The 144,179-nt window shown below is 32.5% G+C and overlaps 1 protein-coding gene across 1 annotated transcript; it reads right to left on the bottom strand.

Annotated features, from left to right (window-relative positions):
• Positions 1-50,111: 50,111 nt before the first annotated feature.
• LOC115874312 (probable chitinase 10) lies at positions 50,112-140,291 on the bottom strand. Its single transcript, XM_030889417.1, is given in 16 exon segments — positions 50,112-50,837; positions 52,852-53,053; positions 53,112-53,420; positions 54,497-54,783; positions 58,950-59,106; positions 59,160-59,377; positions 59,431-59,457; positions 59,460-59,626; positions 59,687-59,925; positions 68,513-68,640; positions 68,714-69,019; positions 78,120-78,299; positions 87,296-87,498; positions 91,480-91,693; positions 91,755-91,848; positions 140,059-140,291. Coding segments are annotated over 16 exon segments (2,949 nt in total). The 5' UTR covers positions 140,062-140,291; the 3' UTR covers positions 50,112-50,622.
• Positions 140,292-144,179: the final 3,888 nt, after the last annotated feature.

Below are 144,179 nucleotides of genomic sequence, written 5' to 3'. Positions count from 1 at the left end.
GTATCTTCTCCTGTATTTTGTCCTTCCTGCCCCATCTTGACAAAGTTCTTGTTTTCGAAGTTATTATCACCGCCCATGTTCTATGTAGAAAGAATAATACTTTGTTGTTTGTACCAGTACTAATATTTCCTTGAATCTGCTTTGGCGTACTTTTAATAGTTCCCATTTCAGGTCTTCAGTAGTTAATGTTACATGGTAGAGGCCGGATATTTTATACTAAAAGATAATAGAATTAATAACAATTGAAGATCTAAATTGAATCTAAACAAGATCTATGATCAATAGACTGAGAAATTTCGTGTTATATTTATTTATATTATTCGTGCTATATAAACTCATGTTTTAGGTTATAATATTTTTGTGGTAGTGTTGTAAAATATTTGAAAATGAGTTAATGAGTACCTAACAGATGGGTGTTGGAACCTTTGGTGTTACAACAGCAACATAAAACATTAATTCACCAGAATACACCAAAGCACTTTTACTTTTGTACTGGAGGCGCGTTTCGCTAACCATGTTAACATCATCAGCAGATGATTAAAGCTGAAGTTTGAAAAATTTTATAAAACATTCCAACGGCGCTGCATAATAGGCGTGAAAGTATACACATGGGGCATTGTCATTTTCTTATTTGGTTAAACGAGTAAACTTGGCTGATCGTTTTACTAGATTTATATAAATAATTATTTTAAATAACGCTCACGGACTGAAAATCAAACCTAGTACTGCTATCCCGGCTCGGCTCAGCAATGGGACACTGCCTCTGATCTATAATCCAAGATCCCAGAGCGATCAGACATCACTTATTTTCACAAGGATGAAACCTTATGCTCTCATGTGCTTTGAATACCGGCGCGTTTGTGGGGTTCGCCCTGTGACACCTTGGCAGATACAAGGTGAGAAAGGTAACTAAAAATAAGAGTTATTTTACTTAAATTTGTATGGCTGATTTTTTACTTTAATATATATATATATATATATATATATATATATATATATATATATATATATATATATATATATATATATATATATATATATATATATATATATATATATATATATATATATTTATATATATATTGTAGAATTGTAGAATATTACTCTGAAGTAGTATCAAAAGTATCAGACACTTTCCATGGACCAGAGCTTTTATCATACGTTTTAAAGCTCCACAAGAAATAAATAAACATTTTTTTTACATGTCTGATGTTTACATATACTCTTATTAATTTTAAATATTTTTTATATTATTTGCAAGGTTTGAAATTGTTTAAGAAAATTGTTTGTATGTAAATGTTTGAAAAAAAGCATGTTCTATTCGTAGTAAAAATTACTTTTTGTGCCTCGATTGTAATGCCGGACTCATTAAACATTCGTCCCTTAAATGATATGGTGCTGATATTTTTTAGGGGATGTTTGGTCATTACAATAATTTGTCTGACTGGTTAAATATAACTTTATAAGAGCTGTCTTAATAACACATTTTAAAAATCAGACATGTAAAAATAAGTAAAGTTCGTTTATGTCTTGTGGAGCTTTAAAGCGTCTGATAAAAGTTATAGTCCATGGAAAGTGTCTGATACTTTTGATACTACTTCAGAGTAATGTTCTACCAATATGCTATATATATATATATATATATATATATATATATATATATATATATATATATATATATATATATATATATATATATATATATATATATATATATATATATATATATATATATATATATATATATATATATATATATATATATATATAAAAATCAGCCATACCAATTTAATTCAAGTAATGGCCTTATTTTAGTTACCTTTCTCACTTAGTATCACCAAGGTGTCACAGGGCGAAACTCACAAAGACGCCAGTATTCAGATTATATATATATATATATATATATATATATATATATATATATATATATATATATATATATATATATATATATATATATATATATATATATATATATAAAAATCAGCCATACCAATTTAATTCAAGTAACTCTTATTTTTAGTTACCTTTCTCACTTAGTATCACCAAGGTGTCACAGGGCGAAACTCACAAAGACGCCAGTATTCAGATCACATAAGAAACTAACTGAGAGACTAAGGTTTCATCCTTGTGAAAATAAGTTATGTCTGATCGCTCTGAGATCTTACTCTACTAGGCTCAGTACCTTTAATCCTTAAATTTGATAGTATTAATACGCACTTACAATCATACCAAATTTGTTCTCAGCTGTTAAGCTGTTTTCTCGGAGGTGGACTGTTTTTAGTGGGTAACAAGTCGAAACCGCCACTGTATAAAGTTCGTTTGTATGATCGTCTTTCACGATCGTCTTCTTCGAGATGGTGATTGAAACGTTCACTATTCGCCTATAATAGTTATTTATGATATAAGTGCTAAAAGTGGTATTTCATTTTGTGAGAAGGGAAGCTTAGGACACGACGCCGAAGGCGGAGTGTCCCAGCCCTTCGAACAAAATAAAATCACTTTTCGCACACATATCATACACTATTTTTTCTACAAACAAGTTTATGCTCGTATATATCAAGGTATTATTACTTTTTACTTTTTACATAATATGTCATTCTGAAATCAAATTAATTATGAAGTTTATGATTGCTAGGGTAATTGATTCGCTTCAGTGTTAAAACTGAATCACGCACCAGTGCTAAAAGTAAATGACTTTTACCATAAGTGACATTTACACATTTTCGGCACTGACAGCTAGCATGCGTTAAAAAATACATTTTTGCTGACGTTTGTAGAAAAAAGGTTTTTAAACCAACCCTCACCAAAAAAAAACAGATTTGTTACACTTTATGCATCGGTTTGTCATAGTGTTGGTTTTTAAAAGTAGGGCTATATTTTCATTGTAGTTGAAATGAATGGTTTATCTGAACATTTAAAATAATACCGTGAATTCAAAAGAGAAATGCCAATAAAATAAATTTGATTTGGTTTGCAAACGCTGTAAATGAAGGTATTATAATTATTTAACAAAATATATAATATTCCATTAATATATTTTTTTCAAGTAAGATAAAATTATTTTAACGGACTTTAGGTATAATGCCATAACGAATCAAACGAAATGATTGTTCTATACAGTCCACCAGAATTTTTATAACATTTCGGATTACAAATTTTATAAAAAAAATCTAAGCAATTTATAAAACATCTTTATTGGTTTGTCTTGGCGTGGAATATTAAAATATAAAATATTACTTTATCATTATATATTTATGAATTATATAAATAATGTTTATTGTCTAACAGGAGAAATTCCTAAAAAAAATTAGAAAAATATACTAATAAATAATCTATTTATTTACAGATATCATAGAAATCGTAATTTCAGTTTTACCTAAATATGCCATTAGTATAGTTTTCTAAAGTATAAAAATACCCCAATAGAGGACACAGCGCCAGCGCCTTGGTGGTTAAGACGGTCCTACACGAAGCGTCCAACGTTGGAACCAACATTTGACACAGTTTTCGACAATATTGCAATTGGCAAATGTGCCTCCTATACCAACTTTGGTTCCAATGTTGGACGCAAATCTGGCGCTAAAATGACACTCTGAATAGAATGACATTGATTGACTTTTGACATTTCCGCTTAACCTTCGCTTAACCCTTTATAGGTTGATAGTCGCTAAATCGACCACTATAATTTAACCAGCTAATCAGCGTGGAAAAGTATTATCGCCCTGTTTGTTTGCTATTATTATTTCTATGCACGCTTTGACCATTTAATCAACCATATCTATACATTGACCGAACTGACGCGAAAATTTAACGTCAGCGGTTGAATATTCGACCAGTAGGCATTGATGACACTGAGTTCACTGTGTATCATATAGGTAATAATTGTCGTCTAAGCATTTTCTATGCAATTTTCGTGGGATAAAAATTTAAAAATATAGAAAGAAATGTATCTGTGACGTTTATTTCTTTTTATTTAGTGCACCAAATTTACGGCTCGGATGATATTTTCTAAAATCGTTAACATATTCTGTACATTTTCTTGAAAAAGTTAAAAGAGTTTCTTAACAATCAAAATTTCATTTACTTAATATGGGCATATTTTTGAATAGAGAGCTAACAGAGATAATCAAAATGAACTTAGCCTTTTTTCTTACATTGAATGATACCCTTGATACATACAGTTTATACATTGGATCATTACATATTGTTGCGGACCCGTGTGGACTCGACCTAACCTAACACTATGGCCCGCCCTCGGATGACCTTAACATCGCCTAGACACCGTAATGATTCATTCGAAGATTCGAGTAGTACATACGAGAGCAATCGAAACCTTCTCTATGCACCTAACGATCTATGGACTATTCTAGAGACCTTTAGCGGTCGGTATAAAAGCCGGCGGCTGGGGCCTAGAGAGGGCAGTTATAAATCGACAAGTGCAGTTGACGCGCTAAAATATTAAAGCGTGACAATATTATCTATTTTCTTTAACAGTCTTCGTTTTGAAAAATCGACCCCCCCCCCCACTCCCTTATCTGTTAACTATTTGAAAAACGTTATTAATAATTATTAATAAGATATGCTCCCTTTGTGCTAATTTATATATTTCTGAAGTCAATTTGATCAAACTAGAAAATAATTAGTACTGCCCTATAACGGGTTATTTATGTCCTTATGTTATACGTCCCAAAAATTAGTGCAAGTATTACATCTGGCGAAAAGCACTACCTACACATAAAAGTCAGCCTATGTTATAGACAAGACATTGAACACTATAAAGAATGAAAAATATATACAGTCTCCTTTTATTATACCCAAATTAAAATTCGACATTTAAAATACCAAATTCAAGATCGAGGGAACACAGATGACTCTCGAAAAAGACGAGAATATACGTGAAAACGTCGGCAAATATTTTAAATAAAGAGTTTTTCATTTCTTTGTCCTAAATCTGCTAACTATCTTTCTATTTAATAATTAGGGCAACAGCCCAGCTACGTCGGAACACGTAAGTTAAGCGACGCTAGACGATGCGGGGAGATGGACGGGTGACTGTCTGGAAACTCTGTCCTGCTGTTTTTCCACGACCACAGTGAAAAATCTACTTACAAACGCTGCTCAATCATGCCGGTTCGAGGCCGGTTGAGATAGGACATCTCCTAATAGTCGATTTAGACACTCGCCATCTCGCCAACCCGGCTATTGATATTGTCGAGGAGCGCGCTTCAGATTCCGCGTAAACAAAGTAGGTCTCGTGCAGATTAGCCTTAACAAAAAAAAGACGTTAACTTAAAATTATCTACTTTTTTACTTTTATTTAATTGCGTTGCGGAAAACACCTATGTTTAAATTCTATATACCAGGTGCGTCTCAAAAGTTGCTCATCCCTATAACTTTTTAATTTTTTGAGATAAAAAAAACTAGACTTGGTATGTTAATGTATGACATAAATTAGGATTGATTGACGTTTTCAATGTTTTTGGTCACTTCCTGTTTCACCGGAAATTACTACAACTTTTGATTTTTAAATGGCACCCTCGATATTTTTTTACTTTATTCGATAGAAAATGGCACTCTGAATAGAATGACATATCATATGTCAACTTTGTACATTTTCGCATATGGTTTATTTAAAGTTGTAACATGCATATTTACATATTGTTATGAAATATTTACATATTTCATAACGACAATTTCAATCGAAATACCAAGTGTGTGGTTCCAAATTATTGGTAAAGAAATCTTTTTTCCAAATATGCTAATGAGCCACTCTTGTTCCACTCGAAAAAATTGAGATATTATTAAAAAAGCGATTTAGATATCTATTAATGGGCCAGGACAAGACACGAAAAACATTAGATGATCAAATCTATTTTTCCAAGGCTCCTTGATTAAAAATTAGTGTTTTTAACAGAGCTCTAGATTGAAATTTAAAATACAATTGTTTTGTAAGCGCAAATGTCAAAAGCTGACGTATGATATGTAATTATATTCAGAGTGTCATTTTCTATCGAATAAAGTAAAAATATACCAAGGGAGCCATTTAAAAATCAAAAGTTGTATTCATTTCCGGTGAAATAGAAAGTGACCAAAAAATTGAATACCAAATAATTGAATACGTCAATCAATCTTAATTTATGTCATATACTAACATACCAAATCTTGTTTTTTCATCTGAAAAAATAAAAAAGTTATAGGGGGTGAGTCACTTTTGAGACGCACCCTATACAGGGTTGTTCACCACATACGACACGGAGTATTGTAGCTAAACGATGAGATTTTTAGAAATTGTAAGTCTTGGGTTCGATAAAGGACTATTAGAGGTACAATTTAAAAATAATTTTACAAGATACAGAGTGTCCCAAATAAGTAAAAAATATCAAAGTTGTATTTTTTAAAGGGAACACCCTGTATATTATTGCATTTTTAGTTTTTACGATTAAAATAAAGGTAAATTTGATTAAGGTTTATTATACTTAAACCTTACCGTTTTTGAAATATTTTCAATTTTGTGAAATTGCAGTAAAAATTTTAAGGCTTCATTTCTCCAAGGGTACCAAAGTTTTTAATACTAAATATTTACTGAAGTTTATTTATTGATCAGTTATTGTGTTGCAATAATAAAAATAATACTACCTTATACAGAGTGTCTAAAAATTTATTTTAAATAATTATTACCTTCAAACGGCAATAACTTGTTTAATTTAAATGGAACACCCTGTATATTTTAAGGGAATCAAATGCACAATTTAATTGTCTATCAAATTATATTATACCATTTTTTACCTATCTAAGTTTCCGTAGAAAATGCATTTTCTTGTAATTTAGAATTTATTTATCAATATACCCATGGCATATTGACATTTTAGATTATTTTTAAAAATGTACCAAATTTTTAAAGAGTACAGATACTAATATTGTGGATATAATTCGTTTATTTCTTTAAAAAATAAATAAAAACTCTTTAAATATTTGTTAAAGAGGACCAATTAATATGACTCCAGTATTTAAACTACATTAATTGACTGCATTGATTAATAATACTTGTTCCAAATACTAAAAAAACTGAATTTTGTATGGGTATTAGACAGTGTGATAAAAAGTAACACCTTAAAAATGATATTTCATTTTTTAATAAATGCTTATTTATAACAACAGAGACTTTAATTTTGATAACTTATTATTATATTGATTTCTGACTCAATTCCACATTTATTTAGAATAATTTATTAACGAATACAATTAAGTATGTAATTAATTAGTATATGGGCGGAAGTAATGGTGCTATATTTAATTAATGGTATACTCTTTTATAAAGATTTAAATAGTTTTCTTTTTGCATACAACATTATTGTTTTTAGAAAAACGATAATATTACTAGAATGTCAATATATGATGTCAATATTCCATAGGTGTCAATAATAAAATGTCAATATTCCATGGGTATATTGATGAATGAGGTCTAAATTATAAGAAAATGCATTTTCTACGAAAACTTGAAGGGATAGGTAAAAATGGTATAATACAATTTGATAGACAATTAAATTGTGCATCTGATTCTCCTAAAATATACAGGGCGTTCCATTTAAATTAAACAAGTTATTGGCGTTTAAAACTATAAATAATTTAAAATAAATTTTTAGACACTCTGTATAAGGTAGTATTATTTTTATTATTGCAACACAATAACTGATCAATAAATAAACTTCAGTAAATATTTAGTATTAAAAACTTTGATACCCTTGGAGAAATGAAGCCTTAAAATTTTTACTGCAATTTCACAAAATTGAAAATATTTCAAAAACGGTAAGGTTTAAGTGTAATAAACCTTAATCAAATTTACTTTTATTTTAATCGTAGAAACTAAAAATGTAATAATATACAGGGTGTTCCATTTAAAAAAATACAACTTTGATATTTTTTACTTATTTGGGACACTCTGTATCTTGTAAATTATTTTTAAATTGTACCTCTAATAGTCCTTCATCGAACCCAAAACTTGAAATTTGTAAAAATATAATCGTTTAGCTACAATACTCCGTGTCGTATGCGGTGAACAACCCTGTATAGTTTCGGAATTTGACCAAAATATTTTATAATCGTCGGATATAAGTTTGGTGAATTGGTGACCAAATTTGTAAGGCACCATAAATTTTTGATATCACGAGGGTCCTCAATAGTAGTAAAATAGATTATTAAAACTACCTGATCTTTAAGGGTACCACAAGATACTTTATCAATATTGATGTTAAATATCAGTGTTTTATCAAAGGAAATTTATGAAAGCTAAATCCATGCTACGAGCACACTTTTCTAAAATGACGTTGTTTATATCATATTTTAATATTATAGATTTCCAGATGACGATATAGAGTTAATCGAGGGGTTGTTTTTTAACTTAACATTAAAACACCCTGTGCAATAATTTCTTGTGTAAGTTTTACTAAAATATAATTTTACGGCCAGAGCCATGTCTCCTGATCATTTTATTTTTTGGATTGGGTCAATACATGTCTTGGTTAATTTTTAAGAGCGAAAGGAACTTGCCACCAACAATTTGCAATTTTTTCAATTATCATTCTTTTTGAAGTTATTTTTCAATATGACAAGGCGACTTTGGTGATTATTGTGACTATACATATACTACTATGAACTGCCAATCATGTTCGACGTTTGGGAAATGCTAGAAATGCTTGGCAGGAGGGTGAGGAACCAGGGTGTACAAGCAGCTTCATTAAATGAACTTCGCTAGGCCCTTAAAGAAGAATGGGAAAACATGACGCAATATGATATATGCAGCCTCAATGACAGTATGAACGGACCTATACAGGCAGTTATAGCAGCCAAGGGAGGCAATACAAAGTATTAGGGTATTTTTTACATTTTTTTCTGTTCGTATACTTGAGTATTACAGATGTTTTCTTTAATATCGTTAGTTCTATTATCGCTATTAATGTTTGTTAAAACCCGGGATGTATCGTTAGTCTAACGTATTTTTTTTATTTTGGTATAAATAAATAAATAAATCTTTATTGACTACGTATTTATATAATGTATAATTGTAGCAGGTCAGAGTAAATAACAAACAGATAAGAATTCATAAAAATACTAAAAGTTAGAAAAAAAACAATACACGGAGACAAAGTGTGTTACATTAAATACATACAAGACAAACAACAAATTTAAGAATATTTGTACAAATAAATCAAATTAATTCTAAGTTCCCATCTACCTGCTCTATAAACTCATCCACGCTATAAATTCCAGATTTCCCTAAAAATGTCTTAAGCTTATATTTAAATTTATTAAAACATAGAGTTTTTAATTCCATTGGAAGACGGTTGTATAAATCAATGCGTAGAGAGTTTCTAGCTGATTTATCCAGTCTATAGAAATTGGTTCGTATTAGATTGGCAGATCTTGTTCCATAATTATGACAGTCAGAGTTAACTGTCAGATAAGATTTAGTTTTATGTACTTCCAAAAGCTGATTTAATATATACAGAGCAGGTAGTGTAAGTATATTCAGTCTAATAAAGTGGGGCTTACATGTATCTCGATAGCCAACACCACATAATATTCTAATTACTCTTTTTTGCAACCGAAATATTTCAATAGAATTTGTCGAGTTGCCCCACAAATCCACTCCATAGAACATATGGGAATGAAACAAGGCATAGTACGAATTCAACAAAGACTCCTGGCAGATTAACGCTTTAAGTTTACGCATCAAGTATACCACCGACAAAAGTCTGCGTTTAAGATTTTCTATATGTGGTACCCAACTGAGTGTAATACCCAATAGTTTAGCAGTGTAATACCCAACAGTGTAATACCCAATAGTTTAGCACTATTCATTTCTATATCCTCAGACCATCTGGAGGAAAAAAATATGTTTTGCGTTTTATCGCGATTCAGTTTCAGGCAATTATGCGTGAACCAAGTCTCCGCACGTTTCATCAACCTTTCGCTTTCAGTCACTAGCAGATCCATATTTTTATTTCTACAAGACATTGAACTGTCATCCGCAAACGCTCGACACTTATTTGGTAGAAGGTAATTAAAAAGGTCATTAATATAAATAATAAAGAGCAGTGGTCCCAGTACAGATCCCTGTGGCACACCACTCTCCATCAAACTACTAAAGAATCTACTTCAGAAACCGCATTGCCAAAGTCCACGCACTGTCTACGCCCGTCGAGATATGACTTAAGCAATTGCAGTCCAACACCATATCTGTACAACTTGTCAATCAGAATCGCATGCGATACACTGTCGAACGCCTTAGTGAGATCGCATAGCATTAGATTTACCAGCTCTCCCTTTTCAAAGCCCTCGACTATGTCCGACACAACCCTACCAACAGCCTGAACCGCAGATCGCCCCTCCCGGAAGCCGAACTGTGAAAAGTCGAGCAAATCGTTTCTTTCGAAAAAATCCATTAATCTAACTTTAATAATTTTTTTCAAATATTTTGCCAAAAACGGGAACAATCGATATGGGGCGATAGTCCGACACTGAATCCTCGTCTCCTTTTTTAAAAATTGGAACCACTCTAGATAATTTAAAAAGATTGGGAAAATTGCCCTTTTCAACACAAATGTTAAAAATATGAACCATAGGCTGGATAATTTCATTTGAAATGCTTTTCAAAATATTGCTACTTATATCATAAATATCATATGAAGCCGAACCTTTCAGCGCATTAACAGCATTCCATATCTCTCGCCCGTCTATTGGCAAAAAAACAAAAGTGCTGTTGTTCATTAATATATTTCCAATCAATTCGTCCTGAATATTTTGATCAATGGACAATTCGCTTACAATTTTAGATGCTATTTCCAGAATATACTCGTTGAATTTCCCAGCTTTTATATCAGAGTTGTTTCTCGATCTTGCCTGATGATTTCTCTCGAGGTTGATAATTTTCCAGGCACTTTTTGCTTTCGATTTTGATGAATTTACATAATTACTGTAGGCATTCTTTTTGCGACAATGATAGACTTTTTATAGTCTCCCCGCAGTAATCGGTAGTAGGCGCTATACTCTACACTATATAGGTATAGAGTAATCAATGCAGGCCTATTATGGACGTTACAACAATAGTCACCAAAACCATCTCGTCATATTAAGAAATTACATCAAGATATAATGATAATTGAAAAAATTGCAAATTTGTCGTAAATTGCAAATTTTGCTCAACAAAAATTAACAAAGGCCTGTATTGACATGATCCAAAAAAAAACAAAAATCTCAGGAAACATGGTTCTGACCGTAAAATTATCTTTTAGGAAAACTTATACACGAAATTATTACACAGGGTATTTTAAAGTTAGGGTAAATAAAAACAACCCCTCCATTAATATAACATTTTAAATTTGACCAAAAATTTCTCCGTTACTTTTTTGCATCTGAGTGTATGTATTTAATTAACAAATATTTTATTTAACATTGTCCAGTGATCCCGAGTACTCGTAGTAGTTGAAAGGTAACTGTAGTGATAATATTTTAGTTGTTACTTGACGACTTGTGATACATACAGTCAAAAATGACAATGTGAGCCCAAGAAAATATTTATTTAAAAATGCATTATTGGCTACCATTTTTAAGCAATAATGATGTCAGTTAAAATACGGGGGTGTTCTCCTATAAATATATAGTCAATATATCTAAAAGTATTATAATTATAAGAAGCAAGTCATAATCTGCACAAATTACAATTTTATGGTTTGTTCCTTTAAAACCAAGTAGATTTAACAATAATACACGGCAAAGATATAATTGCTAGATAGAACCTACTATACATATAATAAATATTACCACTCCAATATAACTACCATAATATACTATTTTATGTTTTATTTTAATATTATTCATTTGTCCTAATTATTTCATCATAGTTCAGTTCCTCAGTATTCAATGTAGATAATAAGATTTCCATTTATTTGAAGTTTAACTTTTGTTATTTTTTATAAGCTTATAAAAATAAAACTGATAAGTTATTTACTATTTGCCTCAATTCCTTCTAGCTAATTATATTATTTTCATCTAATTTTCCTTTCTTACACTTATATTTTTTTCCTCTATACTGTATTTTTCTCTAGTCTCTATAGAATTTATAACTGTTATAATAAAAATAGATGAATATTGAATGAATATTAATATTACGTAGTATAATTAGAGCAAAACATCCCAATAAGGCATTGTGTGAAAACAAATCTATTAACAGTAATTCTTGTAAATGTAATCAGCTACACATAATCATTAATAAATAAATAGTGTTTCTGTAAAACAATAGTTTCATGTAAAATAGATCAAATAAATATTGTAGAATCTATATCCAAGAAATATTTAAAATTAAATTTGAGTTATAATAAATTTAAAGCAGAAACTTGTTTATTTTTAACCGAATCATTGATCTAGTAAGAAGTGGAAAATGCCCAAAGAGCTTTAGCCTACTTAGACCTTATATTGCAAGTTGCTTTCGCATAAGAACTATATTTAATATGCGTTGTTTTTGTTTGCAGAATATCTTATAAGAAGAGAAAATCTTAAAAATGATTTAGTTTAATAAAAAAATATTAATATCTTTAAAACTAATATGATTTATATTATTATACGGGAGAAAACAATTCGGGTCAATCGTAGGTAATTGCTAAGTTCAAATATAAATTTACTTATTGACAGCAAAATAAAATACTGAGTGAGATTTAATCATATCTACTGATGATGCTAACATGATTGGCGAAACGCTTCCAGTGTTTATAAAATAAAGTATTTTGGTGTATTATGATAAATTAGTCCTTTATTTTGCTGATGTAACACCAAATGTTTCAACCCCCAATTTTAATCTATTAAGTCCCTCAGAACTTCAACAGTCAAACTGAACGTCACTATCATTACAAAAAAATATTAGATTTATATATTTAAAAAATACTTCTGTTAAAGGAAAGATTTACAGTATGTCTCCGAATTGTCTTTACAAGAGGAAAAACACTTTTTTATTATTGACATTTTGAGAAAAATACATTCTTCATAAATTTTTTTGCCTTTGGCAAAATGGTTAATCCCGTTGACACTTAAAAATGTCCATACCGTTTTAGAGAAAATTAAAAAAACATGAAAATTTAGTTGATTTTTTTCCTAAAAATCCTAAAGGAAAGTCCTAAAAATCGAAACGAGTTTCCATGGTGATTGCAGTTTCGATCTTATTCTTTAATAGATTGTTATTCATAGAATTTTAATTTATGACATATTTTTTGCTGTTTTAAAATAAGAAGCACAACATTTATTTAGTTCAGTGCTATGCGAAGAGTGATAATAGTACAGGGTCCGACAAAAGTGGGCCGGTCATCTGTAGCTCCTAGAATAATAAACTTAAGAATTTTGTGTAAGTACAAATCTAAAGTATGTTCTAGGATGTATTCCAAGAAAATATTTTAACTTCTATAGGGTGGCTCAAAAAAGTGTGAGTGGATCGGCATGATTTTTTTTTTAATGGATCCTTTGCATTTTTGGCTTCTTCTCAGATCACTTTACATAATCCTAAGATATGAGTAAATTATAATATTTCGAATCGTTTCAGAGATATTAATAAATAAATAAAAAATATATATTTTTCAGCCTTTCTTAAAAAAAATTATTAAAAATACAAGAACTGTCCTGAAGTCAAAACTATATTAGATATTTACTTTAAATATGGTAATAGTATATCATACAGGAAGTTCAAAATTTTACGCCAAACTTTCTAAAATATAAAATAATTTTTCGTCGTTTTTTTTTTAAATGGAACACCCTGTATATTATTTCTTCAGTAGATGGAGAATTAGAAAATGAACATTTAGTGTATTTAGAGTATTTCAAAATTGTTAACGGTTTCGCAGATATTCGCGGTTTTATATTTCATATGGCATTTTCCATAGTAAATTTTTATCAAAGCCACCCAATGATTTTTCTCTCGTATTTTACCAATAAGAGAGCCATATGAAATAATACAACGTGTATCTACAAAACCATTAAAAATTTTGAAATACTTTAAACACAAAAAATGTTCATTTTTTAATTCTCCATCTAATAAAAATAATATACCGTTCCGTTTAAAAAAAAAACAAAGAAAATTTATTTCATATTTTATAAAGTGTGGCGTAGAATTTTGCCAAGAATTTTGCAAAGATTACGATATTTACAGCAAAGTTAAGTATAGACCATCTAAAGTAAATACCTAATATAGTTTTGGTTACAGATCAGTTCTTGTATTTCTAATATTTTATATGGTTTCACACAAAATTAGATTAGATTATATCTCTGAAACTATCGAAATATATTTATTCATATCTTAATGCAACACTATACAGGGTGTTCCATTTAAAAAAATCTTCCCGATCCACTCACACTTTTTTGAGCCGTGCTATAGAAGTTAAAATATTTCCCTGAAATACGTCCTTGTACATACTTTAGGTTTACACTTAAATAAAATTCCCAAATTTTTTATTCTCGGAGCTACAGATGCCTGACGCACTTTTGCAGGACCCTGTATAGTTATTGAAAAATGGTGATACTTTAACAACAGCAAAAATATGACGTTAATCCAAATTACTAACGACCACCTATCAAAGAATGAAAGCGAAATTGTATTAGCATAGAAACGCATTTTAATTTTTAGGAGTCAGAAAAAAATCAAATATTTTCATAATTTTTTTAATTTTCTCTAAAACGGTATGGAAATTTGGAAAAGTATAAACGGGATTAATCATTTTAGAACAAACAAAAATTTTTAAGAATGCATTTTTCTCAAAATGTACATAATAAAAGTGTTTCTTCTTGTAAAGATAATCCACGGACATACTGTATTTTAGTCCATTTCTAATTGGTGTACTAATAAGGAGCAACTAAGTTTGTGACAGTGGATTATAGACGGACCATTTTTCAAAAAATAAATGCTTTAGTTTATTCTAGTTCTAAGTTTCCGTGACAATATACCAACACACATTTTGGAAAAAGGCAGATGGAAGTATATTTAAAATTAAATTAATTTTACGCTTAAACTAATAATATATCGATAAGTTAATATTTTCATTAAAGGAATAATAAATAAAATTTGAAGAAGCATTTTTAGAAGACATGTCAAAACAAAATATTATTACCAGGGTTGGAAAAAATCATGATTTTTTTAAAAAAATCAACAAAATCAGATTTTTTATTTAAATCAATTTTTTTTGATTTTAATTCAAAACAATATTTAAATCGGATTTCCAACCGACTAGGACTTATTTCCAATTAAAGTCCTATCCTAAATGGCTAAATACCCGATAACATTAACAATTCTACGGGGCTTGTGATTTTTCCACAACGGTCACCAATATATTCCGCAAAAAAAGTCGTTCGCTTCAGATCAAAAGGATTTTTTTTTCAAACGTCTCAAAATTATTAATTTTTGTCATTTTAACGCCTAGGCATAAAAGTAAAGCACTGTTATGCCTAAGCACAAAAGTACAAAAATATATTATTAAACTGATTTTAAGTGTCAAATTTAACGAGTGTACAAATTGTTGCTCGATTACTGTTTTATTATTTGCAATGTTTGAAATTGATTAAAAATTATTTGTATATGTGAATGAAGATATAGTCTCTAAATAAGAAGAACCTATGTAGTTCTGCACTAGACTTTTCGAATGATATGGATTCGAACATCGAATTTTGTCACTTATATATAAATTTTAAAAGGAATTCCTAAGTTTAGCGGTCTATGGATTCAGACAAAATTAGTTCAAAAATCGGTCCAACAATTAAATTGATTAATAGATATTTTAATATAGTTTTATAACATTTACAATTATTTTTCGATTTATTATCAGTTATATCTGTTATAGAAATATTTTTTATAGTTTTCTAGTGCACATTTTTGTAACTTTTACGGATATTTTTTTTTTAATTTAAATCACATGATTAAAATTTAAAAAAATCACTTGATTTAAATTATGATTTAAATCATTTGATTTAAATCATGCCAACCCCAAAAAATTTGTAATAACAAAGAAATAAAATATTTACTACACTTAACCAAACCAAACCTACACTATAACTTACAATTAAGAGTATATTATCCTTAGTAACAGAGATGGCGTTCAAAAATCTTCTTCGAATACTAAATATGACACATAATACGTACAACCAACCGAATCTACCAAATCGCGAACATATTTGTTGTGAGCGGCGAAAGAAATCAAACTCTCTTGTCCATCGGCTGTTCACTTATCTAATAGAATGCAGTCGATGGTCTAAAATCGTGATCGCCTAGTCTAGGAAGTCGCTCTAGGTTAAACGCTGCGAAGGCAGTAGGTTATGTAAGAGGAAATGTTACATGGAGCGTCTGGAGATGATGGTATACCGATCGAACGACATCGTTTTTAATTCCGGTTTGTTGCAACTGATTTACCGCGAATGTCTATTGGATTATTATTTATTTTTATTTATTTTATATACAGTAAGTTCCCGGATTGTCTTACAAGAGAAAAAACTTTTTTATTATTGAAACTTTCAGAAAAATGCATATTTCATAAAAAAATTGCTTGTTCTAAAATGGTTATTCCCCTTTATACTTTTCCAAATTTCCATGCCGTTTTAGAGAAAATTAAGAAAAACATGAAAATATGGTTGATTAAGTCAAAGGGCGTTTCTATGGTTATATCAATTCGATTTCATTCTTTGATATATTGTTATTCATAGGATTTTAATTAACGTAATGTTTTTTGTAGTTTTAAAATGTTAAAGAAGCACAATATTTATTTAGTTCAATGCTACGGAAAGGGTGATAATAGTTATCGGAATATATGATACTTTAACAATAGCAAAGAATATAACATTAATCAAAATTAACAATAACCAACTATCAAAGTATTAAATCGAATAATTGATGAAATATAATATTATAAAAAAGTTTATTTTTTTTAAGAAATATTTAAGAAATTACCACAGAAACACCGTTTTTAGGACTGAAAAAATCAACCATATTTTCATGTTTTTCTTAATTTTCTTTAAAACGGCATGGAAATTTGGAAAAGTATAAACGGGATTAACCATTTAAGAACAAGCAAAAATTTTTATGAAAAATACATTTTTTCCAAAATGTTTTTCAAACTAAAAAAGGTTTTCCTCTAAAAGAATAATCCAGGGTATATTAAAATATATTTATTTTATATACAGGGTTGTCCGAACTGTATTCCAAGTAAAAATAAGTAAAAAAGTTCGTATAAATTATCTCCAGTTTCGGATATACAGGGTGTAGAAATTTCATTTTTATTTCGATTTTTTCCAAATAATTTATGAAGTAACGTCAATATTTGGATGAAAATTGATGTCTGGGAGTTATTTGACATGAGAATATTGATTTTCATGTCAATATGACTTCTATTTCTAGAGGGCGCCACCTACATGTGTTTTAAATGTTTTGAAGACTAGTAACTTTTCGTCCGGACCTGTATAAAATTACTGCGTGAAAAAATATACATTTCCGTGACTTTTTACGTAAAAATGTCTATTGGTAAAAATCGCTATTAGCAATCGTTTTCCAGATATTTAGAAAAGAAATAGTCAATACATGTCATTATTTACAAAAAATAAACATGTTGAGTAGATAGTTATTTGACTGAAATAATAAATTTGGGAAATTTTTATTTTTTTAAATTAATCATAAATTTATCTGCAAAAAAATTATATAACAGTTTCTGTTGAACTTTTGACACAAAACATTTCAAATTTATTATTTCAGTACTAAAAGGTGAGGTTAACATGTAACTATTTAGTCAACATGTTAACTTATGCCAATATGACAGGTATTGATAATTTCGATTCCAAATATCTCGAGAACCATTACTCGCAGCGATTTTACCAAGAGACCTTTTTTACGTAAAAAACGTCGTAAATGTTTATTTTTTTACTTAGTAGAGTTATACAGGTACGGACAAAAAGTTATTACTCTTCAAACCAGTTAAACAAATATGTAGGTGGTTTGGCGCCCTCTACAAATTGAAGTCATATTGACATCAAAATCAAATTTCCCATCTCACAAAAAAGTATTGACGTTACTTCATAAATTATTTGGAAAAAATCGAAATAAAAATGAAACTTCTACACCCTGTATCTCCGAAACTAAGCATTCTAGGATATACATTTATACGAACTTTTTTACTTATTTTTAGCTGCAGAATATGCTGCTGAAGTTTCCGGAATACAGTTCGGACCACCCTGTATATTCAATTTATTTATTTTATATATGTATGTCAGTACAAAGTTTGCACAAGTCAGTAGATATAAAAAAACGAAAAAAAAAATTACAATAAAATTTTTCTAAATGCTTAAACACACATAATTTTCTAAATCATTCAGATAAAATTATTACAGTTTTTGAAGTCCTGAAATCGTTACACAGCACTAAAACATTGACGCGTTCTGTGCTATAATCTCATGTTAATAACTGTATGACAAGAACTTTTCATAGGTATAAAAAGCATTTTCCAAAAGGGTATTTTTGATTTTTAATATTTTTATATAATATTTTTTTAATTTATTACTTTTTCAACATTTCAAACTACACTTTTTCAAGCATGTCCTTCAAATTCTTCAATTTAATAGAATCTTCCTAAACAGAGTAGATATTGTCTATAAAAATATTTTAGATAATACCGTAAAATGAAAAAAAAGCATACTATTTAATTTATTTTTATTGTATTATTAAATATTACGTCCGCCTATCTTCTTCTTTACGTGCCGTCTCTTTCGTGGAGGTTGGCGATCACATTGGCAAAATCTTCACGATTCTCGGCTTTCCTTATAAGTTCTTCAAAAGTTAGGTGAGTCCAGTTTCTGATGTTTCTCAACCAAGATAGTTTCTTCCTGCCGAGACCTCTCTTTCCTTCAATCTTACCCTTAACTATCAGTTGTAAGACGTGGTATTTTTCATTTCTCAGTATATGCCCTAAGTATGATGTTTTTCTTATTTTTATTATATTGAGCAATTCTCTCTCTGCCCATTCTGTTGTAGACTTCGAATGCGCGACACGCGCGCACCGATTCGCCGTTTTAAAGTTGGAGCGCGCAAACAGCTAACCGCGAACCGTCTCCAGTCGGTTTTTCGACGCTCCGCTTTCTATGTTCGTTGCTCAATTGGGACGGCCGGTAAAAACCGCGCGCATCCCGCGCGCCTTTATCAGTGACTATGTGTGTTTTCTTTGAATAAATGCACTTTTTTGTGTTTTTCTTTGAATATTGTTTATTAATGGAGTGTTTAAAGAGTCGCACTACTCATGATTAAAATTGCGTAGTTCTTCTCGGACGATAAAGACATGATTAACGACTAAACTAATGCTCGCGTGATTTCTGTGGATTGCGGGATGTTCGTTAAAACAACAAAAGTAATGCGCGGCCAAAGCTCGGCGCGCGCGCTGCGCCTTCGCGACGCAGCGCACCAATGTATTCGTACCATGAGGGCTCCTATTCAGTATCTTTGCAACCTCACCAACATGCATCCCCCATTGCAGTTTTGGTTCGAGATGGGCTCTCAGAAACTGCACACACGCCTGTCCCACATTTACCTCCAACGTATACCGCAAAGAAAATATCCTTTTATTTGTTTTTTTTGTGAATTTACGATTAATTGATTGACACAGGACCCCTCTTCAATGGAATGTGCCACCAACATCCTGTCTTGGGTATCCTGTAAACAGTTAGCCGCAAGAGTACTCTGGTGTCATCAGCAAAAACTGTGTATTTTACTGATTTGTTGCTGTTTGGAAGATCAAGTTTGGCCCCAGGACAGAGCCTGAGGGACACCAATGTTAATGTTGATTACGATTTCTGTTTAGGAAACGCCAGCATCCCTTAAAACTTGTTTCCTGTCTTCTAAATTATGATCTTATTAAGGTTTATTCTCACTATACCTTCCGTTTCCATTCCATATCCGTTCCGTATTTTTTATTGTAGTGACGCTATACATAAGTTTCCGTTCCGTATCAGTTCCATACTTTATTGTACAATTTATATCATTACGAAAGTTTTATTTTAAAAATTTATATCTTTTGAAAAAGGTAATAAATTTAATTAAGAGGCGAAAGAATAAATAAATATCAACAAAATTTTAACGGAGCTGGTACAAATGTAAGAACTTGACAAACGCTGTTTCCGATACGCTTCAGTCCGTCCGTCAAAAAAATGTATGGAAGGAAAGGATATAGATCGGAAGTGAAACGGAACGGATAGTGTGCATTGTCCTATTCATTTACATGATATAATATTTTATGTAAACGGAAGAGAAACGGAAGGAATCTGATATGGAAGGTATAGTGAGAATCAACCTTTAAATGGATGCTCTCAAGACTGAAGTTATATTTTTTTAGTTTACCGAGTACGACCTGAAGAAAGACGCAATCAAAGGACTTGCAGAGCTCACAAAAGACAGCACCAATAAACTGCAGTCCATAAAATGACTACAGTGGAAAATCACATTAATCACCAGATGATTAAAACTAAAACCAAACTGAGTTGTGTAACATGGTTAGAAAAATGCACGTCAATTGTTTAAAATTAAAGTGTTTTGGTGTATTGTAATTAATTATTTTTTTAATGCACACTGATGTTACTGCCTTCAGGCTTCATCAGTACGGTAAGGAACCAGGAAGCGATGAAACCGATCCCAAAACACAAAAAACCAGGAAGCAAACGATGCAACGAGGCACCGTGTGCAACCCAAGAGATGGAAAAAAAATTGATGAAGAAACGAAAATAAATGATGAAAAATAAAAGGAGCAAACAGCCTAAAGCCCCAATTTGCAGCCAAGATTTATTCCTCAGCCAAGATTTATGCCTCCTTTTATTTTCCATCATTTATTTTCGTTTCTTCATCAATTTTTTTCCATCTCTTGGGTTTGACACATGATGCAACGAGGCACACGGTGCCTCGTTGCATCGTTTGCTTCCTAGTTTTTTGTGTTTTGGGATCGGTTTCATCGCTGATGACATTTGCACCGTACTGGTGAAGCCTGAAGGCAGTAACATCAGTGTGCACTAGTGTAGGTGTGTGGTTGTGAGAGTGTGTGTATGTGTGACCATATTTGTGACACCTTGTGTGTGCAGTAGTAGTATTTGTGGCATACGTCTCAATTATGGTATACATACACGCGTATACCACAATTTTTTGATAGCAAATTCGATATCCTCGGGTCAAAATTAGTCTGGTCGGCTCGATCCGAAAAATTACGTGTGTAAGTTTCCACAAATCATAATATTTATTGGTATCACACACTTTCAGAATTGTGGTAACCTAAACTTCCCTGTATCGCAGCGCCATCTACATTTTTATACACACTCATATTTGTGGTAAACCCGGCGTTTAGATACGTACATTCCCGAAACGTACCGATTCAGAATACACACCATATTTAATTTCTATTCTTTTTATATTTTCTGTTGCATCGCAAATTTTTAAAAAATATTTGGGAATGTACAGGGTGGCGTCTCTCATACGCCGCTCCGCGGAGGCTCTAAGGAGGACGACAGTTTGTATTGAAATGAAATTTTGTGGGTATATGTAGGTTAATTCAGAGCACTTTTTAAAAATGTAGAGACTTCTACAGGGTGTCCCCAAAAAAGTTACATATCAAAGTTATGTTTTTTTGTAATGAAACACCCTATATATTAATTGATTTTCGGATTCTGGGAGAGAAATAAAGGTTAGTTTTATAACAGAAGTATATGACTAAAATGTGAGGTTTTTAACATATTTAAGATTTTCTAGAAATAAAGAACAATTTTTAAATTACAATAAAAGCTACCTAAATTGGAATTTGCCCGGTATAGCCTAATATATAGTTAAATTAACTATTGTACTTTAAATCAAATTAAAACTTGATCCAAAAAGTTATACAGGGTGAGACAAAATTAATATTGAACACTGGTCACCTTTAAAAGAATGTTACTCTTTTATTTTAAATGGAACACACCTAATGTATTATTCAGATATTCAATGGAGAATTCATGTCTCTTCAAAATACTAGTAAGGTTGCCCCTGAAACAAAGATTTTCCTAGATATTTTCATTTACATGATTTGATCTAAGTAGATCTTTATTCTTTGATAAAATCTAGGTGGCTCTGATATGTCTGACGTTACTTCAACATAGCTGTCTAATTAATCCAACTTTAACAACTAGTTATCATTTTGTGTCAGTTAAAACAAAAACATTTCTCAAAAATTTGCCGAAAATGCAAACTTATCCTACATCAGAAACAAATGATATGATTCTATTAGTTGGTGTTGTTTTGTTAGGTTGCATTTGCAGTGTGCATTCACCAATTAATAGAATACTTAAATGTTTCTGATTTTATCTAGTCTGGTTTTTTTATGGGGATATTTTAAAGACAGTGTTTACAAAACTCAACCAACTATTGTCGACATGAGAGAACTTATTGTAGCTGCTCTCCATATATGCCTTTTAAAATGAAAAGATCCTTTTGAAAAGACAATTATTTTATGCAGTTAACAAGAAAGGAAGCATTTTGAGCATTTGATTTCATTTTTGTCACATAATTATAGGTTTATGTCTAGTTTTAATTCTGTCATAATTAAAATATGTTTTAAACGTGTATCTTTTTATTACCGTTGAGTATTTTACTCTACAATTTTTAATTTTTGTTAAATTAACAAAAGGTAATATCACACAGCCACCCTAGATTTCTTCAAATAATAAAGATCTGCTGACGTAAAATGATAAAAAATAAAATATCTAAGAAAATCTTTGTCTAAGGGGTTGGCAACCTTAATAATATTTTGAAGATATACAAATTCCCCACTGAACACCGGAAAAATATACTGGATGTTCCTTTTAAAATAAAGGAGTAACTTGCTTTTAAAAGTGACTAATGTTCCATATTAATTTGGTTTCCCCGTATAACTTTTCGAGTCAAATTTCAATTTGGTTTAACATTCAATAGCTACTGTAAAAAATATCAGGCTATAAAAGATCAACTAAAATTTAGATAGCTGTTATCGAAATTTAAAATTTACTCTTCGTTTTCAAAAAATGTGAAATATGTCAAAATCCTTAGATTCATTAATAAAACTCACCTTAATTTTTTATTTGCTAGAATCCAAAAATCAATTAATATATAGTGTGTTTCGTTAGAAAAAAACACAACTTTGATGCGAAAATCTCATTTCGATATAAACTAGCGTTCTCCTTGGAGCTTCCGCGGCGTATGAGAGGAGCCATCCTGTATAAGGTAGATTTTCAATCATTTAGCTGCGCATGAATAAACACAAATGCATTTTAAATGGAACACCCCATATTTTGATATATTATGATTTTAATTAAAAATAAGTATTACTCATTTAACTTAATATTATGAATAATTGTACTGTTTTTAATTAATTACATTTGGAAATTGACATTTTCAGATTTTGAAAAGCAGTTCATGTGCCTTATGAAAGACTGTTAAATAATGATATAAGAACATAGACACAACCTGGTTTGGCTGTTAATATTTAATGGTATAGACCAATCTAAAAAATACTAAAGAAATATAATTTTCAAACATGAATAATTCAAAAGTAATTAAATCTGTTTATGGTACGTTAAATGAAAAATTCCAAAAAAATTAGAATCAAATCAAAAATTTTTTTTAGAGTCAATATCTGCTATGAGTTTCTCCATTTAAAATAATTCAATTTTGATCGGTTTTATCTTGTCTTTCAGGTACTCCTTTGTATAAATATAAATGCGCCAAAAAAACTACATAATAAATCCTAGAATATTTAATAAAAAAAAATATATATATAGGGTGTTTCTTAATGATATAGTTGGGTTCACGAGGGAAATTATTGGTTAATTTTAAGAAAAAAAACTTCACTCGAAACTATTTCCTAAACCTATCAACTTGATAACTGATATACAGAGTGGACAAGGTTCCTAGAATCCTTTTGGCGGAAAATTAACTCAAGAGTCGCCTCTAAATCTCATTGAGGAATATCATAATATATTATTAAAAGGTTAATTATACAGTGTGTCCTCGGATTTTCTTTACAAGAGGAAAAACTTTTTTATTATTGATATTTTGAGAAAAATGCATTCTTCATAAAAATTTTTGCTTGTTCTGAAATGGTTAATCCCGTTTATACTTTTCCAAATTTCCATACCGTTTTAGAGAAAATTAAAAAAAAAATGAAAATATGGTTGAATTTTTTGAAAGTCCTAAAAATCAAAACTCGTTTCTATGGTTTTCGTTCTTTGTTGTTATTGATCTCCATCTGAAAGCGCTGTAAGCCGAACGTCAATATCTAAGTGTTATATTTCCGTGTTTGCTATATTTCTTTTTGCAACAAGAATTTTATTTTTTTTACTAACTACATATGGAATATTACTTTGTTTATTCTATTTTAATAAAGCTCTTTCCTCATTTTCTTTTTGATATATTATGTAGCTGCATTTTTATTAAATATTTCTTTAGATTAAATTTCTCATTCTGATCCCCGCGATTCCGAGATTATAGGTTCTTATTCCGGGATTTTAATTAATTGGAAACCCTACTTACACTGAGAGAAAGTTTTTTTTTATATCGTTAGTTGTATTGACTAAATATTTGTGAACAATGGGTTAGAAATACCGTTTGATCGAAAAAGAAACGGCGTCATAGACGCCTGGGGAATGACAATAGTTGCTAGTTTCGGCGAGGTCAATCTCTAGACGCTAGTTTCTAAAAATTGACATAAAACTTATCAAAAATTAATACTAATTTTCTAACATCTAAAAAATGATTGAATGTTTCCAGACTCACAAATCTACTTCCAAAAAAGTATTTTTTTCTCGAATTTTAAATTACATTATTAAAAAATAATTTTTACTAATATAAAAATAAATTACAACCTTCTTAAAGTCAATTGGCAGTAAGCGCCATGAAAAAATAAAGAATAGTACGGGCCAAGTAAATGGAGATCTAGGACTTGACCTCGCTCATAATAATAATTATTGATTGTCATTCCTCACCCGTCTTTGACACCGTATTTTTTTCGATCGTATGGTACGTTACGATTTTTTTCGGTAAATATGTGATAATATAATATAGCTGCTTGAACAAAAACAATGATTCCAAATAGCAATATGTAGCATCCACAAACACTAATTCTGAATCAGCGTACCTACCCTACACGGAAATTACTAAAATGTTTATATTAAAAGGTTAATTGATAAATACTCACATTCGACAATAGTTGTGGAGTCCTTTATACAGGAAGTTGAAATTTGTATATTTGTGGTATCTATATTACACACTTTTATGGTGCAGGTATTTGTGGTAGCACAAATACACATTCTAGAATTATAATATTTGTGGAACAGGTTTCCACAATTAATAAATGCCAATAACTTTCTTACGGTGGAGTGTATAGACATATAAATTATATTTTTAGGTCGTGGACAGCGAGTTCGTATCATTTCGTACAAAAATAGAGATGATACCACAAATGTCTTTACTGCACGGTTGTCACAAATATGGTCATGCGTGTATAGGTGTGAGCGTGCGTGTCTGCACTGGTGTACACTGGTGTATACGGTTACGAGTTGTTGAGGGCTGAGCCGTTTAATCTTTTTCCCTCACTATTTCTTTCTTGTTCTTCCTTATAACTTTCACATTTAACATTTTCTTGTAAATCTCGAAACAAATGAGATAATAAATTTTACTCTTTTGTTTACTCTCTATCGTTGACCCACCCTATACAATCATATTTTGCATGCTATAAATACCGTATGATCGAAAAAAACGGTGTCCAGTTGGCTTGGAAATGACGATCGATGACATTTCCCATTTCATTTTACATAATATAAAATGATAGTGATCTTCATTTCATAGCCATCGCCGACGCCGTTTTTTTTTCGATCATATTGTACACACATTATAATCTGCTCTAATAATTTCATAATTCGAATATTTACAAAATCATTCTGGTACAATAGTTAAATAATATATTTTCTCGGTAAATTTTTTCCGCCTCGGGTATTAGGTGTACTCGTATATCTCATTTTTATTACCAAGTAAAGCGAAAGGTCAGTTTGGTTTTAACAAGAAAGTAGTTTAGCGGAGAGTGTAAATCCATTCATTATGATTAGTTCTGTACGCCATCACTCATATCATTTATCCATTTATTCCAACACTATTAACGCTCCAATTACTTTTATCAGCGATTTAATTAATCTTATTAGTTGCATTCCCACGATTTGTAAGGATAAAACGTGATTTATAACAAAATTATTAGGAATAAAAGAGTGTGTTATATTAATATTAATTTAATAATTTTAGACATAATTAATTATTAGGATCGGCGATAAATAATCTATATCCATAGTGTAACGTTTTTAGTTCGTTACATGTCTTTTATATATGATATATTATATGATGTCCGGCATATTGTCACCGGATTCCGTATCGCTTAGGCCTGATAATTTATTTGATAACGCTTGGCGTAATTTTAACGTTCTCTAATCGACAACCTTGTTATCGTTTCAATGCTCTGCGGAGAGCTATCATCATCGCTTCAAGGTTTCGCTCTCCGCGATATAACCTCACTTTTGGTTTGGCCGGTCTGTCGCCATCAGCAACCCGGCTTAGAGAAATGGTTATTATTTTAATCTTGCTGCATAATCTGAATCAGCTGCTATTTCGAAGCTACAGGTAAAGATGATATATGTATTATCATTTTAGATTCGATATTTTTACTGAGTATTTTTAGGGTAGAGTGTTGGATTGGCCCAACTCAACTCGTATTTGGTGTTTGCACGCTGGTTTTCTTTTGTCCTCCAGAATGTTAATTGGAAGGAAGGACATTTGTTTATTATTGAGCCCTCGGAAGTATTTCGAGCTAGGTTTATTGTGTTTATTACACCTTGGTAGGTTTTAAACACGAGTTTCGTATTTTTAAGGGTCCTATGGACGGATTTCAAAGGTACGGGTAGTGTTCCAAGGTACGGACATTTTTGCCTATGTATAGATTGCTAGTATGGATGTAGCTTAATCCCCATGCTGCTTTGCTCCTATTTCTAAGCCTAGTCGATGGTTACGGCTATATGGGTTCATGGTATCCTCGTTCTGACTCCTTTCCTTGTACTGGCCAACGGCGAAGCCGAGAGAGAATGCAGATATACAAGCCCACCTCACGCTGTTACTGTTTGACGCAGGATTGCTTCAAGAATAAGCAGCTAAGTTTAGATTTAAGTTCTGGTTTTTATGTTTTACATTTTCAGTCTTGAATATCATACAGACTACGTCTAGTGGTTAACTTTTTTATGTCAGATTAGTATTTAAAATATGATTTAGATCTTAGTTTCTTTGCGAACATTACGTTTTGTAATAGTATTACTTTCTATATATTATTGCGTGATTTTGCCAGATGAATAATCGAACAGATTCTAGGATCTACGTCTTGCAACATCTCGGATATAATATCGTATAAAACATAACAAATTAATTAATGTAATGCTACCTTTTTATATTTTCAATAGCTTCATCTATATTGTACTTTTCCATAGCCTTTTCATTGAACATATTTAAATTATTCCTAACATAACTTTACTCGACATCATCATCATCATCATTTAGCTTATACCGTCCACTGCTGAACAAAAGCCTCCATTAACTCTAGCCATTTCCTTCTATTTTGTGCCACTTGAATCCAGTTTCCAGCCACCCTCTTAATGTCATCTGTCCATCGACTAGGAGGTTTGGTTTGGTTTGGCCTCGTGTCTCGGTCTCCATTCCACAAGTCTCTTTGTCCACCGTCCATCTGTCGTCCTAGCCACATGTCCTGCCTAATTCCATTTAAGATACAAGACAGATATCACCGCATCTGTTACTCCTGTTCGATTTCGTATTGTATGATTGGGTATATCTGAGTGTAACTCCCAACATGGACCTTTCCATTTTCCGTTGCATGACCTGTATTCTATGTATGTTCTTTTTTGTCAAAGTAAGTGTTTCAGCTCCATACGTGAGGACAGGCAAGACACACTGGTTAAAGATCTTTCTCCTTAAACATATGGGAATATCAGATCTCAGTATATGCCTTAGTTTGCCAAATGCCGCCCACGACAAACCTATTTTTCGCAGAATTTCGTGGGTCTGATTATCCCTTCTGATACCGATCTCATGCCCTAAGTATTTATATATATGCACTTGTTCCAAAGGTATGTTTTTAATGTTTAAATTTCCACATAGTACTAGGTTTGTCATGTATTGTGTCTTTGACAAGTTAATTTTCAAACCAACTTTTCCGAAGCATCATTCAGCATATCCAGCATATTTTGTGCCTCCTGTATGTCGTCTGTTATTAAAATAATGTCATCTGCAAAACAGAGATGATTTATCAATTTGCCATCGATGTTAATTCCTGTTGAATCCCAGTTTATCATTTTTAACATACTTTCTAGTACAGCAACGAATAGTTTAGGGGACAGTGTGTCGCCTTGTCTTACCCCTCGATCGATATTGAATTTGTCTGTGCATTGATTTGTCGATATTCTGACGTTTGCCGGGGCATTATCATATATATGTCTTATGATTGAGGAGTATCGATGATCGATGCGACTCTCACGTTTTACTCGACATTTTTTATAATCACTAAAATTATTAAAATTTTACAATGTTATTTACCATCAGAGTCCATCGTGAATAAATATAGTCATTAGTTTTAGGTAATATACAACTGTGTTTCCTTTCTCTGTTCATGCCTGGCGCCTAATATTTATAAATTTTATTTATTATTGTTAATTACTTTTTTTCCAGTGAAATACAGTATCCACGACTGCTCTACCGATGAAAAGCTGCCGTTCACAGTGGTAATGTTTAAAAAATGTTATAATAGTAAAATATTTATACTGTATGTGTATAGTTAATATCTGAAAATATATGGAATTTACAATAATGATTATAAATAAAGGAATTAAATTTAATAATATTTTAGTATAACGATAGGTAAGAAGAATCAAATTTCAATGATCTTATTAATTTAATAGAAGTGGAGGTATTTGTGGGAATAGTAGTTTAAAAAAATCCAAAAAATTGATTAATATTGATTATTTTGATTAAAATAAATGTATCTATCACATAAAACAATGAAAATGTTCATTATCACATTCATTACCATTAAGTTGCACACATATATTTGATATCAATTAAACTTTTAGTTACGTAATAGAGGGCGCGATTTTTAAATTCATTGTTGCCAACCATGGACCTATTCCGCCCCGGGCTAACTAACTGGAATTTAAACTAACTGGAATTTAAATTTCCCACTGGGTATTCAGGTGGTAGCTCTGCTGTAAAAAATGTCAAGTTGCCGCATTGTCATTCGTTTTAACACTAGTTTTTTATTACGTTTTTTTGGTTTAAATAAATAGTGTTGTGATACTTTAAGCTTAAAAATGTTTACTAGCCGACCTTGCAGTCAACAATTGTCCTTTTCTGAACCTCTTTTAGCGCAAAGTGTACAAGATAGCTTAATAGCAGTAAAAAACTCATCTCAACTTTATTAGAATATTTTGAACGGGAAAGCGGTGGATGGCTTTTATGTCCCTTAATGCTGATAAAAAGTTTAGTTTTGTTGATGTAAATTATAACTGTTTATATATTTATAATTAATATTTTTGTTTCTTAAAATATTTTTATTAAAAGAAAATATATAAAAGTGGGCAACACTGTGTCGGACAAGCTTAATCATATGACTAAAAGTTTATTTGGTACGAACTTTATGCAAATATTCCGGCGTCATATCCGGCAGAGTCACAGTTCACTCATGATTCGTATGTGAGGCAGTGAAGCCTCTGTTCTCTTCTCCATAAAAAAAACATAATCAAAAAAAATAATAAATAATCTGTTGTCCACTATATAAAAGCTGAACAAGTCGATTATACCATATTTAACCAGATAGCGCCTCGCATAGTTTCAATAGTCAGTATTCCAATTAACCAAAAGTATTCCGAATTAAGGTTGATTCTTACTATACTTCCATTTTCATTCCATGTTCATTCCATATCCGTTCCATATTTCTTATTGTATTGACGTTATACGTAAGCTTCCGTTCCATATCAGTTCCATACTTTTTATTGTACGATTTATATTATTACGAAAGTTTTATTTTAAAAATTTGTATCTTTTAAAAAAGGTAATAGATTTAATTAAGAGGTGAAAGAATAATCAGCAAAATTTTAACAGAGCTGGTACAAATGTTTCATGACAACGCTGTTTCCGATACGCTTAAGTCCGTCCGCCAAAAAAATGTATGGAAGGAAAGGATATGGAACGGAAGGGAAACGAAACGGATAGTTTGCATTGTCCTATTTATTTACATGATATAATATTTTATGTAAATGGAAGGGAGCTGATATGAAAGAGTGAGAATCAACCTTTTAGTCCAGTCAGTGGAGTGTTTTGACATACAAAAGATTGTGTAGTAGTATTTTTCTAAATGTTGTTAATGTTTGGGTCTTGACAAAAAATCCAAGTTTTCGACCTTGGGGTGGGACCGCTCGAGCCGCCATCTTGGATAGAAGGTACAGTGACGAAAAGTTGAACATATTTTCCAAAAAAATAGAAAATTTTCGTCCCAATTTTGCAATTTTTCCAAAATTCTCGCTATTTTTTACATAGGTATAAACAGCAGCGGCTGGTGAGGTAGTGCCACGGTGCCACGGAGCGAAAAAAATATATTATAACCTTCATATGTCTCATTGAAATATAACGTACCAACCTAACCTAACCAAACCAAACATAAAAAAAAATTCACAGTCCTTTACAAAGATGCAACCGGGGGGGCATTGAAAATGATCAATAAAAACGTAAAATATGATTAGTGTTAATATGAGTGTATTACATACATATGTTTAAATAACGAACTTAACAAAAAACAACAGATTTAAAGATTCACTGAAAAAGTAGTAATGTTAAAATTAAACAAAACATTATCAATAATAATTATGCGATCGCACCTATCCGTAAAACAAGCAAACAAAAAAAAGAATTCTTACGGAAAGTTACACTTTACGATATAATTTTTTAACTGTTAAAGGCAAACCCCATTTAAACACAAAACTTTTTAATACCTACTACTGTATCTAAAAGACTTTTTTTTAAATTACTAAATTCTTAGCCACGCTTCTGTTTTTCTTGGTTGTTGTGCGTCACGTCACAGATTAACAGGCCAACGTTTGCACCACAAGGCGATGCTGCAGACCACTATATTTAATATAACTTTCATTTAACGAAAAACGAAGGCCTAAATGAAAAAAAGAAACAATTTAAAAGTTTCGCTTATGTCTTGACAAGGTATCAAAGCTTACCCCATATTTTTTGCTTTTAAACTAATAAAGATATATCAATAAACAATTAGCGATGTAATGGTTTTTGCGCGCGCTGGCCGACTGCCGCCGCTGCGCCGAGATTTCCTATACCCTTGTATATATGACGTCATGGTGTGGCAAATGTAGCATTTTAATTCGATTTGGGCTCTCTTATATAGGATAACAGAAACATTTTCAATGTTAAAACTGAAAAATAAGGTAGTGCCATGGCGATTTATTGGCGTTTTCTTTTCTTTGATGGTCCGAGTCGGTTATTAATAACGTTTTGAGTATTGTCTTCGGTGTCATCGTAATCGGTGCTTATGGGAATATATTGCTCTTTCATTGTTAAGTCTTGGTCATCTTCGTCCTTAATATCGATGTGAACCTCCGGGACATTTTTGCATGACTGACCACTGCAGAAGCCACATACAGCGGAACACTTCAACCCAGCTTTCCTACAACCACATGCTGCGCCGCATCCTTTTCTACAAATGCATGAAATGAATTTCAATAAGTTGTCGGGTGCTGCTTGTTTTGTCATGGTGAGTGGAACAAGCCCATTGCTGCCCAGTTTCCAGCCAGTCTTGGGGTTTTTTTCTCGATTCCATACCATTTCTGGACTTGATGATATGTCCTGAAAGAATGATACCGCGCAGCATCCTTAGATGGTGGCAATGAAGCAAGATTGTATTTACTTTTTGTGGTTGATCTAGCTAAACGTTGGTAGCGGATTTCTTCTAAGGTGTCTTCTTCCAAGTTGCCACCATACAAAGCAACGAGAAAGCGTGCTCCAGCATCTGCGATGTGGTCTGGTGTTGCATCCTGATGTTTAAAAATGCCATTGGTGTCACTGAGTCCTGCTGTTTTCTGGAGAAGCGAACAAAACTTCATTTTTCCTTGGTTGAAGATTGACGATGTCGTATCACAGCCACTAAAAGCATGGAAAAACAGAATGTTCTCAGCTACTTTTTTATGTTTTAAACTATTAGCTGAAGATATTCTTTCAGCAATTTTGCCTTTTCCTGGTTTGCGGAGATAGGTGTTTCCTTGAGATGGTGCCAATGCTGTCAGCAAAACGAGAAGGTCAATCTTCGCCAACTACGAAAACAGCATCAAATTTTTTGGCCCGTTTGACAAAAAATATTCGATTTCACCGCGTAAGCATATTTTTATCATGTTGCATGAGATGGTCCAATTAATATGCGATAGACTTTATGAATTAATTTTTGTTTTTTTATTATTTCTGTTGTAATTGAAATGAGCAACAAATATTCTTGATTAGTTGTTAATATCATATACATAGCAAAATAAAAACACTAAATCACCACAATACACCAAAACACTTTTGCTTTTACACTGGACGCACGTTTTGCTAACCATGTTAGCATCATCAGCAGATGATTATAAACTAAAGTACAATCTACAAGTTGAGCGTTTATATACTCGCTCAGTGGGCACCGAGTGGGCGTGGCAAAATCTAGCCAACCGATTCAGAGCCCACTAAGCGTAACAGTTAGATTTCCGCCACTAGAGTAGTAGGAACAAAGAATTTGAAGGAATTGGACCGTTGTCTCTGTTCATACTATCTTTACATTTATTAATTCTGATGCTTTCATATGCATCTAATTGCCTGTAATTTGAGACTTGTTTAATTAATTTTAAATTATTAAGGTCTATACAATGTTCTTTATCAACAATATGTTCGGCAACGAAGATTTATCCGGTCTACCATATCTTATCTGAGCTAAATGTTCTTTAAATCTAGTTAATATTGATCTTCTAGTTTGCCCAACATATTTCTGATTACAATCTTTACACGAAATTTCATAAATACCCGACCTTTCCAGTGGAGGTGTTTTATCTTTTGGATTACCTAATAATTGTTGTAATTTATTCTTAGCACTAAACACAAGTTTATAATTGACATTCTTAAAAATTCCTTTTAGACCACGGGGTAACTCTCTATCAAACGGTATCGAAAAATATTTAGACGTATCTTTCTCCGCTTGAAAAGTCGAATTTTCAGAAATCATTAACCTATACCTACGTTTTCTAATTAATTTATCAACTAGTGAAGGAGAATATCCATTACACTCAGCTACATTCCTAATGTAATATCTTTCTATTTCATATCTTTCGTTGGAAAGTGGGAAACTAAGTAATCTATGAACTAAGAAATTTAAACTAGCCATTTTATGTTCAACACTATGATGTGATTCATTAGGAATATATCTGCGTGTGGTCGTATTTTTCCTATAGATATCAAATTCCAGGCAATTATTGGTATTTCTAATAACTAATACATCTAGAAATGGTAATCTGTCGTTGTTCTCAATTTCATGCGTAAATTTAATGGAAGGAAAACGATTATTTAACTTAGAAATAAAATTGTCTATGGTGTCTGAATGTGTGTCAAAAACAGCAAAAATATCATCCACATACCTAAACCATACTCTTGGAAAATACTCAAACTGATTCTTAGCCTCCACTTCAAACCTGCTCATGAATAAATTAGCCAAAAATGGAGACAATGATTTACCCATTGCTGTACCTTCTCGCTGTTCAAAAAAGTTGTTATTAAATTGAAAACAATTTTGTTTTATACATAAAGATGTAAGCTCAATATATTCACTCACAGTTTTGTTGTCGAGACCGTTTGCGTTCGGTAATTCCTTCAAGTAGCCGAAAGTATGTGGAATTGGAACACTTGGGAACAATGAGGATATAAAGGAGACCAAAATTTCACCTTCATGCAATGTTATATCTTTAATTTTGTTAATGAATTCAATATTATTTTTAACTGCGAAAGAAGGTCCATGATCAGGTAAATTTTCGAACTCCCTTGATAACCATTTTGCCAAATTATAAGTCGGAGACTTGTCCGGTTTATGGATTTTTGGCAAATCATACATTTTTGGTAATGAGGGATTGGATACTTGCAGTTTCCTCTTTAAAGAAAGATCAATAAGGGTGTTACATTCTTTTAGAGTTTTTTTAACGTCTGCTACCATCTTAGACAAAGGATTCTTTTTCAAATTTATGTAGGGGCCATTATCGATTAAGTTGTTAACCTTATCGTAATAGACTTTTTTATCTAATATAACAATCTTATTTCCCTTATCAGCTTTTAGGTAGAAACAATCTTTGTTACGCAAACTCTTGACAATATTGTGCTCCTTGTTAGATTTTAATGATTTACTTGAAACGATATTTTTTGATAACTGATTTCAACAAGCCTCTCTTGCAAATACTTTAGAAGCCTCGGGCAAGTGCTGAATAGCAGTTTCAACACCAACGACGATTTCCTCCAAAGCGCTACCAGAGTTGGGCAATGCAAACTTTAAACCTTTGTTTAATAAACTGAGCTCTTGTTTATCAGAAGTCTGAGAAGAAAGATTCTCTACTATGTTTATGTCTCTTTGGAAAACATGTTTGTTTTTAGAGCTTTTTAATTTTTTAAACTTATTATTCAAAATGGACGCTCAACTTGTAGATTGTACTTTAGTTTATATTCATCTGCTGATGATGCTAACATGGTTAGCGAAACGCGCGTCCAGTGTAAAAGTAAAAGTGTTTTGGTGTATTGTGATTATTTATCATTAGTGTTTTTATTTTGCTGTGTAACACCAAAGGTTCCAACCCTCAACTGTAATCTTCGATGGCTTCACGGTCAACGAAACTGAATCTTTATCGTAAGTTTAGTAATAGGATTAGGTTATTGGGAGCAGATATTTGGTTTCTTAAATCATGCAAAGCCAATTCAGTTTATCCTAGTTTTATTAAAATTGATATTCCGAAAAGTAACGTTAGTGATAAGGTAGAGAAAATTGTAAAACAAAAATGGCTTGATTTACATTATATCAATTATCTTAGTTGTTTTTGTTAAAGTTATTTAATAAAAATTAGTTCAGAAATGCGATATTGTGTTAATATATTTCCTTGGTCCAATTCATATGCGACTGGGCTCGTATTATTGGGTCTACGTCACTTGGGCGGAAACAAGAAGGGCGTCAACAAAAAGATTGTAGGAAAAATTTGGGCGGAAATTTCGTTATCTGCAAAATACTCTTCGCCCTTTTTGCCTCCGCCCAAATTATTAAACGACCCAAATTGTTCCGCCCTTTTTCCGATGTCTCGTTATACTTGATACATCGAAAAAATATCGAACAGCTTAAGAACATATTAAAAAATTACTACTACACCAACTTTTGTATAGCAGGACTATTTAAGATTGATTCTCAGTATACCTTCCGTTTCTATTCCATGTCCTTTCCTTATTTTTGATTGTATTCACACGCTATACGTAATGCTTTCCTTCCGTATCAGTTCCATTTTTTTATTGTACGATTTATATCATTACGAAAGTTTTATTTTAAAAATTTGTATTTTTTGAAAAAGGTAATAGGTTTAATTAAGAGACGAAAGAATAAATAAATATCAGCAAAATGTTCACAGCGCTGGTACAAATGTATGAACTTGATAACACTCTTTACGATACGCTTCAGTCCGTCCGCCAAAAAAATGTATGGAAGGACAGGATATGGAACGGAAGGGAAACGGGACGGAGAGTATGCATTGTCCTATTCATTTACTTGATATAATATTTTATGTAAAGGGAAATGGAAGTAAGCTGATACGAAAGTATAGTGAGAGAATCAACCTTTACCTATACCTCACTTCATCTACAAATATACAGTATGTCATCGGTTCGTCTTTACAAAGAGAACTTTATTTTGATTATTAACTTTTTGAGAAAAATGTATTCGTCCTGTGATACAATATTTGTCATGTTCTAAAATGGTAAATTACAAAAAACTTTTTCAAATTTCTTTACCTCTCAGGAAAAATAAAATTTTACTGAATATAAAAATAAATTACAACCTTCTTAAAATAAAGGAGTTTTTAAAAATGTATTATTAAGTAAATGACGTCTAGGGCTTGACCCCTCGCCAAAATTACCCTCGATTGTCAATCACCAGCCGTCTTTGACGCTGTTTTTTGTTTCGATCGTATGGTATAATTCTCATTACTATTATAACGACAAATGATATAAATGCTTTTCAGTTCTATAACCAGTTTATTCTGATGACTGTATTAAGCCATTCACAATAAAATTAACAGAAAAGCTAAACATGGTCATAATAAAAAAAAATAATATGCCTACGAAATGGCTAGTTTATTTAGCAATCATTTTATTATAAAAAAGTGTTAGTTTTCGTTAATGATGATTTGCTTTTAAGATTTTTTTTCACCTTACCGCTATCCATTAACGATCTAATGCCATTTTATAGCAATGCCGATTAAAAACACTGTTATCCGATACCAGTAAACTCTTAACCTAGAGTAAGCCAACATGTCTTCGATGTGTATGTGTGGACTTCTTTTTTTAATGAAATTCTACTGCTACCGACTGAAAAAGGTGTTTCAGATCGACAGATTTATCGGTTAAGACTCTTTACTATAGAAGAATAATGGGCCTTTTGAAGTGTGATTATTTATAGAGTGAAAATATCAAAAGTTACATTATTCTGTTGGTTGTATTTTTTGTTTTGGTAATAATTAATACTTTGTATTTTTTACGAAACTAGATAAATAACATCGTAAGTGGACAGCATTTTACCATCCTGCTATAGAGACTATATTCCATTAAATGATTATAGTAGAGGATCCAGGATTATCACGCTCATCGTATTTTTAGTCAAAATCTAATTTTTACGTATATTTATGAATAGGAGAATACACTTTTAATAGGGTGCCTATCAAAAAGTTGCCGCAACTATTTTAATTACAAATAATAATAACTGATTTTGGAGACGACATTACGCTCATATTTTTTTGACAATTTATATGTCAAATTAAAGCTATTGCAATATTCTGCGCATGATGTTATAAAAGTGCCTATTAAAAAGTTCCCTCAAATAGGGGTTGCCACAGTTCAAATTTTTTTCTACGGTTTGTTTATTAATATTTTTGAAACCACGTATAGTTTTGGATTATAACAGGATAATAGGGTATATTAATATATCAAGGATTCACAACCTAACCTAACAGAAAGGAAGCCAAAATACATACATACATACATACATACTGCCATTACTCGCTGACGAGTATTTAACACGCATCAGAAGATGGTCACGCAAGGCGTTTTCTTTCATGAGCTTTTCTGTGACTGAAAAGCCCGATATGTGATGTTATCTGTCTACCGCACTCCAGACATTCAAAAATCTCATTGCTTTGTTGCCTCTTTACTTTTTGGTTGTAGCTGTTAACTGAGTTTACAATTCTTCTCCATTCTGGTCTATTGTGAGCTGCTTCTTCCCACTCATTCTGCTTGTTAATTCCCTTTAAGTTTTGGTGGAAAATATCCTTGTATCTTTTGAGTTGTTCACCCGGTCTCCTCTTACCGTCTACAACCTCACCGTAAAGCAGAGATTTTGGTATGCGGTTTTCTTGCATTCTGCATACGTGACCAGCCCATCTTAAGCGGGACTTTGTAATCATGACTTCGATACTCTGGCAGTTAGCTTTTTCAAGGACCGATAGGGATCGCTCAGTGATCCATGATATGACACTCTTGATTTGTTGTTGTTATGGAGGCTTTTACACACTGTAGTAAGAAATTTGTTGAGTACTCCGAACTTATTCATAATTGCCCAAAGTGCATCTCTGTTCACTTCTGGGTCTTTTTCTGGCTTTTGTTAGATCAATGAATGCAACGTAAAGTTTAGACTGCTGCTCTTTTACTTTTTCCTGTAGTTGGCGGATGGAGAATATGGAATTGACGGTGCCGCGGTTGGTGCGAAAACCCTTTTGCGATTCTGGGAGGATTTTTTCTATATGAGGGTGCAGGCGGTTTGACATAATTTTTGCAAGAATTTTTCCTCCGATAGCCATTAGAGAAATACCGGTAGTTTCCGCAGTCTCATACACTTCCTTTGTTCTTAAATATATTCACTATATTCGCGTTGCAAAAGTCCTGAGGTATCTCTCCGCTTTCCCATATGACATCGAAGAGAGCCTTAAGATGACCAATAAGTTCTTTACTTGCACACTTATAGATTTCCGCCGAAATCGCGTCACAGCCAGCTGATTTTTTGTTTTTAAGCTGTTTTATGGAGTCCTTTATTCCCTGTTCTGTTATTGGAATGTCTAATACATCGAGGCACACTAATACACTGAGGTGGGTATGTTGAGTGCTTCCATATTAGAGTTGTTTTCTTGGTTAAGGATATGGCTGTAATGCTCTTTCCATCGGTTTCTGATTTGCTCTTCCTCTTTTAGAAGTTCGCAATTTTGTGCCATGATTGCGCATCTTGCCTTCTTAGTTGAGCCGTAGTAGGCCGGCTAGGTGTAGTTTACTACTCCTTTTTCCCAGACAGGTGGTAGGTCTGAGGGTTGTATAAGGATATACCGCCTATACTCGGACGTCAGAGCCTCATTTATTGAAACAGGGTGCACTAGGTGAAGGTGAGGTTGACTTTTGGGTAAGCTAGGCTATATGTATCGCTTCAATGCCCCTTGCACCCCGAAGCCAAAAATGCCATAATTATACAGGGTGCTCCATTTAAAAAAAATCATCCCGATCCACTCACACTTTTTTGAACCACTGTGTAGAAATTAAAATATTTTTTATGAAATACACCCATAGGTTGGCACTTATAAAAAAATCCTAAGTTTTTTATCATAGGAGCTACAGATTCCCGACGCACTGTTGCCGGGCCCGTAGGAAGAACTTTGCACCGTGACAACCCCTATTTGCGGCAACGTTTTGATAGACACCCTTATAACATCATGCACAGAATAAAATAGCTTTAATTTGATATTAAATGATCAAAATTTTTTATAAGCGTCGTCTTCGTCTTCAGCGTCGTCTTCGTCAAAATCAGTTATTACTATGAATTAAACATAGTTGCGGCCAAGGTTATTAAAAGATAGGTTGTCTCGTAACTCAATCCGCCATTATCGGAAACGTCATCTACTACCCGTATAACCAAACAGTATAGAACCTCTATCGAGACTATATTAAAATCTTTAGTCGTGTTTGAATACAGTCTAGCCTGTACTGAATAAAGTTGGCCTGTATTGATACTTTACCGCCACTATACATTCTGGATTTAGATTGAATAGAGTTAATTTGTCGATTCGTTATCGTACCGATATACATGCTGACGGCGTCCTTTACACAATATGTATTAAAATCTATATCCTATAGAAAGTTTTTCTTGTTATCTGAATTAGAAAAGTTTTGTTTAAGTAAATTCTTAAACATATCCTTTGTAGTATTAATATTCCAAATATTAATATAAATATTCTAAAGGCATAAAATACTACAAACGATATGTTTAAGTATTTACTTAAACATAACTTTTCTCATTCATGTAACACTTTTAAAAACCAAAGAAAAAATTTCTAGATATATTTTAATACATATTTTGTAAAGGACGCCTACCAAACCTATAGGTAAGTTAAGATTTATATTGGGGCGATTTAAGTAAAATTACTGAAAATTTGATTACTCTTTTATTATATTTTTACTTAGAAATTCGTGTACACTACTGTTTTCATCAGTTTTAAAACTTTCATCAAGTCTTGTAACTTCATCAAGGGTGTTCATGGGAAAATTTCATCTTGCTACTTGTTACCAATGTGACCATGTGACCATCAGTACCGTTATTATAATTACCCCGCGGAAGTCTTCTATTGATAAGATATATTAGGTACGACCTGCCCTTCAATAACTCAACTTGTGGAAAATAAACAGATTTCAAATTTTAGATCTTTCTTCCATTATATTATAGTAGAATGTTGAAGAAACACGGAGACGCACATTTGTATCTGGCATATTAAAATGATTATAACCCCAGAAATGATTCACCAGCGGAATATCATTATAAATTCAAATTCAAATTCAAATTTCTTTATTAGACCCCATTAAGTTTTACAGAATAATATTAGTATTAATAAATGTGTGTCTAAAGGGATCGCACCGCGATTAAAAAACCGATACAATGGCACAAAGTGGTGCGACCCCAAATACAAAATAGAAATAAATTAAATTACAAAAATAAACAGAATTAAAAAAATTAAAATTATATAAAAAAAGTGAAAATATAATTTTATCAGGGATGAGGGGAGATAAGCAGAGAGGCATAATGAAACAGTGTAAAAACCGGAACAGCAACCAATGACGGGCATATCAGAAGAACAAGATCTCACAAATCAGTCGAAGAAATTATAATATTTACGAATTTAGTAAATGATTTTTAATTTGTTTTTTATAATCTGTGAAGGATTGAAATTTAAAGTTATTAGAAATATTATTCCACAAATGTGGCGCTATGAAACTGAAAGATTTTTGGAAGTTAGCTGTTCGGTGTTGAGGAATTTTAAAATAATGCACTTGTCTAGTCGAATGATCATGGTCAATGTAGTGAAACAATGAGAACAAATAGGGAGGCTGCTCTGTAGTTAAAATTCGATAAATGAATGTCATTAAATGAAATTGTCGTCTGTTAGTCATGGATAAAATAGATAAATTTTTAAGATGTGGCGTTATATTACCTCTAAAAGGAATTGGGGTGCAAAGGGTATTGAAGCGATACATATAGCCTCTTACCCAAAAGTCAACCTCACCTTCACGTGGTGCACCCTGTTTACACAAACGAGGCTCTGACGTCCGAGTATAGGCGGTATAACCTTATACAACCCTCAGACCTACCATCTTCTGGGGAAAAGGAGTAATAAAATACACCTAGCCGGCCAAGAACGTAGCACAAGGGAACTATCGTCGCAGTCCTGACTGTGCCATAGCCATCCCGTGCTACAGTTGCAGCCAAAACTGTGCGGCAGCGTAACCGCCACAGTTAAACCTTTTCACGCAGCTTACACACAGCAATGATGGAACATTCGAGTGGGACAAAATTATCGTCCGGAGGTAAAATACCCCTCAATCGGATCTCCGGGGGGGGTGCCTACTCGAGCGTATCATCGGAGAAACAAAAAACATCAATGTTTCACGTTCGGGGCGTGGAACGTCCGCACTCTACTGGACAAGATAAATTCAAATCGATCAGAGAGAAGAACAGCACTGGTCTCACAGGAACTCCACCGATTAAATATAGATGTTGCCGCTCTAAGCGAAACACGCTTTGCAGATGAAGGTAGTCTCACTGAGGAACATTACACCTTCTTTTGGAAAGGTCATCCCGCAACACACAGGAGAATTCATGGTGTAGGCATTGCGATCAAAAACGAAATCGCCACCAAGTTAACAGAAGTACCTATTGGTGTCTCCGAACGTCTTATGACCCTAAGGTACCCCATATCAGACAAAACTTACGTCAACATCATTAGTGCCTACGCTCCCACCCTTGACGCTAAAATTGAAGATAAGGATAAATTTTACCAAGCTTTACAAAATGCCCTTCAACGAATTCCAAAGCACGAACGAATCATCTTGCTAGGTGACTTTAATGCCCGTGTAGGCAAACAACAGGAAATATGGCCTGACGTATTGGGAAAACATGGAATGGGAAACGCAAATAGCAATGGTGAACGCTTATTAACAACATGCGCAGAGTATAATCTTTGCATCACCAATACGTGGTTCATGTTGAAGGACAAGTTTAAAGGTACCTGGAAACATCCTAGATCAGGCCACTGGCATCAATTGGACCACATAATCGTTCGAAGGACGCATCTAAAAGATGTTAGGCTCACAAAAGCTAGAGTAGATGCCGAATGCGGCACTGACCACCGACTTTTAATTTCAAAAATGAAAATCCAGTTAAAACCCAAACATCCACGCTGTAAAAAGCAAAACAACATGACCAGATTGAACGTACGGGGTCTAGAAAACAACAATACCGCCGACGCCCTCCGGGAAGCCATCAAAGAATCACTTCCACCGATAACTTCAATCTCAGTATTGGAAGCTGAACAAGGCTGGACACAATTAAGGGATGCGATTCATATAACCAGCGAAGCAGTACTGGGAAAGTCGAACAAAAAGAAACAACCAGACTGGTTTGACGAAAATCAACCGCATATACAGGCTTTGTTGGAACAAAAGCATAGAGCATATCAAGCCGTCACTGCAAATCCACATAATCCAAGACTGGTAGACAACTTTAAAGCAGCCAACAACACGCTTCGAAGAGAACTGCGCCAAGTAAAGGATAACTGGTGGTTAAAAAGCGAATCAGATTCAAGAGTACGCCACGCATCACGATTATCGTAAATTCTTCGAGGCTGTAAAAGAAGTATACGGCCCAACTAAGAAGGTAAGCTGCCCAATCATGGCTCAAAATGGCGAACTTCTAAAAGAGGAAGAACAAATTAGAAATCGCTGGAAAGAACATTACAGCCATATCCTTAACCAAGAAAACAACCCCAATATGGAAGCATTAAACACAATACCTCAGTATAACAGCCTCGATGTATTAGACATCCCAATAACAGAACAAGAAATAAAGACCTCCATAAAACAGCTTTAAAACAACAAATCAGCTGGCTGTGACGATATTCCGGCGGAAATCTATAAGTGTGCAAGTAAAGAACTTATTGGTCATCTTAAGGCTCTCTTTGATGTCGTATGGGAAAGCGGAGAGGTACCTCAGGATTTTCGCAATGCGAATATAGTGAATATATTTAAGAACAAAGGAAGTGCATCAGACTGCGGAAATTACCGGGGAATTTCGCTATTGGCTATCGGCGGAAAAATTCTTGCAAAAATAATGTCAAACCGCCTGCACCCATATATAGAAAAAATCCTTCCAGAATCGCAAAGGGGTTTTCGTACCAACCGCGGCACCGTCGATTCCATATTTTCCATCCGTCAACTACAGGAAAAAGTAAAAGAGCAGGAGTCTAAACTTTATGTTGCATTCATCGATCTAACAAAAGCCTTCGACTCTGTGAACAGAGATGCGCTTTGGGCAATTATGGAAAAGTTCGGAGTACCCAACAAATTTCTTACAGTGTGTAAAAGCCTCCAAAACAACAAGTCAAGAGTGTCACATCATGGATCACTGAGAGACCCATTCCTAACAAATACAGGAGTTAGGCAGGGATGTGTCTTAGCGCCTCTCCTATTCAACATATTCATGGCAGCGCTCTCCATTATAGTGGACAGCAAACTGCAGGAGAGAGGATTGGGCATTAGATACTGATATGACGGCGGTCTGTTCAACATAAAAAGACTCAGGGCAAAAACACGTACAAAATTTATCACAGAACTTCAATACGCTGACGACTGCACTCTAGTTGCAAACACGGTACAACAATTACAAGAAATGTTGAACACATATACCTGGGCATACGAGGCTTTGAGCCTTAAGCTAAACATCGACAAAACTAAAATCATGTGCACTCACCCGGAAGATCACAACAATGCTATAAAAATCGGAGAAGAACTATTGGAATATGTGGCGGAATTCAATTACCTTGGCAGTTTGATTTCGGAAAAGGCCAATATTGACTCTGAAATTCAGCACAGGATTAGTAGCGCCTCAAGGGCATTCTGGAAATTAAAAGCAGGGTTTTCTACAATCATGACTTGAGTACAAAAACAAAACTTGCAGTATACCGAGCAATTATAATCCCCACCATGATATATGGGAGCGAAACCTGGGTGCCTTACCGCCGACACATGAACGCATTGAACAAGTTGCAACAGAGACACCTTAGACAACTCTTAAGAGTCCGGTGGTTCCATCATGTCTCAAACGTATCGGTCCTTGAAAAATCTAACTGCGAGAGTATTGAAGTCATGGTCACAAAATCCCGCTTAAGATGGGCTGGTCACGTATGCAGAATGCAAGAAAACCGCATACCAAAATCTCTGCTTTACGGTGAGCTTGTGGACGGTAAGAGGAGGCCGGGTGGACAACTGAAAAGATACAAGGACATTTTCCACGAAAATTTAAAGGGAATTAACATGCAGAATGAGTGGGAAAAAGCAGCTCACAATAGAACTCAATGGAGAAGGGTTGTAAACTCAGTTAACAGCGGCAACCAAAAAGTAGAGAGGCAACAAAGCAATGAGATTTTTGAATGTCCGGAGTGCGGTAGGCAGATAACATCACGTATCGGGCTTTTCAGTCACAGAAAAGCTCATGAAAGAAAACGCCTTGCGTGACCATTTTCCTTATGTGTGTCGAATACTCGTCAGCGAGTAACGGCTGTATATGTATGTAAAAGGAATGTTAAAAGAAAACCGTAGACACGAATTTTGAAGTATTTGGATTTTTCTAGAGAATCTAGCGTTTATGGATGTACCATAAACAACATCGCCATAATCAAATAAAGATAAAATAAGTGTGTCACATAATTGATACTTAGTCTTTGATGGTCTATATTTCCTAAGAGACGAAAAATTCTTCAACCGTATATAAGCAGCCTTTAATTTAGTAGTTATATGTGCCTGAAATGAAAGCGTCGAATCAAAATAAACTCCAAGATTTTTAGTCTCTGTAACAATGGGTATCGCAGCATTATCTATATGGATATTCATGTTACCAGCCGTCTTTGTAATTTTGTTTATATCACTACCAAATACTATAACACAAAATTTACCGGCATTTAGTTTCAAATTATGATCTAGAGCATATTTATTAATTCTATTAAGATCGTCGTTAAAATTTAACTGAAATTGTGCCAAATTATTAGTATCTATTCTGCAATAAATTTGAGAATCGTCCGCATATTGCTGCAATTTAGAAAACTGTAATTCCTTATCCATATCAGCTACATATAACGAAAATAAAAGTGGCCCCAGAATAGATCCTTGAGGAACCCCAGAAATCATAGGAATATAACTAGATTTTTGTTTTAAACTTCCCCGTTTCATGACAACACAATGTGATCTATCTTTTAAAAGGGTTTTTATCAATTCTAAAGAGCCGTTTGAAAATCCAAAATACTGTAATTTTGCTAGGAGCAATGAATGGTCTAGAGTATCAAATGCTTTACTAAAGTCTAGTAAGCTAAGACACGTCATATTTTTATTTTCTTGATTTGTTCTAATATCATTAACCAGCTTTAGTAAACAAGTGGTAGTGCTGTAGTTCTTACGAAAACCAGATTGGCATTCAGGTATTAGTTTATTTGAATTATTATGTCTTACACAAAATTTTTTACCCGTTCTATTGCTCTGCTGACCGCCCGAGTCCATGATGCTAGCCATCCCCAGACAAATAAACCCTCCAAAAGAAAATGCCTCCCCTCTTATATCCGCTCATACCCTTCAAATTACAAAACAAAAAACTATCAAATAAAAAAATGCTTTTGGGAATAAACATTATTCAATTAACACTCTTAAAATTAAAATTGTAGTTCCCCATTATTCTTAAATAAAAGGAATTTAATATGAGAACAAATGCATAATACTTTCAACCTAACACCAATATAGCACATGAATTCCAAAAATATAACAATATTAAAATATATATTTGATAGTTAACTCTAAACTAAATAATTATAGCAGTAATTAATTATATTGAGAAATTATAATAACAAAAATAAATTTAATTTCCAGGATGATCTTCAATGTAAAGAAATCAAAATATACTAGACAGTTCCAAAATAACAATATAGAGATAAACAATATTTACACATTATTCATATACTTAATAAAAAATTACAGGCTATAAATTCCGTATTAAAAAAGTAAACAAATTCGAAATAAAATCAGATTATTGCGGGACAATACCTAAATTCCCTTTTCCATGGTATTTGCCAAGATTAAGAATAAAAAAGTATTTGCTATCTCAAAAATAAATACATTATTCCTTTTTTTTGTCAAAAACCAAACATTTAAACAAAAAATATTAGAGAGATACCGCGTTGTCGCTGTTAAATATTTACAGCTATTTTCTTCTTTGTTGAAGCATCCCAAGCGAAAACTTTACCATTTTCAGTCCATGCCATGTGTTTTCCGAATTTCTCCTTGGTTTTCATTAATAAACTGTATCGGGCTCGAGTTAAATCTTCAAATATCGAAATAGGGGTATGCTTCAGTTCTTTTTTCGCCTGGTAAATCTTATTACGTGTCATATTGCTTACAAAGTTTACAATAATCGGCGTCGGTCCATTTCGTTCATCATTTTTTGATTTTAATCGAAAAGCATAGTCAATGTCTTTTAAAGACACTTGTATATTCAATTTTTCTGAAAGAATATCAGTCAGGATGGCTGGTAGGTCTTCATCTTTAGTTCTTTTAATTCCATATATTCGTAGAGAGTTCGCCTTTGATCTTTGTTCCAAATTTTCGACAGGATGCTGCAGTTCGGAAATTTCTTTTTTATTGCTATCAATTTTTGTTTTAATGTTCTTTAGTATCTCACAGACCTGGGTTATTTTAACATCAATTTGCTTGATTTTATCACTTAATTCTTCTTTTAGTTGATTGATAAAAGTAGCACATACCTTATTGATCAGTTTTTCCAGATCGTCCTCAGTTTTTCGTGAGTTACTTGTACTTCTGGTGCTGGGAGCAGGAACAGGAGATGTTTCATTCCGTCCCATGTTGCTGAACTTCTCTAATATGGTATACACAGTTTTGATTGGTCAATTTTTAATTAGCCAATAAATATTATAACTCGTTGGTTTTTAAATCTAAAAACTCATTACCGGAGTCTTTTAGGTTTTATTTTTTACTATAAACCACTTGTTTCACAGTTTTCCTTTTACTGAAAGTAACTAAATTTTAGAAAATATGGGGAGCGTGCTAAAAGACACGTCTACTCGCTCAGATACATCGACGATTATAGATATATAAAATACATGAAATTGTAAAGGATCAGCATATATTTACTATTTATAACTATACAAATTTTTATAGAGTTAATAAAGGATAAGTAAAGTTTTCGTAAAAGTGGATATTGTCACCGAAAAACTGTATAGAATCTGTATTTATGCGTTATCGATACTGTATAGATTCTTTATTTGCGTTATAAATATCATTCATCTATTCTCTATAGGAAAACATATACAGGCAGTGCTTTATGGTTGCTATAAAGATTAAATATAGAACATGTCTGTAAAGGAAATATTTGAGTATTCTTTAAATATGCTTTATATATGAAGTCTTTATCGCGACATCTTTATAGCAAAGAAACTAATCTATACAGGCTTGAGTTTACTATATCGCGTGGTTATACGGGTACGTTACAGATATGATAAAAACTGTCTAAAGTCCGCCAGTGCATTTCCAAATCGATATTCATTGTGTATGGCGTCCATACTTTTCAGTTGTTTGATGTTTGTTTTCTTTATTACATTGCCCATTTATTTTTTTTTTCTTCGTTGCGTTTATTTTTTATTCCTTTATCTATGATTTTATACGTTCTCTAGCATATCTGTGACGTAGTTGCCGCTTCGCTCCTATTGGTCCAAAAGTTAGGAGGCAGCCTGTTTAATATAGTAATCTTGAGTTGCGGCAACTTTTTGAAAGGCACCTTGTTAAAAGTGTATTCTCCTATTCCTAATAGAATTTGTTCTAGTATAAATAGCATTATTTTAGAATCAAATATACTGAATATCTCATAACTGATTTTATTTATATACAGAGTCTTAAATAAGTGCAAATATTTCTAAACACACACGTGGCATTCATAAAGATCTCATTACATATTTTCTCTTCACCGTTTTTCAAATAAGTCCAAAAAACCGGATTATTTACTTTGAAAATGGTTTTTTGCTTATATTTTGAGAACCGCTGGATTTTCTCAGGGTTTTCTCTCTTGTAAATTTAACTTACTAACAGCACATTCTTAAGATATTATGATTTTTAACTAAAAAATAAAAAAAAATATCAAATTTTCAAAAAAAAAATGCTAAAGAAACTCATAAATGTGTTTCTTGGATCGAAATATAGCATCTCTAAAAATATTTGTTACTTTTTCAAGACACACCCTGTATATCGTTTTATTTTCACGAGTTTTATTTGTGCGTGTTTGATAAAAATTATAAAAATTTCAGGCTTTTTTCCTTTGGAAAAAAATGATATACGTCTCAAAAGTGGCTCACCCCTATAACTTTTTTATTTTTTCAGATAAAAAAACGAGATTTGGTGTGTTAGTATATGACATAAATTAGGATTGATTGGTGTATTCAATTGTTTTTGGTCACTTCCCGTTTCACCGGAAATGACTACAACTTTGGATTTTTAAATGGCACCCTCGGTATTTTTTTACCTTATTTGATAGAAAATGACATTCTGAATAGAATGACATATGATATGTCAACTTTTGACATTCTTGCTTAATAAAAAATTGTATTTTAAAATTCAATGTAGAGTGCCATGGATATGGTAAAAACACTAATTCTTCATCAAGGAGCCTTTGAAAAATAGATTTGATCATCTAATGTTTTAGTAACTTGTCCTGGCCAGTTAGAGAATGGTCAAATTTTTAGGGTTGGGAGTATATTTGCAACAACAAAACGCCTGTCTGCGACAATTCTAAGCTATAAAATATAGGAAAAATTATTCAATATTCTTGGGCATATTATCTATATAGAAGAAAACTCCGCGATGGGCAATCAGTGGGTGGAATGGAAAATGAAGAAACAACCGAGGAAACAATGGAATAGTTGATGGGACATTTGTGGTTTAGAATGCAATCAGGTGTAAATTTTTTCAATATTACAGGCGTAACAATATTGTTGTCAGCTATAACCATTGCCTGGAAACTTATATGGTGAAGTTTTGATAAAATAATTTAGTACTCACTAAAAACACGGTATGTTGCTAGTGGTCGGAAAAATAATTTTTAGAGGTTCCTAGTTTATTTGGTTGCCTGTGATATGCATATACAGGCTGTTTCCTAATTAATCTAAAAAATAAAAAATCGTTAGAAAACGGCTTAAGGCTGGCTCTTAATAAGTATATTTATTTTTTTCTCGGCAACCGTTTGATGAACAAGAAAAACTCAAAAGATCAATTTTGTTGAAAAAGGATGGCCAGTCAAGAAAAAAATATATTTTCTTTAAAAAAGCGGTAGTGTACCATTTATTTCAAGCAAAATATCGATTTTTTTAAAATTTTTAACACCTTGTAGTACTTTAGACCTAATGGTTATATAAAAATTGCTTTAAGAACATATGAGGAATCACATCACAATTTTTTCGACTAATTAGAAAACACCCTGTATATTGTCAACTTGACAACGATTGTTGATAAATCAAAAAATACCTTTTCTGTGAAAGAAGCCCGTTTTTCGCAGGAAAAATTTTGGTTTTTATTGAATTTGGGCCTGCGCCTGCAAATACCGGTACGTTTTTTAATATTCTATCTATCTAAATTTTAAATATCATAGTCAGAAATAGTTTTATTATTTATTAACTGTAAAAATGGTATACTTATAAGTTTTATAAAATATTGTGATTTACTTTCTACCTTGTAGTCAAAATTTATATTTAATAAACTGTAAAATATATATATGTTTTATTAAAGTTACTCTGATATACTAATATATCAGTGTAACTTTAAAATCCTTTGAAATCAAATATAAACATAAAAAATATTTACAGCAGAAAAGGCGAAGGCGCTGGGTTAAACGTAGTCTCTACTAAGAATACGGAGGGACGCTTTGATCCAAAATTTTACTATTAAGTTTCATATCTATCTTAATAGAAGATTATTTTCTTTTATCTATGGCTATAACCTAAGATGTCGATTGACGAATATGAAGTAAACTTACATATATTTTTATTATTTATTAAACTTAAATATTTACAAACTATATTCGCTTAATTATAACAGTAATACACAAAATAGTAAGATAAAAATATAAAAATATGTTTATTTTTCATTTAATAAATTTTATGTAAACTACAAATCCATTTTACATGTTTTTTATCTATATAAATATTTTCAAATCAGATTAGACTAAAATACTTATGACAAAAAATAGATATAAAGAACTTTAATATATTTTTATGGCAGTGAAAATTTCTCTAATTTTTGGAATATTAAAATTATACTGTAAATTCCTTTTCATTCCTAAAATTATCACACAGATCATAGTTGCAATCGATAATATGGTTAGACATTCACATAATATCAGGTATTTCATTTTTTATACACCATGAATGATTTTAATTACAGAGAAACACTAAGCGGATACCGCTAATTATTTATAACGATCATATCAATTTGTAATTTTTTCTATGTACAATAAATTAACTAAACCAAGTTACAATTTTACATTTATTTTTAACAATTAAGAAAGCGCAACATATGGTTATCTATCGGCTCGGTGGTGGGGCAGGGGTAAACTGTTGACAGCTTTCGACATTTTCTGGCCAATCGCATACGTTTTGGTTGGGGTTGAAGACTAGATTGGCCGGACATGGCATGTGATGTTTTCGTTCGCCTTCACACATGTAATACATTTTGCAATCCGCCTTGTCAGGGTGGTAGCTGATGTGACCGTCTTCTTCGTCGCATGTTATTTCGGTCGCTGTAAGAAAAATTTCCAGAATTATTCCACAAAGTATCATTACTAGTTAATCACTTATTTTAATTTAAAATCAAAAATAAGCTTAATAGGGTCTGATAACGGTTATTATTTTTTGTTCTAGTATTCTTGATAACAATATCTAGATAAATTATAGTTAAGTACATGTTAAACAATCGTAATATAAAATATCAGTTTTCTATGGTGTTATCTAGGCCATAAATATTTACTATGTTTGTAATGAATATTTTAAATCTACCATATGATCGAAAAAAACAGGGTCAAAAACGACTGGGAATGACAATCGATGATTATTTTGGGGAGGCTAATCCCTCGTCGTTATTTGCTAAAAACTGACATAAAACTTGTGAAAACTTAACAATAATTTTAGAAAGATGGAAAGAAAAAAAGGATAGAACGTTTTCAGACTCACAAATTTATTTGCTAAAAATTATTTTTCTCGAATATTAAACTATACAATTGAGATGTCGGGGGTTCTTGGCTTAACCACCCGGTCCAAGAGGAGACAACCTCACCAAAAACCTAAATCCTACGGCGGCGGGACCAGGTCAAAGAAATGCGTGGCTATGCGTGGCGTTTACAAGACTAGTTTCTACTGGTCAAAATCTTGGTGCACCAGGGAATACCTATTGTATTATTGCCTCCCTTACCTCTACATGCAGGGCTGTATAGAAGTGGACCGACTAACCCTTGCGGTAAATTTAAAGGGAAACACTGTAACAATAATACTGAGAACTTTAACAGTGCAAAGTTCCAAGGGACTAACCCCAAAGGGAACTACAGGAGAGGCAGCTGCAGTTGCACGAGACCAGCCTCCACAAGTGCTATACAAGCTACCACCTTTTCTAGTAAGGGTCGGAAGCCTCTCTCTATAGTAGCTATCTATCTCGTAGCTGTCAACAAGCTACGCAAGCTACCGTTTCCCCTAAAAGCGGGCTAAACGACCCGCTTAGAGTAGATCTCAACGGAGAAGGAGCACGGAGATCCCTCCGACTGCTCCACGAATTATTTGCTCCAAAGGAAACAAAAGCGAAAACACTCCTCGAAAAGGGGCAGAGTAGAGAAACCAAGAAGCAGCTTGGTGCATCTCCTCAAGCAAGAGGGGGAGCAAGAAACTCTAACCTGTGCTCCAGTTAGGATAGAAAAAGCCAGGATGAAAATCCGCCCAACACCTGGAGGCAATCAGGGACGTATCACCAGTTTGCCAGAACTCCAATGTAAAAACATCAAGTTGGCGAGTCATCAACTCGAGAAAGGAGGGCCATGGTTAGGTTCTCACAATAGGAATTGACATCAAATCCAAGGAGGCTATAGAAAAAGAGATATCCTCTATTATAGATTCGGGACAACACTGGTATCAGGTCTAAGAAGAGACCAAGTTAAAGAGGTGGAGAAAATGGAGACAGATTCACCAGCTTCCACCTCACGGGTACCTCAGCCGGAGACAAGCTCCTCGACTCTGAAGGACACGGTGAGCCAAACCCCAACCGTGGAAGGCTGTATACCCTCGTAAGACGTAAATGTCCACTCCTCGGAGAAAGAATATCTGTTATCACAGAAGGATGAAAAATATCTTGTGCCCCTACAAGAGAAAAATACCCATGTGTGATTAGTTTAACTCAAGAAAGTGGGACATAATAATAGATCTTTAAGATCGCGGCGGTGATTAACCCCGCTCCCACTCACTCTACATTCTACATTTTACAAAAAATAAAGAAGAGTAAGTAAATGAAGTGTAGAGCTTGACTTCGCCAAAATTATAATCGATTGTCATTCCCTAGCCATCTTTGATGCCGTTTTTTTTTTCGTGATCGTATTATATTAACTTTTAATATTGTATTGCAAACAGCGAGGTAAAATATAATAATATATATTTGCTAATAAGAGTAATAATAGAGTATGTCACATAAGTGCTTTCCATAATAAAACGGCCGGAGAAAAAAGGTCAGAAAAAATGATCTCCTAAAATCTAGTGGTAAACGTAATATTTACTTACGATCTTTGGTGGTGTACTGTCCTGAACCGACATTAGTCTCATAAGGGCCCTCAAACTCTAACTTTACTTTATAGCCCTCTAATTCTTGTCTCATCGCATTAATGAGTGGATATTTTCCACTACCACAGGAACCTTTGAAGTCATCCATATCAACTGACCAAATCATTATGCCTCCAAATCCTTCTTCCTTCAGCCAGGCCATCTAAAGTAGAATAATCTGGATAGAATTGTTTTCTCTCAAATAATATTAAGAACTTTACCTTAGTTTTCAAACTTCTTTCGTCATCAAAACCAACCCACTGATTCTCTTTGTAAGCGAAGGGTACTTGTTGTTCGTTATCCCAAACCAGGGTCACGTTATCGCCTTGCAGGAAATCACAGATTTCATAGAAACTCATGAAACCTGCTTCGGAAGTATATTTGCCTGGTTTGCCTCCACCGCTTGCAGGTGCACCGATATCGTACTGGGTTTCGTTAACCAACTCGAAACTACGACCATATGTTGGCATACCAATCATCAATTTTTCTTTAGGTGCTCCTTGTTTGACCCATTCTCTAGCAGAATAATCCTAAACATAGAATAATATTTAATAATATTTTATTAATATCGTGAGTCGGGGGAAGAATACATTCTTATTAAACATTAGCTCTATTAGCTAGAAAATATTTTCGTCATGAAGATATTTAATTATTACCAATTATTGAAGTGACTCATATCAATGGCGTAAGACCTTCCACAAAAACACGAACCAAAAGTGATTATTTTCACGAGTATTTATTGAGTTACCAAAACAAATTTGACATTAAAGCCAATAAAATTACTATAAGTCTTTCTTCAAAATATCGATATTAAGAGGCGATTAATTAAAGCAATCCTTGGAAATCCTACAAACTAAATATTTATCATTTTTTCTCAGAGAATTTTGGTTTAAAAAACGTAGTAATTATTTTTTACGCAAAGAACATAATATATTCATTTTAAAGAAAATCGAAAAGTGCTGTTATTTAATGTAAATAATGCTGTTAAGAATGTATGCTGAATACATTCTAATTTGAACAATATTGGACAAGCCGATTTTATGTAATTCAAGAAAAACTACATATATTTTTAAATTAAAACTAGGCAAATGCTAGAGTACCTAAGTTGTTATCCTAAAATTTTGCGAATGTCAAACTGAATTTTCTAAACGTTAGGCTTTTGCGTCATTCGATGAGTTATCACTCAAGGAAGGGGGCACGATAGATCTTTAAGTTCGCAGTAATTAACCCCCCCTCCCTCTCACTCATTCTACATCTACATTTACCTCATTCGAGTCAGTTTTAAATAAAAAAATACAGTTCGGGGATACTAAGCTTTGGTACTATAGTTTGGTACGTAGTAGTATAGAGAACACAACAATCTGTTCAGTTTTAGTTTAAAAATAGAGGCAGTTTTTCTTAAGTTATTCAAAATCGGCTTGTCCAAAATTGTTCAAATTGGTTTTATGTATATTCAGCATAGGCAGACCTTAAAAAACTGTTTTCGACTTAGCTGTAAACTTAATAGGAAAGCCAATATTTGGACAGTTAAAAATTTGAAATGAAATTTCCTATGTATCCAACAACAATGCACCACCCGGTATACTTGAAAAATTTTAGTACTTACAACTGTCAATTTCTTTTGATAACCTGTAGCACTTTCCAAAGGAAACAGAGGACTGTTGTGGCCTACAGTCCTTTCCCACTGACCATGAAAATCATATGTCATTACGTTGATGAAATCTAAATATTTGGCTATTTCTGGAACATCGTATCCGGCAGCTATAGCTTCGAAAGATGCGGGAACAGCGGCTGTAAGAAGTAATCGGGGCTGTCCACTTGTTTTAGTTTCCCCTTCGAATGCTACTCTTAGCTCTTTCAGTAGGGAAACGTATGCTATTTTGTCATCGACACCTGTCGAAACACGGCTTATAATTTATCAAATAAATAAACAAACCGACATTAAATTCTGGACAACAACACAGGGTGCGCACCTCATCAGCCTCGGTTAATTATACAAATACGGAAAGATGTCGAAACAAAATATTTTATGGGTATACGTGTATGTATATATGTGGGAAGACAATGTGCGTAATTTAAAATTATGTTGAAATGTACAGGGTGTGTCAGAACCGAGGTCAGAACTAAGATCCATACCAGAGTTATATATTTTCTTATGGAACACCCGGTATTTTATTTAATTTTTGGATTCTAGGACATAAAATAAATCATTTATTATAAGGGTTTAATATGTTTAAAAGGTTTGGTTTTTGAGATATTTAATAATATTTAAATATGCATGCTATAATAAAAAGATTTTTTAACACCCTGTACATTACTTTTCAGAATTCATTCTTGTACTGACTTTTAAGCCAGAGCAATAGACTTTACTAAAAAAATTGATTGCTTCTTTAAATTTATACAGGGGTATCAAAAATTCCTGCTCTATTTTAAATATTTATTTTACATAAAAACTTCGTTATTTCAAATTCACAACACTCTGTATTTCTTAAAATAAGTCAAAGCAGATTTAAATGTTCTTTCAAACTCTATTAGGGTTTTCTATACCTATCCGGCTCAGATTTTGAATAAAAAGCGATTTTTCAATAAAATAACAATCAAGATGGCTGGTGTCGCCATGGCAATTTTCTAGTGACAGTGACAGTTAGTAGCTTTTAACACAAACGAAAATATTAGAATTTTTTTAAACGCCTATATCTCAAATCTATGGATTGGAACTGGGACCCTCGATTTCCGAAAGGATTCTTGAAAAATAAAATATATCGTGGTAAGTACAATAATGCCGAAGACTTGGAGAATCAGGCAAGCGAGGCGAGCATTTAGATATTTGCGAACCCATCCGTAACCACCGTAATAACAAGGCCCGACAGCTGTGACGTAAAAATCTCGTGACGTCACCAACTGTAGGCGTAACTCTATTTAGCAGCGTTGATAATTACCCGATAAAAGTTCAAATTGTGGATTTTTTTTTCACTCAGTAGATATATTTCGAAGTTTTAAAATGCGATGAAAATAATAAATTTATAACTTTTATCTGTATTCAATATTAAAGATATTAACTTAGCTGGGAGTCAGTACAATATTTGTGTTCGACATTTATATGAAGGCGAAAAGAAACTTAGGATTCAGTCATCAATGTCCTTAAAATCTACTTGTTTTGGTTCTATAAAAATCGATACTTTTTATGATTTTATGATGACAATACCTTGTCTAAAGAAATACCACGCGATACAAGTACCATCGAATCAGAATGGTTTAACATCGACATGACTATTTCTAAACAAGATATCGAAAGTGTGAAAGAAGAAAGGCCTGTTATTGCTTATTTAGAAGGATATTGCTGTTATATTGTCTTAAAGGAAATTAAATGCGATACATGTAAGAATAATTTAACATTCTCAGACAACAGTGATATTAAACAAAATACACGTATAAAAAACCTTACTAAAGGCAGTCTTGGGTTTCCAAAAGATGAAATAACTAATATAGTTTTATTTGAACATATGATTTTTAACAAAGTTTTGCAAAGCCATGAGGAGTTTCTCAAAATTCACAATAAAAATATATTTTTATCAAAAATATCTTTGTATTAGATTAAAAATAATAACACCATTATTAAAGTTTCCGCAATGTACTATTTATAATGCCAAGTTATCGTAAAAAATGTCATAAATTCTATTAGAAATACACGTCTGAAAAACTACTGTTGTAAAAAAAAATGATAGACTTGGAAAAGGAAATAAAAGAAACTTAGACACACTTACAGCATAAATAAATACAATGACGATGGATAATGTGAGATATCAAGATGTATTTTAAATTTTATGTTTAATTATTATTTATTAAAAATTCGGTGCAATTAAAGTTTATATCCATTATATACGTATAAAGTGTATCAAATGCAATCAAAGTTTAGGCCTCCAGTTGATGACGTCACGAATAAGATGTGCGGCCTTGTTATTACGGTGGTTACGACCCATCCCGTTTAATCAACGTTTTGAGAAGAATCAGGACAATTTGCCAACAATGTTTACAACAGTTTGCACCAAAACCCGGAGCATATTGAACATGTCATTTAATATCTGATATATTTTTGTTTTAGTTTATACGACTAATATTTTAAGAAAGTATTTGAAAATATTCAAATAAGTTTCAGTGGTAACAGTATAATAGTAAAATATTTTAAGTGTATAATAAAATTTTAATATGTGTACGAATTATAAATATCTCAGTAAAATACCATTTTGATTTCTTTTGTTATATATCTAATAAACAAATTATCTTTTGAAGAATATTTCACTCATCTACAAAAAATCTCATATGTAGGGGGGAATTTTCGGCGACACTTGCCCGCTAAAATAGAAAATTACCCGGCGAAAATTTCCCGCAAAATGTCTAAGTGACAATAACACATTTGTCACTTAGACGTAAATTATTTTTAATAGGTATTCTAAAAATGTCTCGATTTGGAAACAATTCTTTAAGTGCAATTAAAGAAAAAGTTGCCAAAAGTAAGCCGAAAAACACTATAATTAATCACCAGTATGTATGGAAACAGTTTATGGACTTTATAAAAGATAGAATCTAAATTTTGGATGCGAACATCTCAATCTCGGCACTGGCCAATATTTTGACCGATTGGGCATTTAATATGAAAAGAAAAATCGGCCAAGACTATAAGGATTTTACATTAAAACTATTTGGAATGTAACAGCCAAGCTATTAATGGCAATACCATAAAGAATATAATATTAAATTTAATCCTTTTAAGCTTGATTTTCATGCATCCGTTATCCGACGATACGATGATACGATATTAATTTTATTGGTTGAATTTAAAGGCAGCATCTTCGAACTACAACTGGTATTCGCCAAGGAGACAGTCTCATCCCTATGTTATTCAACACAATCATGGATCAAGTAATAAAAACCGTCAAGAATACTGGATTAGGATATCGAATGGGAATGCATAAAGTAAACATATTATGCTATGCCGATGACGCAGTACTTATTGCAGAGTCAGAGGACGACCTCCAAAGAATACTACAAGCTTTTAACAGACAGGCAGAAAAACTTAACATGCAATTTCCACAAATAAGACCAAATGCATGACCATTACAAAGGAGCCTCTACGGTGCAAATTGGTAATAAAAAACAAAACTATTGATCAGATAATGTCATTCGAATACCTCGGATGCAAAATTACAAGCTCAGGATTCCTGGAAGAAGAAGTAAGGAAACAAGCCAATAAAGCTGCCGCAATATCAGGACATCTTAAATATCCCATATGGAAAAACAAACATTTGAGTACAGAATGTAAGTCAAGAATATACAAAACCTGCATACGACCAGTGATGACATATGGTGCGGAAACCAGAGCTGAAACATCAGTAACAAAGAGAATCCTACGAACTACTGAAATGAAGACCTTAAGAATGATAACTGGATACACATTGAGGGACAGACAGAGAAATGTAGACATAAGAGAAAAGTGCCAAACAAACGACGTTGTCAGATGGATAAGGCAGAGAAGAAGAGAAAGGAACCAGCATGGCAGAAGACCTACGTACCCCATGGCAGAAGACCTACTTTACGACCACCTAAACGGTGTCCCCAAATGTAAAATTTTAAAAATACCTTTTAGCTCAGAAACTATAGGGCTCTGAAAATTTTGTTTACAGTATATTCCGTTTTACAAAAAAGTAGGACAAGTTAAAAAAAAAACACATCTTCTTATCTTCACTAATGATGGAACGACAATATGATTTCAACAAAAATTGACATCTTTATACGTTCGTTATAAGACACCGCCAAGAACAAAAGAAAATGAAAAACGCTCTTTATCGCGTTTTATCAATTAGAGGATATATGTCAAAAGAACAAAATAGTCTAAAGAATAATATTCCTTAAGACGCGCACTCCGCCAAAAACTCAAATTCGTCAAAATTGGAAAATAATTAAAAAAATATAGGCTCATCAGACTGGCTTTATTTGTTTTGTCCAAAATTGATTGTCAAAGATTGTAGATATATTTTGCTATTTTATTGCATTATATTTACCTCTAGGATATTCCCAGTCTACATCCAATCCATTAAATTTATACTCTCTAAGAAAATCTATAGCATCGTAGACAAACTGATTCATTCTGAATACGTTTCCAGTTAATTCCTTAAACGGTGTAGAACCAAACGCCCAGCCTCCGATAGCTAGAAGAACCTAAAAATATCATAAATTATATTTCAGAAAATTATTGACTAAAATTGATTTACTTTCAAGTCCGGATTCTTTTCTCTTAATGCTATAACTCTATCATACATTTCTGGATCTTTGTCGCTGGCTTCTGTAAGCTTGTGTTCCTCCAAAGTAGCAAAAGCATAGATAATGTGAGTACACAAAGCTGGATTAATATCTTCTGGTAAGAATTTTCCTGCTCCTGGACGCTTTTGAGACCAACTGGTTATGTAGCAAAAGACTTGGGGTTTGCGAACTATACAGAAATATTTTATGACTGTATAAAATAACTTATTTGATAAAAAGTACCTTTTTTGTTGATGACCTTATTCGATTTTTAGTTGACGGTTTTCTAGCTCGTTTAAGTACTTCTGAAGCAGATATTTTAATAGGTTTTGGTTTCTCCTCTTCTTCTTCCTCTTCCTCATCTTCACTAGGTCCGGCAATGGCAGCCCAATCTACATCTTTGGCATCTTTACCTCTAGTTATACCACGTAATTCTTCTCTAAATAAATAAAAGAGATCAAAGGTACTAAATATGCCTGAATCAAGAACGCAATTTTACCTCATAGCACCTATTAGTGGATATTTTACATCTCCTCCACATACCGTACCAGTAAAATCGTCCATGTCAATTGTCCATACCATAGCACCACCATATCCGTTTTCTTTAATCCATTTCATTTTGTGTCTGATTGATTTCTCGTCATCGAAACCGACCCACTGATCACCATCGACCAGGTATGGAACTTTCATCTCTTCGTTCCAATAATAAGTGGCACCGTTTCTCAACATTTCACAAATCTAGTAAAGTAAAAAAAAATAGATGAATCGCCGCCGTTACATTAACATTATATTTTAAAATTGAATAGGCTTGAGCTAAAATTGTTTTGGCTTGAGCTAGAATAAGCTTTTAAGCTTCAAGCAATATTGTTACTTTGTTTATTAAAATATTTATGGTTCTGCACTATAAAAGTAGTTTTTTTTTCAAAAGATTTTACTTTCGTATATATGCATCTCTTTGTGCACAAAGAAACCTGGGAAAAAACCTGCAGGTTTTGGATTCGTATCATCGCACATGGTTTGGATATGCCTATATTATTTGTTTCAGCTTTGTTGGGATTTGGATTTGTTGACAGATGTACAAAGTTTGTTTATTAGTATGGTTTAATAAGATATTAAGTCCATTATAAAAATGTCTATACCTATGTGGCGGATTCATCTCTCCAAAATCCTATTTGGGTATTTCGCCCCTAAACTGCAAGAAAATCTACAAAATAAAATAGTTATTTTTTGCAAACACTTCTGCGTTAAACCCAAACGGAAACTACTTGTTAGAAGTTATGTTTACAGTTATACAAATTTGCTTAACAAAGAAAAAATGCTTAACGTTTCGGAAAGTTTATCTCTTTCCGTCGTCGGAAGCAAAAAAAATACAAAGAATAAAGGAAAAACTTTTTAAAATATTTAAATTCAACTATTTGAGAACACTTTAGTTTTTTTAAACAGATACGTCCTTTGGATACGTCTACAAGAAACCGTTAAAATGCCGTTGACGTTCTGTAAAATGACATTATATCAAGTTAAAGTTCAAAATTAACAATTACTACCTGATAACAATTACTTAATAAGGCAAAACCGTTTAAAATATGAGGGCACCCGTTTAAAATAAGAAAGTTCTGTCAACTCCGGTACTTCCGGAAGTGCCGCCATATTGAAAATGTTTTTAATCGATAGATCTCGTTGTGAAACAATGATATGCCGAAAAAATCTCCGATCCAGATATTGTACTTCTTTGGTAGTTCTCTAGAAACTTCTAATGCAAGCTCAGCCTGGGACACCCTGTATAAATACTTCAATTTGGTCATACAATACGTTTTGTAAAATTCCATCTTTACAAAATATGCATTAGAAGTATATCATTATCTGAACAGACCGGGGGCCACATTTAGCTTCGCCGCCCCGGGCTCCCGACAGCCTTAGTCCACCACTCCATCAACGGTTTCTTGTAGACGTATCTGTTTTAAAAAACTAAAGTATTCTCGAATAGTTGAATTTAAATATTTTAAATAGTTTTTCCTTATTTTTGTATTTTTTGCTTCCGACGCGCGACCACGTAAAGAGATAAACTTTCCGAAACGTTAAGCATTTTTTTTGTTAGTCAAATTTGTATAACTGTAAACATAACTTCTGACAAGTAGTTTCCGTTTGGGTTTAACGCAGAAGTGTTTACAAAAAATAACTATTTTGTTTTGTAGATTTTCTTACAGCTCAGTGGCGAAATACCCTTTGGAGAGATAAGTCCAAGGTACCAGATGGTATACAGGGTGGCCCATCGAAAACGTTTCGCAAGGCAAAACGGCTAGGGTATATCTTTTTTCAAAAAATCCAAAAATACGTCAATTCTGTTTGTGAGGGGGACAACTTTTGTCCCAAAATGATTGCAAAATCTTCAACCCTCTGAGCAGGGGGTGTCATCCCCAACTTTTTCAAACGGGAAGGGGGGGGTCAAGTGGCGCCGCAATGAAAAGAGCTTTCTATTCTTTATATTTCCCCGCCTCGTTTTTGAAAATCGGTCGAGTCATTGAGAAAATATGAAGGATTGAAATTTGAAAAGTTTATTTAAACATTTATCAGACTAAATGATAAGGATAAATTCCTTCGACCAATTTGCTGTTTTTTCTTATTATTTCTAGATGTTTACGCATTTTTCACTTGCCACAAGGTTGAACGATCAGGTGCGGTAGTTGCTAGATAGCTGTTCTGTGACTTGTGCGTTGAAGTTCTTCTCAATATCGTTAAACTGACCCACAATAGAATTTCCAAAAATACCAGCCCACACGTTCAATTTCTGAGGGTTTTGTGTGTGCACCTCGTGAAAAACCCTGGGGTTGTCCTCAGCCCAGTACCGACAGTTTTGCCGATTAACTACATCATTCAAAAAGAAAGTACACTCATCCGAAAAACACACATTAAATAGGAAATTATTATCATTCGCCACTCGTTCACTCATAGTTCCACAAAATTGCAAGCGACGATCAAAATTATCTTCGTTGAGTTCTTGTACTAATTGAATTATGTACGGGTGGAACTTGTGTTTTTTTAATATCCTTTGGAAATTTGTACGATTCACGCCGGTCTCATTAGCTAATTTTCTTGTACTCAGCGTACTATCCATGGCAACTTGGCCCAATACGGATACCTCCATAGCTTCATTTACTACAGGATTTTTCCTCTGCCTCTTTTTATTCATAACGGAACCAGTTTCACGAAATTTTGCTACTAACTCGCGAACAATTTTGCCATAAAGGTGTTTGTCAGGATGGCGTTCATTGAATACCTGCGCAACCCGATTGCCACATTCATTATTTTTAAAACAAAGTTCGATTATTTCCACTTTTTCTGCAAGTGAGTAAATCATAATTGTTAAAAAGTTTAACGATATTGAGAAGAACTTCAACGCACAAGTCACAGAACAGCTAGCTAGCAACTACCGCACCTGATCGTTCAACCTTGTGGCAAGTGAAAACATGCGTAAACATCTAGAAATAATAAGAAAAAACAGCAAATTGGTCGAACGAATTTATTCTTATTATTTACTCTGATAAAGGTTTAAATAAACTTTTCAAATTTGAATCCTCATATTTTTTCTATGACTCTACCAATTTTCAAAAACGAAGCGGGAAAATATAGAGAATAAAAAGCTCTTTTCATTGCGGCGCCACTTGACCCCCCTTCCCATTTGAAAAAAATTGGGGGATGACACCCCCGCTTAGAGGGTTGAAGATTTTGCAATCATGTTTGGGGAAAAAGTTGTCCCTGTGTGTTTTTCGATTTTCTAAAATAAAATACCCTAGCCGTTATGCCTTGCGGAACGTTTTCGATGGGCCACCCTGTATAAAATATATGTACCTTAAACACCAAATTTCTGCAAGTATTAAACATGGTACAAATCATGTCTCAAGTGAAGGTGCGGTAAAAACATTATCACAAAAACAAAAGGCTATTAGGACAATAATGAAATAGAGAAATAAATCATTAAAGAATTACATAAGAATGCACCAAAAATTTAAAATTAATAATAAAGCTATAGGATCAGAAATAGCAAAATTATGTTGATATGTCCCAGCATGCCAAAGAGACTACACAATATACATCAAGATGTAACAATAAAAGAAAAATTTTCTTTATGTTAGTATGATTACTTTTAACAAAAACAATACTACACAAAATTTGAAAACAATTTATAAGGCAGTTAAATAAAATAATTGGTTTTGAAAAAAATAGATAATACAACAGGTTTAAATGCATGTTCTCTTAACTAGAGTATAATAACTTTTTATTTGTTGGAAAATAATTTTTATTAAGTGTTAATACTCCATAATATACCACCTTAAGAGAATTATATCTATATTTTATATAATCTAAAATAAATGAATTTTAGTACAGAACATTTTATTTTTGTCCCATTTTGGTTATACCGTATGATCGAGAAAAAACGGCGTCAACGATGGCTATGAAATGAAGATCGCTGTCATTTTATATGTAAATTTATATGGGAAATGTCATTGATCGTCATTGGCTCGCCGTTTTTTTTTCGATCATACGGTATCTTTATTGATATTTAACAAAAATCTGTTTGGTAATTACCAGCTGAGCATGACATAAAAAATTCTTAACAAATTCTAATGTTTTTGAATATTTAAAATGGATATTTCTTCATAAATATCTTATATAGGGTGTTTTAAAAAGCCGGTGCCATCTCTCGTGGGGAGATTCCTGACGTAAAAATAAGATTTATTTTTCATATCAACATAGATCCTATTCCGCTTTGTTTCGTAGCTACAGGGAGTTAAAATCTTAATTTTTTTCTCGATCAGTGCTACTATTTTAGCTATATTTTAATGCTATAAATGTATGGACAAGGGACGTGCTCAATGAGATGTGCTGGGTTATAAATGGAATACTTTTCTAAAAAATACATGTGCTCTATTGACTTTTTTTCTTTTGTTAATGTTGTGGATTTCGGTCTCCTGTATGGGAAAACAAAATTTTATTAATTTTTTAATTCAAGTCCAATAGGGACATTTATTAATTGTGATTAATAAAATTTCCTTTATCTTATCAAGGAGATCGAAATCGAGAAAATATCGGGATACAACTTTTAATAGGCATTAAACGGTCTACACCAAAGAAAATAAAGTCTCCCTACTTTGGGTGCCCGCTCACCAAGGGATAGAATGCAATGAAAAAGCAAACCCTCTATCTAGAACATGAGCGAACACTCCACTAACTGGACCAGAACCGTTCTGCTTTCTAAGCGGAAACCAAGTTCAAGCGGAACTGAAGAACCTGGAGGACTCCATCCGTAACGTGGAGTGGGAATCCTCCAGCGGTCTAAGATACTTGAAAAAGTTCCTCAGAACTTACAACCGGAAAAAATCAAAGATTTTCCTTGATTTAAGTAAGAAAAATCTACGGATTGTCACGGGGTTTCTAACAGGACACTGTCTCCTCAACGGACACGTCAGTAGATTGAAGCTGAGAAACAACGGCGAATGCAGATTCTGTGAGGAAAATAGGGAAACACCAAAATACCTTATCACTGAGTGCGCCGAGACGGCAATCGTCCGTGCCATAAACTTTAGTACGGCTGATGTCGAAAAGTTAGAGCTAGCCTCTGTGGAGCCGTCTCAGATACTCGATTTTGTCAAATCATTGAGACTGTATGATAAGTTATAGCCCGCTATAACTCAAGTAAGGGGAACACACAATAGATCTGTAAGGTCGCGGTGATTAAGCCCCATAATAATGCAAAACATTCTACATTCTACAACAGTCTACACCATAGACTTAAAATAAAATATAGACTACACTATTTACATCTCAACGCGGTCAAAGAAGCTTTTTTGTACACATGTTTACTTCTGGGTACAGTCGACCGAGCCTTCCTCATCCAGCCTATGTTGTCACGTCTTTAATATTATCAATATTTTTTTCTTGTTATACACATATATTGAGATATTAATACTACAGTCTAATAAAGTAGGTTTTAATATTCCATAGATGTATTAAATAGTCCTTATACTACTAAATTATAAGTCGGATACTGTTTAAAAAGGATAAGTTCTTTACAATATGACAACACCGATTAGAGACGAGGGAGCCTATTCATTCATTTATTACCTTGTAGTACGTGTCGCACGTGTGCGGTAAAGCTTTGTTGCCGCTATCTCCCGGCTGTATTAACGCATTTTCTTAGCTTGTAGTCCTTAAGTGTTTATTTTATTGACTTTTTCTGTTCAAGAACTATAAAATGTGGTTCGCCAGTGCCAAATTTACAAGAAATTTGACTTAAATAATCCATTTAAGACTTGAAACGACTTTCGACCGGTAGGCAACTCTCAATTTACCCATTAGGAGTCAGTGACGTTGTTGTAGAAAGGCGATTATTTAGATAATATTTTAGTAAAATGTAAAATCTGAATTTTTTCTCTTACATTATTTACTTACTTGCATTGTAACAAAATCATAATTATAACCCTGTTAATAATTAATAATGTTTTTATTAAAAATATATTCCGGTTTATTCTAAAATTATCTTCAGAATCTAAAATAACATACAAGAATTTTAAAATGATATTACATTATCAAACAATATTTTTAATATACCGGATCGTCTCGAAAGTGGCTCACCCCTATAATTTTTTTATTTTTTCAGATAAAAACAGATTTGTATGTTAGTAGGTATATGATATAAATTAGAATTTATTGACGTATTCAATTGTTTTTGGTCTCTTCCTGTTTTACCGAAATGATTATATCTTTCGATTTTTAAAGGCACCCTCGGTATATTGCTACTTTATTCGATAAAAATGACACTCTGAATAGAATGACATATCATATGTCAACTTTTAAATTTCAATCCAGGGTACCATGGTGTTGTTAAAAACACTAAGTTTTAATCAAGGAGCCTTGGAAAAATAGTTTTGATCGTCTAATGGGTTTCGTGTCTTGTCTAGGCCGGTTAAAAGATGTACAAATCGTATTTTTAATCATACATACGTCAATTTTTTCAAATGGAACAAGGGTGGCTCATTAGCATATTTGGAAAAAGCATTTTTTTATGAATATATTGATACCACATACTTGGTATTTCGAGTCAAATTGTCGTTATGAACCGCGTGTTACAATTACAATTAAACCATATGCGAAAATGTCAAAAGTTGACATATGATATGTCATTCTATTCAGAGTGTCATTTTCTATCGAATAAAGTAGAAATATACCGAGGGTGCCGTTTAAAAATTAAAAGTTATAGTCATTTCCGGTGAAACAGGAAGTGACCAAAAACAATTGAATACGTCAATCCATCCTAATTTATGTCATATACTAACATCCTAAATCTTGTTTTTTTATTTGAAAATATAAAAAAATTATGGGGATGAACCACTTTTGGGACACACCCGGTATAATAAAGACAGTACCGAGTTAAATAAATGTAGTTTTCATTTTATCCACTTCCTATCACCTTCCTTGCTTTAATGGAACAAATTTATGTTATCTCTAATTTACATAATAAGACATCACTTAACCAGAAAAAAAACAACAATGATATTTTTTTTTCTCTCGCTGTCGCCGATTCTATTATATCTGTGGAATAGATCCTGTTTTGATTAATATTAGGGGTTGTAAATGTTTGACTAAAATTAATAATTTATTTTTAATTTCAAAAATTACCTAATTTCGATTATAAAATTTCTTCTATAACGTGTATTTTATTATTTTTATCCTTTTCTAAGGGCTCTAAGACGTTTTTTTCTAAACTTTTATTTAAAAACCTGTCCTAAATCTTAATAAAATATAAAAAGTTTAAATATGATATATTTTTAATTTAATTATAGCTTCATTAAAATAAAAAATTTACCCGGCTATGATACGGAGAGTTCAGGTGTACTTGAGAAACGAAAGACAGTGTTGTGTTTCTCGGCAGAGTCGTCAGGGAACGACCGTTACGACCGAGACAACCTATCTATCGCTCGTGTCGCACTCGTTATAACCTAAAATAATAACACAACAACATCGCAACAATAACAAGACATTGTCTGACCGCATGTTCCAGCTATTTATGAAGCTCAGTCTATATTTTATTTTAAGTCTATGGTCTACACACAATTTTGCTAACAATAGAAAAAAATTCAGTAGCGCACATGTTTTCTTTTCGTAAAATATTCCAGTGATATTCCACATGCATGCATGCCCCTTGTTTAATAACGCAAAACAATTAACCCTCTGTAGCTTTTAGTAGGAAACGAAGCAGAATCGGACCAATGTTGATACAAGAAATAAATCTTATTTTTGCCTGAGGAATCTATCCACCATGTCACAGGTTTTTTGAAACACCCTGTAGAAATTAAAAGTTTATAAAAAAAGTCAGTTTATACAGGGTGGGCCAATGGAAACTTTCAACCTTAATTTTTCTCGTTTAAAATTAAAATTTGGAAAAACGCTCGGACACGTCGATTTAGTTTTCGAGGGGGAAAAGAAAATATCATAAAATCACTTTCACACCTATAACCCCCAAGGCGGGGGCGGCGCCACCCCTAAATTCTTAAATAGAAAGGGGGCCCTTGTGATACGTCATGTGAAAGGTCCTTCAATTCCCTTTTTAATGATATAAGATATCATGTAGTTTCGTTCAGCAGTTTGAGAGATTTATTGATTTAAATTAGATTTTAATTTATCAGCTAAGTGGTGAAAAAATCAGTTTTTATTTTTGTTCTCTCTCTGCGTGGATTTTTTTGGCAAACCATGTATACTAAAAATTAAGCTTGTAAATAAAAAAAGCTTAAATTTTTTTTTATTTTTTATTTCTAAAAATTTTCCCGGCCAAAATTGAGCATTTTTCACTTATTCCGAATTGACAGATTTTTGGGCGTGGATCGATGCAGATTGATTAGTTAAAATTTTTAGTATACATAGTGTGCCAAAAAAATACATACAGAGAGAGAAAAAAAATAAAAACCGATTTTTTCACCACTTAGCTGATAAATTAAAATCTATTATAAATCAATAAATCTCTAAAACTACTGAACGAAAGTACATGATATCTATATCATTAAAAAGGGAATTGAAAGACCTTCCACATGAGGTATCACTCGGCCCCCCTTTCCATTTAAGAATTTAGGGGTGGCGCCGCCCCCGCCTTTGATGTTATACGCCCTCGAAAACTAAATCAACGTGTCCGAGCGTTTTTCCAAATTTTAATTTTAAACGAGAAAAATTGGGGTGGAAATTTTCCATTGGCCCACCCTGTATAAGGCAAGCAATGCAAAGTACATTATGTATAATTAATTAAATGATATCAAGTGTCATAAATCAGAAATCTTACTTCGTAATAAGCTAAAAATCCAGATTCTTTTGTGTATTTTCCTTCCTTTCCACCGGCATTTGATGGAGAATGCACACTATGTTTAGCCGTGTTAGAGAGTGTGAAAGATCTTCCGTATGTAGGCATCCCTAATGCACAAATACATAACAATTTTTTTATTAATTAGTTAACCCAAATTTCTATTTTTTTTTTGTTTCTTACCTATTACCAATTTTTCTTTCGGTGCTCCCAATTTAACCCACAAATTTGTGGCATGTTCTACATTTAGTTGTTTCTGATATTGACTATCCGAACTAGGGGAATGTAGTGGGGCATTATGTCCAGTTTCTTTTTCCCATTTTCCGTGAAAATCGTAGGCCATCAAGTTAATAAAATCTAGGTAAGATGCTACAGCTGGAACGTCATAGCCTCCTTTGATGTTATCGGGGCCGACTGGAACGGCTGCTGATAGGAGAAGTCGTGGCTTCTTGACTTCTTGAGCTTCTGCTTCGAAGGCTTCTCGAAGTTCTGACAAATAAAATTATTTAATTTGAGTTGCTGCTATTGCAACTTTATAGAATTTTAGGGTTACCAGATTAAAACTTGTCCACCTCGGGCAAGCCTTCCCAAAAATCGGGACAAAATCCGGACGTCATAACTTTTTAGTAATATAAAAGCAAAAATAGAGTATATTGTTATATTAGGAGTAAAAATGATACTTTTTGTAGCGAGGCTGTAAGATATACCGGGTGCGTCTCAAAAGTGGCTCACCCCTATAACTTTTTATTTTTTGAGTTAAAAAACGAGATTTGGTGAAAACAATTAGTATATGACATAAATTCGGATTGATTGACGTATTCTATTGTTTTCGGCCACTTCCTGTTTCACCGGAATTGACTACAACTTTTGAGTTTTAAATGGCACCCTCGGTTATTTTTACTTTATTCGATTGAAAATGACACTCTGAATAGAATGTCATATGTCAACTTTTGACATTTTCCCATATGGTTTGAAACTATAACATGCGGTTTATAACGAAAATTTGGCTCGAAATACCAAGTGCGTGGTATCAAATTATTCGTAAAAAATGCTATTTCCAAATATGCTAATAAGCCACCCTCGTTCCATTTGAAAATTGAGATATAATTAAAAATACGATTTGGGCATCTTTTAACCCGTCAGGACAAGACACTAAAAACATTAGATGATCAAATCTATTTTTCCATTACTTCTTGATTAAAAATTAGTGTTTTTAATATAGCCATGGCACCCTAGATTGATATTTAAGATACGATTTTTTACTAAGCGAGAATGTCAAAAGTTATATATTATGATATGTCATTTTATTCAGAATGTCATTTTCTATCGAATAAAGTAAAAAATACTGAGGGTGCCATTTAAAAATCAAAAGTTGTAGTCATTTCCGGTGAAACAGGAAGTGGCCAAAAACAACTGAATACATCAACCAATCCCAATTTATGTCATATACCAAATCTCGTTTTTTTATCTGAAAAAATAAAAAAGTTATAGGGGTGAGCCCCTTTTGAGACGCACCCGGTACAGACGAGACAAAAAAAATCATTTTTCTCCGAATAGAATATGCTATTTTTTCTTCAAATGCTACAAATATTTTTCAAACAATTTGAAACGTTCCAAATATTAAAAAGAGATTTAAAAGTAATATCTTGTAAGTAATAATCGAGAAGCTATGGTTACGCTCGTTTAATTTCGTACTTTTGTGCTTAGGCGTAAAAGTGCTCTACTCTTATGCTTAGGCGTTAAAATGACTTTTTAAAGTTGTCAATCATGTCGCAAAAATTAATACTTTTGTGACGTTTAAAAAAAATACATTTATAACTTTCAAAACTTAAAACTTATGAAGTAAAACAATGAATTTACACTGCTGAATTTATCGACGATTTTTTAAGTAACTTAGTAATAAGTAAAGTAGTATTGGGACATGTCTTAAAAGGGAATATTAAAATCCGGACGCTTATGAAAAATCCGCCCGGTCCCACCGAAAATAGTGAAAATCCGGATATGTCCGGATTAATCCGGACGTCTGGTAACCCTACATAGATTATGCACTAAGTTTACGGTAACAAATAAACTTGAATAAACCGTTATTAAAACTTAAAAATAATAATCATTATAGAACGGTTATACAGGGTGTTTCAAAACATTTATGGAAAGTTTTCAAAAATCTCAACAATTAGAATGATATTGCAGTAGAAATACAACGAAAATATAAAAACTTTATATTTTCTATAAAGTTTTTATATTTTATCTTGAAAGCGAGAAAAAAACAAGCTTTTTATGGAAGTATTGCTACTATCAAAACATACGATCTGCATATGTTTTTCACTTTTTAAAATGAACGACATTGGTTGAAATAAAACTCCTAAATATTTGTTTTTGAACCTAATTCTAACCAAATTTGAACCTAAATCTAACCAAAATTAAACATAATGACTTTGATTTATAAAATGAATTTGGATAGCCTGGTATATTTGGAAAGGTACATTCTGTATGCTTTTCATAAAACTATACTACTTAGTTTGTAGAGAACTTTAGTAGAACGTAGACTTTGACAAGAGAAAATCCTTTTTGTTCTTGTTTGTGGTTGTTCTTCGCAACCTCTACAGCGCCAGATCGCGTACAACGTTTGTGATCTAAAACAATTATGCATTTTGGCGGGAAGCTCCAATCCAAATGTATTTCCTTTATCTATGCATAAACCAGGGTTGGAAAAAATCACGATTTTTAAAAAAAAATCAAAAAAATCAGATTTTTTTTATTTAAATCAGATTTTTTTGATTTTAATTCAAAACAATATTTAAATCGGATTTCCAAATGACTAGGACTTATTTCCAATGAAAGTCCTATCCTAAATGGCTAAATCTATACTCCGATATCAATAACATTAACAATTCTACAGGGCGTGTGATTTTTCCACATCGGTCACCAATATATTCCGCAAAAAAAAGTCGTTCGCTTCAGATCAAAAGGATTTTTTTTTTCAAACGTCTCAAAAATATTAATTTTTGTCATTTTAACGCCTAGGCATAAAAGTAAAGCACTGTTACGCCTATAAGCACAAAAATACAAAAATATATTATTAAACTGACATGAAGTGTTAAATTCAACGAGTGTACAAATTGTTGCTCGATTACTGTTTATATTATTTGTAATGTTTGAAACTGATTAAAAAATTATTTGTGATGTTTAAAAAAATAATATGTTCTATTCAGAGTAAAAATGTACTTTTTGGGCCTCCCTGTAACGTCGGAATAGCTTTCCGATGGTCCTTCAAAGATACAGCATCGTCAAAAAAAGTGTAATTTTTACTCCTAATAAAACAATACAGTATTGTTCGGAAATAGTCTTAAGTCGAGAATGAAATTCGTATGTATTATCTAATGTCAAATTGTAAAGTACTTACTGCAGATCAAAATGTCGGTAGGAATTTGGAAACATACAACCGATTCAAAAAAAAATAAAACAACATATTTTCTGACAACGATTATAGATTCCCGGGATTGAAGATATAGTCTCTATATTAGAAGGGCTTAGTTCTGCACTAGACTTTGCGAATGATAGTCTATTATGTATTCGAACAGCGAATTTTTGTCACTTAAACATAAATTTTAAAACAAATCTCCCTGCGTTTAGCCGATCTTTAGTTCAAAATTCGGTCCAACAATTAGATAGATGAATAGATATTTTTATATAGTTTTATAACATTTTCAATTATTTTTTGCGATTTACTATCTCTTATATATGTTATAGAAATATTTTTTATAGGTTTCTAGGACAATTTTTATAACTTTTACAGTTATTTTTTGATTTATAATAAAGTTTCAATAATTTTTTTTTTATTTAAATCACATGATTAAAATTAAAAAAATCACTTGATTTAAAACACGATTTAAATCATGATTTAAATCATTTGATTTAAATCATGCCAACCCTGGCATAAACTGACATTTCTGTGTATATGGTTTCTAAACACAATGTCACTTCGTATAAAAAAAACAAATACTTTTTTTAAGGTTTCAAATGTCACTTGCGATATACCCAAATTTTCCGGAATGACCACATCACAAACTATTTGTCAATGCAGTACAAAGTGTTAAATTGCACAGCATATTCTTCATTTCGTTATACCTTGTTATTGCCGTATAACCAAGACGATAATATAAAACAAACACTTATTTATAATCATCTTTACTTTTTCAATAACTTCATGTTACAATGGATAAATATCACACTTCGCTTCATAAATATTTCGTTACGGTTGGCCCATATTAATTTTATGCGGTTAATATATGAACTAAAGTTACGTTTTCTTAAATGGAACACCCTGTATATTTATAAATTATATGATCTGGCTTGCCAATCTCAAAAATATTCTCAAAAATATATATCACTCTCGTATCACTCTATATTTATCTTCACTATTTACTGCAATATTTAAATTATAGGTATCATTTTCTTATTAGTAGATCCTGATAAATAACAAAATAAAAATCGTATTTATTAAAATAGATATACTCATATTAAAATTTTATTTGCAATTGATATATTTTACTTTTGAACTGTTGGGGTTTGAATGGGGTGAGTTTGCAAATATCTAAAAGCTTGCATTATTAAAGCATTTTCCAGGTGTTCGACATCGTATTAGTTGCCACGATATATTTCATATTTCAAAAATCCTCAAAATCAGAAATCGAGAACGGACAAATCCGGAAATCATGGAGGCCATCATATGGGTATCTACATTGGTTCCAATTCATTGATTTGAACAATAATAATTTAACAAAATTCTAATATTTTCGTTGTAAGTTAAGTTCTGATGGGGAGCCCCATCTTGCTGAAAGTAAATTTCACGTAAAATAGCTAAAGGAATAAGGAATATTTAAAAGTTCCGATAAGATAGGTTCCAAGATTTACAAATAGCGGTAGATATTTAAGTTTCCCTAATATACAGACCGGACCACCGTAGTAATAACATAGGCAGAACCGGACGAATTAGCGTATACCCGTCCGCCGGATAAAAAGCAGGCGAAAAAATGCGATAAAATAAAAATAGGTAGATATGTGATAAGAATATTTCAGAATTCGTATTTATTCGTGTTATAATAGCCAAAACGAATACATAGATTCTCGCGACAGTTCTCATGTAAAATTTATTTTTTTAAGTAAAATAATGGATGTTTACGAAGTTCGTAAGAAAATTCAAATTGTAAAATGGTATTTCCAAATTAGGTCTTATCGGGATATACAAACAATTTTTCTACAAACTTTTGTAAACAGGCCAATTCCATCTTTACCTTCTATATCAAGAGTTATTAATAATTTTGAAACAAATGGGTGCGTGTCCCCACAAAAACACAAAAAGCCTGATGTGTTGATTAATGAAGAACAGGTGTTAAAGCAAGTGTTCATTTGTGCTACCGCGGATCAAAATCCCACGTTTTCAAGTAACCAAATTGCTGAGGTGGTTGCCCTGCCCACAATGCCCGTATTGTTCAAGAATATTTGAACAATACTTTTCCCCACCGTTTAATTATTTATTGGATATGGAACTATTTTGCGGCCCGCTAGATCACCAGATCTTTCTCCCAATGATTTCTTTTTGTGGGGTTTTGTAAAATCCAAAGTGTATGGTCATAATAGGCCTAATAATCTGGATGAGCTTCAAGTAAAAATACGATTAGCCCTAATATGTTAGCCAATGTCAGACGGGGATTTTACAACCGCCTAGGCTTCTGTCTAGCACAAGAAGATGGTCTTTTTGAACACTTGTTATAACTTCTTTTTATTTAGAGTAATATTTTAGTTTTTTTGAGGTTTAGAGAATTTATTTTTAGTTTTGGCTTGTAAACGCACTCAAATAATAAATACTTAAGTATTTTAAATGTTACCTTAAGTGAAGGTAAAGACTTAAAATGAAAATAATATATACTAGGCACTCCTCGCGTCGTATTCCTAGTCTGTCACGACCGACCCGTCCAAACAGAACTGCAACTGCGTACTGCCTCACCAGCCGACTAGCCGGCAGTGAATCTCGAGTACGAACGCAAATCGGGTAAACGTAAATTCGTCCGGCAACTTGCTATGTTACTAGTAGTAATTAATTAGTGGCTCCCAAAAAATAAAACGACAGACAGATAGCAGTATACTTTTAATAATTCTTTAGTTTCTTTTGTTATCCATGGCCTACTAATAAATATATGATCTTTTAATATATTTTTTTTTCTAAATATTGCATTAAATAGTGAAAATAAATATAGAGTGTTATATATTTTTGAGAAACTTATGCCAAGCCAGATCATATAATTTATAAATATACAGGGTATACTACTGTTTCCGATGGAGTCAACAAAGACATCAATTCCAAATACGCTCAGGACTTGCATTTAATATTTCTAACATGATGGAAAGTCTAGTCATGAGCACAGAATCTTGGGAAGGCGCATATGGGACTGCCAGAGAAATAATAGAGACCAAAGAAAAAGAACATCTCCTTTAGACAGCCTAATGCACTGAAGAAATGCGAGAGCGGTTACCGGTGCATAGAAGGCAAAACGAAGGGAGGAGGTTTTTTTTTAGTCGGTAAGAATTCGACACTACCAAATATCATACAACATTGTTGGTATTGGTGTCTATGCAAGATTTTTTCCCACCTCATACAAAAAAAATACAGGGTGTTCCATTTAAGAAAACTTAACTTTTTTTATGAATTTCAAGAACTAACAGCGCTTTCAGATGGAGCGGAGCGTCTGCGCGAACCGTCCGTCGTGTTTTTTTTGAAGATAGCCGTCGAACAAAATCATCCAGACAGAGCATACGCGACCCATGTGAAATTGTTCATATAAACTCATGGTACTTGCTCGAAGTCGCGGACTTCGAGTCGCTCCATCTGAAAGCGCTGTTAATAACATGTTTTAATTGTTTTTATAAATAATTATTTATAAAAATAAATTTATTATAAAAATAAATTTATTAATTAAAACATCTCTATAAAATAACTACATTTATATTTCAATTCTCAAGTAAAATGTGTACCATAGAGTTGGTCAATTAATTCATCTTTCAAAGCTGTTTTATGTCAAGATTGTTTTACTCTAAAAATTGTAAAATATTAGTTTGTATTTGTAAATTTAGCATAATATTCTTAAATGAACAAAAATATATTTATGATTATTCATATTAAAATGTTTAGTTACTGACTAACATAAATTATAAAAAAAGTATAATTCTTCCGATTTATTTCTTAGAGATTATATATTATTCAATACGAAATAACGCAGGCATTAATAGCGTTATAAAATCTTTTTTAAATGGCCTTTAGTTTTGATTGCTTAATTCATTCACTGAGATACCTTGAAGGTGCTCCTAGACGATTACGAATAAGTAATGAGAATTCTTTAAGACAGTATCATAATTAACTTCACTATATAATTTTCACAGTTTTTCATTCCTCATCTGCATATATTGTCTATCTTATCAAAATTTATACTATAATTACTTGATTTTAATAATATATTTCCAAGACATATTGCTATATTTAAACCTTGCATCTAAGCTGAGGACAAGTATTGCATCTTAGCTGAGGACATCTTTGTGTCATGATTTTATTTTTATTTAGAAAGCAGATTTATTTTGTTAGATGTTCTCTTTGGAAATTTACTTGCGAGTATCGTGGTATATTTTCTTAACACTAAGTTATAAACTATTGATCTTTTATGATTAAGAAAAGTAAAACACTTTCGGACTTATCAGTAGTCTACCCCTAAAGGGGTAGACTACTGATAAGTTACTACACTACTACCTAAGTTGAAGGTATATTCTGAAATTCAACACACACTCAACGAATAAGTTCAGATAGTCTCTAAGTACTAACATAGTCTCTAAGTGTCTAATGCAAATATTTGTTTCCATAGCAACTGTTAAAATTGCGAAAAAAAAACTGTTAAACCGCAAGGGTAGATTAAACGATACTTTAACAGCGAGGATAGGTTAAAAACTATTTTTTCTCGCACGTTTTTTAATTGCTTCCATTTTTAAAAATTTTTGTATTCCTTTTCATAAGTTATTCGGTTTAAATGGATGTAGTTTGGATATGGCGTTTGTCGTCTCAGTCTGAATACCTGTTGGTAATTTACTTATTTCGTTTTGAGCTAGTTCTGGCTCCAATTCAATCAGCAATCGACACGAAAGAGAATTAATTAAGAAATATTGACTCAAAACTGACAACTAAAGAGACAGCTTTATTTATTTGTCAAATTACATAGAAACCAACGTCAACCCAGCACAATATTTTTTCAACTCGTAATAAATTCCTTGAAATAATAATTTCTGAATATTTTTAAAACGTAACTCGCTATGGAAAAAAATATTGTTTTATACACGACGATAAAATTGCATCCCGAAATTAATTCACTCGCGATTTCATCGCTCGTGAATTAATCTTTTGGTCGACGATAAAATACTATTTTATCGTCTTGTATAAAAAATAACTATTATGGATAGTAAATTTCGACCCCAGGAAAACGACTATGAGGTATTTTTTGCGAAATTTTTTTTTTGAAAATTTGAAATTTGTTGAAAATTTTGTTGGAATTTTTTTTAGTTTTTACTTAAAATAACATAATTTTCTCATAATATGACAACATAGATAGTAGACTGAATTTACAAGAAAGAAACCCCAAAAAAAATCCAGCGGTTCTCAAAATGTAAGCGAAAAATCAATTTCTTTTGAAATCGTCAAAGTAAGGTACCTCGGTTATTTTGGACTTATTTGAAAAACGGCAAAGAGAAAATATGTTTCTATTATTGAGACCTACCAGCCCTAAAAATATTTGTACTTATTTAAGACTCACCCTGTATATTGTTTTAAAAATAAAAATAAATATTCTTTTTAAAAATCATCCTGTCTACTTATTTATTACATATTAGTGTAATGTATGCAAAATTAATTTTATAACAGCAGCGTAGATAAGTGTATTATCATCGTAGCATAAAAAGTTTGAAATTTAATTCTTATTCTTCCATGACATAAATGTCTGAATATTATAGGATGAGATCTTGATTTCATTTTTATTTAGATAGAGACCATGCATTAATAATCTTGTTCTCTCTATTTTATATTCAAATAATATAATAAATTATTATTAGTTATAATAAATAAAATTCCTCATTGCAGAACACATTGGCAGGTAAATTTGAATAGAGTTAGATCTTCTGTTATAATTTCTTTTTGATATTTTATTACATTATTTAGTTTTGGTTATTTATTATAATATTTTATATTGTAGCTTTCGCTAGTTTTCTGTAGAATTTTATATATGGTCACAAATATCAAAGTATCGTAGGTTATGAATTGAATACTAAACCATTCGTGACCCAGTTATGCTAGAACACATTCGATTGCAATTTACAAGGCTAAATAATTACTACTTCCTTTGTGAGATCACATCTTACAGAAACACCACGAGGAAAACAATTTCATTCATTAGAAATTTTTATATTTTCCTTAACTTTATAAAATGCACGTTGCAATCCTCATTGACTTTACCAATAAAAATCTAAAATAATTTCCATTAACCGTTCGTATATTTACCTTTCAAAAGCAAAACAAAGTTCTTTTTATCATCGCTTCCTTTAGGATATTCCCAATCCATATCTAACCCATCAAAACCACGGTCTCTCAAGAATGGTATTGCACTAAAGATGAATGTCTGTCTGCTATACCTCGTAGCTGACATGTCCTTAAATTTCTGTGTACCAAAAGACCAACCACCTGAAAAATGGTTAATAAATTTTTGGTTTCCAGAAAAAAAAAATATTTTAATCATATAATGGGAGTTAGTTTATTATTAGAAATAAGTTAAATTAAGTAATGCAGTTAGTTTCTCATTGTCTAAATTATAAAATTTATATTATCGTTATTGTGTCTTATTACAAATTGTTATTACAGTAGAACCTCGATAATTCGGACACATACCGGAGCAGCTGCAGGCGAATTAATAAAGTAACCGGATTACTGGAGGGATATTTTTATAATGTTATTGTTTAATAAAAAGTGTTATGTGTGGTCAATTTTTTTGTATAGATGTGAGACGTGGACACTTAATTAAGAAACGATAAATAAAATCGAAGCATTTGAAATGTGGACATACAGAAGGAATGCTTAAACTATCTTGGACAACCAGAACCAGAAATGAAGAAGTTCTTCGAAGAATGGAGCACGACAAGTCTGTCGTGCTCCAATAGTCACTTCTGGATATTATCAAGCGACGAAAACTTGAATACCTTAGCCATATAACCAGAGGACCTCAATATGAGTTTCTCCGACTGATCCTTAACGAAAATATCAAAGGAAAGAATTCTTTTCTTCGATTTTTTTTTCCTTTCGAATTAAGTGGATTGGGCGCAAGAGGCTTTCATGGTTGAGGAACTTGCGGCAATGGATAGGCTTGAGCGCAGATGGATTAGGGGAAATATGCCCGTGATGGACCCCCGCCTATGATGAACCACTAGCTATATTTTCAAATTTACCGCGGATAACGAACTGTGGCCACCTAGGGTAGACTGGTTAAAGTTTAAAATTAGTTGTTTACATGTGCTTACGCAAATACAAGCTGTTTTTGTGAAATTAAAAAATAAACTTATTACTGGTAAGTATTGATGTAACAAAGTAGCATGATATGATGTCAAGTAACTTTTTTTTACGCACAGCTAGAATCTGCTGTTGTTGCGGTAGGTTAAAAGAACTGTTGTGTAATAAGTGCCGGGCACAAATTAGGGTTATGTCCAATATTTTAAAAGCTTGGGATTTTTAAATGGCGTATTCAAAATGGCCTATGATGGACCCCTTAGCTGTTTCCTATGATGAACCAGGGGTCCATCATAGGAAAATCATAGGGCCATCATAGGCAATGCATTTTTTATATTTTTAAGTTATTTCTTTTGCTTTATAGACATGGCATCTAACAAACGGCAACAGTGGAATGAAGAGGATATGCGACGGGCTATTATTAACGTACAAAGCCAAAATATGGGCTATAAATTAGCTGCAAAGACCTTTAATGTTCCCAAGACAACATTGCGAAGACGCTTAGAGAAACAAGACAGCTCCAAGGGTTATTTAGGAGGGCGAAAAGCCACTTTCTCCAAAGCCATAGAAGACGAGATTGCAGGTCATATAATCGAAATGGAGACAAGATTTTTTGGAGTAACTTCCAAAGATTTACGGCGGATGGTATTTGAAGTAGCCGAAAAAAATAAAATAAAACATTGTTTCAATCGGGAAGTTAAACTGGCAGGTTGGAAGTGGGTTAGGGGATTCCTAAAACGCAATCCACAAATATCTTTGAGAAGCCCAGAAAGTACGTCATTAGCTAGAGCCCAGGCATTTACAAACCTAATATAGAAGCCTATTTTAACGCACTATCCAATATTCTGGAGCAGTACAACTTTTTGCCCGAAAATATATACAATATGGATGAATCAGGTTTGACTACGGTGCAAAAAAAAATGCCAAAAAATTTACGCTGCAAAAGGTCCGAAGCAAGTGGGTGCTCTTAGTAGTGCCGAGCGTGGACAGCATGTAACTGTAGTATGCGCAATGAATGCCATAGGCACTTACGTCCCTCCTGCTCTTATTTATCCTCGTCAAAGGATGAATGAGGAACTAATGAACGGTGCTCCCGCTGGTAGCATAGCTTTTACGCAAGAAAAAGGTTGGATGACCAGTGAAATTTTTTGTAAATGGCTAAAGCATTTCGTAAGATATACGAAAGCGTCTAATGAGAATAAAACTCTTTTACTTCTTGATGGTCACAGTAGTCATAAAAGTCTTGAATCTCTACAAATTGCAAAAGAAAATGGTGTTATTGTGTTTTGTTTTCCTGCACACTGTTCTCATCACGTTCAACCTTTGGATGTTGGATTTTTTCGTCCACTTCATACCTACTTTGATCAAGAAATCCAGTTATGGCTGCGTCAAAACCCGGGAAAAGCAGTAACCCAATTCAAAATAGCAGGTCTTCTAAACCAAGCCCATTTAAAAAGTGCAGTCCCATCAAATGCGATAAATTCGTTCAAGAAGACGGGCATCCATCCTTTTAACCCCCATGTTTTTGAGGACTGGCAGCTTGCACCAGCTCTAGCAACAGATAAGCAGATGTCCGAAACTCGAGGCGATATCAACGAAAACCAAATGGAATTAGACATTCAAGACCAACCAAGTACATCTTGTCATAACTTGTCTTCATCATCAGTTCTCGACATCTCGGTAAAAGAAATTTTGCCCCCACCACAAGCAATAGCCATTGGTGCTGATAAAGGAAGCAAGAGAAGGCGTGGAAAAACTGGCCATTTAAATTCAACCCCAGAAATTTCTGAACTTAAAGATAAAGTAATTGAGAAGGAAATAAAGTTAAGAAAACAACAGGGCAGGCCAGTAAAACGAAAACTTGTCATTGCAAATAATGACGACAGCTCTGATGAAGATGAAACCATCTTAGAAGAATTTTTAGGACGCGAAAAGGATGAATCCGATGCTAGTTGTCTATATTGCAATGAGTTATTCTCTCAATCACGTGCAAGAGGGAAGTGGATTAAATGCCAGCTTTGTCAGTCCTGGTGCTACAATTTATGTGCTAGTGTAAGCTACCGATGTAAAACGTTTATTTGCGAATTATGCTCCTAATCTTAATTATTTGTCTTGCGTTTGTTAAACTAATGTTAATTTTGTTTTTTTCTTAACTTTTAAACTATTTTTTTTGTCTGCTTTAGGTTAGTTTATTCCATTTTTAATATAGAAAAATATTTTGTTTAAAATAAAACTTTTGATAGGCGTTATCTGTTGTTTTTATAGGGGACCGACATAGGTACATAGGTGCTAATGATAGACCCTCGACTATGTTTTATTATTATGATTATTTTATTTAATACGAAATTATTTAGTAGCAAATTCACCTCATATATATTAAATTTGGAAATAAATAATCGATTTTCAAACAAATAAATCTAATAACTACAAAAACTAAAAATTTATAATGGAATTTCCTTAAGGGGTCCATCAAGGGCACATTTCCCCTAGTCCATGTAGCGCAAAATCGAGAACGATACCGACATGAGAGCATGACACTTGAAGAAGAAGATTGTTTCATACTTTTATGGTTTCCAAAATAAACTCAAAATTAAACACATTTTTATTTAAACCAAAATGCAAAACACTTTATGAACTATATTAAAACTTCTGCTTGTTCTTATAAATTGTTGGTTATTGTATCTAGACGTATGCACCCATAAAGAGAACTCAGTTACTACTTACTACAATATCTATATTAACCAACTACGTATCTTAATACACATTAAAGACTTGCATAAAAATGTGAACAAAAGTGAAATTAATATTTAATTCGAATGGAATCGAAAATTTTTATTTCAATTGAATGATTTTTAATGAATGGAATCCTCAATAGCCTTCTATTTTACACGTTTCAAAGGAAAAATATATTACGTAGAAACATTGTTTTCTTCTACCCAGTAAATAGTTTTTGGTAAAGATTTTAGGGCACATTGCTAAGCTTCATACAATATTGTTATCCTCTGTTCACTTAAGTTGTCATTTGTTTCCTTTGTTTCCAATGCCTAGTATTTCCTTTTGGAGAAAAAAAAAGATAAGAGGATAACAATATTCTCCAAAAGACTGTAGTGACTATAGACTTATAAGTCTAATGAGTTGTGCTCTGAAACATTTTCTTTGCGTCATGCATCCTCGTATATATTCGGAAGAAAAGAGCGGAGAGACACAGTTCGGCTTCATGAAGGGGCTGGGTACGAGAGAGGCTTTGTTTTCAATCAAGCTACTGATCCAGAAGTGTTATGATCAACGCCAAGATGTCTTTGTGTGCTTCATAGATTATCAGAAGGCTTTTAACAACGTTAAACACGATATTCTCCTAAACAGACTGCTCGAGATAGGAATAGACGTCAAAGACATTAGAATGATACAGGAACTATATTGCAACCAAACTGCGGAGATCAGAGTTAACAAAAACTTATCCACAGACACATTCAATGTGTGAAAGGAGTCCGCCAGGGCTGTATACTGTCACCAATACTTTTTAATATATACGTAAAAAAGATATTTCAAATGGTACTGGCAGTAGAAAGTGGAGGAATTAAGATCAACAGAGTTCCAATTAATAATATAAGATATGCAGATGATTCGGCAATCCTAGCACCAACTTTAGATGATCTCCAGCAAATAATAAATAAGATAGAGGACATGGGAAATCGTTTCGGTCTTAAAATCAACCCTACCAAGACCAAACTTATGGCAATAGGACGCCAGCTAATAATCAACACCGCATTGACAGTGGATGGAAATATTATAGAGCGAGTACCACGATTTAAATATCTAGGTGCTATGATCAATAAACGATGGGACTGCGATGAAGAAGTTAAACTTAGAACGAATTATGCACAAACAACATTTTTCACACTTAAAAACTTCTTATTAGCACGCAGTCTACCGGTAGCACTTAGACTACGGGTAGTAAAATGCTACATATGGCCCATCTTACTATACGGTGCAGAAACGTGGTCTCTCAAGAGTAAAACCCTGAACTGCATCGAGGCTTTCGAAATGTGGACTTCGGAGACTCTTACGTGTGCCATGTAACGCACATGCCACCAACGAAGAGTTTTTAAGAATTGCAGGGTATGAACGAGAAATACTTAATAATTTAAAGAAAGAAAAGTTTCTTACCTCGGCCATATCCTTAGAGGAGACAAATATTACATCCCTAAACTAATTCTACAAGGAAAAATAGAAGGACGGTGAGGCTCAGGAAGAAAACAACATTCCTGGCTAAGAAACATACGGGATTGGTGTAACATCAGCGACGCAGCCACCATATTTCGAAGAGCCGAAAACGGCACTTTACATTACACTGAGAGCCGAAAACGGCACTCTCTACTACACATTATATAAAGAGTACAGACAATCGCCAACATGCGGCTCAGGAAGGCACAGGAGGCACAGGCTCAACACAAGGCACAGGAAGAAGAAGAAGAAGAAGTATTTTCTCTTCAATTTGTCTCTGCGACATACTATATATTTTAAATTCAGTTAAACCAATATATTGAATATATACACAACCAAACTTATATGGAATCACTCTTTATTTCTGACTAAATTTCTTGCAAGGATAAAAATTGGTATACAACTTTAAGATAAGGCTTTTTGTTGTAAATAAACATGATAATAAAGAGTAAACGACTACTGCGATTTATTTTCTTTTGAATTTTGTGTTCAGTAGTAAAAATCACAATTGTCCGGTAATTTTCATTCAATCCAAAAAATTTAAAAAATGCCTTATGTTGGATTAATAAATGTACAGAGGGTAAGAATTATTGCTCTCATCAAACAAGAAATGCTCCAGAGAGACGTAGCAGAGATAGTAGGCGTTACCCAGGGTGTTGTATCGAAAACATATGCAAGATACTTGGAATTAGGAACACACAAGGATAGGCCCATACAAATTCGCCATAGAGTCACAACTGAACAACAAGACCGCCTTGTGTGCTAAATTGCTAGAATAAATCCCAATGTTTCTCATCCAGAGCTACAAAGAGAACTTCTGGCAGCTACAAGTGTGAACATTTCAGTTGAAACCATAAGAAACAGTCTTCGTGCACGAGGGTTTTACAGTAGAAAGAGTTACGGATCCTACGGTTATCTCGGTAAAATAAAATTGACCGGCTAAATTGATGCCTTCAACATCAAAACTGGACAACTGGGAATTGGCAAAATGTTCTTTTTTCGGATGAGAGCAGAATTGGCCTAAGATCAGATAACCATCGAATTCGGGTTCTTAGAGCTCCAGGAAGGCGAGCGAGACTTCAGGCTACCAAATCTGTACCAAGATATAAAGGAGGAACTGTAATTTTCTGGGGAGGTATTATAATAGGAGCAAAAACTCCATTGTTACCACTTCAACAAATTTTAACGGGTCGGAGATATGTTGATTTGGTGCTAGAACCAATCGTTAGTCTGTGGAGAGCTGCAATTGGGGATAATTTTAATTTCATGCGCGATAGTGCACCTCTCCATATCAGCAGAGTGACTAGAGAACGTATTGAAATGGAAGGCGTCATAGTTTTAGACTGGCCTGCCTATTTACCAGATCTAAACCCTATCGAACACTTATGGGACTAGATCAAAAAAAGGGTTAGGGCTCGTCGAAACAATCCAGGAAATCTCGCACAGCTTATTGATGCGGCATTAGCATAATGGGAAAACATACCCCAAGACAACGTGGATAATTTAACAAGAAGCATGCCAGCGCGGATAGAAGCTTGCATAAGGGCTAGAGGTGGCAACAAAGAATATTAAACTTACCAATTTTCTTTTTGTTTAAGCTTTTTGGCCATTAAAAATTTAAATCTTAATTTCGTTTCAGAAACCAAAAAAATACCATTTTGTTTATTTTGGGAACTGATTATTTTTTTTATTGCTATATGGATTATTCTTCATTAAAGGTCATTGGTAAGGACTGAGTTTTATTCATAAACAGAAAATTTTCATACATCTCAAAAATTATGGGAAATAATAGGTGATTCCATATAAGTTTGGTTGTGTTATATTATATTCAATTAAACCAGAGACAAATTATTTTTCTCCTTAAGTTCATTTACAATTTTTTTTGTATATGACTTTTTTTATTTGTTGGTATTTCCGATTTATTTATATCTAAAATATTAAATTTCGGAACAGCAAAAATGGAATGTTACGTATGGAACAGAAATGTTAAGTATCGCTCCTTTGCCATTGCAATCCAATATCTTGCATTTCTACAGCAAGAGTCGTTTAGTTGCCTCTATTTTTTAGCAATAGTTGATACTCCTGACTGCTCTACTACAAAGAAAAGAGTACATACTGCATCTAACCGTCCAAAAAAATGCGGACTTTCATTCATTTGCCTCTGAATTTTGTTGGCATTCGGATAAAAACATAAAAATATCAAAACTGTCCGATTAAGAGACGCCGAAAGCCGAAATACAGGAGTGTCCGAATTAAAGAAGTTCTACTGTATTTATTAAAACTTGTATGTATATATAGTAATATGTATTAAAACTTGAAAAATATTGATTGAATCTGTTATTTAGTTTCACATTTTTTTTATCCAGCAGTCAAATTTTGCTACTATTTGCTACTAAAATACTTTCAATATTTTGTCAATATTACACATATTTTAAATAGTCCCTGTGTATTAGTGTGTATTAAACTTTTACATACGGATTCAAAAAAAAATTGTTTCATTTAATGTAAAAGTAAAGATAAAGTAAAGATTTCAGTTAACGTCTCCTTGCCAGGGCTAATCTGGACGGGGCCTACTTTGTTTACGCGGAATCTGAACCGCGGTCCTCGGCCATATCATGGTCAATGGCCTACCGACTTAGGAAGTGTCTAAATCAACTCTTACTCACGCGATATCCGATCTCATGCGGCCAGTAGAACGATCGTATGTTTGATGCTGGACATAACACTTAAAATCGTATTTAAACTTTTAATACAAATTTCTTCAAATACATATTTAGAAGGCCATAATTTAATCAACTAAAATCAAATTTTATTGAAAAATTCACCCAAAGCTATATATTATGGTATAAAATATATGCGTTTCTTGTTAAAGATATTTAATATGTGGGAGGTTTATAGAGCAAATTATGGATTAAATAAATGACTTTATTCATGTGCCCCATACAAAAGTTTTAGCCCATATTTTAACGAATAATTTAAAAAAAAATTTGAAACCACTTGGGTGTTTATTTAACTCTATTCTCCGTGAAAATATACATTTTTCAGCGAAATTTATTATAGTTTGCATCCTTCTTTCGTAATTATCAAAAAGTCCCACCGAGTCCCGATTATTTGTTGGTGGGTATGACTTCTCTATTTTATGCTAAACTTATTAATACAAAGTTTTATTGCAGCCGCTTGCAGCAAAGATGGCTATGGAAAATTTTGTTTAAAATTTAATTTTTTGTGATACACTATACAATAATTAAGGAATTATTGTTATTGAATACATGTTGGTATTAAAGAACTGGACAAATCGCAAGGTCATAATCCATATAGAATAAAAATATGATAAAAAGTTCATTAAGTTTTGGAATAAGTATGAAATTATGTAGTTTAATTGGTAATAGTCAATTTAATACGGAAATTCAAATAAAATATATATTCTGGAAAAACACCCCTGCACTTTCAGTAAGTTATCTATAATAAAGTTATGACTATTTTTAACAAATTTGAAGATTTTAGAACACATTTATTCAAAAAAATGTCTTAAGTTAGAAATTTTGCACTGTGCGGCGTGAATGAGCAGTGTGTATCAATAGATTTTACACTTTTCCCTTGGACAACAGCACGATACAGAGTTTCGAACCGGTCACCCGTCCATCCACCAGTATCGCCTTACGTCGCTTAACTTCGTTGTTCTAATGGGAACCGGTGTTAGTTAGTAAAACAGTTATAGTCAAAAAAAATTGCAAAAATAGTAGTAAATGTAGCAGATTAAGTAATATTATGTATATGTGCATCAAAAAGTTTATAATATACAGGGACTGGTAAAAATATGCGAAATATTGACAAAAGAAAGAATATAGGTAACGGTGAAGACATTGATTTAGCGAAATAAACATAGGTATCCGAATTACAATGTATAAACTTATTCTCCTCTAAATATTCTGTTGTAAAGAATCATAGACACCTACCGATAGCCAAAAGAGTTTTTAAATTGGGATTCGCTTTCTTTAGCTTCTGAATCCTTTCGTACAAACCAACTTTGCCATCTTTTGTTTCATCATTGCTCTCAAAAGACGAAAGCTTTCCTTTCTTCAACCAACCGAAAGCAAAGATAATATGAGTGCAAAGGTCCGGTAAAATATCTTCTGGTGAGAATTTTCCAATTTTAATTCTGCGAAATAAAAATAATAATCAATTAGTGACAATCAAACATACAAATAAATTACACCAAATTTGTTTTTAGTAAACAGTTAAAAGAAAGTAAGAATGTACCGAGTGTCCCATTTTGGTGTGTTTTGCAGGGTTCCTGTTAAGGAGTAGAGATACAAAGATGCGGTTTTCACTTCACAGTATTACTTTTTGTATGAAACTAAACATGCTACACACAGATTTTTCCTAGCCCTTTTAGTTCCTGAAATACAGGGCGAATTTGAAAATGTTGACCCCCTTCATATCTCGGTTATCTTTTATAACTTATCGAAAAGGTGAAAACTGAGTCCTATAGACGTTTTCACGTAGAATCCAGTGGCGTAACTAGATTTTCGCTGGGAGCCATCATTCTTGAAATATAATCCAAACTTATGTTTGTTTTTTAAATGGGATGCCCTGTATATTATTTTTTTATTTTATCTCTAATGTTATGAATGCTTCCTAAAAATATAATATGCATTGTATTGTCTAAGAGTGGGTCCCATGGGACCCTCCACTGCGGCCGCGAGGGCCTATTGTGGCTCCTATATACATACTTATTCTCATAAACAAGGTAAAAATGTATTACTACTTATTATTTAACATTTTAACATAGGAATAACCGCTAGGTGAATACGCGAAAACAAACAAATAATTTATTCCACGTCAAATTTTGATTACTAGCTATTACACGCTAGTTTCTGTGTGCAAATTATTCGACAAGTGCATCAAAATATCAATATCTCTGATTGACACTATGTTACCTAAAAGCAGCACAAGTTTATTTTCAGTGCAGTTTATTAAGATAACAGGATAGAAAACTGAAAGCTAGAATTACCTCGTTAAATTAAATTAAATAATATTTTTTTTTAAATTAGAAATTTCACTTTTTAATGCATTTTTTACCTTATCTATGTAAATAAATATAGAGTTTATCATATTCTTAAAAAGCTCATAACAACGCAAAAAAAACATAAAGTAGTTTAATATACAGGATATCCCATTTAAAACAACAAAAGTTTGAGTCAAATTTAGAAAATTACAGCTCCCAGCAAAAAACAGTAACGCCACTAGATTATACGTGAAAAACTCTATTGGACTCAGTTTTTACCTTTTCGATAAGTTATAAGACAACCAAGATACAAAGGGGGTAAAATAATGCAATATTATAAAATTCGCCCTATATTTGAAGAACTAAGAAGTCTAGGACAAATCTCTCTGTAGCATCTTTAAATTCATAAAAAAGTAGCGTTGTGGTGTAAAAACTGCATTTTTGTAGTTCTACTCGTAAAAAGAAACGATAATCACAGAAAAATGGGCCACCCTTTATCTAGGCAGTAATATATAGGCCAGATTTTACTGCAAATACACTCTAGCTAAAATTTGTTAGACATAACACTGCTTTGGGAATACATGGAAAATGTTCTGCCCTAGAGATCTAAACATTAGAACTGAGTAGTGTAAGTGCGTGGTCCCACAACATGAGGCGTACTTACAACCTAGCGAAGCGTTTAAATGCATGGAAGTAAATGGAAGTGGCACCACATAGAGGCGAGGCGTATTGCGTTTTGACGCGTATTTTACTATTGTCCGCTCCGCTCTACGCGTGCAGCTATGTTGGGCCACGGCCTAAATGTGGATTATAAAGGAACAATAAAAATGAACTTGTCCAAGTTCAAGTCCAAGTTCCTAGAGCGAACGAATGCTGAGCTTATTGAAAAGATTGTCAAAAGATTGCAAAACTATAAAGACTAAAATACCCGCTTTCCTAAAATGTGTTATCGCTTTAAGTAAATGTAATGTTGTTGTTCTGCTCTGATAAGTGACTCCCCACAATCCCAAGTTAATTTGACTAACAAATGTAAATAGATAGACAAATAAATAATAAGAAATTAGTCAGATGATATCATAAATTTTCAGTGATCAAACAAAAAGGAGGAGAAAAACAAACGAAAAGACTTTTTCAGAGCGCGTTTGAGTAGATCCCTCCTCTCGGGATCAGAACCAATTCTTAAGGCACAACCAGGAAAAAAGTTATTATACTATAAGGGTTTGACATCTTCAAAAAAGAAGACTGAGCTCCTGACAGACAAGAATATAACAAAAAAGCAAATATCTAGATGTGTACCAGACCAATCTTACATAACACGACTAAGGTCGCAGAATTGGTCTTCTTCGGTCTGTCTAACGAGGGGATCCATGACAGTGACACACACGTAGATGTGCTTGTAATTTTAATTCGCAGGGAAATTGTAATTTCTGTCATTTTTTGTATGTCCACTTTTTTTTGTATGTCCTTTCACGTCGAAATTTTTCCTGAGTCGTTGGACCGACTATACTCCTAACAAACTAAGGATATGCTGCTCTGGGCAACTTCAGAATAGCAATAATCGAGAAAGAAGCCCATTTCATTATAAAGTTAATGATAATCAGACGAGGTAAATACAAGCTAGAGACAATCATCGACAAGATCTTCCAGATTGATCCTTCCAAATGGCCAATGAATCTAATCCTACAAATAACTGTGTTAGGAACCAGGTAACTCTTGCGTACAACGGTAAATGTAATATTTATTGTAACCCATCTACTGAGAACGAATTCCTGCGAAACCGGAAGTAATTTTGATGGGCTATTCGTATATTTTGAACACAAATACTAAATTTATTTTTAAAAAATAATAAAATACCGGACTGTACAATGTTGTTATCTATAGCAGTTGTTTATATGAACTGCTAGTATAACATAAATAAGTCCTAGACTTAAGCTGTACGCACACTGGTGCGATCGCGGCCGCGGCCAAAAGTTGCTGAAGAGTGAAGAGTACATAATATGAGCCGTTTCACATTGGCGCGATCGACTTTTGGAGACGAAGCGACCTGGCAGCGTTCTATTCTGCGGTGGCGATCAGATTCAACTTGTCGAGTTTAATCGCGTGATCGCGACCCAACTGATAGGAATTTTCCTTTATTTTGTGTATATAGTGTTTTGTCTTTTTTGTTGCAATTTAGAAATGGAGTTAACAGAGCAGCTAATTAAGGCTGTAAAAATACACAAAATTCTATATGATTTATACGATCCAAGTTACAAAAATAATAGAATTAAAAATAAAAATTTTGAAACAAAATTGGAGTTGCAATTGGATTGGATAGTACATATGAATACATTTTTATTATTTAAGTTTAAATATTGTAGGTAAATATTTAAGAATGTTTTTTTCGGTATACATAATTCACATTTTTAATGAACCAATTCTTAAGGCACAACCAGGAAAAAAGTTATTATACTATAAGGGTTTGACATCTTCAAAAAAGAAGACTGAGCTCCTGGCAAACAAGAATACAACAAAAAAGCAAATATCTAGATGTATACCAGACCAATCTTACATAACACGACTAACGTCGCAGAATTGGTCTTCTTCGGTCTGTCTAACAAGGGGATCCATGACAGTGACACACACATAGATGTGCTTGTAATTTTAATTCGCAGGGAAATTGTAATTTCTGTCATTTTTTGTATGTCCCCTTTTGGATCCAAAAAAAATGAATACGACTCTTTACGCATTTGTTTCGAATATTTGAGCAGTGTATATTTATGTGTCAAGTATTTCGACATGTTAAGGTTACTGTCACATTGAAAAAAACAACTTTGCTTTTTACAAAGTGGCAAATAAATTTTTCAGAATGTCAGCATGACATGAGTAGAGAAATGGGGGACTGGTATCATAGAATATACTGCCCGACATAATAAAAATATGTTTTAAATCGTATTCAATGTTATTGGAACCAGTTGTACCTATGTATACCTACAGGATGGCGCACTACATATAGGTACGGCAGTGAACGTGAACGCGTTGGTGTGTGCCAGAATGATCGCTCATGTTACGCTGCCCTGATCTTGATCGCGGGCGTGATCGCACCAGTGTGTTTTCTTATATCAGAATTACATAACAATATGTATAACCTACCTATATTGTGACCAATTGGTGTAGTAACACACCACCTTATATCCATCCTTATCTTTAGTTTTACTAGAAGCGCTTACAGCGTTGTCAGATGTTCTTTTATGCCCTGGCCTAGTCCTGCGCAATTTTGTTACACTCGGTGATACATCCTGGTCTTTAGAACTGGATGTCCTTTGAGACAAAGGTTTTACAGGTCGCCTAAGTCGTCTTCTGGTAGCTGAAACAATAATTCATCGAATTAGCTTGTTCTCTGATTTCAACCATTCTAAAATACTCACCTTTTTCCCGTTCAGAATTGGCTATATGAACTAAAATAAGGAATACTAGGCATATAAATAGGAATGTTCTGAGTTTACATCTGGGTCGTGGAATCTGAAATTAAAGATAATTATATCAATATCTAATTGCATCAAAATTTAATCTTGTTCAAAGTAAAATACAAAACATATTTTAAATAATACTAAAATACTATTTCCATATATAACGGTACAAGCTGTAGAATATACCAGTAGATTAATAATGTACAAAGTGTTCAATTTTCGTGTGTTTTACAGGGTTTCTCGTTTATGTTGGCATTAATGGCAGCATATACAATTATACAATACCATCTCGCCTTATAGTTAATATTTAGATATAATAGATGTTAAGGAAACTTTTGTATAAAATTTTATATAAAATTATTTTCTTTTTATGTAGTTTCTTAGATTAAGATTAATTGCTTTAATCTCTTTAAATTTAAAATTGCCGCACTTATATCTGCTTCCTGCAATATTAGTGTACGCATGCCCGAACACTAGGAAGTGTAGCACACAGTCTATTACAAACCGTCGTACGACGAAATTGGTCAGAGCTAACCGGTACGCGCCGAAAGTCTGAACTTAAAAGTTAAATCCCTTCAAAGACGATTCATGTTAGTGTATGTGTGAAAATTAGCGCTGAAAAGATCAAGATCGAGAAAAAGGCCCTCTGAAGCTGTCTGAGACGATCATTAAAGGTAGGAGCAGGTTTCTCATTTCTCTGTGCGGTTTCTACCAGCTATTAACGTAATTTACATTGATAAAATAAGACCAGTCAAACAAAAATTTAAAATTAATACAGTCCACAACTGCATTTCTGCACAATAGATCTATATAATAGATAAATAATTAGAATCCACTATAATGAGAAGATGGAAATGTTCAACATTTAGAATTACGCTGCATGCATAGGAATATTACTGGATACTGCTCAGAACCACTCTTAAAATATAAAATACAGTGAAGCTGTACTAATGGTTGTAGAGCCACCAAGTAGTCTTACCATGCAGTAATTATAATGGCTTATGGTGCACTCTATGTGTTGAGCTATAAATATACAGACATGTGCTAAAAATTGTTACTGGCATTTGTTAAAGCGCTGAGACTGTATGATGAGTTATAACTCGTTATAACTCAAGAAAGGCAAACACACAATAGATCTGTATAAGGTCGCGGTGATTAACTCCCCTCCTAAATATTCTACATTCTAGGCAAATTAAAGGCATACCTTATGGATATTAACTTTAACGAACAATTTTATATTGAAATTTGATTATAAATTCTCATTTTCATAATAATGGACTTTGACCCCCTATTTAACGTCAAAAATTATCTTTAAAAATTATTATTAGAACCTCCAGGTACATCATAATATAGTACTTAATGTTAATTCACGAATTCATTCTTATGTTATAATATGATTTGGAAAAATGATATAATAAACACCACTAATTCATACATCTTATTGGCTAACTCTTTTTATTCGCTCGATTTTCTTTCTGGTCGTATTAATATATGCAAAAACATTGATATAGTTGTTGGCCTTCAGACATTCGCTGGGTGGGCCATTGTACATATTTATTGATTTCTTTCTTCAGACTAGACGATTTTTGCAACGAGGAATTGACAAAGGAATATTGATATTTGCACACACACAATTACAGTAATTGAATCGCAATTAGTATACGATTCAAATTCAAGTTTACAACGATTCTTTTAGCTTTGCACAAATATACTTAATGGCAATTTTCTTTCAAATAAAGAGTCTTTGCAATATCAATGTAAGAAAAAAATCTTTTTTTTTTTTAATTTATCGTATTTTTGGTCATTATTGATCATTATTGGGATTATTTATCTATTTTTGATTTGATCGAGGATATTAGTTTATCATTATTTCATTGTTAAATCAGTGCGTTGCCATTATTGACTCTGTTTTAATTGATCTGTTCCACTACCACTCTATTACGATATACACTATTCAAAAAATTCAATAGAACAACATAAAATTATGTCATCATCATCATCATATTCAGCTTATTCAACCATTTCTAATTATGGTGTAGCCTCCCTTATATACTCTCTTTGTATTTGGGCCCACTGTTGCCTTTTGTTGGCTAAGCGGGCCCAAGTTATCCCTGCTAATTTTCTAGTACCATGGTCCCATCTCAGGTTCAGTCTTCTTCTAGGTCTCTTAATTCCTTGTGGGTACCATACTGTAATTTTTGTGGTCCATCTGTTATTCGTTCTTATTGCCAGGTGTTGTGCCTATTGACATTTGAGGGATTTGACTCTGAAGATGACTCTATTACCTGGGTTTTTGTCATATCCACTGTATTCTTTTACGATCTCTCTTGGTTATTTCCAGCATATTTCGTTCCATTGAACGTTGTACGACCTGCAGTTTCTTTATGATGTCTGTTTTAAGCGTCCAGGTTTTGCATGCATAGGTCATGACTAGCAGTACACATTGGTCGAATGGTTTCTTTTTTAGATAGAATGGCATTCTAGATTTGAATAGGATTGAGTTTCTTCTATAAGTACTCGATGTTAACTTAATTCTTGTGTTGATTTCTGCTAGTAGCTACCAAGCTTTAAGCTACCTATGTTGATCCCGAGCTGTGTATTAGTTATACCAAATATATATATTCTTCTACTGTTTCCAGTGTTGTGTTATTTATTAGAATGTCTTTTCTTTCCAATAATTTGTTGTACATTACTTTAGTTTTTGCTAAATTCATTTTGAGACCCACTTTATTGCTGGCTGTATTTAGTTCATTAATTTGTGCTTGTATTTCTTCAGAATTATTGGCAACTAAGACTACGTCACAGTTTAGTACAGTGTCCATAACAACAGTCTCCTGTTGTGTGTTTGTTTCCTTTTCAGGCAGCCTGCTGTCTAGCAGCTATGTGTTTATATTTACTGGATCTTTCTTTTAGTCTGTTGGTATTTACTCTAGTTGTTATTGGTTTCCTTATAAATGTTAGTCTTTCTAGTCGAATGTCAAGGACTATTCTGGTTTTGACGAGTCTGTAGTCACTTCCTCTTCCAAACTTGGTAAGAAAGTTCACATTTTTCACTGTATTTATCTTATTAGTTAAAATGAAGTCAATTTCATTCCTAATTACCCTATTAGGAGCTTGCCTTGTTTCCCAGTTGTTGTTCTTGTTCTTTTCGTTTTCCCATCTTTGCATTGAACTCCTCTATTAGATATTTGAAATTACTATTATCGTTGCTGTCCAATGCTTGATTGATTACATTATAGAATTCTTCTATTTCATCGTCCGAGCGACTAGATGTTGGATCGTATGTTTGTACCACTTGCAGGCAATATTTCTCTGACAGTTGGTGTGTTAGACTTGCCACTCTCTCTGAGATACAATATATATAAAAAAATTATATATTTTTACTCAAAACGAATAAAATAAAAAATAGGTTGTTGAATTTAAAAAGACAAATCCATTGTGTTTATCCTCCACACTTTTTTCAAGATGGGTATCTTAACCTTCCCTATAATTTTCACATTTAACATTTTTTGTCAACCTCGAAACAAATGAAATAATGGTGTTTACTCCATATCGTTGACTCACTCTGTACAGAGAGATCATACAAGTTGCAAAAAGGAAACAGTCAAACAGGTCAGATACAGGGTTAAAAAACTCGTTAATTGACCATCTTAAGCAGTGATTATCTTCAGTGGCACAAATATTTTTAATCAACATTTTTCTCAACGACCTTTCGATAAACGTGTTTTTATTTAATTCTTATGGATATACCAACAAAGTGAATCGCTTAAGGCGCGAGTCTCACTGTACCGTCACCGTCACGTTGAACCATCACGACAGAAAGCATGAAGTAATTGGGAGGTGGACGTTGCCTCGACGCGACGGCGACGTTACGGGTAATGTGAATATATTAATTGTTGGCAATTTAAGAATACTTACCGTGGTGGCAAGCCTGCGGCTCGACGTGACGGTGGCGTTACGTTATAGTGAGAATCGCGCCTAAACCTTGGAATGTAAGGAAATTGTTGCTTTCATTTGTTATGCTACCCAATTTTTCGATTTTTTCTATTTCTTCTAAGTCGTAATCTGACAATATCTCGTAGACGATAATTGCTACCACGAGCATCTCACATATCTACATATCGATTAGAGTTCAGTTTGGTTTTTTCAGGAGAGATCAAAGAACCGGGCCGGGCCTCGAAATTATTTTAATTCCCGTTTTTTTTTCAGTACTTTCGGGACACGGTAATAATAATGATTAAAAAATATTTGTTTTTACACGTGAAAGTTTTTTGGTACTTTCTAGCGGTCGAAATCAAACTCTTCTAATTAAGTAGTGCTGCTATCTCTTATTGTTCTTACTTCTGAGGTTTTTTTGAAGTTTCTCTAATGTTTATTAGCAATTATTGAAGTTTAAATATGTTGTTTTATTATTTCGTATAATGTTGATTAATTTATTAGTTATATTTTATGTTTTTATAAGCATTTGCATTTTTAATTGAAAATGTAAGATTTTTTTTCAAATTTAGTTAAGTTAGTTTATGTTGTTTGCTGTAAATTTTAAACTACCTATGTTTTTACGTCTTTCTCATCGCTTGTGTTTATTTGTGTTCGTGTTAATTTTCTAATGACTGATTACCAGCTTAATAATTTGCTATTATTTTCATTCAAAACTCAATTTTTTATCGATTTTACTTTTAAAAACCATCCCTTGCTTGCTGATTGACAAATTGCACCATAATTGAACAAAAATTTGCTAGTACCGAAATTCCCATCAGTTCTGAAAAACAACTCCGGTTCCGAAAACTAAAACGGATGGGGAGGGAGACTCAAGTATTTTTAAATCACTTCGTTCTATCCATTAGGGGTAGTTACTCTACCTTTTTTTAATACGAACCTTCTTTGTGTGGCATATTGAAATGCTAAATGTCCTCTCTTACAGTCACAAAATATTAAATCGTACCTTCTTTCAAATTTCTTTACATACCGTGTTGTGCGTGTAAATTCTAAAAAGCCCAAATATTATCTCTCCAGATGATTATATGCAAAAGCTGTATTAGAATTTTTTAAAGAGGTGTTAAAGTTGTACCTTATTCTGGAATTTGGTTTTATTCGGAACCGGCATTTAAAAGTTATTTGCAAAAATATATCTTCAATACTGATGAGCGAGACGGGTCTTGTTCTTGGTCTTTAATTTTTGCAAGACCAAGACCAAGACTGATGGTGCAAGACTTAGGCAACACCAAGACCAGGCCTGCAAGATACTTGCGGTCTTGGATTTTTCTATGATTTTTTTATTTACTCGCATATTAACCATTTTAGAATGAGATTTTTTTTATAAAGTATCTTTTTGTCTCAAAACTGTTAATAAGAGGACTAAGAGGATCCGGGGACAATCCGGGTATACTCTATATCGTACGATCGAAAAAAATACGCCAGCAATTTAGCTTAGAAATTACGATCGATGATACTATATAATTTTACATATAAAATAACAGCGGACAGCGATCGTCATTTCCAAACCAACTGTGACACCAATTTTTTTCGATCGTATGGTAATGTCTATTAATCTTTGGATCGTACAATAATGTCTAATGGTAGGTGTTTATCTATTTTTTATTTTAGCTTACTAGGGTTTTTTTTTTGATGAGATGGAAAAAAGAATCTAGCATAGACACCTTCAGTACCAACGATGTTGTATGATATTTGGTAGTGTCAGATTCATACCGACTAAAAAACCCTCCTCCCTTCGTTTTGCCTTCTATGCACCGGTAACCGCTCTCGCATTTCTTGAGTGCATAAAGAAGATGTTCTTTTTCTTTGGTCTATTATTTCTCTGGTAGTCCTGGTGCGCCTTCCCAAGATTCTGAGCTCTTGACTAGACTTTCCATCATGTTGTTGAAATATTCAATGCAAGTCCTGTGCGTATTTGGAATTGATGTCTTTGTTGACTCCATCGGAAACAATAGTATAGTGTATGTTCAACGTCGTCCACTGTGTCACAGTATTTACAAAGATCAATAGTGGATCTTTTCCGTTTGTAGAGATACTGTCTAAAACACCCGTGTCCTGAAAGTGCTTGCGTTAAATAATATCCACTTCACCTTTCGAGTGTAGCCATGTCTCAATGTCTGGGATACGCTTATGTGTCCAGCGTCCGTACTTTCCGTTGTCCCATTTTTGCTGCCAGCGTTTCACTAAGTTACCGAAAGATCGGGCTTCATCTTTTGCAATACCCTCATAAACTTCAAGCCTTTCTATTATTTGCAGTTCTATGGGGGGAATTTTAGATATTATATTTACGGCCTCTCTCGATATTGACCGATGCGCACATGCAACTCGAATGCATGCAGTTCTTTGTATGCTTCTTGGGTATTAGGTTCTGGTTTCTTCTTTTCTCTAAATTAAGTCATAGGCCAAATAAGGAGAAAAGATACTTTTTTTCCTGGTCTTTATTGTTCAAAAAACAAACGTTTCGGCCAAAAGCCTTCATCAGTGTTAATATTTTGACATTCTGTGTGGCAACAATTGAAAAATAAAACAACAATTAATAAAATATTAATACTGATGAAGGCTTTTGGCCGAAATGTTTGTTTTTTGAACATTAAAGACCATGGAAAAAAGTAGCTTTTCTCCTTATTTGGCCTATGACTTAATTTTGAGAAAAGAAGAAACCAGAACCTAATAAACAAGAAAACTAAAATGAAAAATATATTGTAAGGTTCAAGAACTCTGTCACTTTCAAAGTGGCATTTATCTAGACACTTTAGAACATTTTGTTTTTTTCGTTATATGTAGGCATTTTTTTTTTAATGAAATATATAAACTTAAATTGTATTATACCGGATGAAAAAAACGGCGTTCAGTTGGCTAGGAAATAACGATACATCGTTAAAAGTAACTTAATGTATCTGCAAATTTTATTCAGTACATTCCAAATTATAATACCTTCAAAATTAAGCAAATGTCAACAATGTTGTTTGAAAAAGGTTCAAAATTTGGGGTATAACAGGTTATTGGATGAATTCGTTAAGAGAAATAGTTGAGATTGTAAAACATAAAATGACACCGATCATTCAACATCAAAACATCAAATGACAGCGATCAATTCATAGCCATCTCTGACGCCGTTTTTCTTCCATCATGCGGTATCTATTAAACCTATTTTCATAAGCTCTTTAATTTTATTGTGACCCACCCTAAAGAATATAAACTTTTTAAATTGTACAGTTGTCAAAAAAAAATTCTCTCCTGGAAAAATAATATTATCTTTTGCATTTTTGATTCTCTTTGAATTTGAAAACTAAAATCAAAACTCAATCTCAACTATTTCTCTTAACGAATTCATCCAATAACCTGTTATACCCCAACTTTTGAACCTTTTTCAAACAACATTTTTGACATTTGCTTAATTTTGAAGGTATTATAATTTGGAATGTACTGAATAAAATTTGCAGATACATTAAGTTACTTTTAACGAAGTACTTAATTTTAATTGCTTGAAATCTGAAGTCTCATTAACTGAAAGGAAGTGTAAAATTACCAGTAGTCAAGTTGTAGCTAATGAAATCTCATCTTGACCTTTCCTTTCCGATTTTGGACAAATAATTTGTTAGACCTAGGTTGCAATTATTGTCTCTATTAAAATGATATATTTATTCATTGGATTACACAAAATTAGTTAATTTAAGAAAATGTAATTTTTATAAAGCAAAAATTATTTACACATTGCAAATAATTTTTAAAAATATGTAATTTTTCTAATAAATTATGTATTCAATAATTAAAGCGTTATAAACAAAAACACTGCGATTTTCTATCTGCTGATGAATAATTATAAAAACAAATTAGTGATCAGGTTTTTTACTCAGTATTTTAATTATTTATCTATGGAAAGTGTTGGAACAACTTTACTTTATAAGTTTAAAACATTCACAAACGGAAAATATTGGATATAATAATAATTATTTTCTAAATTGATAACTTAGTAATAGAAATTACTATTTAATGTACTTTTAATGAGAAAATAGTTTTGTTTATATCCAGTTTAATTTTAAATTACTTTCCACATCTATGGTTAATGGTTAGGGTTTTCTTTAAAATTCTTGCACATAATTTGCTAGTTATTACACGCACAATTAAGTATATTTTATTTTTCAGTTTCATATTTGTTATCTAGCAAATTGGAGTATTATAATAGTTGTCTTCGGGCTTTTGTTATTATTGATTCTGGACCATGGAATACTTTCCGTTCCTGTGCAATAGGTATGTTTTTACAACACTTATGTATTATACTATTACCCTTCTATTACCTATGATTCCTATGTAATTGTGAATTCATGCTTCCGATCTTAACCCTAATATTAATCCTAATCCCAAAAATATGAATCAACGTTAACGAACTCTATAATAATAGCGTTTATGCTTCCAACGTGTCTACCTTAACATTAAACTTCGTCCTAACGGGTCCTAAGAAATATGGGATATTTTATATTCGTAGGGCTAATGCTAAAACAAAATTGATTTGTGCATGCTCAAAACTAGGGGTTTTAAGAATTTTCGAAATAATCTTTGACCTTATAAATCTTCTATCTCTGTTCGACATGTTGAGTTTGACGGTTTATAATTGTTAATAAATTATTTATTTTTTGGTGTAGAAATTATTAATGTAAAAATTAGTCTCTCTAGTATTCGAAATTCTAAAAATATTTATGTTAAGTTCAAAACATATTAGTCTACAAGAAATGTCCTGAAATCAAAACTATACTAAATATTTATTAAAGTTTTTCTGTACTTACTTTGCTATAAATATCGTAATCTTAAACCATACAGGTTGTTCAAAATTCTATGCCAAACTGTCTAAAATATAAAATCATCTGTATACCGGGTATGCGTCTCAAAAGTGGCTCACCTCTATAACTTTTTTATTTTATCAGATAAAAAAACGATATTTGGTATATTAATATATGACATAAATTAGGATTGATTGGCGTATTCAATTGTTTTCTTTCACTTCCTATTTCACCGGAAATGACTACAAACTTTTGATTTTTAAATGGCACCCTCTATATTTTTTTATTTTATTCGATAGAAAATGACATTCTGAATAGAATTACATATCATATGTCAACTTTTGACTTTTTCGCTTAAAACAAAATTGAATTTTAAATTTTAATCTAGAGTGCCATGGCTGTGTTAAAAATACTGATGTTTAATTAATGAGCCTTGGAAAAATAGATTTGATCATCTAATGTTATTCGTGTCTTATCCTGGCCGGTTAAAAGATGCCTAAATTGTATTTTTAATCATATCTCAATTTTTTCAAATGGAACGAGGGTGGCTCATTAGCATATTTTTTTACGAATAATTTGGTACCACACACTTGGTGTTTCGAGTCAAATTGTCGTTATGAATCGCATGTTGCAATTTCAAATAAACCATATTCGAAAATGTCAAAAATTGACATATGATATACCATTCTCTTCAGAGTGGCATTTTCTATCGAATAAAGCAACAAAACACCGAGGGTACCATTTAAAAATCAAAAGTTGTAGTCATTTCCGGTGAAACAGGAAGTGATAGTAAACAATTGAATACGTCAATCAATCCTAATTTATGTCTTATATTAATATACCAAATCTCAATTTTTTATCTGAAAAAATAAAAAAGTTATAGGGGGTGAACCACTTAAGAGGCACCCGGTATAGTGTCAATATCAGTCCGGTACTTTATCGTTGAAAGAGCCACATGTGATAAAAACGCGAATATTTGCGAAACCGTTAAAAATGGTGAAATATTGTAAAGAAAAAAATCTGTGTTTTTTAATTTTCTATCTAACAAAGGAATAATATAAGAAAAAACGAGGATAAATAATTTTATATTTTAGGAGTTTGGCTTGAATTTTGAACACCCTGTATGGTTTTAGATTATGATATTCATAGCAAAGTAAATACAGACCAAGTATAGTAAATATTTAGCAGAATGCGCAGGTAGCAGATAGGCGGTGTTATTAATATTTAAAAAAAGGCTGAAAACACTTCTTTTTTGTATTAATTTATTACTAATAATAAAATTAAACATCCCGATCCACTCACACTTTTTTGAGTCATCCTGTAAAAGTTGAAATATCTTCCTGAAATACATCCTAGCACATATTTTAGGTAACCATCTATCAAAGAATGAAATCGAAATTCTATTACTATAGTCATATGTGACCTTTTCATTTCTACCATGTTTTCATGTTTTTTTTATATTTCTCTAAAACGGTATTTTAGAGAAATATAAAAAAATTGAAAAAGCATAAACGGGATTAACCAATTCCCAAACAAGCAAACATTTTAATAGAAGTGTATCTTTTTAAAAAAAAATATCAATAATAAAAATGTTTTTCCGTCTGTATTGACAATCCGGGGATATACTGTAGTCTTCATTTAAAGTCTATTTATAATATGTACCTACAAATTTGTACAGAACTACTTTTCTCAATTTTTCTACTGAAGAATAAGTAAATATTTTTTTAAACAACTTTTTTACGTTCATTGAATACAATGCATTTTTTATTACATCCGTATATTATCTTACATACTTCATTTATGACGTTTTTCAGACAAAAACTTCAAAGTAAAATCACTTTTCTGTTGCAGCTCCCAGTCTAATTAAATATCAAATACCGATTGAAAAATGAGACGAATGCCGCCAAATTACCCACCGCAGCCCACAGATGATGACAGAAAAAAGGCACGCGAAAGCGTCCTAACAAACTTGGTATTGTTTGCTTCAATAGTACTAGTAATTCGATTAATGCCCTTTGTGATAAACCATGATGATGGTGATACTGTCGTCGAAGTGATTTCAACAAGCGTTAAAGGAAAAGTTTGTTAATTAGAAATATTTAAAATACAAATTGAATAAAATTTTGAATATTTATGATAATATGTCGGTTTTATTTAAAAGAGTGTAATCAGATAGAAGTTGTCTTGGCTAAATTTCTATACAGGGTGGTCCGAACTGTATTCCGGAAACTTCGGCGGCATAAAAATAAGTAAAAAAAGTTCGTATAAATGTATGTCCTAAAGTGCTTAGTTTCGGAGATACAGGGTGTAGAAGTTTCATTTTTATTTCAATTTTTCCCAAATAATTTCTGAGCTATCATCAATATTTGAATGAAAATTGGTGAAAATTGGTTGATTGTGATGTCAATAGAGAACAACGGCATACGGTCGAGTCGGCCTACAAACACGTAAACGTTTACGTACGCATGCTCATTTCTTATATTTTTTATTTTTTATACCTAGACGTAAAAGATTCTTTACGGCCGACTCGACCGTATATGTTGTTCTCTAATATGACTCCTAACTTGTAGAATGCGCCACCTGCATATGTTTAATTTTAACTGGTTCGAAAAGTAATAACTTTTTGATCGTAGCTGTATAAAATTATTGAGTAAAATAATATATATTTATGACGTTTTTACGTAAAAATGGTCTCTTGGAAGAAGTCGCTACGAGTAAGAGTTCTCGAGATATTTGGAATCGAAATTATCAAAACCTGTCATAATTGACATAAATTAAACATGTTGACTAAATAGTTATTAGATAAACCTACCTTTAGAATATTTTAACAGTGATGAATGTGACGCCATCGAAACATTTTTTATCATTTACTCCACTTTTTTCAAAATCACAGAAACATGTTTTCTTAAAAATCTAGTTTAATTATAAAAAAAATCTTTATTGCTAAGAGAAAATTCTTTATTGCTTAGCAAGCTACAAAGTCGAAAATTCAGCGGCAGCGTATTTTTCAGTAAGTATACCAACTTTTAAGTACAATAGTTAACGAGATATTCGTTTAACATTTTTTAACTTACTCTGTATACTTAATAACTACGTTTAACTAGTCTTTGGTATTTGAGTCAGAAATCTCACACTTATCCACTCAGGAACGCAGAGCAAGATCTTTATCTACCTACCCCACGCTCAGAGTTAGTTAAAAGTTTAATATTATACAATTCGAAAAAAATGCACAATCACCTGCCATTCGAAATCAAATCCATAACATCATTTTTTTCATTTCGCAAAGCATTGAACTCTTATTTACTAGACAAGGCTTTCTACGCCGTAAATGAATTATATTTTGAAAATCAAATTTGATCTTGTAAACACTGGTCTAATGTTTGCTATTGCTATATTTACTAATGACATCGAAATTAATTTATTTAGAGGTCATTGATATTTTACTATAAACTAGCTAAATATTTTTGAATATGATTTTTCTTTTTTTTTCTTTGACATTATAAACATTTATAACTGTTTATTTTAACAATAAGACTGACAATATTATTTGTATAATGTTTTGTATTATCTTTTGTTTGTTTGTTTGTGTACCTTGTTTTTTTTACTTTGTTTGTTAGTTTACCTTTGTCTACAAATTGAAAATTTTTTTGACAATAAAGGCATTTATTTATTTATTTATTTAAATAAGTGTACCTATAAATGAGGTATATAATTTCATATCAATTAAACTTTGAGGAGGGCGCTATTTTTAAATTTATTGTTGCCAATCATGGACATATTCGGCACCGTGTTGACTAACTGGAATTTAAATTTGGCGCTGGGAATTCAGGTGGCAGCTCTGCATTTATTTATTTATTTCCTGACATTGCCATTCGTTTTGACTCTTTAGTTTTGTACTACGAGTTTTTGGTTTAAATAAAAGTATTGTGATACTTTAAGCTTGAAGATGTTTACTAGCAGACCTTGCAGTCGAACATTGTTCTTTTTAGAACCTCTTTTAGTGCGAAGTGTACAAGATAGCTTAATAGCCGCAAAAAACTCGTCGCAACTTTATTAGAATATTTTGAACGGGAAAGCGGTAGTAATGGCCCTTTATGTCCCTTAAGTGCTGTTAAGACGGTGAGTTTTGTTAATGTCAATAACTGTTTATATATATCTATAATTAGATTAAAAGAAAATATATAAAAATGGGCAACGCTGTGCCGGTCAAGCTTAACCACGTGACTAAAAGTTTATGTGGTATGAACTTGTATATGAAGTATGTGAAAAAAAATGACTTAGTAAACGGTTGGTTTTTATAAAATATTTTTAATGCACAAATTTATATGGATTTCATTAATATGTAGCCTATTCTAAAGGAACCACAACTAAAAGTACCAATAACAATTAATGATAATCTAGGTAGCTTTATGCAATGAATGGCAAATGTTACATTTTACAATATTCAGTAAGAGTCAACAACCTGTAAGTAGAATTCACTAGTAGGTACTTTATGTAACGAGAATTGTGATATTGTCGCTTACAATATTATGTATTTTTTAATTATGCTACCACTCCCTTGACAATACCATATCCGAGAAATAAATTGAAGAAACGTACAGAAATCGTTATGCTTATGTTATTAGATTAGTAGGTAAGAGGTTCAATACAAAGAAACTAAAAATAAATTGGCTGTGGGTAGGGCGTCTTCAATAATTTTATCTAATTGTAACTAAAATAAGAATAAAACATAAATAAAATATTCAACAATAATGTATTTTAAATGAATTTATTAGAATGCAAAAATTATATTCTCTGTTAAAAGTTTGGTACACCTGTTAAAACATAGAAAAATATGTACCTTTTTAAACGTAGACATGTATCCATATTTCAGTTAATCATCAGATCAATAGTTCTGATAATTAAAAGTAAATTGATGGAAAGTATTGCAAGAAATAAATGAGACTGGTACTTTGAATAAGGAGTTATTAATATGATATTAATAGTTTACTGTACTCGCTTAAACCTGGTTCAAACGCTTTCAGTGTTTTAGTTGAGTTGCGTGGTAATTTAGCAGAGGCGTGCATACAATATAGGCAAAAAGGCGTTCCTTACCCCAGAGAAAATCATGAAATCTATATTTTTTAAACATTACATTATAATTTAATACTAATCCAACAAATCTTCGCAATAAGCATCTTGAAAATTATTTTTATTTTAAAGGTTACCTAAGATCGAGCTTAAGATGCATCTAAATAATTTTCGACTACTACATTATTGCGTAATTCACAAAATATAAAGTTTCCTATAAAGGTGCACCATATAATTAACGTGAAGGTGGATTGATTTACTATATCTTACTATTTACTATGTCTCCAATGGAATATTTAAGGCTAGACCTTTACGAATTTTCCACGGTAACTACAATGAAGTAACTAGATTCCAGTAGTGATTCCAAATCTGAACTATTTCCTCACAATTTAGAGCCAAAATTAATTATATTGATTTCTTTAATTATTTCATTTTGATTTTTATTGTCACGACGCGACGTTTGTTGGTTTGTATATGACTGTAGTGGGGCTCAGACTAAGCCAACACTCTAGAGATGGCTGAGTGATCTCCAGGTAGACCTGCAGGTACCAAGTACAATAGCTTTTTGGGACAGTGCCATCGTGTGTTTTATGTCCTCAATATTCAACTTCTGTAGCCCGTTCATAGCGTGCAGCTCAAATAGTCCATTTGCAGATATTACAAATGGATGCACAGTAACCTCCCTTAGTTGGTAGGTAGCCTACTCCTCTTTTTATTAAAGACAAAAATGTCAGGCTTGTTATGTTGGATTTCCCTCTCCGTATTCACGGTTCTGTCCTTGTACACCTTCGCCTCATCGTGTTCAAGGGTGTTTGCAGGTAAGTACTTATAGTATGGAAATGTCCCATTTACCAGTTTAAACTTTTTTCAAATAGCATGATGCACCATCTTAGCAACGACGATTTTTATGATCTTGTGAAGCCAAGTAAGAACAACCAAACGACAAGCGCTGAGTTGTCTCTGAGGACTCGCCGCATAATCTACAGCGGTCATTGGGTAAGTCTCCTGTTTCAGAATATATTTCCTATAGTTACCATTACTTGATCCTGAATAGCTCCAATAAAACCTTCTGTCTCTGTCATTAAATATCCTTGAATGAGGTATAGCGTTGAAGATGCTGTATTTACTTCTGAGCTGTACAGAACAGCTGAAAATTTGTCATGCAACTGTTTTTGTCTCCAGCCTTCTTCCAACTCTCTGGTGTATTTTTGTTGAATGTTACAGGTGGACTGTTCCCTGCCAAATTCAAAGGGGAGATTGTTGTCGAGGGAGGTGATGACTTTAGATATTTAAAGAGTTTTTCTAGATCTTTTGCATGGGTTGTTTTATATTTCGCAAACCCCTGCCACCTTTTTTCCTTTGCAGGTACATTGTGTTGACTGATGCATTAGGATGGTGCAGGCGGTGCTTTGTGGGGGTCGTTCTAATCAGTCTATCCAGCCCTTCTATATCTGTAGGGCTCCATCGTACCACTCCAAAGCTATACATCACAATAGATCAAACCCATGCATTAACAGCCACCACCTTTGACCCAGAATACAGCTCCGTGTTAAGAATTATTTTTAGCCGTTTTCTTAAAGCTTCTTCAATTTGCTTTTTAATGGATGAGTGTTCTAGGACTATAGCTTGATGTAGACCTAAGTATTTATTTGGAGGGAGTGGAGAAAATACCGAGTAGTCCATTAGTGATATGTCTTGAGTTTTCTGAATTTTTCCTGGTTTAATATATATAAATGGACACTTTTCTACTCCAAAAGATATACGGAATGATCTTGTGAGCGAGAAAACCAGCTCCAGTTACCCTTTTAGCTGTTCATGATTGGCACTATATAACTTAAGATCGTCCATATATAATAGATGAGTAATCTTAAGGCTAGGTCGCCTGCGTAGAATGTATCCATAGGAGCTAGCTTCCAGCATTCTGCTTAGTGGATTTATTGCTTCACAGAACCATACGGGGCTAAGGCTGTCACCCTGAAATATGTCTCGCTGAACTTTCTTGCCTGTCGTTGTGTATTGATTTCCTGCAACATTTACGCTGGGGTAGGTTTCCCACTGTAACATCAAACTTCTAAGGCACGTTATTAATTGTCCATTGGTCCAGCACTTCAGCAGCCAAGAATACGGGACCGAGTCGAAGACCTTTCGATAGTCTATCCAAGCCATCAAAAGGCTTCTTCTCTTGTCCTTAACATGCTTCGATATTATACAGGGTGGTCCGAATTGTATTCCGGAAACTTCGGCGGCATATTCTGCAAATAAAAATAAGTAAAAAAGTTCGTATAAATGTATGTTCTAAAATGCTTAGTTTCGGAGATACAGAGTGTAAAAGTTTCATTTTTATTTCGATTTTTTCCTAATAATTTCTGAAGTAACTTCAATATTTGGATAAAAATTGGTGTCTGGGAGTTTTTGGTACGAGAAGTTTGATTTTGATGTCAATATGACTCCTAATAGTAGGGGGCGTCACCTACATGTATTTTTACTGTTTTGAAGAGTAATAACTTTTCGTCCGTACCTGTATAAAACTGCTGAGTGAAAAAATATACGTTTCCGTGACTTTTTACGTAAAAAATATCTCTTGGTAAAAATCGTTTTACCAAGATTATATATACATATTGGTTTAAAAAACGAGCAACGGTTCTCAAGATATTTAGAATGGAAATAGTCAATACATGTCATTATTGACAAAACATAAACACGTTGATTAGATAGAGTTATTTGACTGAAATAATAAATTTGGGAAAATTTTATTTTTTTTAAATTAATAATAAATTTTCTGCGTAAAATGATGATAAAACAGTTTCTGTTGAACATTTGACACAAAAACATTTCAAATTTATGATTTCAGTCTAATAACTATTTAGTCAACATGTTTAATTTATGTCAATGATGATAGGTATTGATAATTTTGAATCCAAATATCTCGAGAACCATTACTTATAGCGATTTTTACCAAGAGATTTTTCTTACGTAAAAAAGGTCTTAAATATAGATTTTTTTACTTAGTAGTTTTATACAGGTACGAACGAAAAGTTACTCTTCAAACCAGTTAAAAAATATACAGGTAGCGCCCTCTACACGTGGGAGTCATATTGACATAAAAATCAAATTTCTCATGCCAAAAAACTCCCAGATACCAATTTTCACTCAAATATTGACTTTACTTCAAAAATTATTTGGAAAAAATTGAAATAAAAATGAAATTTCTATACCCTGTATCTCCGAAACAAAACATTTTAGGACATACATTTATAGTTTTATCTGCACAATATGCTGCCGGAGTTTCCGGAATAGAGTTCGGACCACCCTATAGAATCCAGAATCAGCCACTCCTTACTTCCCCGAGCGTTTAGCCTGCATCCAATCTGATGCTCAGCGGTAATTTCATTATGGTCTAGATAGGTGCCTAAATTTTACAATAAAAAATATTATGCAATCGATTTTAGAATTCCACTTTTTTCAGAATTTTTTCTTTAAATTTTTATCGAAATTATCAACATCTATACTTAACGACAAAACTACAGATTTGCCCTAGTTATATCCAACGTGTTTATTGCTCATACCACTGAAAGGCACCAATCATTATTTTCATCTTCAACTTTAAAAAAATAAAATCATTTTTGCAAAATTGATATCTAGAACTATTTTTTTAAGCTATCAAATATCAAAACGATAACTATACCGATTCGCTGAATGTTCCAACTATTAAGTGAAAGTTTGATATTTCACTTAGTCTGGTGCAAGTTTTACATAAGTAGATCAATTAGATTTTTTCGGTGCTGGTGTATTTTACGTTGACTTTAAACATGAAAAATAAATTCAGAAGAGAAATTTTAAGCCTACTGCAGAAGAAAATGTATCGACTGGCTTGTTTTTTGTATTGGAAAGTTACTATAAAGGAATTTCAGATAATACTTCATGACCGCAAATAAATCCTTTTTTTTGTATTACAATTTCATAGGTTTTAATATTTAGAAAAGATAGTATGTGGCACAACTACAGACAAACCCAAAAGCACCTGTTCGTTTATTTTGAAATTTGATTAACTATTAGACATTTTTTATTCCAGTGCTACATACATACCTATAGAAGCCGACAAGATAAGAATTCTTTTCTTGACGACAACTTCCTGTCCATTCTTGAAAAAAAAATCAAGAAACTTAGAAAAATATTGTCTTCACGTTCTTGATGCTTGATGTCTTGTCTTGACTCAAGAAATTTCAAGATCTTGGAATTTATTGGAAAGTCTGGAGTCAGATTGAATTCATTGGAAACACCGCGGTAGGGACAGTAACAGTTTCTTGTAGAGATATTGAAAAGTTGGGGTACGGACATTGGAAACGCTGGGGAAGGAACATTGGAAACATCGGGGTAGGAACAGCAAAAAGTTCAGTGGAAGAAATATATTGAAATACAATTGAAGAAGCTGGGGAAAGGACAGTGAAAATTTCTGAGGTAGGAATATTGAAATGTTGGGGTAGGGACATTGAAAACGATCGGGTAGGGACAGTAAAAGTTTCGTGTAGAGATATTAAAAAGTTGGGGTAGGGACATTGAAAACGCTGGGGAAGGAATATTGGAAACATCGGGGTAGGGACAGCGAAAAGTTCTGTGGAAGAAATATACTGAAATACAATTGAAGAAGCTGGGGTAGGGACAGTAAATGTTTCGTGTAGAGATATTAAAAAGTTGGGGTAGGGACATTGAAAAACTGGAGAAGGAACATTGGAAACATCGGGGTAGGGACAGCGAAAAGTTCTGTGCAAGAAATATACTGAAATACAATTGAAGAAGCTGGGGTAGGGACAGTAAATGTTTTGTGTAGAGATATTAAAAAGTTGGGGTAGGGACATTGACAAGCTAGAGAAGGAACATTGGAAACATCGGGGTAGGGACAGCGAAAAGTTCTGTGGAAGAAATATACTGAAATACAATTGAAGACGCTGGGGTAGACACTATATAAATTGGGATAAGGACAGTGAAAAGTTCTGAGGTAGGAATATTACAAAGTTAGGGTACCGGCATTGAAAACGCTGTGGTAGGAACATTGGAAACACCGGGATAGGGTTAGGGACAGCAAAAAGTTCTGTGGAAGAAATATATTGAAATACAATTGAAGAAGCTGGGTTAGGGACAGTAAAAGTTTCGTGTAGAGATATTGAAAAGTCGGGGTAGGGACAGTAAAAGTTTCTTGTAGATATATTGAAAAGTTGGGGTAGAGACATTGAAAACGGCTGTTGAAAGAACATTGGAAACATCGGGGTAGGACAGCAAAAAGTTCTATGGATGAAATATATTGAAATACAATTGAAGAAGCTGGGGTAGGCACAGTAAAAGTTTCGTGTAGCGATATTGAAAAGTTGGGGTAAGGACATTTAAAACGCTGGAGAAGGAACATTGGAAACATCGGGGTAGGGACAGTAAAAGTTTCTTGTAGAGATATTGAAATATTGGGGTAAAATCTTGGTTGACCGGTGATTCTTCATCAAAATCCTTATTGCGTTGCTTGCTAACCCGGAATCTGGTGGTTCCCAGACTTTTATTTGTTTTTTAACATGCCTCCCCGCACGATTGTACGAGTACGCACTAGCTCTTTCAGTTGAGCAAGGTTATTATTACGAAGCGATAATCTGTATCATTTTTGTTATACTTGTAATAACAAGTTGAGAATATTAATTATTTAATTGGTCTTAAAAAGTATATTAACTCTTATTTTACCATGATAATGGTATTCTTAGGTAGAAATCTGAGCAATTTGGCTCCGACTTCGGTTCAAAATATTTACAAACAAACAATAGAGGAAAACTTAAGCGTAAGCGTAAATATAAGATGACAAGTGAGACTAGTGACTATAGCGCATTATTACCGTTGGGGGTTGGAACCGGCTTCGGTGAACTATACTGACAAACGATTTTTCCTAGAAAATGAAGCTTATGTTACCTTAAAATGAATTTCTTGGATTATTTGACTAAAATCTGATGTGGAAAAACACGTTTCACATAAAAAACATTCTTAAAAATGTTGTTGTTTTATTTTTACAGCAAATTCCATAACCGATAATGAAAGAGTCGCGGACTTGTTTATATCCGTTTCTATGTTTACGCTGACAGTAGTGAAGGTCGAGTTTTGGCAAATATTGCGAATTGATACATGGTTGTCAGATCAGCTAGTAAATTATCCGGAAATTCATGCATCTTTTTTTTAGGGAAAAAAATGACGTCATAGGTTTTAAAATGTTTCTTTTAATACGAATTAGGGTAAGCTATCACTTTAGTGCAACAAAAATTGAATGCTGTCTAGTAGCTTATTCGTTAGTGTGGATTATTTTAAAGCAATTTCTGAAATAAAAATTTGCGGATTTTTCAGGTTCTAGGAAAAGATAAGTTTTTTAAATATATACTATTTTTCGACGCGTAATCAATGAAGTTTTGCCATTAGGCACAATTAGGTTAGCCTGGTGATTTGGAGGGTGTTAATGCATTGGTTAGCCTGGTTATTTGGAGGGTGTGAATGCATTCGTTAGCCTGGTTATTTGGGGGGTGTTAATGAATTGGTTAGGTGGTTATTTGGTGGGGTTGGTTGCTTAAGCATGTTTTGATTGCTTTTGTTTCACTTTTGTTGTTTTTTTTTAGTTTTCCCATTCACACATTACCAACGCATTTTTATTATTAAAAATGACTATTTTTTCAAAATTAAAATAAAAAACAGAAAAAGAAAATTCAGTGGAACTGGCAACATTGCTTTTCCTTCTGACGCTATCACGTTAAATCAAGTATGAAAATTCTCCATAACGTCAAATATGTGTCAAAAGCTACTAAAATTAAATTACAATATTTTAAAATTCTGTGCATAATCTCCATTTATTTTTATTTAAAACTACTACTAAAAATGGTTACTTTTTGATAAAAAAAAAGATAAATGCAAAAATCGTGTGTCAGAATAGTTCACCGGACCAGTTGGAACCTTTGGTGTTACACAGCAAAATAAAACACTAAATCACTACAATACACCAAAACACTTTTACTTTTATACTGGACGCGCGTTTCGCTAACCACGTTAGCATCATCAGCAGATGATCAAGACTACTCATCTTAATCATCTGCTGATGGTCAGCTTATCTTATCATCGTTATTGTGGTGATTTAGTGTTTTATTTTGACTATAGCGCATGCAAATGCGGCTACTGCAAGTGAGAATAACAAAGTAATAAACTATTTTATATAATATAGTAGACACTATTGAATATTAGCCCAGATTACTAGACCTAACTAGACTAGCAATGCCTTAAACATACATCAAAATAAATTGCATTGCATATTCCTGACCGTGTTATACCCAATGATCGAAAAAAACGGCGTCCAGTTGACTTGGAAATGAACATCGATTACATTCCCCTTATAATATGAAATATATCATATGAAATGACAGCGATCTTCATTTCGTAGCCATTGCTGACGCAGTTATTTTCTCGATCATACGGTACCTAGAGTAGGAGAACGCAATCAGCTTAGCACAAAAACCGATACCGGAATCGTTTATACAGATTTTTTGATTTTCATAGTATCATGAATCTATTTTCCTGTACCGATTGAAACCGGTCTTTCGGGACCGATTTAAACCGATCTTCCGGTACCGGTACCAAAATCGGTCATCCGACACCGGTAGCAAAACCGCTTAACCGGTCCTGTAAAAGGCGATACCGATAGTAGAATATTTCAAAAATACCGGTCCTGATACCGGTATATCAGAAATCCGAACATGTTTAATTTTACTCCCAACGCGCCTAAAAAGTTTCAGCTCAATAAGTTTTTTTGGATGTTTAAAATGGTCTACACTGTGGAAAATAGTCCCCAGATAGTGATTTATTTCAATATTCTTATTTACAAAATGCTACTACACCATCACTAAACAAAATATGTTAAAACTTTTATCAATAAATTCATTCTTATTTACAGCTTAGACCGCGCGTACAGATGGCTTGGTTTTTATTTAACAATTAAAAGGGCCTTTAAAAGATTACCTTTAAAATGTCAACAAACAGCCGCCATTTGTCTGTATTATGCAAAAGGCCAAGCTCGTTAATTAATCGTAGAATACCATCGGAGGACACCAGGTACGAAATAACTGAATACGCAAATATTCATTCCATTTTTGTGTTTTGCTCCGAAATATGTTAGTAGTAATTTTATCCACTAAGCACTTGGGGATTCAGGTGGTAGCTCTGCTGTAAAAGATGTTAAGTTGCCGCATTTATTTATTTATTTCCTGACATTGTTATTCGTTTTGACACTAGAGTTTTGTATTACGAGTTTTTGGTTTAAATAAATAGTGTTGTGATACTTTAAGCTTCAAAATGTTTACTAGCAGACCTTAAAGTCGAGCATTGTTCTTTCTCGAATCTCTTTTTTAGAAACTTATCGCAACTTTATTAGAATATTTTGAACGGGAAAGTGGTAGTAATGGCCCTTTATGTCCCTTAAGTGCTGTTAATAAGGTGAGTTTTGTTGATGTAAATAATAACTGTTTATATATGTATGTATAATTAATTTACTTGTTTCCTAAAATATTTTCATTAAAAGAAATTATAAAAAAGTGGGCAACGCTGTGCCGGTCAAGCTTAATCACGTGACTAAAAATTTATTTGGTATAAACTGTATGGATATCATTTAAACATACAATATTCCATGTCAGTTGATACATTTTCATTATTAACGATATATCGGAAATAAACATCGAAGAAAACACATTTAATTTAACGTAATTATATTTATCCAAAAATAGATTTCAACACCAACGATTTCATTTGTTGGCTTATTTGAAACGACCTTGACAAAAATATTTCAACGGTAGTAATAGTATTTATATGTATGCTAATGATATAACTGTACCGCTGGAGATCTTGAGTCACTAGAAGTTCAGCATTTTCATAATTAACTCTTGTTATATTGCGGTTTTGGTTTGTTGTTTTTGTCTAATATTACTTTTACTTTCCTTTATTATATACTGTTTATTTCTCGACATTCGGTACAATAAACTGGGTCAAAATGTAATTTGTACTTCTAGTTTCTAGATTGTACCACACAGTATCGAGAAAATAACGTGCTATAATAATTCAAAGAGCAAAAATATTTGTATCCTACGGGTCAATGCATTCTTGTATCAATATTATTAGCTTGTATTTCTCGAGTTAATATGGGTTACGTTTTAGTTCAGTTTTGCAAGATTTACTAAAGTAAAATTATTCGTTATAAATCAAAAATTGAAGATAATAATTTTCTTTCTTTTACGTCGAAATAAAATATAATATTTATGTGGTGAGAACAATAGTGGATAACTGTAAATAACGATTCATCCTTACGCTCAAGTCACAACATTACTCATGATGTATCATTCAGAAGACTTTTAAAAATCTTGAAGCACGAAATAAATGACTGGTGAGCGTAAGGAAATGATTTCTCTTGCATCAAGGCAACATATTTATGCATTGAGTATATATAATTATAAATAACTTATCAAGCATTTTTAACAAGTCAAAAAATAAATTTATAAATATTTTATTTGGGGTGTTTCATATACTGTGTGGTGCATCAGAACACGGGACATAGCGCCGATGAAAATACGTAAAGGCGTATCTAGAATTTTGACGAAATTTAGATAGATCCGCCAATGCACATAAATTTAAATGTTCTTCAAGTTGTGACGTTAAGGCGTATCTCTAAAACGCACTGTTCGCTTATGGAAAATAAAAAGTTAAGGGCGTTTTGTTAATCGCATAACGTAAAGACGTATCTGAAATAATGTGTTAAAAAAACCTTGTCAAATTCGATGTCACATTTTGTTTACAAAAATTTGAAGGTACCAAACAGAGTATAAATAGAGTGTATAAAATAATTATGAATTTCGCAACTTCAGAAAAAGTTATAATGGTTAAACGGCATTTTGCTAAAATAGTATTCCCGCAATAATGTTCGCAGCTCAGTGTCCGGAAAGCCTATACCGAATAAGGCACTAAGGTATTAAGCACATGGAAGTGTGAAGAAAATAACAATGACTTGAATATTCTTCATGTTGAAAAAAGAATAACATTGACTCCCGTTTATTGGGAATACAGTAGGAAAAGACCACAGGATCTTTCGCCGAACGACTTCTTCCTGTTGGTTGACCATACTCAAAAACCGTTTTTATGGGCATATTAAATACAGAAGCCGATTTAAACAAACTAGGGCTCGTTTAAAAGTGCTATTACAGCTCTACCTGTTGTTTGTGTTATTTATTATTATATTATGAAGTTTATGTCGTTTTGTCACTTTTCATATAGCAACGAAGGTGCGAATCTTAACAATATGCAATACTGGTCTAAATCTACCCTTGATGCAAGTAGTTCAGCACCAAGACTGTTAGTCGGTAAATGTATAGGGAGGAATTCTAGGATGGCAAATGATTGGACTTTTTTAATTATCTGAATGAAATGAACTATCCATAATTTCTATGAGATGAATTGCCAGTTTTGTTAAAGGATCCATCATGATAAAATGGCATTTGTTGCAATTTCATCAGCATGAATGCAGTTGGTGTAGTTGATGCAGTTGGTGCAGTTGTGCCGCTTATTTAGCTATGAATGTGTGGGGTTTCTTGGATACCACTTACTTTAGTAGATAAAGACACTGGAGCGGCATAATTCCATGGCCAGCTAGGTCATCGGATTCAATATGCCTGGGTTTTAATTTATGGGGCCGAATCAAGAACGAACATGGATAAATAACAATTAAATGGTATTAAAATGAAATTCAAGTATGTTTTGATATTTTGACGTAACCAATTTACCTCTTTTTGTTTCTTAGCCTACTACTATAATTTTTAGACCATATAATCCTAAGCGGCAGCCTAACATGATTTGTTCTCTTAATATCTCTGGTTAGAGAGCAGATAGAAAGTTGCGGTTTGCGTTGATATTTTGGATATTTTGTGCTCTATTTAACTGGGCAAAGAGAAATATAGCCTCCTATTTAATTTTTTATGCAAAAGCGCAATATGTGTTATGACGTCAATCAGCGCCCTCTAGCTACCACGAAAAAAATTATGGAAACAGTATTTATACTGGAGATGAGATCATTAAGATAGAAAATCTCTTTTAAACGAGCCCTAGTTTGTTTAAATCGGGTAACCTAATCCAGAGTTATCCTTATTTTAATAAAAGCAAGTTTAACCTTCCCCCACCACTTTATTTTATGAGAGAGAACATAATACTCATCAAAAAAATTACAAATTTCTTGATGATTTCATTAGTAATATTTAAGATATCTGTTCACCTGCATATTTTTGGGAAAACCCTGTTTTCTGATTGGCTATCATTGAAACGCCCCCTAGCGGACAACTTCCAGCGATTTCTCTTGGTCGATTTACTTATTAAAATTGTTTTTCCAAATTTATGCGATAAATAGTTTCTGAGATATAGCCGGCGTCCATTCTTAGTTGGCCACCCGGTACATACATAATATATTAAATCGACAAAAAAATTTCGACAGCTTAAATGGCAAGGACAAGCTTGGTTTATTACTGGTCTTATTTAACCAGTCGAGTTGCTACAGATACAAGGAAGAGAACATTTTCACAAAGAGAAATTGTAGCTCACCGGATCTAAAGGTTATATACAGCACGAAAAATATCCCGTCTCTTGATTTCCTATTTGTACATATGTATATACTATTGGTTTCAGAGAAATTCAACACTTTATACTGGAGTGCAAGTCAGAGTGAACGGTATTTATTAACAATAAATACAGTTAAATATGCGGTTACGATATAAGCATATGAAATGCATACCAGTTAACGATAATAAAATTATATTATGTGCTTTCAATTTCATACTGATAATAAACGATTGCACCATGTTAAAAATTAACTTTAAGAAATATCTTTACTTAGTCTATATACTTATTTATTGTTAAAGTACCCTTTCATATTTTTTATGGCCTATTTAAGAAAAATAAATTAAAGTATTTTAAGTTAAAGTTTCCTTTTTGATGTTGAGGCTAATGTGGACGGGGCCTACTTTGTTTACGCGGAATCTGAACCGCGGTCCTGGACCCATATCATTGTCAATGTGTTTTATTATTGTCATTATTAAATATCTAAATCGAATCTCTTACTCATGAGATATCCGACCTCGACGGCGCGGCAGACAGAATAAGCAGTGTGTGTCAATAGATTTTACACTCTTACCATTTCCAATAGATTTTTCACTCTTAGAATTAGAAGCAACAGCACGATGGAGTTTCCAGACGGTCACCCGTCCATCCACTCGCATCGTCTAACCTCGCTTAACTTCGGTGATCTATCGGGAATAGGTGATTCGCCGTGGTTGGACCGTAGCCATATTTAATACAGATCTTCAGATATCGAAATGTGATTGATATTTCATAAATTTGATGGTAATTATTTAACTAAGATCATACATTTGCAGTTGTATTTGTAAAGTCACGACATACTTTAGTTAAAGACATACTTTATGTATGCATCCTATCCAAATTGTCCAATATCCATATCTGTGATCTATGTTTTGCTTATTTAATGAATAAATAAATAAATTTCCTTCCTAGTAAAAGTAAAAACAATACATACTACTGGAGCCGATCGGCCGACTATTATTTGATTGCATGTGAGCGCGGCTCCATAGAAACTCTATTGGTTACAAATCTCCAACTAAATAGTGGATGAAGAATAAGCCGACTATGAAATGCCTGTTACCCCCAGACTTATTTTCGAGTATTTTCCTTTACAGTATCCAAACTATTTAAAAACGTAAGTTAGATAATTCAAGGTGTCTCTCAAATTATTTTTTTTTTAGAAAATATGCGATAATTGTTTTGAGTAGTTTATATGCAATGGATTAATTTACTTTAATAATTATTAAATATTACTTTAATAAAAAAAGCTTATCTTATTTAAATAGAGATGCAAAAATAATCGAAAACAGTTAGTATTTTTAAAATATTTAATTACTTTATTCAGAAACGCATGCGCATAGTTCTCCCGCGCTCATAGTCACGGCTGAATAATTTTTGTGTTTAAAGGATGTTTGGTCGTTACAATCTGTCTGACTGATTAAATATAACTTTATAATAGCTGTCTTAATAACATAATATATGTAAAAATCAGACATGTAAAAATAAGTAAAGGTCATTTATTTTTTGTGGAGCTTTAATAAAGTCTATCTTTATCAAAGACCCACTTCTTGATTTGCTATCGTCTGATAAAAGTTCAGATCCATGGAAAGTGTCTGATACTTTTGATACTACTTCAGAGTAATATTCTACAATATTTATACAAAAATCAGCCATACAAATTTAAGTTAAGTAACTCTTATTTATAGTTATCTTTCTCACCCTGTATCTACCAAAGTGTCACAGGGCGAACTCCCCAAACACGTCGGCATTAAAAGCACACGAGAGCTACTACTACTCTAGAACTACTGAGAGCCTGAAGGTTTCATCCTTGTGAAAATAAGTTGTCAGATCGCTCTGGGATCTTGGACTATATGAAATAGTGTTTATGATTTATTATCATATCACTGTTATTGGAAAATCATATTATTATTGTCTGATGGCTGTTAGGTAGTTACTCTAGTAGAGATGGTTTTAAGTCTAGAATTAGTATCCGCTATTATAGTTGCTTTAATTGAAGATGATTAGGTGTGCAGTGTGTGCACGATGTACAGTGCAGTCGCCTCATCGAGACAAGTTCATATTCTTGATAGAGGAACCTTCGTATGAGAACTTCGAGAATTGAAGCCGAGACGATCGACTTATTGTAAATTTACCACTAAACCACCAGCTTTTCAAATTGAAGTCAACGGACTGTAGTAAGAAGAAGATTAAACAAAGCAAATCAAATCAGGGCCAAGGGCCTGCTTCAGAAACACGACTGTCTGTTGACTAGGACCAAAACAAAGGCATAGTTTTAATGTAAAAAATACGAAAAAATATTAGTGTCTACTTCAAAAGCGAATATCTCTAACAAAAATAAAGATATTGAGCCGAACCAAAAAACAACCTATCGAGAAAGGATGTATCTAGATGACAAAATAATTTTTATATTCCTTGCTGTCTTAACATATTCCACAGGGTGTTTGAAACATTCACCAAATTATCAACATTTTGTTTGCCCTCGTATAATTGAGAGATGGGAATTTTTATTTTTAATTTTGAAAAATACACTAAAAAGTCAAATAATTTAGCTAAATATTGCTTAAAAAATCATCAAAATCGGCCCACACAAAATATATTAATCTTCAAAATTTTTAGGTGCCCGTTTTTCGTACCGGTGCGGCGAGTTTAGTTCGAAATATTGAAATTTAGTAAATGAATTTTTGTTTGGTTAAAAATTTAAGATAGTACGCTTTCAGTCCATTTTTAATTTTTATCAGCATATCTTGATAGTTTTCACCAAAATGTAAGATAGAGAGGCAGAAAAACGCAGGGAAACATAATATATTATATAAATTAAGGGGTATTCAAAATTTACTAATATTAAAAGTTATTCAAAACCCGTAATTGGTTATAATTTTTAATCTTTCACCACTATATCGTGATCGACCTTCAAACCTGAAAGGGAAAAATTATTTATTTAGAAACAGAAATCCATTAACTCTTTTCAGGTTTTCACCAGACATTAGAGTGTCATTATATTTCATTATCTAATGTCATCAATTCGTAAAGGTTTTCCTACTCAAACGATTAAGTCGTGACTTATCGTTCATGCGATAAACGTTAACTTTCTGTTTACAACGTCTTTCGCTATTAAAAATTGTTTTTTTTCAATTGAATGAGATTTCGCATTATATAAAAAACGATTAAATTTTTATTTGATTTGAAATAACGTTGAACTTATCCAAAAGAGCGAAAGTTCTACGAGAATTGGTGTGAATTAGGTTAGGCTCTGACGTAAATCGCTTAAAATTATTGTTTTGTATTATTTATTTAGGAATATCGAATATATAAACACTTTCTATCGGTGTAAATTAGGTACTTCAAACCAACACTGCGTATCTAAAGGTTGTATATTATGTATACGTATTGTTTCTAAATACGGACAGCATTGTCTTGATTTGAGCGAACTAGATCTATTACTGTTTTCAAAATACCAATGGTAAGAGTCGCATTTTAAAATCCAGTATGTTATATCAAAGATAATTATAGCATTTTTACACATTAATATTTAATTTCAGTAAATTCGTTTTTGAACCTTATTTCACTGTGGTTGGTTCTTGTGGGACGAAAAATTGTTCTAATTTTTATTAGTCCAATTTTGCATGTTGCATAGGTACTCCAACTGTATTGTGAAAGCCGAAGCTCGTATCAATTCAAATTAGGATAAACGTATTACAATAATAAATGCATAAAGGTTATATCTGACTAAGACAATGAACTCCCATTGTCAACATCCTACGCTACAAGCAACGATATTTTTTTTTATTATGTCTCTTTAGAAAGCCTGGCTTATTGTCTGTCACATTGTCTGTAAATATAATAATAGCATAATATTTTGTACCTTAATACCAGTATACGTCATCCTAAATTTACCATTAAGGTATGTCCAATTTTTATCCAGTTTTTAATCAGCAAAATAAAAACACTAAATCACCACAATACACCAAAACACTTTTACTTTTACACTGGACGCGCGTTTCGCTAACCATGTTAGCATCATCAGCAGATGATTATAAACTATTAGTTACCTAACCTACCAAACCAAACCAAACCAAACTATTAGTTTATAATCATCTGCTGATGATGCTAACATGGTTAGCGAAACGCGCGTCCAGTGTAAAAGTAAAAGTGTTTTGGTGTATTGTGGTGATTTAGTGTTTTTATTTTGCTGTGTAACACCAAAGGTTCCAACCCTCAACTGTAATACCAGTTTTTAATAATATATCCTAATTTTAACTGTAAATGATACGAATTCAAGTACAATAGCAAAGCTCTTTAACGAGTAGAAGCTTACTACTTTATGACCCAAAACTCCAGTACACGAAAATAGTAAGAACAAATGAAAATGGTAAAGTATGTTTGTTCCGTCGTAATACATAGTCAATATACTTAAAATCTAAGTGTAAAACTTATGTTTATTTTTTAATTTTATTTAATTAATAAATCTGATATATTTCATTCTTCTAAATGTTAGTAGTATATAGCCATAGTATAATGTGCCAAGGTTTTTGGTCCTCGACATTGTGACAAATTCATATAGTTGACGTTTTTGAAGATAGTAGTAAAGTCGTATACACATAAATGACGCAATATATTTTTTTGCGTTGAAAATACGGAAATATTTATTTTTAAGTGACGATATTCCCAGATCATAGTACAATGTTTTTCACACAACGCATCCATTGAAATTTTGTTAAGAAATAATTCAGATATATAAATGTAGAATATATTTTTTTAAATTCTTATTTTTTTGACTTTTATTTTATTCCGCTTTCCCTGTTTAACCGAAAGGCGCTACTAATTAGCTACTAATTGGAACCACATGATCGAATAAAAACGGCGTGAAATGAAGATCGCTGTCATTTTATATGTAAAATTATATGGGAAATGTCATCGATCGTCATTTCCAAGCCAACTGGACGCCGTTTTTTTTTTTGATCATACGGTATATGCACCTAAATTATGCTTAGATCTTATAAACTTCAAAATTATGCCGTTTAGATTCTATATAAAATTCGGAGGGCTGTCTCACTATTGGAATTACATGTACATTTTCTTGGCAGTCGCTAGCAGTCATTGGCAGTCTTACGGCATCGGCAGTCGCCTATAAAAATGACATGGCAGTCATAGGCAGTCTTGTTCGCAGTCATTGGCAGTCGCTTGGCAGTAAAGTGATATTTTGGCAGTACATGTACATTTTTTACCCAAGTGAGAAACCCCTCGTAAAATTCCATACTCTATACACAAGTATAACCATTTTCGAAATATTTTTAATGACATTTTTTCATTGAAAACTACATTAGGTATAGTTTTTTTCGGCATGAACGCATTTTTATAATTATATGTGTCTGTTTTTTTAACAAAACCAAACACTAATTCACGACTCTCATTAAAACTCTTAGTTAACTCAGTTTTAATCATCTGCTGATGATGGTAACGTTGGCAAAACGCGCTTTCAGTGCAAAAGTAAAGTGTTTTAGTGTACTGTGGTAAGGTAATTTAGTGTATTATTGTACTATAGGTTTATTTTGCTGTTATAACACCAAAGGTTCCAACCTTCAACTGCAATCTCTCTTGTAGAATAGATTTTAATCTAATTATATTTTGATAGAAGTTGATTAAATATTATACAAGTGCTTATAAGAATATGATATTAACTAGAAAAAGTTTACTATTTCAAGTAAAAACATTTTTTTTATTATAGTAGCCCTAAGTAGTAAAAATAAAGGTCACTTTATTGATTGTTGATTGTTGTCATACCTAAATACAAACCATATTTAGGTATGCTAAAATGTTATTTCCTAAAGGCACGTGTATGTAAAGCATAACTAAAGCAATAATAAAGGGTTTCAAAAAACATTCCAATTCGTATCTAGATTAGGCTTTTAAATAAGATATCGTTTTGAATATAAATCTGTATATAATTTTATTATTAATACTAGTATATTCAAAGTGTTATCTAAAATAAACTTCATATAATATAATTCTTAGTAGTTATTTCATACTTTATTAAAAGATAACGTAGATGTGAGTTCGAAAAATACTAACGAAAAAGAAACTACAATTATTGTTTTTTTCAGTCAACGACGCTTGAATTGGCACAGAATAAGAGAAAGTTTTTAATACTCTAGAAGTCTATGATGCACTTAAATGGAAACGTTTTGCTGTTTTAAAATAGCCAAAAAGAAAACAAATTATTAAACAAAATATTGACGCTTAACTATCCAGAAACACGACAGATATGTCTTTGTTTATTCGATTTAATATAAAAAATAAACTTCATTTATTTGGGAATTAATATATATGCAGAATTAATGTAATTATTAGGTTAGGCATTAAAAATTATAATCATTATAGCAAACACCATTGTGATGCATGTTGTTTTATTTACTTTACATTGATATATAACCATAATATTCAGTGTGTTTTATAACAAAAATGTAAATTTATAAAAATTAATCTTATTTAATTAAATATATTGTATAAATATCAAGATATCGTAATTCTACTTAACATCATATTATAAAAAAAATATATATAGACCCCGAAACGGGTAACCAGAGAGGGTATTTGGTTTCCCCACAATGACAAACAAACATAACTTTTTCTTATTTTCAGTTTTTCATTATTTTTGAAAGCAGAAGATTTTACAAAACAGCAGTTATATGACAAGAAATATTTTTATTTTAAATATCACGCATATTGATATTGCAAGAACCTTTCACTTTTTATTTATATTATAAATAAATATGCGGACTTAACTATATCACAAAAACTTATATGGGGAAATTAAATTAACTTTGGTTGCACGTTGCACATAATACGACCACCAGCAAACTCCATAAGACGACGCATGGTGTCATTGATGACGTGCAACCAAAGTTGTTTTAATTTCCCTTAGCTAGATTGCAGCTAGTTAGAAGTTTTAATATCTTTAATATTATATACTTATTATTGTAATGTTTTAATAAATCAGTTTTTATAAATTAAGGGTTATAGAGTTATGTATAGTATATTGTTATCTTTATGAAAAAGAAAGAAATAGTGAGGGAAATGTATAAAAAAGAAGAAAAAAGATTAAACGGCTCAGCCCTCAACAACTCGTAACCGTATACACCAGTGTACACCAGTGCAGACACGCACACTCACACAACCACACCTACACTAGTGCACACTTATGTAACTGCCTTCAGGCTTCATCAGTACGGTAAGGAATCAGAAAGCGAAGAAACCGATCACAAAACACAAAAAACCAGGAAGCAAACGATGCAACGAGGCACCGTGTGCAACCCAGGAGATTGAAAAAAAATTGATGAAGAAACAAAAATAAAAGATGGAAAATAAAAGGAGCAAACGGGAGCCTAAAGCCCCAATTTGCAGCCAAGAACCAGAATCGCCCAGGATTGTGGGCTTCGTCCAACAGCCGCGGAGGTAGCCAACAGCAACCCGCCGCAATACCCTTAGCCGTAGTACCAATATGAAAAAGAAAGAAATAGTGAGGGAATTGTATAAAAAATAAGAAAAAAGATTAAACGGCTCAGCCCTCAACAGCTCGTGACCATATACACCAGAGTACACCAGTGCAGACACGCACACTCACACACTCACACAACCACACCTACACTAGTGTATACGGTTACGAGTTACGAGTTGTTGAGGGCTGAGCCGTTTAATCTTTTTTATACATTTCCCTCACTATTTCTTTCTTTTTCATATGGGTACCACGGCTAAGGGTATTGCGGCGAGTTGCTGTTGGCTACCTCCGCGGCTGTTCTGGACGAAGCCCACAATCCTGGGCGACTCTGGTTCTTGGCTGCAAATTGAGGCTTTAGGCTCCCGTTTGCTCCTTTTATTTTCCATCTTTTATTTTCGTTTCTTCATCAATTTTTTTTCCATCTCCTGGGTTGCACACGGTGCCTCGTTGCATAGTTTGCTTCCTGGTTTTTTGTGTTTTGGGATCGGTTTCTTCGCTTCCTGATTCATTACCGCACTGATGAAGCCTGAAGACAGTTACATCAGTGTGCACTAGTGTAGGTGTAGTTGTGTGAGTGTGTGAGTGTGCGTGTCTGCACTGGTGTACACTGGTGTATACGGTTACGAGTTGTTGAGCGCTGAGTCGTTTAATCTTATTTCTTCTTTTTTATACATTTCCCTCACCATTTCTTTCTTTTTCATATTGGTACCACGGCTAAGGGTATTGCGGCGGGTTGCTGTTGGCTACCTCCGCGGCTGTTCTGGACGAAGCCCACAATCCTGGGCGACTCTGGTTCTTGGCTGCAAATTGGGGCTTTAGGCTCCCGTTTGCTCCTTTTATTTTCCATATTTTATTTTCGTTTCTTCATCAATTTTTTTTCCATCTCCTGGGTTGCACACGGTGCCTCGTTGCATCGTTTGCTTCCTGGTTTTTTGTGTTTTGGGATCGGTTTCTTCGCTTCCTGATTCCTTACCGTACTGATGAAGCCTGAAGGCAGTTACATCAGTGTGCACTAGTGTAGGTGTGGTTGTGTGAGTGTGCGTGTCTACACCGGTGTATACGGTTACGAGTTGTTGAGGGCTGAGCCGTTTAATCTTTTTTCTTCTTTGTTATCTTTATGCTTAACCAAAATATATCTTCTCTCTTTGTTTTGCGTTTTTAAGAAAAATATTTGAAATTTTCTTTACAAATATTTTTTAAAAAGTCATAGAAAACACCTTGTAAATCCATATAAATATTTCTCTAGTTTAAAAATTGTATAAATATAATAGCGCTATCTTTTCGTTTTGAAATAATAGCAATTTTAGCCTATATTTAGATAGAAACTGTAACTATATGCGAATACTCCTATTATTTTACTGCCTTTTTATGAAGTTAGCAGGTTAGTTAATAAATAATTTCACTAATTTTAAAAAATTTAATAAAGCTAAATAGTAGTTTAATACCACCGACGCGACGCGCGGCGTTATCATTTGCTAATATAAATATGAGATCAGTTCTGTGACATTAGAAATAATCTGTTCATCGACTATGGTCTTTATATCCAAATTTTTCTCGTCGTCATCTGTTGCCCGTTTTCAATTTGTATTTTATCTAACGGAATATCAGCACGATTATAACTCTGTTCACTAGATCAGGGCCTCAATCAGGACTTTCTTCTCGTAATTCACTAAAAGATGAAAGATGTAAAGTCTGCCTCATCCCGTTCATCTATGTCCTTGGCGGAAAGAAGTTGACACCATGAGCTTTTTACCCATTTTTCAGACACTTCCTTACAAGATCTTGCTGAAACGCAGCATCTTTTTTTCCAGTATGTAACTTTCATATTTTGGATCACATTCTGATCCATCGTTTGAATCAGGGCGCTATAATTGGGTGCTAGAAGATATTAGAAGCCTTATATAAGCAAAGTCAAACATAACATCAAGATACCAGTGTATTCAAAATCATACCGGTATCCGTTTATATACCAAGAAGAGCTGTTTATGCAAATCAAATAAAGAAAATATTGGACCAAAAAATCATAAGACCAAGCAACTCGCCCTGGTCATCACCGATCTGGGTAGTTCACAAAAATCTAGATTCATCAGGAAAACAAAAATGGCGCGTTGTAGTTGATTATAGAAAACTAAATTAGGTAGATGTCACTGTTTTACCACGCTAAATCTGGCAAACGGTTTCCACCAGATTTAAATTGAAGAACAGGATATTCATAAAAGCGCTTTAACAATGAGAATGGTCGCTACGAGTATCTTAGGATGCCATTCGGGCTGAAAAATGCACCAGCTACTTTTCAATGCGTGATGGAAAACATTCTCAGAGGTATCCAGAATGAAAAATGTTTCACCTACCTAGGTAGGTGAAACATTTTTCATTCTGGATACCTCTGAGATTTTTCATTACCTAGGTAGGTGAAACATTTTTATATAGAATATTATCGTTTTTTCAACGTCATGCGTCATTTCAAGAGCACCTAGAGAGATTGAAAAGTGTTTTTCAGCGACTCCGAGAATCAAACTCTGAAGACACTTTATAATATCCTGCTTTGGTTGGTCCAATGGTTATCAAGCAAGCAACTTTTTTAGGTAATGGACAATTTAAGCTTGCTTCACCTACGTAACCGTAGGTGAAGCAAGCTTAAATTGGGTTCTATATAAAACATAATTACAATTGGTCTGGACAAAAAATATGAAAACGTTTAATAGACAAAGTCCAAAATCTCAATTAAGAATATTGGGACTTATAAAAAAATTATACAAATGTTACTTAAATTTTAAATCACACAAAGATATTATTGATTGGTAGGTACTGACAAATACAATTTCATATAGTATGATTAAATATAATAGGGAAAAAATGATAAAGAATCACTTTTCACAATACATATTCGTCTTTAACATCTATTATCGTATATTTTGTAATTGCTTACGTTTTGCAATAATAAAACGTTAAGCTAAATAAAAAATCGACGACCGCGGCTTTTATTTGTTTACTTTTGCCATGGCTAACCCGATGACCTAAAAATGAATCCATTCATCTGCCGACGGTCGCGTGGATCAGGTTTGTGTAGGTAGAGAGTAGCATCACGACGGTATTCCAATGAAATATGGTACCGACAGTACCGACTACCCGTTCTTTTTTGTTATGTTATTAATGACTCACGATGTTTATGAATTAAATGGCAATAGTATTTTTTATTGTAAAAATAGTACTATATTTGAATGTGTGGCATTCAGTAGTTGCTAATGTAGGAGGTATAATATATTATAGATGAAATGTTAAAGTTTAGTCAGTAAACTAGAAATACCAGGTTCAAACCTGTACGGTAAAAACTAAAAATATTAAGGTAGTTCAATATTCTTTAGGAGAAAAAATTATATTTGAGACGAACGAATGGTGTTATAGCGTTGATTTAAGAAACAATAAGATGCGCAACCTTATTGGCGATTTCATGACACAAAACTTGTCCGAGATATAGCTGGAGATACCAGGTCTGTTCTCAGAAGAATCCCTGACTAGTCAGCACGTTTTTCATTGGTTAAAATGCGTAGAAACCTGATTGTTAGTCTGGTTTCTACACATTTCAACCAATAAGAAACGCGCTGACTAGTCAGGGATTCTTATGAGAACAGACCTACCGTCGCCACTAGGCAACCTGTCAGAGATTTAGTTTAACTACGCGCTGCTGCGCGCTGATTTACAGTCGTTTACAGCGCAGCGGATAAAGAATACTGTCCGGTAGAGTGGGTGGTTGCCGGGGACAGTGTAGCCAGAACTACGGATTAATCCGTAGATTTACGGATTTTGGGTACAGTACGTTAATAATACGGATTTTCTATCATTAAACAATTTAATATGATATTATATAATCAAACAAAGAACGGCGTCAAAGTTGACTTGGAAATGAATATCGCTGTGTTATTTCATATGTAAAATATTATGGTAAATGTCAATAGTTGTCATTTCCAATTCAACTAAATAACTTTTTTCGATCATACGAAATATTCAGTACCTATAAAAGAATTGTTTTATATGAATATGTTTCACGCGAATAAATTTTCAATACATAAACGCGGATTTTTCATCCAAAGATATTTTCCTCAAAAGTGTTACAGATATTACACATTTTAATATGGCAACACTGTCCCTTTCAGTTCCACACCGTCTTTGATATGCCTTCGCTAGCCGAATTAGAAAATGAGTGTTTTATGCGTCGACCGCAGATCGAGTAGAAGCTCCACCGTACAGCACTTGAGACGTAAGGGGAAATCAATTCAGCCTTATTACGAATTTACCCATTAGGTTGCGTATCTTCCCAATTGTTTCAATCAACGACTATAGCCTAATATAATAATTAAAAACAATATAGAAATATTTTAATCCGAAAATCGAAATTCTAAAAGGTAAGCAAATGTTAAATAATTTCTCTTAACAGAAAATAAGTTTTATTCTCATAAAATGACATTTTAACACACAAGTTATAATTAAGTATGCCTTAAATGTCGGGAATTTTCATTTTCTTATATTCTAAATTTTATCTTATTTTTAAAATGGATAATGGCAACACGCGTACGTACTTTCGACAAATTATATAGCACCACATTTTATAAATGTTTTATTTGAAACCTTATTTAAATATTCTTTAAATATTGAAGTGAATATACCCCATAATTGTCACTATCAAATATATAGTAAATCCAAATGCATAATGATATGATCTGTGCTGTATAATGTCAATGAAAAATACTCAATAAAAAGTGTAAAAATCCGTTCCATTGATTATGATAATTATATAGAATGTCGTTTAGTGTTAGAATGAAAAACAATATCGTTTAAAAATGTCAAAGTACCTTACAATGTATAATTAATTCTTTAGATATTTTCCTCCCTGCGGTCTATAGTAACCGTTACGGAAATATTATTAATACAGTAGGTCAGTAAAGATATGTTGAATAGAATGTAAAATGTAAAAGTTATGCAAGACTTCAGTAGACAACTAGTTCGAACACTTTAATAACGAACAAGACAATTTATTTCCAGAAGGTAATAATTTTATTGCTATGGTATTATTATACCGGGTGCGTCTTGTCTCAAGAGTGGCTCACCCCTATAACTTTTATTTTGCCAGATAAAAAAACTAGATTTGGTTTGTTAGTGTATGACATAAATTAGGGTTGATTGACGTATTCAATTATTTTCGGTCACTTCCTGTTTCATCGAAAATAACTACAAATATTGATTTTTAAATGGCACCCTAGGTATTTTGACATTTATGACATATTCAGAATGACACTCTGAATAGAATGACATATCATATTATTTCAACATTTGATACTTTTGCATATGGTTTATTTGAAATTGTAAAATGCGATTGATAACGGCAATTTGACTCGCAATACCAAGTGTGTGGTACCAAATTAGTTGTAAAAAATGCTTCTTCTAAATATGCTAATGAGCCACATTTGTTCCATTTGAAAAAAGTGAGATATGAATAAAAATATGATTTGGACATCTTTTAACTGGCCAGGAAAAGACACTAAAAACATTAAACGACCAAATATATTTTTCCAAGACTCCTTGATTAAAAATTAGTATTTTTAACACAGCCATACCACTTTAGATTGAAATTTAAGAGAAATTTAAAACACAATTTATTTTATGCGGAAATGTCAAAAGTTGACATATGATATGTCATTTAATTCAGAGTGTCATTTTCTATCGAATAAAGTAACAAAATACCTAGGGTGACATTTAAAAATAAAAAGTTGTAGTCATTTCTGGTGAAACAGGAAATGATGAAAAATAATTGTATACATTAATCAATCTTAATTTATGTCATGTACTAACATACCAAATCTCGTTTTTTGTCTGAAAAAGTAAAAAAGTTATAAGGGTGAGCCACTTTTGAGACGCACTCCGTATAGTTCTAATAACATTTCGATCCAAAGATATTTCTCCGAATGAAATATCTACAGTTTTAATTATTTTTTTGCATCATAGCACACAATGCAGTATGATAGAAAAATGTCATAATTAAGAGAGATTTGACGTTCAAGGTTAAGTACATAATTCTCACAGAACAAGACGTAAGACTTTGATAAGCCAGCTGGCATTAAATCTTAAATTAACTTCCCCCTCCCATAAAATCTACAATATCTGATTCATCATCAAGATCATGCTTTATTTCAATAAATCAAAATCTTCAAATGATTCTTATATTACATAGGTATAGTTATTTTAATAATTAAATTTAAATTATTTGAATTTTTCCTTCAAATTTGATCTCCTTCTAAATTGAAAATGAAAGTTGCCAATATTGCCATCTGTAAATTATACGCGGGAAAACAAAATGTTCATATTTTGGCTACAGTTTAAAACACCCTGTGGAGTACGTTAACAAAGCAAGGAATTTAAGATAGTTTGTTTTTTGATTCATCTCGAGAGCTTTAATATTTTGGAAATATTCGCTTTTGAAGAAGACACTAACATTTTTTAAAACCATGCCTTTGGTTTTGACTTAGTCAACAGACCTATAAAATAGTGTCTATGATTTATGTAAAGTCACTATCTTTTAAAAATCATATTATTATTGTCTGTTGGGCAGTTACTCTAGCAGATATTATGGTTTTAAGTCCAAAAGTTAATCTCTCTCATGATCAATTAAAGCAACAATAGCCGATTCTTCAGAACTTAAAACCCTCTCTACTAAAGTACACGTTAATAAACAATAATAATATGATTTTTCAATGACATTACAAAAACAATAAACACTATTTTATAACTGTGTCGATGAGAACCCAAAATCAATATTAAAATGGCTGTAAATCGTTACTGTTTTATTCAACAGCGAATATCTCCAATAAAAATAAATCTATTGAGATGATCAAAAAACAAAATATCGAGAAAAGACGTACCTAGATGACAATTATTTTTAAATTCCTTGCTTTAGCATATTCCACAGGGTGTTTCAAACTTTCGCCAAAATATCAACATTTTGTTTTCCCTCGTATAATAATGAATTCAATAATCATTCCTCTGCATAAAGGAGGAAACAAAGATCAAGCTTCTAACTATCGCCCAATTGCACTCCTTCCAACGCTATCTAAGATCATAGAAAGGTTGGTTAAGAGAAGGCTGGTATCTCTTCTGTTTAGATACAAAATACTTACTGAACATCAATTTGGATTTCTAAGCAACAAGTCCACCAATGACGCTATGTTTTCCCTCCTTAATAAAGTTTACTCCAGCCTAAATAACCATCATTCTACAGCAACCATTTTCTGTGATTTTTTCTAAGGCGTTCGACAGTGTAAATCATAAGATCCTAATTTATAAACTGCAGCACTATGGGTTCAGGGGAACATTTCTCGAATGGTTTAAGTCGTATCTGAGTAAGAGAAGCCAACTTGTGAGGGTGGATACCACGTTGTCTTCTAGCAGGCCAATAGAATGTGGAGTACCAGAAGACTCAGTACTAGCCCCTATTTTGTTTCTTTTTTTATTAACGACATTGCTAACATAAACATCAGTGGTAAATGTCTTTTTGCGGACGACACTAGCTTCACTTGGAGTAACAAGGACGTCACGGCACTTCATAGGATTATATCAAATGACTTAATCACCATTATAACGGCTTATGTTAAAAGGCTGGGTCTTGAGGGTGAACTTTAATACTATTTTTCTATTAAAGAACTTGTAGAAACTGAGCCACAATAGGCCTTCGCGGCTGCAGTGGAGGGTCCTACCTGGGACCCACTCTTAGTCAAATACAATACAAAAATAATCACCATTAAATCTTGGTGCGATTCGAACCTCCTGAGTCTCAACATTTCTAAAACTAAAGCTGTGTCGTATAAAAACTCGCTGCAGCCGTTTGTACTTAACAGCACCACCATTGACGTCGTAAAATCTGTAAAATTCTTAGGGCTTGTTGTAGACAATTCTCCGAAATGGGACATGCATATCGACGCTGTGTCGAAAAAATTAAGCTCTGCCTGTTTTGCATTAAGAACTGTTTCTAAGTAGCTTAAGTTGTCAGTGGCTACAACTGTTTATTATGCACTTTTTGAGTCGCACCTCAGATATGCCTTTCCATTCTGGGGTACGTGTTGTGCGACTCAATTTAGCCGCATTTTCAAGCTCCAGAAGAGAGCTGTTCGATATTCACTGTGACTAAACAGCATAACTCATTGCCAGGACTTTTTTAAAAAATTTAAAATATTAACTCTTCCTTCCTTATTTATATTTGAATCCGTTTGCCTAATATGTAAGCATGTATCAGCTCCTCAAGAAAGGACATCTCGCACTTATCCACTCAGGAACGCGGAGCAAGATCTTTATCTACCTACCCCACGCTCAGAGTTAGTTAAAAGTTCAATATTATACAACTCGAAAAAAATGCACAATCACCTGCCATTTGAAATCAAATCCATAACATAATTTTCTTCATTTCGCAAAGCATTGAAATCTTATTTACTAGACAAGGCTTTCTACGCCGTAAATGACTTATATTTTGATAATCGAATTTGATATTGTAAACACTGGTCTAATGTTTGCTATTACTATATTTACCAATGATATCGAGGTAAATTTATCCAGAGGTCATTGATATTTAGTATAAACTTACTAAATATTTTTGAATCTTATTTTTATTTTTTTGTTCTTTGACATTGTAAACATTTATAAATGTTTTTTTTTTAAAGAATAAGACTGACAATGTTATTTGTATAATGTTTCGTATTCTCTTATGTTTGTGTGTTTGTTAAAGGCATTTATTTATTTATAATTGATAGATGGAACCTTGAATTTACAATAATACATCAAATCACTTTTAGTTCTACTCAGTGTAAAAGTAAAGTGTTTTGGTATATTGTGATGATTTAATGTTTTAAAAAAAAATTAAATACAAAAGTTATAGGGTTTTTAAATGTCGATTAAACTTTAAGTATACAGGGTCGGTCATAAAGTTGTGACACATCAAAATTTATTTTTTTTAAGTTTCATTATCTTTTTTTGCTTATTTGCCTGGCATTAAAAGATAGTGTACCTATTAGTTCTTAATTATATTCTAACTGTGTTAATAAGGTAATAGACATTTACTAATATTATGTTTTAAAACTTTGATAAAAAAATACCTGTAGTATGTAAAAAAACGTTGAAAATTGCGAAAACCAAAATAACTGCGTAAGTATTGGAGCAAATAAATTTTTATTAAGTTAGGTCTTTGTTAATGTCAAATTCTACTAATGTTACTATGTTACTCATTCGGTTAGTCTGCAGAGATGTAATAAATATTTATTTTTTAACGTGGAGTAGTACAATTTAAAACGGGCAGAAAGAAACAGTACAACTGATAATGGTCAAGACAGGAAATGTTGCGTAAAGAATATTAAAGAGAATCTTCTTTGTGTGTTTTCACCGATTTGAAATTTAGTCGTGTAGCTCGACTAATAAGGAGGGAAAATATCTGTAAAATTGCGACGTAAAATACAATCGAAAATTGTATACTTTTTAATATTCTCTTCTTGTCAAATTATTGCCAATATGTCAATAGAGTATATTATTTTTTTAGGAGTAAATATTTTACTTTTTGTGGACAGGCTGTACCTTTGACTTGACAGGCAAGGCACAAAATGTAATTTTTGTTCCAAATATAGCAAAATGGTATTTTTTCAAACGTCACAAATCATTTTTTAAACAATTTCAAAAATTTCGAGAAATGTGGTTACACTGATTAAATTTAACAGTGAGTTTAAATAATTTCAGTTCAATAAGTAAGTTTAATATATTTTCGTACGTTTGTGCTTTCGTACTTTTGTGCTTCATAATATTTTTTCAATTTGTTATTTATATAGAATTTTTATCTCCAATAGACAATACTAATTTCCTTTAAATAAATAATATGTATCAAGAGTGTTAAATTATATTTAAATTGTTGTAATTATTTTCACAAATAAACATACCACTTAACAGTTATTAAACCATAATTAAGTTGTGCATAAAATAATAATAAAAATATCTTGAATTAAAAAGTATATCAAATTAAAGCTAAAATAAATTCCAATATCTATCTATCTTTTTTAACTTTTAACACTGACCAATAAAAGATGTAATATAAATAGTTATTAGCAAAATCTCACTTTCAAGTTCATTGAATGAATTCTTCGTAGATAACCTTGAAGCTGTCACGAAATCTATTAAGAACAATCTAGACCAAACCTTTTTTTATGCTTCTATCGAGTAATACTTTGCGTATATAAAATCTGATTTTAAGACATTTTTGCAACAAAAATATGTTGTTTACCTTTTACACTAATTTATATTATATTTTTCTTTATCTGAATATTTTTATATTTTTATAAAGAATAACTTATGTTGTAGCCTATCCAAAGAAAGGATACTGATACTTGACAATGACAGTGACTGAAGTTTGTCAAATGTCTGTCAGTTTCATTCACAGGTAGACAGTATTTTTATGTTTAAGATATTCTGTCGAAATCATTCCAAACTCGTTGAAAACATTTTAGTTATAATGCAGACATAGAGGAGAGGTTTTTATATTTTAGTTACGATAACATTTTTATTTTAAATGACAGTTATGTTAAACTAAAAGGTTAGGTTAAACTAAAAAAGTATAATGTCCATGAGACTAAATTATTCTGAAATTGGTACATATTTTAGTTAACTAGAATTGTGCTGTTTCATTTGATCATACATCAGGAGGTTGTTATCTAAAATACCAATTTTAATACTACACCAAAAGTTATTAATTAATTAATCATTAAAGAATTGTTATTTAGTGCTAAAACTCCACCAGTTTTTTTATATAGGAAATAAATGTTTATTAATTATATCCTGGTGTACTTGGAAAGAACTAGAGCAGTTGTTATTATAGACCACTTGAATAAATATGTAAATTTTATTACATATACTTACAACGTTGTCAAGAAAATCTACTATTTACGAGTAATATTTAAACTAAGTATTCTTTTAAAGACAAAACACATATATTTTGACTGTAAGGTAGTATTTTTAAGCAAAAGCAAACATCCACATTTTTCGCGACAAATCGTATGTTTAAATTATTTTTCAAGAAAATGGCTATTGACAAAACAAATACTCAAAATTTTCCAAAATTATTCCAAAAACATAAACACCATTTTTTGGATATTTTTAAAATAAAGTAATAAATATTGAACATGGAAAAATCATTAAAATTGCCATTTTTTGTAAAGAAATATAGGTGTTAAGTATGAGAAAAATTGAAGAAGGTGGCCTACACATTATTATATTTTATAAACTTTATTATTTGGTGATAAAAGTATACTTGACCTTTTTCATTAACATATTCCCATATCATTAATATATTATTTAATAGCTGAACTTTTGTTACATAACGTTTGCACTCTTTCGAATATTTATGAAAATATTTACTAAAATTAATTATTTTAATTGCCTCCTCTTAAATGCCAAATAAAAGATTTCACGATATGATTTTATAAATCACAAATCTTTTAATAAACACGTTATTTTTATATTCTATAATATAATATATGCAACATTACATAAGAAAATTAAATACATAAAAGGTAAAAGAAATATATATGTAATGTCCTTTATGGTGAAAAAGCGTCACCTAAATGAGTCTTGTAAAGGTTAACTTCAGTCTCTTAATATTACTAGATAGATTATATGGAATATATATTGATTTAATACTGTGTGACTTAATCAATATTAATACAATTAACTAGTATATTTCAGTTTTTTTTTAAATGTCAAAATTTTTCAGTAAACAAAAATAAATTATTAGTTTTGCAAAAATTACACGTTCCAAACTTTATCAATCAAAGATTATCTATGATAATTTGATATTCGAATTAAAACTTCTTAAATGGTATTTAAATGCAACTATAGTCTATCTAAGGACTTGGGGAAGATGTTGACAGACGGCATCTAAAAGAAATGAAAGATAATACAATTTGCCTATTAATTAAACGACAGACGCAAGTGTCACTGTCAGGGATCCTCCCTTTGGACAGTCTATAGGCAAAAGTAAAACCATTTAGTTTATCCTAAAACTTTACTTTGAGATTTCCGAAAGACATATCTTATTGGTTGCTTATTTTAACAAAAAATGTTTGTCTTTTGAGACACATATAGATACTTAAAATGAATTTCAGAAAAAAATATTACATCGTTTCTTTAGAAGCTATTATTTAATTAAAAATAAAATTAACTCTAAATTAAAACGGTAAATAATACTCCATTTGAAAATCTTTTACTCTCTAGAGCTGCATGATAGAAGCGACAACCTATTTTGTACCTAGTAGCTTAAAAACTTTACTTTTTAACATATGTATAATGTATATACTAGTGGTAGGTTGTAAATTTCTTTTTAGATACCAGAAATTTTTTAAATTTTAGTATGTTTAAACAGTCTTAAGTAGAACTTAAAAGACAATTGCAATATTGTCTTTCGATTCCACCAGGCCTATTTAATATTCATAGTCATTACGAACATTGAATATTTCATATATCTACTTACTACTTAGGACGTGCCAATGAAAATATTAGCAACCATACATATCATAACGGTCCTTAAAATAATATTATCCTTCATATATTTAGAAATCTCTTACGTAAAATCTGAATGAACGACTGGTAAATTACGCAAAGCAAAAATATTGCTAAATAAAAAGTGACAAAGACTGAATTGCATTTTGGAATGCCAACACAATCGTAGAACAGCGTACAAAGTTGTTTTTTACCTAAATTATATAAATTTGTAAATTATTAAATGTTACAGAGCTCGATCACGTAAAACATAGAATAACAGTATAAGAAATAATATAATTATTTCGCTATTCACTGTTTTAATGATACGAGGTATATTATCTAACTAGAATTAAATTGTAGAATGGTTGTCAAGGAACGGCTTTCAAATGACATTTCCGTTTAGCAGTAGGTTGCATTTCAAGTATAAATATTATATTTAGCGTGTATTTCCAAAGAATTTAAGTCAATCATTGATTGTATCTTAAATTCAACTGTACTATACTTTAGTTCCCTACACCTATCAGAATACCTTTTCAAGAGACAGGTGGTCAGAAATTGTTTTTAAAAAATTATATATTATACTAGCGTGTACCAGCGACTTCGTTCTCGTCGAATTAATCATTTGTAATAATGATGATAAAGCAAAGCAAGAATTCCCATTAACATACAAACTGGATAAAATTTTCTCACATTTATGTCAGCATGAGAAAAAACAATATGGCGATATTATTATATAACTTTTTTAAATTTGTTTGCCAAAAATAAGCTTTTTACGTCAAGCAGTTTAAGCAGAATCGTGGTTAAGAAATTACCCAACTTTTTGGAACACCCTGTATGATTTTTTAAAAAAATTCAAAATATGTAAAAAAACCAAATAAATTATGCTTGTCCAAGCGTTTTCCCGAAAGACTAACCGTTTTTTAAATAACAAATATTGTAATATTTGACGGACGTTTTCACCCTCTTGGAATTTGAGGTTCGAGAAACCCCCTCCCGAACCTCTACACCCCACAGTCAATCCGTTTGCCAAAAATCAGCTTTAAACGTCAAAGCAGTTTAAGTAGAATCGTGATTACTCCATGGTCATATTTTATGAAACACCCTGTCACCTGAAAATCTTAAAATATGTAAAACAACAAAATAAAGTTTACGTGTTTAAGAGTTTTTTCGAAAAACTCACCGGTTTTAAAATAAAAAATATTTTAATATTTGAGGGATAGTTTCACCCCCTTAGAATTCGAGTTTTGAAAAATCCCTTCTTATCAAACCTCTACACCCTAAAATCTACACCCTAAAGTCAATCTGTTTTCCAAAAATCAGCTTTTTACGTCAAGCGCTTTAAGGAGGATCGTGATTAATCAATGACCAGATTTTTCGAAACACCTTGTATACATTTTTAAAAAATCTTAAAATATGTAAAAAAACAAAATAAAATATACGTGTTTAAGCGTTTTTTTCGGAAACTTGACTGTTTTTTAAATAAAAAATATTGTAATATTTGAGGGGTGGTTTCACCCTCTTGGAACTGAAATTTCGAAAAATCCCTTCTTATCGAACCTCTACACCCTAGAATCAACCTGTATGCCAAAATTGAGCTCCTTGCGTTGAGTGGTTTGAGCAGGATCGTGATTAATCAGTATGTCAGTCACTTAAGGATTTTATATATTAGTATAGATATGTATGTATATGAGAACAATTAAAATTACTCAAAGTTTTGGCATTAATTTAACCACCTCAGGAACGATTTATTTGATTATCCAAATTTCCATTCTAAGGGTACTTTTACACTATCAAATTTTTTTGTTAAAGAATTTGCCAGTGTAATATGTGTCATTTTATAAAATATTGTATATTAACACTGTCAAATTTTTCATTAAAAATATTTTTTAAAAAAGATCTTGACAAAGAAATTTGATTGAATATATTTGTGTAATAGCGACCTAATAGGGTGTTTTGAAAAATTTTAATATTTCCTAGTAATAAACAAACAGATGATTTGTTACTATCGAAACGTATTTTTAAAACAATTATCAAATATAGAACAAAACACAGTCTTATGATATATCCCAAAATTATTAGATATTAATTATGAGGGGTATCCTATATATTCTTTTGATTTTTGATTAGTTCAAAAAAACATTTCTGATTTTTGTTATACACTCTGTACACTCATTGAGTCCACTACAAAATCTGAACTAGATCCTCATGATTTTAATAAAACATTCTCATATTAAACATATGGTATAAAATAACACAAAATTAGAGAAAATTAAGAGAAATCTTACTAGAGGTATTAACTTTGCCATTGTTTGCATGACATTGTGCTAATATTTAACAACTTAGCATTACTGCCTTGGAAAAAGTAAAAGTTGAAGGAATATTGTCTGAATAATTACAAATATTCGTAAAATAATATGAAACAAATTTTGAAATAATTAACTACGCAATAATAACGAAATAAGGAATTATTTATAAATAAATAAAATACAATATAAAAAAACCAAAATAATTATTAAATTAAACTATATTTTTACTATATTAAATTTAAAATGTATGGCACTATGCCTTGATTAAAATTATTGAGATATACTGTATTCTATCATCATACTAAATATACTGTAATACTGTAAGGTACTGTTATATTAATAAAAAATCATTTATAATTAATATTAATTTTGCTTACCATATTGGAATCCAAAATTGAATTAAAGAAGAGAAAATCCTAAAAATCTTCTATCAAAAAATCCACCAGTCACAAAACAAAATCACAAACAATTTAAAATGGCTTTTCGAATTAATAATAAAAATTCAAATGTCCCGCGTTTTTTTAAACCCTATTTTTTTCTCGTACTTTGCAGTCTAGTACGCTCCGAACTACTACTACTGCACACAGTACGAATTCTGCAGCAGTACTAAGGCCCCTACCAGTGCTCAGTCTGTTTCTTTCACTCTTGTGAACGCGACCTTAATTCTCTCTTCGTTGCTCGCAACAGCGGCATAAGGCACCTCCAAATTTGAAAGTTGACCGCCTTGTGTGTCTCTGTCTATCGCAGTAATTATGGTGTTAAATGGTTAAGGGTGGGACTAGAATAATAATAATGATTGCTATAAAAGAAAGGGTAAATATTTAGTTATTACGACAAAAAATATAAACAGCGTACCTACCTATTGGTTTTAATAGGATTAAGAACTTAGGTTTAAATGAATTAGTACAATATTTTTGATCAAGAAAAACGTTTAGGTATTTTATAGATAGTAAAGTATTTTCTTTATTTTTATCGTTGTAATAATATAAAAACAGAACACCTGTAACATTTTGTAACAGCAAGCGAAACAGACTAAGTTTTGAAATATTTACCAGAAAATCATAAAAACTTACTAGTTTTTTAGACAATCGCTAAATGGGTCATCAATAGTTCTACCAGTTTCGTTAACATTCAAGCCAAAATAATATAAAGAGATAAGGAAAATATTATCTTCCATTAAACGTAAATTTGTTGTCTCTAGGATGTAAATGTGTTAGGATGTTGCAGTGAAAGAAACATTCAAATCAACCACAAGATACCATCTGTTGTGATACACAAAAACACATATTTACCCCCACCATCATAGTAATTCCTACAAAATGTAATTCTGATGCTGGCAAATATATACGAGGTACTCCATTTAAGTTAAATTAGATTTTGCGTTTAATACTAGCAGTTATTTAAAATTAGAAGACACCCTGCGTATGATCTAGGAAAATTGTCTTAACCTAACCTAACCTAATCATACAATGTCTCACATAGCTATATGAGACATTGTATGATACAACTTCACTACGGCTACACGGACAGCTATGGACACGGACTAATTAAATGTACTATAAGATTGGTAATATCATTAATCACTACTGTTACGTATTTAATTAATGAGGGAAACTTATATAAGCTTTATTGATGATAATTATTATTAAAAGTTTTACCACAGCTTCCCGTAAATCAATTTGATATTTAAATGCTAACGTATATTTTTAATTAACATTTCAATTTCCAAAAAAATAGAGAATAAAAGTTTCCAATTAATATACACTAACTAGGTTTTGTTTGTGGAATTTACAAGAAAATTCTGTTAGACAATAAGTACGATACTCGTACTATCCACTTTGTAAATGATATTGCAATTTCCTTGCAATTGCAAGTTCTTTTCCACCATCCGATAGTCTTGGTGATTCAAAAAGTTACATCAAAATAAAAAAATAATAGAAAAGTATTGGATTTATAAATATGTAATTTGTCTGAATATGATGATGAAGCTTGATGCACAAAAATATCTGGATTTGATGTTGTTAGAGGAGGATGGGAAATACCCTGCCCCCAATATAACAGGAAAATGCAAGATGGGTTATAGACTGAGTGAGTTATAACTCAAGAAAAGGGGGCACAATGAATCTTTAAGGTCGCAGTGATTAACCCCCCCCCCTCTCACTCATGTACACTCCCCCGGAAGATCACAACAATGCTATAAAAATCAGAGAAGAACTATTAGAATATATGGCGGAATTCAATTACCTCGGCAGTTTAATTTCGGAAAAGGCCAATATCGACTCTGAAATTCAGCACAGGATTAGCAGCGTCTCAAGAGCATTCTGGAACTTAAAAGACAGGGTACCGAGCAACAATAATCTCCACCATGTTATATGAAAGCAAAACCTAGGTGCCGTACCGCCGATATATGAACGCATTAAACAAGTTGCAACAGAGACACTTTAGACAACTCTTAAGAATCAAATGGTTCCATCATGTCTCAAATGTATCGGTCCTTGAAAAAGCTAACTGCGAGAGTATTGAAGTCATGGTTACAAAATCCCGCTTAAGATGGGCTGATCAGAAAACAGCATACCATAATCTCTGCTTTATAGGGACCTTGTAGACGGTAAGAGAAGACCGGGTGGACAACTCAAAAGGTACAAGGATATTTTCGACGAAAACTTAAAGAGAATTACCATGCAGAATGAGTTGGAAGGAGCAGTTCAAAATAGAACGCAATGGAGAAGAATTGTAAACTCAGTTAACATCGATAATCAAAAAGTAAAGAGGCAACAAAGCAATAAGATTTTTGAATGTCCAGAGTGCGGTAGACAGATAATATCACGTATCGGGCTTTACAGTCACAGAAAAGTTCATGAAAGAAAACGCCTTGCGTGACCATCTTCTGATGCGTGTCGAATACTCGTCAGCGATTAATGGCAGTATGTATGTACTATACTCGTACTATCGACTTTGTTAGTGATATCGCAATGAATGTCTGCCTTATGTTCTTTTCCACCATCCGATAGTTTTTGGGGATCCAAAAAGTTTTATCAAAATAAAAAATAAATAAATAGTATTGGATTTATGGATTTGTAATTTGTCTGAATTATGCGATAGATGTATTATGCGTTTCTGTGATGAGCTTGATGCACAAAAATATCTGGACTTGATGTCAGAGAAGGATGGGAAATACCTTGTGTTGTATTACTACAACAGGAAAATGCATGATCTTTAAGGTTTAAGGTCCAAGTGATTAAACTCCCCTTCTCACCCATTCTACATTCTACATCTGAACTTGATGCCAATTAATCTAGAGCAGTATATTTACTTCAAAGGGCTGAGCCAGAGTTTCTCAGAGAAGAACACTTAACCAAAAAAATTATAGAAAATTTTAAATACTTCAATTTTGTAGCAAAAACTTACTTGTGGGAAGTTGGTCTTTGAGTTATAAAAAGTCTAAAAATTAGATATCTTACATTATTTTGAAATTTTTCAATATTTCGTCAGTATATTATATTGGCAAACTTCAGATTCAAATTAAAAAAAAACAAAACCATACTTATGTAGAATAGAAAAAATCTAAACTACGCCAAAACTTTCCCATTAGATTTTTTGAGTACAGTTTGACCACAGAACAGGTTGGTTTAACTAAATTAATAACCCACATTATTTTTTATTTATATACAATATATATATTAAATAAAAAACTTTACTGCGTATTTGGAATCAAAACTTAATTTCGCCTACATAATTGACGCATTAAAACTGTTACTGCAGTTTTACAAAATTGGAAATCTTTTTTGTTATTTGATTTTGTACTACCGCTAACTTAAACGCTAAACCCACTTTCTACCACATAGTATATATCGGTTAGAGAGCTATTTTTTTGTTTCTAATATACTTCTTAGAGTCTTAAATTAGACAAATATTTTAGGGTGGTATATTTCGACCCCAGGAAAACGTCTATGAGTTTTTTTTTCGCAAAAAAAGATGTTAAAATTTGTACCATTTTCTTTTAAAATTTCCTGTATATTTTAAAAAACTTGTTAGAACTGTCTAATCACCGCAAATTTCCCACGCTATAATTTCTTTATCTCTGATATTACCATGGTTACGGCTTTAGTCTATGGTTACAGCGCTAAAGGGGATGCAAATACAGAAAAAATCCGGTGGCTCTCAGGTTTTTTTAATGTTTTAATTTCAAACTTGATTAACTCTAATTTTGGTCTTATTTGAAAAACGGTAAAGAGAAAATACCACCCCTGAAAATATTTGCACTTATTTAAGGCTCACCTTGTATTACCTTAAATCTATGTTAATTCTCATTATGTTCTTATGTTCGTGAAGAGACCAGAGGAGACATCAATACGCAGTTAGGAACTAAACCCTAAGAGAGAGAGAGAGAGAGATAATTATTAAATATCAATGAATCAGTGCCAATGGTTGAGATTGCACTTGAAGATCATTATTTGCAACATACTATAAGCAATTGCTTATTGATGTCCCAATAAAC

The sequence above is a fragment of the Sitophilus oryzae genome, unplaced genomic scaffold (genome assembly GCF_002938485.1).
Source record: "Sitophilus oryzae breed Bouriz unplaced genomic scaffold, Soryzae_2.0 scaffold_1274_pilon_pilon, whole genome shotgun sequence".
NCBI classification, from domain to species: domain Eukaryota; kingdom Metazoa; phylum Arthropoda; class Insecta; order Coleoptera; family Curculionidae; genus Sitophilus; species Sitophilus oryzae.
Note: the sequence above shows the minus strand (reverse complement) of the source record. Positions and strands in the feature narration are given on the sequence as shown.